This window comes from Oreochromis niloticus, linkage group LG7 (assembly GCF_001858045.2).
Source record: "Oreochromis niloticus isolate F11D_XX linkage group LG7, O_niloticus_UMD_NMBU, whole genome shotgun sequence".
Taxonomy (NCBI): domain Eukaryota; kingdom Metazoa; phylum Chordata; class Actinopteri; order Cichliformes; family Cichlidae; genus Oreochromis; species Oreochromis niloticus.
In genome coordinates this window covers 44,439,441-44,583,619 of record NC_031972.2, presented here as the reverse complement: position 1 = coordinate 44,583,619, position 144,179 = coordinate 44,439,441, and the positions used below count along the sequence as shown (strand labels likewise).

The 144,179-nt window shown below is 39.8% G+C and overlaps 1 protein-coding gene and 1 long non-coding RNA gene across 2 annotated transcripts; one reads left to right on the top strand and one right to left on the bottom strand.

Annotated features, from left to right (window-relative positions):
* The first annotated feature begins 50,973 nt into the window (after positions 1 to 50,973).
* On the top strand, positions 50,974 to 128,386 carry cspg4 (chondroitin sulfate proteoglycan 4). Its single transcript, XM_019361821.2, has 11 exons — positions 50,974 to 51,135; positions 97,318 to 97,481; positions 99,772 to 103,308; positions 104,677 to 104,865; positions 105,041 to 105,316; positions 110,856 to 111,032; positions 118,093 to 118,291; positions 118,778 to 118,909; positions 120,330 to 120,490; positions 122,909 to 123,086; positions 124,084 to 128,386. Exons 1-11 carry the CDS (start codon positions 51,060 to 51,062, stop codon positions 125,907 to 125,909), a joined length of 6,915 nt encoding a protein of 2,304 aa, XP_019217366.1. The 5' UTR covers positions 50,974 to 51,059; the 3' UTR covers positions 125,910 to 128,386.
* Positions 59,227 to 60,665, bottom strand: LOC112847497 (uncharacterized). Its single transcript, XR_003221064.1, has 2 exons — positions 60,136 to 60,665; positions 59,227 to 59,936 (listed from the first exon to the last, which is right to left on the bottom strand). It is a non-coding gene; the product is annotated as an uncharacterized LOC112847497 (long non-coding RNA).
* Positions 128,387 to 144,179: the final 15,793 nt, after the last annotated feature.

The following is a 144,179-nucleotide window of genomic DNA, read 5'->3' as shown; positions in this document are numbered from 1 at the left end:
TGAGCCCCTGCTTCTTCTATGCAGACTCCCCTAACGGATCAATCTGACAGGTCATGCGTGAGGTGGGGCCGCAAACGCAAGTCATTTAAGCATAAAACTGATGCTGCCTGTGTTTCCATCCCTGATATTTGTTCACTTAATAGCACACTCCCTCACAGATTTTAGGTGATGGGATATAAAGCCTTTCTTCTTTATACCTTGTTATTTACACTCAGTAATTCTATTAGATCCTACCGGCAAGAAGAAAGGAAGCTTTTGTGTGTGCTGCATGTGTGTGTTTGTGAAGGGATTTAAGTCCACTAGTTAAACAAAGGACTGAAAGCTGCACATGTTTGATTAAGGGTATCAGTTTTAATGGCAGTAACTATTAAAGCTGACATCAGTTTGAAGTTGGATTAGACCTATAATGACAAGATGCATCGTGGTAATCAATAGTAAAATCAGTTTTGGGGGTAATTACAGCTGGAACACATCATCATATCAATACATGATTATTTTGTTAGCTGAGAGAATTTTACAGCTGGCAGGTCGTATAGCATTTTACTATTTGTCTCCTATCTCATTAATTTTATACCATATATGTGACTTTTGTAAGACACCTTTTAGGCAATCTTTAAAAGTAAAATACAACGTATCATATGCTAAACCAGAGAAAACCTTTCAACATATTGGTTTATTATCAATTTGATCAACAGGAGCCAATTCAAGAAAGAGGGCTGTGGTTTCGCCAGTCTATGAAAGACTGTGTGGGCAAAGAGTTCCATAAATTAAGATTAGCTTTTGTCAGAGTAAATAACAGCATTGAAATAATATCACTGACAGTTTCTCATTCTCATCTTTAACATTTGATATGCCTTCGTACTATCTGAAAACAAATTAAGGCTTTAAATTATTTGCAAATCGTTTCATTCTGTTTTTATTTATATTTTACACACGTTTGAAACTTTTATTGGAAAAGGGGGCTGTAAATTAATCAATCTCTCTCAGATCACAGAGTCTCATTAAGTTTTGCAAGCATGGACAAAGGCTCTCCTTAAGATAAGAAAGGAAAACAGGAAAGTTTAAGACTACAGCTTTAAAGTCCTTCACTGACATTGTATAATAAATGGACAATGTGCACTGGGACCTAATATATTATTATGAAATTATCTGTAGTTTTTGGTTCTTGGTGTGTGAGGCTGCCATTATTTTTCAAATATTACAGTATGAGGCAATTTTCCCACAGGGATCGATATTTTTTTTCATCTGAATGAATACAAAATTATATCTGAATCTAACAGAAAATAAAGGTCGCTATAACAAGCTAAATTAATCTACTCTTTGTTCATTACATGTTCTCTCTTCTTGCTGGCAAAAGAAATCCCCCTTTACTGCAAAAGAAACTAACTATATACTGCTGTGAAGTTGTAGAAAATCAACAACAGGAATACTGTTTGTTTGTTTTTGCCTAAAAAAAATTAATATACATTATTCTAAAGGCCTACAGGATTATACGTTCTCTGCACATTTGTACCTGTCAGGTTGCCAGGTTTTCCTGCTTGCAGGAGATCATAACCAACAGACACTACTAAACTGACTCTGTGGCACCAATTTCTCATTTGGCAGCTTTGGCTCCTCCATCATTGTCCCATTGTGCCTCTTCGTCATGTCGTTTCTCTCTCTCTCTCCCTGCCTCATTCTCACACACACACACATACACACACACACACACATACACACACACACACACACACACACACACACACATATCCACACACACCAAGACAAGGAAACAATTTAAGTGAAGCACAAGGAGACATGTTAGCATAATGAAGAGCACACCAAAGAAGAAGATAAAAATAGAAGCTAGAAATAATTCTTTATATGAATTAAACATAGCCCAAAAAAAGTAATCATGTCAGTGAAACGGTAACAGCTTATTGCACTGACTCCAAGCACCACTTTACCCCTTAGGTGCATAAGTGGGTCAAAAATGACCTGGTGAGGTTGCTTTCTTGCAATATCTAATTTAGAAAAGTTGTTAAGATTTCATTTAAGAGTGTCACCCCTTAAAAAGACACAGCAAGGACTAACAGACAGCCCACATTCAGCATTTAGAGAGACGTTCATCCTCAGTCACTGTAGATGTAGGTTCAAATTTCCGCAGTAGATGCCAAACAAGCCCATCAAGTATGGATTAAAGCTCTTCTGGGTTTGTGATGCATGCATCCCCTATATTTGGAATGGTTTCCACAGGGAGACAAACAGTGGAAGAAGTGAGGGAAAATATTGTCCAGCAGTTATGCACAAGATTCAGAAACACAAGACACAACAACACCACAGATCACTTTTTCTTCAGTGCTCAATTAGCGCAGTGACTCCTGGAGACACTATTGTGGGGGTTCCACAATAAGCAAAAGGCAGACATCCTTCCTCTGCCTTACCATGGTCAGCTATGTCAGCAAGAAAAGAATGGCTGTTGTACTCCTGAGCTCGATGTATCACAACAAATGGTGGATGAAAATGCCAGAAAGGGGAAAAAACACAGCTGATCACAAAGGAAGTGTATGTACAACGAACCAAATGGTTGGAACTTACTGTACGCCTAATTTTAACAATGATTTTAGCACGGATTATTTTTGACCCACTTATCGACAAGTGTGGGGTTCAGTCACTCATGCATCTAAGGGTTAAAGCAGTCACTAATTTTCTTATAGTTATTGCACAGAACTGTAGTTTAGGTACCTCAAAATAAGCTTGACAGTTTGGTTGAGCTGTTAAATAAATAGAATGACTGAAATCCCTGAATAGTGCCTAAATATAGAAATCCCAGTCAATTGATTATTTTAAATCTATAGTAATGGATTTTTTTTTTCCAATTTTAACAGCAGACCAAACGACTATGTACACGTAGAAGAGTGTTTTCAATGGGGACTTGCAGTTTGGAGCTTGGAGTCTGCTTTTCCCACCAGTGTTACAAAAACTAGTTCCAGTTCATTATTTTGGTTTCAGCCCCCAAACGCCATTGATTTGTGTGCTGAGTGAGTAAATGGGGAGTTGTCTGGGGAGATAATACTTCCATAGGATAATAATACGTCAGACGTATTTATTTTTTTAGCTTATTCCATTATTCCAAATTGGAACAAAAGACCTAATGCTTTTTTAAATACTGGAGAGCTGGTTTAAAAAAAAATGTTTCTGGGATAAATATGACAAAAAAGCAATTTGTGCTCACATTCTCACAAAATGACCAGCATTGTGTTTTATGGGTAAATAGTGCTAAACAGAAGCCATTTATAACTGAAGAAAGGTTTTGTTGTACAGCTAATCTTTAAAATAAAAAAATGTGTGTTGCACAGAGGGGATGTAATCGAAAGGTGCTACAGCACAGCTTAAAATGCTGGGCGTGCTTTGTTCTTCTTTCTGGCTATAAGAAGCATCAGAAAATGTTCACTAATACAGACAGTTTTCCTGAAGCACAAGAGCAACACACAAAGCTAAAAATCAGTATTATCCCCCTTTTAAGCCGTTGTCAACTACAGACAAGAAATACTCCATCCAGCTTCAGGGAATTGTAATACTCCCACACAGACTGTGCAGTATTGAATAACAGCCTGATTTAAGTGCCCATCACTGTCCTAATTGGTTTCCTCTGGCTCCATGTCTACTCTGCTTTCTCAGGCCCTCTCTTACATTCTGACCATCTCTCTCTCTCTGTCTTTCTTCCTGAGGCATCAGGCAAATTCCTTGCTTCCCCTCCATCTACAGCGATGTATTAAATTTGAGCTAGATAGCTCTTACATTGATCAGCCCTCTCTCTTCCAGTTTTGAATGCAGACAAGCCTTAAGCAAACCATTCATGAGCACGCCCTGGTTTCATTACCGGTCGTTGATGTCCAAGGGAAGTAGTGCTTTCACGAAAAATGTAATATTGTACTTAACCATGTAACCCTGTAACGTCACGTGTATCATATTCAATGCATGAGTCTTGGTGAGTTTTTGAGAGAGCTACATCATCGGTGTAATTTTGTTTTTAAATCAATAAACTGCACAATACATATTTAAGCAATACATTACACAAAAATGCTGGATGCAGCAAAAATTATACAATAATGATAAAATGATCATTAAAATTCCTATATGTAAAAATGGCATTTTATTTGTCAGAAGATCCAATAAATACTCTAGTTTGGGGGAAAAATAGAATTTTCTGGCAATTACTTCAAGATTCAGGCTTTACAATGTAAACAGCAGAGAAGTAACAAAGTACAAATGTTTCGTTACTGTACTTAAGTATAATTTTCAGGTATCTTAAGGCTACTTTACTTGGCTTGTTTTTTTTCTGACTACTTTTTACTTTTACTCCCTACATTTTTTGAACAAACATTTGTACTTTCTACTCCTTACATGTTCAAAACAGGCTAGTTACTTTTGGTTTAACGCATTTGGGTCGACTTTTTATTTCGTCACTTCAAGCCTACAAGCATCAAACTAGTGATGGGTCGGTCGCGAACGAAATGGCTCCTAGAGCCGGATCTTTGACGTGAACGACGCGAGCCGACTCCGGGGTTTTTTTTTTTCTTTCTTTCTCTCACCCTCTCTCTCGCAGTTTTTTCCGCTTCACTCCGAACGCGAGCCTTGTGCTTTGCGCTGGGAAGAGGGGGGAGGGCCGGTAGTTACACTCAGTAGAAGAACAGACCGGGAGGGAGGGAGAGAGATAGAGAGCCAGGGACAACAACGTCACATTAGAAAGATATAGTAATCATCCACAACTATTTTCAGTTGCGGATGATAAAGGATTCAGAAAGTTTATCCACGCAGGCCCATTTGACAATATGCATGTTGTTTTTGTTTTCATATTTTTTTGTGTTTTGTGTTGTTTCACTTTGAATTTGTTTAAAAGGAAAAAGCTGAAAATTTAAATAGTTAAAAGTTGAAATGTGAATAGTTGGTTTTTGTATTATATGACTTATTTCTTACATTTTATGTGGAGTGAATAAATAAAAGTATATTTACAGTGGCCCCTAGAGACAAAGCACGTATAAACTCCCAAACACGTACAAACTCAGAAGCACGTACAAAAGACAACAGAAGTGCTCCAGGATGCTCGGCGCAGTGTTGAGCTTTCGTTACCTAGTGGCTACACCAGCCAGGAAGTACCAATGACCGGATTTGCTGTGTGGTAGTAACAGGTAAATGACCATTATTTGAATATATATGTGTGCTTGTGTATAAATACACAAACAATACACATATAATTTAAGTGATCTAGGTAGCTCTGTTTGGGAAGTTCAGTTAATGCTAGAAATGTGTTTTGGAGTTTGTATGTGCTTTGTCTCTAGGGGCCACCGCATATATTTATATATACACATATATAAATGAAACCACTTTTTTTTTTTTTTACATTAGTAATTCCTTTTGTGCATAATTTTATATTATTGTTAATAATAAATTAATTAAAGCAACAAAACAACCTGAAGAGTCGGTTCGGAGCCGAAAGAGCCGGCTTTTTTTAGTGAGCCGAGCCAAAAGAGCCAGTTCTCTAAAAAGAGCCGGAAATCCCATCACTACATCAAACTGACTTGAGCCTAAACAGTAACACATGTAAGGTAGTCCTGTTCATGTATTAATCATCAGAGGATGTGGCATAAAAAGAGATGACGTGTGCCAAAGTCAGGGGTTAAAAATGGGATGGTGGTTTTTTTTTGTTTGTTTTGTTTTTATTTTTGCCAAAAAGCCGGAACTGCAGGTGTGCTTAAAGAACAGTGTGTGGCTGGTGCACAGTGGCTGTGGTTTCATGGTCAGACATTTCAGAGCCTGTACTTTTTTGCTTTTACTTGAGTAAAGACGTTGAATCAGTACTTTTTTAATATTAGTATTTGTACTTCTACTTAAGTACTGTACTTTTGCCAACTTTGGTTAACAGTAAACTTCCATGGACTACCATCAGCAAAATTATCCTCTTTTTTCAGTTTGACACCTAACCTACTATTCACATTTATGAAATTGATAGACAATATAATTTTATATTATGTTATTCTTTTGTTTTAGAAGCAAAGGTGCTCTGACTCCTGCTTGTGTGATGATTTCTGGGTATACTGTTATGTTGTATATATTCTCTCAGGCTGCAGGCTTACTTGTGGTTCCGAGGGTGTTTAAAGTACAATGGGAGGCAGAGCTTTCATGCCTGCTGAAAGCTGGAGGTTTCTTCCTGTTAAAAGGGACTTTTTCCTTCCCACTGTCACTAAAGCACCTGCTCATAGGGGGCTATATGATTGTTGTTGTTTTCTCTGTTTTCTTTGCATTACTTTATGGTCTTTACCTTACAATAAAAAGCACCTTCCAGCAACTGCTGTTGTGATTTGGTGCTATATAAATAAAATTGAATTGAATTACATTGAATTTTATTGAAAAGCACAAATTTTAATAGTTAAATAACATTAATTGGCTATATACATATGTTTTTATATATGTAAAATATATGTATTTTTTATGCAATGGCATTTCTATTGCCTCAACATAAGAGACAGGGTCACATTTTGCATATACATTTATAAAACACCTGTATTACATACTAAAGGACCACCTGGCCCTTTCACACAGCTGACGAGTAAAACAATGGGCAGTAGACATCACTGCGTCACCACTGTGTGCACTGAGGGAACATGGCACAGGAAGTAATGCCCATTCGAGCGCAAACCTCAAATAAACCTTCTGTTCCCCGAATGTAGGCCTGCCCTTCGTTTTCAGTAGAGCAGCTGCAGGCTTTGGAGAAATAACAAAAGCAGACTCACTCAGTGTAACTCGGGGCTCATTTGTAAATGTTAACTTTCACTTATTAACTATTATTGAGTTTTCCCATTTTTGTCGCGGCTGATACCCCGAGGGGTCCAGCTGTGGCATTTCTTCCCTTACTTGCGTTCATTTGCAGCCTAATGAACTGTAAGGTGTTGTAACAGGGGTTCATTGTGTGGTAAAATGTGGGTGGTCTTGATGTGTTAAAACAGAGAGTTTATTAGAATGAGTATTTATTTATGATGCTGATGAATTTGCTCATTGTGGGAGTAAAGCAGAAGAGAGTACTCTTTTTTTTTTAAATTACATTGGTATGGATAATATAGAAGTAGATGTAGATGTTTTATTTGATTCCTATTTTAACACTTTGTGAGTCATGCACAATTCAAGCCACAAACGTATTATTGAACCTAGTTTAAAATTAACTGCTGCTACAACTGATGTGATGTCCCAGTTAAGAAAATGAGAAATTCTTCTTATTAAAGTATATTATGGTCACATGCCTGCAAAGACTTCTATTTTCTCCTGTGGAATCAGGTGATTGACAGGAAGTAGAGCGTAATGTAATGCGTGCGCTAATGTAGAAACGCTTGAGCACAATAACATAACACACACCAACAGTGTCGAACCTAAATTTAGGCTCGGGGTTTGCCGTGGTGGATTATTTCACTCCAGTGGAACTTGTTTTTGTTACTGTTCAGACTGTACACAAATAAATGGCAGGTAATGGAGCAAAACAAGCTCTGCTACATCCAGATAAACATATGCAGGAAATGCCAGAGAAAATGAGGACAGCAGCAGCCTGCCACAAACTTCACATTAGTTATAGTAGTAATAGTTTTTGAATATAATAAATAGGGAGAAGAGGGGGGAAAATGCATGGTAAAATGCAAATGAAACCTGGACCTACAGAATATGTTGGAGGGTGTGCAAATAAATAGCAATGTCTATTCCTGTCTGGAAAACAAACTGTTTAAAATATTTAGTTTTTAGTTAACAAACTTGTAATCATGTTGGGTCAAATGTAAGTCTTATTTTATTTCAAAGAAGTCTGTGTCGCACAAGTCAGGTACTTTACTTTATTGATTTATATAGCACTCTTCACAGGACAAAAACCACAAAGTGCTTCACAATAATATAAAACAGATAAACATAAAACAGTGCAATCAAACATACAGCACAAATCTAATTAAAAGCTAGTTTAAATAAATGAGTCTTGAGATGATGTTTAAAAGAATAAATACAATCCAGGCAACGTAAAGATGGAGGGAGAGAATTCCACAACCTGGGCGCCACCGCTCTAAAACATCTATCACCTCTGGTTTTAAAACGTGTTCGGGGAACTACCAACAGCCTTTGATTAGATGATCTCAGGCTGCGAGAGGGAGTGTGAGGTTCTAAAAGATCAGAAATATAGACAGGAGCGCCATGATTCAAAGCTTTAAAAGTCACTACTAAGATTTTAAAATGAATTCTAAAATGTACTGGTAGTGCTGGGCCACAGCATCCAGTCTGCATCAGGGTCTTTATACAATATATGGCTGCTGTTACATCTCTTGACAATCATGTTGAAGGACACAAAGTGAATAAACTTTGAATGTAAAGATGACCGAAGCTCTTGAAAGCTAATCACTGAAGAACCAACCATTGGAGAGCTATAAGCACTTATTTGTTTTTAACCCTGACCGGAGCCGTGTACTTCGAACATCTTAGTTTTATTGCAGTGTAGCATGTGATAATTAAAAGCTACACTTGAGCTATAAGGAGTGGTCATAATCAAAGTAGCTATTTATTTTACGTTGATCTCTCCCTTTCTACTAATGTTTCTACATCATTCTTCTTCCCATGTTGCTTACACTTTGAAGCTGTTTATTTATTGCTCTGTTGTTGAGACTGCTGACCCTCCTCCTGCACTCATTCACAGCTAATGCCAGCAGCAGCAGTTTACTGTAACTGCAAGGGCTTATTAGTTGTTGCTGGTGCTAGCGTTGATGGTGCTTCTGCTAACATGTCGGTCAATTTGATACACTTTTCTGCATCTACTTCTAGTTTCTTTGGGGTTGTCTGGACTGCCAACTGGGCAATCGTCTAAAAAGACAATGGGTGTGAACACAAGAAGAAAAATAAGTATACATGAGCTGTGTCTAAGTGTGAGTGCTGGGGAACTTACAGTGGCAGACAACCTGCTACACTGGCACTCAACTCCCCCCAGAAAAGTCATGTTGTGTTCTTTGCATCTACAGCCAGTGCAAGTCCTGAAACAGACTGAGGCAGAACTGTGCCATGCACCAAGAGTGTGTGGTGGTTGCAGCTGGAAGCACTGCCAGTCCAGGCTGAGTGGCATACTAAGGTGATGGAAAACCTTGTGGCCGTGTCTGGGGTTCATCACGCTGCATAAGATGGGGGAGATGGGGAAGATCCACAGTAATTCCTAGACATGTTTGGGCTGTCTGCCTTCAATCATGTCTGGAGAAGCCCAAAAAGCAGTGCTCAGCCTACCAGGGGATCCGTACTGATTCACTTGGGTTTCTTCTTTATTGTATTGTGTATTGTGTAATGTATTGTGTCCCAGTTCCAAGTTCCAAAGGGGTGGACACCAGGCTATGGTTGACTTGGGCTGTATGCAGACCCCAGTCCAGAATCTGTTTGTCCCAGAGCATTGTTGGAAACAGTGGGTATAACAGCCATTGTCAAAGTCAAGAGTGCTGTGGCCCACCTTTAAAAAAGAGCAGAAAATTCTGGTCAGAGTATTGAGTAATGTCCCAAACTAACCACCTGCTATTGCCAGTTTTAATTCACCCTTAATACAAATAAATACATTTATATGAATATGTGACTGCACTTACATATTTAAGTACTGCAGCCCACCTCAGTGCAGTCAGCCCACCAGAGGGCCCCAGCCCACAATTTGGGAATCACTGGTGAACAAATAAGTGTGTACATTGTGACATTCATAAATATCACAGAGTGCCAGGGGAAATTAAACACAAGGGTAAAACACATATGGTCAAGCCTGTGGTTAGCCCCTGTCCTGCACACTTTCTTATTCTGGGGACAGATTCTCCAGAATTTAATAAACTGGTGGGACAGTGTTTGGCGGTGTGTTCATGACAGGGACATACAAGGCTGTCTGACATTGCTGCTGAGTAGGGGGAACCTGTAATACTCTCCATGGAAGATTTTCTACTGGAGTAGTGATGACACCCTAATGCCGGGTAATCATACCCCTGTTTTGCAATGAGACAGACTTTATTCAGTGAGTTGTGACATTGCATGGAAGAGGAAAACACCCAATTGTTGGTGCTGAAAAAGCTGCACAGAGGTGCCTCATTCTATCCAATGACTGGCCAATTGAGATTTGATAACACTCTGGACCAAATTATGATCCAATTCTATTGGCCAGGTATGCAAGGGGATGTGCACGATGGTGCTCCCTTGCCTTAGTCAGGCCATGTGGTTATGTTAGCCATCAGCCATGCTAGTGCATGGCTGATGGCAGGTGGTGGTTAATCTGAGGCAGCTGGAGGCACTGCAAGCCCAGGCAGAGTGACACACCCAGGTGCTGGAAAACCTTGTGTCCTAGTCTGGGGACCTTCCATCCTCCAAAGTGAGCATAACATGAGAAGTAGGTCCAAGTGTGTGTATATTCAGAAACTCACAGTGGCAGACAGCCTGCTTCAGTCCTGTTCCCTGGCAGGGCTTTTAGTGAAATGTGTATTTAGGTTTAACATAACCGGTTATGTGAAAAGGTTTCAACAACATTTAATGATATAAAATGTAGGAAGTGTCATGATGGGTTCCAAGTAGAATACATCAATGTAATCGGCTTGCAAGCAAATGCATGCTCAGCTAATGGAGAGTAAAGTGAGAACTGAGGCTGAACTGTTCCACAGCTTATTCAGCTTAGCGATTAGCAAGTCATGATCCCATGATGTCATGTCTCTCTTTCATGTTCACTAGTCATGATAGCTGGCCTGTATTGTTCTCAGTTTGTCATTCAACATGTGAATAAGCAAAATAACATGTGGATACATTCTGTAGTAGAGCAGTCACTCATGTGGTTTTTATTATTTTAGTAGGTCTCCTCTTTTCTGTGTGGATATTTGTAGGCAGATTTCATCAGCACAATAGCAACTGTGCAGTTTCTCTGTTGATTTTAATGGTTATTTTAATTTTGAATATGTTGCTCTTGCCATCATGGACAATTTTTTATTCCTAAATTTAATCACTCAGTTTTTCTTATTCAAACTGTTCAGCGATAAAACACTTTAACTGTTATTTTGTATCGCCTAGTATTCAAAATAACAGCCAAAACCTTTTTACCACTAAACTATACACACAGTTAAAAACAAAACCTAACCAGCAACCCCTAAAGGCATAGTTTATAACTATATGTTATAAATGAGGCATTTATTATTAACTACATAACCATAAACTGTAACAATAAAGAGGTACATGTAAACTTGAAGAAAAAGATTGGGATCTTCTTTTTAAATGTCAGAATGTGCTCACCTGTACTGACATTCTGACCCATGCATGTGAACATTATGGAGACTGGGGAAATTGATGATGCAGATGGTAAGATGGTGAACTGAAGCCAGATTGTAGAAATTAAATGTGAGAGGCATCTGTTGTGGAAATCTTATGAGACCACATTTACTCGTGCAAAAAGAACATTCAGGAGACTGAAATGTCTTATGCAGATATATGTATGTCAGAAAAGTTAGGCGAGGAGATGGGAGTGCAGCAGTGCAGGTACACTTAAGTTTGTACGTTTTTGGACAATTAAAACTTGTTTTGTAATTTTGTCTCTGTGCACAACCAGAAAAGGTTTAAAATCCAACAACCAATATGGAATTGAAGTGCAGACTTTAAGCTTTAAATCAAGAGGTTTAACTAAATGATGGTATTAACTGCTTAGATATTACTACTCTTTGTTTTGTTTTTTATATAAAGTACACATATTTTCAGTTGCTCATGAATATTTGGACAAAAATATATATTTATAAATATAATAACTGATTTTTTTTTTGCCATATATTCTGCCTGAAGTGTAGAACCCATAGACATCATCAAAAGCAGTGTTTCCTCCTTTCAAATGCTCTGCACACTCTTTACTGCAGATGCCTTTCTGTGGATCTTTCTGCCTTCATTTTTCTCTTCAGTAACTGAAAAGGATACTTTACTGAGGTGAGATCAGATGACTAACTTGACCAATGAAGAATCTCTCTTTTTTGCCTTAGAAACTCTTGGGATGCTTTAGATTTATTGATGTGATGGCGGATAGAAGTAGAAGCAGGAATTTTGAAGTGTACAGCTTCAGCTAAATGCCACAAAACTGAGACACAGTGCAAACTTACAAGGACTCAAAGCATACTTTAATGGTCTGGTTCCACTGGAATACATAAACACTTATGTGATAGTATTTCCATCACCATGTTTTTTGACATGTGGTATCTGATCACGAGTGGTTTCTTTCCTCCTCTTTACAGTACATTTCTCTTTCATGTATCCAAAGATTTTTTTTTCCTGGACTGGCCACACTCTTTTAGATGTTTCCAGTTAGATCAACTGACCTTTTTGTTTTTGAGCACAACTACAAAAACCCTCTGATTTTAAATTCATGAAAGCATCATCTGATTGCAGATTCTGACAAAGATACATATTTCTCCTTTTGAGTTTTCTTGATGTGACTTGGGTTCTGTAAAGGAGCTTGTTTGTTTGGGGAGTTTTTTTTGTTTGTTTGTTTTGTTTTTTTCTTCAACCAAGAAAAGATTTTGCAGTTGTTAACTTTACTTTTCTTCGCCTGGCCTTTTTGGGGTTGCTGAGTTGGCCAATGCATTCCTTCTTTTTAAGAATATTCAAAATTGTATATTTGGCAACTCATAAAGTTTTTGCTGTCTCTCTTTATTTTATATTTGCTATCCCTCTTTGTTCTGTATTTGCTATCTCACTTTATTTTGAGTTGATTTGTATTTATCAGCCTAACGATCGCCTCCTTCACTTGCACTGACATATCCTTGGACCTTAAGTTGAAACTTTCAGTGAGAAGCTACCAAATGCAAGTTTAACATTTGGAATTGACCCCAGAACTTTTATCTGCTTAATTTATTATTTGTCAATTTATATACTCAATTGTACTTTTCAGTACAATTACTTTTGAGGCTCTGGAAATGGAGGACTATAGTACGTGCAAAAATGCCTATAATTCCTAAATGATTAATGCAATAGTTTATTTTAGTAAATCCCTTGAATCAGAGATGTAAGTCTGCATTTCAAGGACGTATTGATTGTTTTGACTGTGGTGATGTAAAGAGGAGCATATATATATATGGTTACTATGCTATCAGATTCACAGGGCATGCGGTAGACACACCAGTGTAGGTCTAACACAGACACATTTTTCATCTTTATCACCTGCATATATAGATTGTGTAAATTTGCAAAGTCTGTAAAAGATACTCACTGACTATAGACCTGTAGCCCTCAGTTTTAGTTTTATGCCAGATGTAATGGGACTCAAAATTTCCAAAAAGTTCAACTTTTGTCTCGTCAGCCCACAGAATATTTTCCCAGGATCATGAAGATGTTTTTTGGGGAAAAGTGAGATAAACTTTTGTGTTCTTTTTGGTCAGCAATGGTTTTTGCCTTGGAACACTCTCATGGATGCCATTTTGTTGGATCATGAACTCTGGCCTTAACTGAGACAATTGAAGCCTGTGGTTTTTTCGATGTTGTTCAGGGTTCAATGCACTCTTGGTGGAATTCTGGTAGGCCAACCATTCCTGGGAAGGTTCACTACTGTTCCAAGTTTTCTTCATATGTGGATAATTATTTTCACTCAGTTTCCTGAAGCCTTTCCAGACTCATAAACTGGACTGAAAGAATAACTTTATTTCTCATGTGAGAATGTATGGAGAATGAATGGTTTAAGTGTGACAAATATGTCAAATGCATTTCCTCACCCATCTGGTACCACGATAGCTTGCCACCTGTGCAACAAATCGAGTTGTAAAATTTCCTCGGTACTAAATATTCCCCAGTCAACCGTTAGCTGGTATTATAACAAAGTCGAAGCAATTGGGAATGACAGCAACTAAGCCACAAAGTGGTAGGCCATGTAAAATCACTGAGGATTGTCCTACTTCTGTCTCCATCTCACAATCCAATGGACGAGTCTGGGTCTGGTGGTTGCCAGGAGAATGGTACTTCTCTGACTGCACTGTACCAAGTTTCATTGAAGAGGCGGTATGGCATGGGTTGTTTTTCAGAAGTAGGGCTCAGCACCTTGGTTTTGGTGAAAGCTAACCATTGGAACCATCTTGCTACCTCACTTCACCATAAAAGGATTTAATCTAGAGAATGCTAGGTGCTAGGGTGCTTACAGCTTAGTCAAAGTGAACCAAATAGTAATATGATTGTTATCCTTTACACATGTAAGTATTTTACTCATCATTGTTGCAAATACGTTTCATCTTTTCTGAGGTTTTACAACAAGTCTATTTAAATCCATATATACTTCCTTTACTGCAAAAGCAGTATGATGGAAATGTGTCTCAACATTTTGTTTCTTTTCTTAATATAGAGCTGTAGACTGTTCCTGTTGTTACCGCAGTTCTACTCTGACTAGAGTCAGGCTATGACTCAGAAGGACAATGTGACTGAGATTGGAAGATCCTTTGTCTCTTGTCCTTTCTGTCCTTTTGTGCTGTAAAAGAAAAGTGCAATCTGTTTTAGTGATTACTGACTGCCTCACAAGAAACCACTGAATCCTGAAGTGCAGGTGGTGTCTTGTGGCATCTTTAAACAAATAAAAAGACATTTCTGAGTCAGCTCAGGTATTCCATGTGACAGGACTTTTTGTCTGTTACAGTACATAAAGTTACATAATAACTAAAGTCTCACCATGGAGCAGCCCAATAATGTTTACATGAGCTGCAGGAATGAGATATCTTACGGGCCTTTAAGTGTCACACCCTCTGTTTTGTCAATGAAATGGCAAACATACCATAACATAAATTTATATTGATAATCAGTTCCCTGGATTTTGACAGCCTCCTGTTCAAACACTTCATGATGACATCCTGCAAGTTTAACTGTGTTCATGCTATTTCAGCTATTAATATTTCACTAAGCATCTCCCACCCCAACAAAACCTTGATTAATGACGAGATTTGATGTATTAAACCTTAAGCAAACAAAGCATATAATTCTTCAGGAACAAAGCTTTTTTCGCTGTTGCATTTCTTCAGAGAAGGTCCTGGGTCCGTGTCAGAAAAGTCACTCATCATTCTCTGGGACTAGATATTTAATTCAGCTGAGTGGATGAGAGGCTCGAAAATTTTCCATTTACATATTCATTTGCATGTCACAGTAGATCTGTTCCTGGGTGATTTTGTTAGGCAGCAGGGTCTCTGGTGTCTCTGCATACATTGTTAAATGTGAATGTCACTGCCTGTTGAAACAGGACTTTTGCAGAAAAAACTGTCTCATCATTGGCTCACTTTTGGTGCAGTCTCACTTCTCTTAACTAGTTTAATTTTCATTCTACCATTTAAACACTTTAAAATTCTTTTCAGTGTCAAAAGTAAAAGCTGCAATACATGTTGTTGCATTACTGAACTCATATCGAAACGGTGGTGTGGTGACTTTTAAAGAATACCAACATAAACACAAACATAAAACACCATTAAAACACCCTGTTAACATTGTATTTTTAGGAAATTGTGCAAGTTTCAAAAGTGAAAATAATTATAATTAGCTATATATAAAAATATTACTAGAGTTGAAAGCTGCTGAGCCTGCATCTGTTCAGCTTGTCTGTTTTATTTGAGATGATCAGAGCTGCCGTCCACATGTGCAATGTGCATGTGCAAACCACCAGAAAAACACTGAGGGCCTCTGCGTACCAAACACCCAGGCACGATCTCCACTGAGGAGCGGTTGAAGGCCAGCAATAGCTGGACTAGCAGGTCCAGGTTATGCTGGGCCTTCTTATCCAGGGTGTTGGTGTTGTGGGTCCAGGTGAGGGGGCGGAGATGTGAGTGCCCAGAAACCTGAAAGTGGAAACAGATTCCACCCATTCTAATGAGAAAGGAGTGACCTGTCTCTGCTTCCTGAAGTCCATTATGAGTTCTTTTGTTTTAAGGACATTCAGCTTCAGCTTATCTTCTGAAGGGAGACAAATTCTCACAATAAAGAATGGTTGAAAACAGGCGAGGCGCTTTATGGCAGTGCTGTCTGAGATGAAAGAAGAGAAAAATAGATTTACCTTTGTATATTTCATGAGTGCTTTCACCTTGCTTGTCTTGACATAATGCCAGTGTACTTAACGTTTTTCCAGTATGTAAATATTCTCTACATCAGAATAATTTCTCATTTGTATAGAAATTGTAGCATAAAATCAATTTACAAATGTGTAGTTGGTGTAACTTTTCGACAGAACAGCTGTTTTCAACACATATACTATACTAAGTTAGTGAACATGGTGAGGGATTTAACCAGGTAGGGGAGAGGAAACAGCGGCGTATCAAGAAACAGGTGGCAATGAAGACATGACGCAACATGAAGTTAAACAAAACGCAAGACACCAAGTGGCCTGAGCAAACTACCAACTGAATAGTTCAACCAGCCGTCAGTGAGTGGGTTACCTGTTGCTCTTAAGTGTAATGAGGTTCATCATCTAAAGTCATGACAGCCACACTCTCTTCAGAGTTATTCAACCCATACACTCACAGCTCATCAAGGAGACAAAGAGAAAGTGGGTTCACACCTGAAAAACAGAGGCCTGTATAACAAAGCATTGTTTCTTCTTACACAGCTAACTTCAGGGTTAATTCTGGGTTTTTTTGAAGGTGCTTCACTTCTTACTGCAGTACATCACTTTATAACTTGAATCTGTTCTAGATTAAAGATCAACAGGCATGAAATCTCTGCCTACTGGCTACAGTGTCACTATTCCTGCAAGATCCTATGCACCTCTATACGCAGAGAGAAGAAGAGCCTCAAGTTTTTCAGTAGTGTCTAATGTCTTTATGTTTCCCTGATGAGCATCAGTAATAATAATAATTAATCTTAGAAGTAATTTTTTTTCAGTTCTCTGACAACATTTTTAAAGCAATTTAATTGTTCTATGAGAACTAATGATCCTAAAATAGGAGCATTGCACTGTACTTGTGGACTTTGTATCAATCACAAGTAGAACAAGCAAACATTTGAATTCTGTTTTTGCATTTATCCTTTACTTGCTCTCGGACCATTAAACACAATTGAGGCTGAAGCTGAAAGAATAAAAACTAAAATTGTCTTATGCAAATTTTAACATTAATTTAATGGAATACATAATTATAATTCATGAGCTGTTTCTAAGTGTCTAAGTGATAGCGTTGTTATATTGATAAGTGTGTTAACTTACACAATTGGCATTTTTGCTGCTTTTCGTTCCTGTGTTCAAATAGGCTAGAGTTTAATATAATTAATATAGTAGTCCTTTTCTATTCTCACTGACTAAAATGTTTTTAAAGCACACACATTTACACTAAACTGTTGTACAGAGCTTTTCCTTTCACACCGCTGACTTATCTGCAGCTGCTGTGTTATTTTCATTCTGTGTTATGTGTGTAACCTTTTCATATTTTTATAATATTATGCTTTTATCTTCTTTTGTAAAATGAGCCGCTCAGCTGCCGGTACAATAGTTGTTTCCAGTGCCACCGCTTTCATGTGAAAATCCCGGGTTAACTTAGCGAGTTCATAAGCTTCATGTGACTGCTTAACCTGATCACCAGTGTTAGGGTAAATGCCCTGGGTATGTTGAACTCACTTCATAGTACATGACCCAGGAGTGTCCTTGACCATAACTATTACAATAAAAACAGAAAGAACAATGTCATACCTGAAACACAGAAATGCAGGACCATGAATGAATGAACAGGAGAGAAGTTACTGGAGAATGATACAGACGGAAAAGGATTGCGACCGCAAACACTAGACAAAAACTTAATACCAAAAAGCGAATCTAAATTAATCGATGCAAAAAAGAAAAATAACAGAAACCTAAACTGAAATTCTAACTTAGGCTAAAAACATCTAAACGTTTTGCTAAAATGCAAAAATAAAACACAAGGAAACACACAACCAAAACTAAGCTGAACAATGAAAGACTCACTAACATCGAGAGCAGAAAGAAACGACACAAGGGAAATTAAAATAAAACACCAAAACACAACGAAAAGAACAACTCAAGGAACTGAAATAACAAACTCTACAAATACTTGACTGTAAAACTAAGACTTCAAAATAATAACAACTAAAGGCCTCAAGCTTCAGGAACAAAAATAAGGATGTAAGAAACCCCATCAGAAAATAACAACAGATATATTGCTTGCTTTGTGCTTCTGGTCTTAGTTTAGTCATCTGGTCTTCAGCCTTGTCTTCAGGTTTGTTTAACTCTTGTCTTGGTGTTCGGTGTTCCCTTTCTGTCTTGTTTCCATGTCTGTTTCTCCCACAGTCCAAGTGTCAAGTCCATGTGTCTTAGTCTTTGCCTTATCGTACTTCCTGTTTTATTTTGACAGTCTCTTATTGTCAGTTTTGCTTTCCCTTTCACGTTAGTCTGTATCGTTCCAGCTGTGTTCCCTCCTGTTTCCCATCCTCTCCGTATCCTGTGCATATTCAAGTCCTCTCTCTTCCTCTACTCATTGCGTCGTCCCTGTTTGCTGTATTTCCTTGTACTCCTCGTTTCCCTCCTAGTTATCTCCTAGTTTCCAGTTTCTTAGTTTTTGAATTCTTGTATTGTGGTAAAGAGTGTTACGGCTAATAAAGCTGCCTCCTTTAGTTTATCCATTTTGTGTCTAAGTCTTGTGTTTGGGTCTTAACTCTGCCTGCCACACAGCGTTACATGATAGAACTACATTGAAATCAATGCAGTAAATTAATGAGAATGTTGCATTCCAGAAACTCCAACCCTGACAATGACATGACAAGGTCCCTCATTCATTAATAGTGCCTGTGCACATATCTGTACCTAAATCTTGCAGCGGAATATTTCATGCACAAATCAGTGATTTATCAATATTTTCGAACTTCATGAATACATTTAAAAGTCCCTCTGGCCATCCATAAGAATAAATTAAGGCCTTGCTGTCTTGTAATATTTAAACACAAGTCTTTAAAATGAATACTAGTACTAATTAAAAGTTGTATTATAAGAAACAGCAAACTTTGTTCTTACTACCTTGTATTTCTGTAAATCTAATTCTAAATCCATGGATTCATGCCTGTAAACCATCGATACACAGCTACACCTTCAGTTATATAAGGAAATATATTTACCAGGATGTGAAGTGGAGAGAGAGAGAGAAGTTTCAACTGGTCCAACTGGTGAACCTATAATAATCTGTCTCAGGTCTGACTAGGATGCCAAAAAAAGAGGCAGCTTTCCGAAGTATTTCCATAAGAGTTTCGTTTAAAAATAAGTGAATAAATAAAAAGTGGCAATCGGGCTGCAGAGGGGGGTGCTGAATACTGTTTTCACTGTGACACTCACTAAGGTTCAAGATTTTAAAAAAGTTTGGAGTCAAAGTTGCTATGAAAAACTGAAAAAAAAATAAAATAAATGGAAGAAAACAGCTGCAGGAGAAAGGACTATGTAATCTGTTAGCCACAAATTGGAAACTCAGTCCAAAAATAAATGAATAAATAAAAAACTGCATATTGTCCAGCATATGTGTGATAGTGCCAAGAAATTAGACTGTAAGTGATGCCCAGCAGTGATATGTCATTTATAATGAAAGATTGTGATCGGGAATACTGCAATATGTTTAAATTAAGATTAAAGCCTGCACCTTTATATTTAGTGTTCTGGTTTTTTAAATATACAATTTAATTTTTTATTGTAATTGTGTAGACATACTTCTCAATTTGTGCAAACAAATAGAATCATCTATCGAGCAGCAGGAAGTGTTTTTTCTGTTAAAAACAAAACAAAGACATTTAAAGTCCATGGTACATTGAGCGTACATGTGTACACATCAGGAAGGACTGCAGTGTTTCCCTGTGTTTGGAAAATTAATTAACAGACAGATTTTGGTTCACTCATTAGCTTCAGACTGAATAATGCGCTGTATGTGAGCACTGCCTCGATAATTTATTCTTGCTCCCAGTGAGTAGTAGATACTAAGCACTTTTCCACCCCTCCCCACCAACTGTGCACGTGCATGGACGTCTGTGTACATGTGCATGATCCTCTGTACAAGGCACCTTTGCTGGTGCATATATGGTACCACCTTCTGAGGGTTAACAACTCCTCCTAGTGGGCAGGGTTTTTCGTGATGGGTATATTTCGTGATGAGCAATGTTTTACTGTTGTGCTGGAACACCATTTCTAACCACACTTACAGTGGACGCCATTGCCAGCCATGACCACCTTCCACAACTTCACCACCACTGCTGACGCTGAAGTATGTCTACAGATGCAAACCTCTGCGGACCACCGCACAAAAAGCAACATGGGAGAGACTGATACTTTATTTTTCTCAGCCTATGCAAAGACAGGGAACGTTTAATGCGACAAGTGATGCTGAAAACTGGAGGTTAAACCTGTAACTCCTCACCCTTGAAGCATTGTTTTTTATACAGTGGGCGAATGGAGATCACTGCAACGCCTGTCTAGTGAGGTTGCCATCAAGAAAAACAGGTTCAACGCTGCTTATGAAAGCATTAGAAAACGTCTTGGTTTTGATGATTTCATGTCTGATTTGATTGGTCTCCCTTCTGACGTGTGTAGGCTGAAAGTCACCACATAATCGGTCTATGAAAAATAAAAAATAAAAATGAGTGTTAGGTAGCTGGTGTGGGGATAAGACAATAACAATACAGTGGTCTTTTTTTCTTTTTACATACAACACACTTTGCATTGAGGGAGCCCCAGAGTCTCCCCTAGACTGATAGTCTGATAGTCTCCTTCTCCATCTCCACCACCCCCCTGTGACTCACAGGATGCATCAGATCTACTGGATCTGTGTGAAGAAATGATAAACAACATTAAACTGGTCACTCTCCACCTGCTGGTGGAGGCTTTGACGAAGTATCATAAAGTGATCTGTTATGGCTGTGAAGTCAATTATCCAAGCCAACTGCAACACAGCTGTGTGTTTGAGATTCTTGAGTTTTTCTACAAAGACAACTGTGATGAGATAATGAATTGGGCAGCTGGGTGGTGCACTGGTTAGCTTCACAGCAAGGTCCTGAGTTCAATTCCACCATCAGGCCAGGGACTTTCTGTAAGGAGTTTGCATGTTCTCCCTGTGTTTGCGAGGGTTCTTTCCGGGTACTCCTGCTTCTTCCCATAGTCCAAAGACAGGCAGTTAGTAGGGTTAAGTTAATTTGCGAATCTTAAATGGCCATAGGTGTGAATGTGAGTGCGAATGGTTGTCTGTCTCTATGTGTTAGCCCTGCGACAGACTGGCAGCCTGTCCAGGGCACCCTGCCTCTCTCCCTAGACAGCTGGGATAGGCTCCAGCCCCCCTCAACCCTTAACTGGATAAGAACTGGCTGTATCTACCTGTGCGTTAGGGAGGGCAGACAAAGGTACATTTAAATCTGCAAGGGGTTTTAGAAATACATGCCACACTACAACTCTTAAAATGTCACACAGTGAGGGGTGCTTACATCGTGAATCAATGCGTCTATAAACTATTTGCATTTGTCTTCCTTAAAAGTTAGATTTTATATTTATCGCTGGGTTATTAAACAAAATTAGATAGTGTTCAACTGTTTTTCTCCTAAATAAACAATTATCAAGCTAAATAAATACAATTTAAATTCCAATGATGTGCATATTTAGTGAAAACATTTCATACTTCTATTATTATTGGCAGCATCATTCATTTAATCATCTATAATGTGCAAATTGTTCTTGTCTGGAGGTAGAATAATGTCGTCACACAGAGATTCAGGTATACCATTTACAAAGTTGATATCTCTTATCTAAAGAAGCTGATTATATAAAGCCTGCCAGGAGGGGTGGATGTAAGCAATGTTATGAATATTGTGTCTTTCCACAATTACTAGGCCCGCTAACTACTGCACTATCATGCTTGATGGTATCAGATACAGCAACCACATGTGTGTCTGTTTTCTGGTTGGCTACAAGCAGTGTAGGGACTAAAGCGTTATTAAGTAACGCGTTACAATAACTACGTTATTATTGTGGTAACGAGCACGGTAACTAGTTATTATGCCAAAATCAGGAACGCGTTAATTGTTACTGGGATTTAGATAGGCTCGTTATTCGTTACTTCGTGTGGTGGCTATCGGGGAGCTTCCACAGATTCAGTAACATTAGCAAGTGGTGAAGGGCAGCAGGTGGATGAGGGAAAGGGGAGGCAGGAGGAGGAGAGACCCGAGGCGGCCGCCGGTCCGAGTGTCAGGTGAACTGAACTTCAGGTAAGAAGTTATGACCTGCAGTCTATCTGGGTCAGATATAAACCAAGTTTAGGTGGAGTTTATTTTCGTTGTGCTGACTTTTTACAGTCAGTTACAATAACTTGTACTGCATGCTAGCTAGCATGACGGAGTTTCTATACAGCTGGGTGGGTGCTATGATGTTACTGATAGTGAACTTTATTTTATTCATAAGGTTAGTTAGTAGAGTTGCCAACCGTCCCGTAAAAAACAGAATCGTCCCGCATTCAGAGAAAATATTACGCGTTTCATATTGAGGTAAAAAGGAACACAGTTTGTCCCGAACTTCAGATAGAATGGAAAAAGACACAAAGCTGGAGTTATTCTGCGTCTTTACGCTGCACAGCTGTTTCTTCTTCTCTCATTCTCTCCCCCTCCCTCTCCTGTTGCTACTTCAATCATGAAACTGATCAATGATCAGCTGATCGGCTTTTCTCTCTTGTTTGTTTATCTCCCACTTTGTGCCAGAAAGAGGAAACCAGCAGATGTCGCGCTAAACAACAGCAGCACGTTTAAGCTTGAGCAGCTGTTGTTAGAATTTATTTAATATTAATTTCTAGTATCAGCTGATGTTTGCTGGAGCCACAGCTGTAAAAGCTGCTGGTCATGATATCCGTTTGGATATGTGGTGAGAGGGAAACATGAAGATGAAACCAGGAGATGTCCTTACTGAATCATCAGAGCTGAACAGGTGATGGAGAAACAGGTTTACCTGTTAGGTGACATGAATGATTTGAAGGGAAGTTATGAACTGTTTCTGAGAGACAAATAACACCAGGATCCTTTTCTAAGTAGCTGACAGCTGGTAACTGTGCAGGGGCGGGTCTAGCAAAGTTTTGCCAGGGGTCCATGTAGGGCATTAACAGGGAAAGGGGGGCACAAAGAAATACTTTTCTTTCTTATTCTCATTTAAAATGTCTAGCTTTTATTAAATAATTATCTGAATCTTACAACAAACAATTGATAGATTGATACATATATATACCAACAAGACAGTGTACATCACTGTCACAACAGCATTTTCATTCAAAGGCTTTATGGTTTTTCCTACAGTCCAGCTCTGTATGCAGCTCATCTGCAGTCTGGTGTTACCTACATCTTCCTACTCGGAAGGCAGAATTTACGAGTTCTGGGTACAATCGAAAGCACCACGACTGCAGTTTTCGTGTTGGATGTAAAAAGCGCACGTGATGCTGTGACGTAGGCTAGAATCATGGCGGCAGTCGACGATGGTCCAGGCGTGGGATTTCTCTCGTGGAAATGTGCACATTATTTTTTCCTTTCTGTTGGTAGGTGGCACAGTGCACTTGTGACAAGTAAGCAAGCTAGAAGACTGACAATGTTGCTGGGTATCCAGTTATGGAAGCAACACATTAACAAGAGAATTCTGAGCAAAACCAAAGTTACTTTCTCTAGTAACTCGTTACTTTGAAAGTAACGAGTAACTTGAAGTAACTGAGTTACTTTTGATAGAAGTAACTAGTAATGTAACTAAGTTACTAATTTAAAGTAACCACCCAACACTGGCTACAAGTGAGTGTACTTACTCTGTCTGCTAATCGTGGTTAACCGATTTGGAGTTTAATGCACTGAATGAAACAAAACAGTCTCACATCATACTCGTCGCTAAACATTAGCTGTGTGAATCTGGCTGAGTCAATGAGTCAGTCATCTCACATGAGGGCCTGTTGGTTCTCATGCTGACCCACCCCCACAGTGACCAGTAGTCTGTTATAACTCCAGACCGCTGTATTCACATACATCTTTGCAGGGTCTAGTCTTATGCCCGCATTCTCATTATACTCATCAATTTACTTCTGCTGGTCCTCAGGACGTTTCACATTTTCTGGATAGCCTGATTCCTCCTCCTTACACTGTAAAAACCTTTTGACGTAATTTTCAAACAGTGTGTGTTTCTTGTTGGGAAAGTGCCATACTTCATAGTTACAAACTATTTTGTAGCCTCTCAAAAACCTTATTAAGCTCAAACGATACCCGTGTGACCAACCGCTCATTCTATCATAGTCATAAAAGTGCAGGTCTGGATACGAACCTACATAATATTCATTAGCCCGTTCTCTGTGTCGTCAAAGCCAAGTGCAACAGCCGCTTTGGCAACATCCTTGGGCAAAAAGCTGAATGAATCTATCCATCTCTGGTCAAAACACGTAATGGTTAGCGATGTATGTGTACCCGTGAAATTTCGGATGCCTGTAGTGATGCACAAATATACTCGCACATTTTAACCTGTTGAAGGAAAACTTGTTCCCCTCCAAATCCATTGCACACACAAAATTAATCTTACCATTCTGAAATCTGGTCTCAAAACCATAAAAATAAGTATTTGTCATTTGGCTCTTGTTTTTTGGTGAGCTGAATGAAACACTGATGAGACTAAACAACTGTTGGTGTAATCTCCTCATCAACATTTGTTATAGAGGTAAAACAATAGTTAGAAGGTGGGGGTGTTTCTGATGTCATCTTTTTGAGACTTTTTTTAAGACCTCATCAAATATACTGCTCAGCTACTTTTTCCTACAACTTTCATCTGGGGGGAGATGAGTTGCAAAAATAGTTTAATTAAAAACAAGCTGGTTTTGGCTCATTTAAGCATAGCCCACTGTAAGTATGCATGTGATTCATCTTTAGAACAAACATCTTTGTTTCAAAGAGAAAGTTAAATATTAAAATAGTTTGTATTTTAATATTTGTTATTATTATTTTATTATTATAGGTTAAAGGCCTTTCCTTTAACATCTCACCTTACAGGCACCGTCAACAAACCCATTTTTAACACCTCACCAACTCCATACTGACCTGCTATATTTCCCATGGCTTTTCAAACCTTTATAACACAAAAGACCAAACAGCTGTTATTGCAATCTCCTCGTCAACATTTGCTACAGAGGTGATGCAATAGTTGACAAGGGAGGATGTTTTTGATGTCAAACCTTTAAAGACAATATTGTTTTAACACCTATTACCCATACTGGCCCACAGCTTTCATCCGAGGTCCATTATGACATCCTATGAGGACCTTACCACCTGTTTCCACTGACACCTTTCACATGCACTGTCAATAGTGCCTTGTACAGAGGATCATGCACAAGTATACACATGTCCATGCATGTGCACAAGTGGTGGTGATGGGGGGTGTGGGACATGTTAAAGCTTTACAGCTCATGCACAGATTCTTATCAAGATCCACTTATCATTTTCATACTGTCACAATATTTATAAATGGATGGAACTCTTAATGTGTCGTAGTTTTTATTGTTGCTAATTGTCTGTGAAGGTTCTCAGTCATCCAGGTCATTGTATTCTAAGGAGCTTGGAAAGAAAAGCGTCTGGACTTCTTTAAGTTGCTTGAAGACGTTTCACCTCTCATCCGAGAAGCTTCTTCAGTTCTAAGGGTCAAATGGTGGAGAGTCCATTTGCTAATTATGACGGTTCAGTGACTAATATCACATTTTCCGTGACCGCATTTTATTCATTATTTTAGAGGCACCATCACTTCAGCTCTAGCCACTGTGCCTGAATGATCTTTTCTATGTCTTACCCTCCACTTACCGATACATTTTCCTTTACTTCATTTAATACATTTTTTCAAAAATCTGAACAATGCTGCAGTTGTCTAAGGATTAGGTTAGCAATTGTGGAAGTAATGGTCTTGTATTTATATTCAAAATCCCTTGTGGGTTTACCGATGACGTGGATCTCATGTTCTACATTATAATGACCCTCCTGAACCTTCAATATGATACTAACAATCATTTGAGAAAAAACTGAATAATTTAGCTGAATGCTGGTCTGCTTTATTACCATGCAAATGACAATCACTAGACGAAACAGTGAGCCCTTGAGATTAAAACAATTACTATTATTGTAAGAGACAGCTACAAATGAAATTGCCAGGCCTGCAGCTTTGAATAGGTGACAGAAAAAGAGGTTAGGAAAGTCAAGCTGCTGAACCGTCTCCATCAGGTTAAGTGCTTGAACTCCTGACAGACTGGTTGCAAATGAGGTCTTTTAGCTCCCATGAGCTGTGATGTGACAAGCTGTCTCTCAGCAGACTATAACCAGCCTACACTGCTGCATGATGATCTGCTGATCAGGAAGTCAGCATATGCTGAGCTTTAAGCAACAGCTCCCCCTTTGAGCGTGGTGAGTTCCAAAATTTGTGTCATATAGAAGAGGAAAAAATAAGGCCAATTAGCGTTACATTGAACTCCACAGTCCAAATGTGTCCTGAGGCAAAATTTGGAGTCTCTCCACTTTCTTCTCTCCTTCCAGAAACAAAGCAGACATCCATAGAGAACTGAATTCATACATCTTTATGCTGACTACAGTGGGTTAGACAGGAGGCTGAGTCTGGAAGCAGACTTTGAGTCTGCAGTCTTTGGCTGTTTGGGGATTATTATTTTTTTATTGTTGTTGTCTTCAGATTCTTATGAGTTTTCTCTTTCTGAGATAGTTCTTATGCTCAGTCTGCCAGCAGTGTATGCCTTCATTTCTCCTCTTATTCCTTATACATCTTTGTCTGTCTCAGGGTGTGTTTCAAGCGTAATTCTATTACACAGGTCTGTTAGTGTGTCTGAGTTCTTTTGCTTTTAATACAAGTAAGAATTGTCCACAGTAAAATAAATCAAATTGTCTGTCACAGCTGTCTATTTTATAAATACACTAATGGTGTAAAGTGCACCCTTTTATTTATTGTATGAATAATAAGCTTCTGATTCTGTAACAACAGCCATATAAACATTGAGTATGCTGTTCACCTCAATTTTATTTATATAACACGATTTCACAACAACTTCCAAGAACCTGGTGACACTGCGAAGGAAGGTCTCCCGTTTAAAAGAAAGAAACGTGACAGAATCAGGATCAGGTTGGAGGGAAAGGGAAAGTAAAGAGAGAAAAGGAGAGCATAAAGAAAATCGACAACAAATTGGGTCAAATGCCAAAGTGTGAAAGAGAGAGACAGACATTAATGACAATTGCATGTTGAGTAAACAGAAGCAAGTGGAAGAGAAATACTCATTCCATCATGGTTTGGGGTGACCTGATCCAGCCCTGCCTATAAACGTTTTCAAAAAGGAAAGTCTGAAGCCTCATTTTTAAAGTAGCGACAGTGTCTGTTTCCCAAACCCATGCTGCTGGTTTTACAGAAGAGGAGCTTAATATCCAAAGGCTCTGCCTCCCATTCTACTTTTGGAGACTCTAGGAAGCACCAGTAAGCAGCAGTTTGAGAGTGAAGTGCATTATTGGCATAATAACAGGGAGTCAACGAAGAGAAGCCAATATGGGAAGAAACATGATCTCATGTACTCTCACTGCTGTATTTTGTAGCAAATGAAGGCTTTTCAGGGAGCTTTGAGGAGAGCCTAGTGATAGGGCATTGCAAAAGCCCAGCAATATTCCTCACATAACAGAAACGAGCCTGAGCCCGGTTCTGCCAGAGGTTTCTTTCTGTTAAAAGGGAGTTTTTCCTTCCCACTGTCACCAAAGTCCTTGCTCATAAGGGATCATCTGACTTTTCTGTTTTCTCTCTCTCTTTATTGTAGGGTCATACCTTACCATATGTACCTTGATGCAACTGTTGATTTGGTGCTATATAAATAAAATTGAATTGAATGTTGACTGAAACTCTTCAGATGATGAAATGTTGGACATTAGTCTATAATTAGCTAAGACAGTTGGGTAAAGTAAGGGCTTTTTGTGTAATGGTTTGAATACAGCAGCCTTAAAAGCCTGTTGTTTGTAGCCTACTAATAATGATGAGCTGATAATAATTAAAATCAAAGGTAGGATTTTTTTTAACAGCCCTGTAGGGATTGTGTCTAATGGAGATATCTATGGTTTGGATAAAACAAATGCTGACGTTAGCTCAGAGAGATCAACAGGAGTGAAACAGTCGAAGTATCATCAGTTACTAAATTTACTGTCTGTGAGAAAGGCTCACGTATTGGGTGTGTTTTTGTCCTTGTTAAAGTATTTGCTTTTGTAAAGGAAGAGGTAAAACAACATAAAATGAACATTGTGTTAGGAGAAAAAGTCAGTTTAACATTGTTTAACATTTAACAAGTTACTACAGTTATGTTAGCTAATTTATGCTATTGTTGACCGTATTAACCATTTTTAAACAAAATTTAAAAAGAGTTAGTTTAAGCTTCAAGAAAACTAACTGATAACAAGATTGTGTGGTGCTTTGATACCTTTTACCCTTTTCATCACTCTAATTTTACTTTTATCTCAACCAATATAAAGAAGGTTAAGGGCATTTGGTACTCACTGACTACTATAGCCTATGTTACTCTTTTATGCTGGAAGTGGGAAGTGGTGCATTTCTCTCTTTCAACAGCAGCATTCTGTGTGTAGTAGTGTCTGCTTAACAGTATATGCAGCACATCTGAGGCTAAGGCATGATAGGGTGGGGATCGTTTTCTTGGCCCACTTATTGTCAGTCAGTCTTTGTTTAAAGAGTCGAATGAATAATTGAAGTTTGATAATGCAGCATGTCAGAAAACAGAAGTTGTCTGAAATATGAGCCTAATAGTGAGCTCAGTGGACTTCAGTGGTCTCTGCCGTTTAAATAAAACAGAACTTCTCTGGCAACAGGAAATTTATAGCAGGAATACATAGCTGACAATTATCTGATGTCATCCGATCATATCAGCAGAATCTCAAAGGAATTAATGAAAAATCTTGAAGAATCCAAATCATAAAGCACTGTGGCTGTTTGAGAGTAAAGGGAGACCCTGCCCCAGTATTAGCACTGCACTGGTTCTCACTAATGCTGCAGATGAAAGCTCATCCTTGAAGAGACTCAGCAGGTTACAGCAGGGGCTTCATTTACTATTCTGCAAGACTCACAAACCAGAGTTCACTTACAAGAATTTGATTAATTACCTCTGAAAGAGCATCTCTGATTATTCTTTTGTTTGGCTACTGATTTTGGCTAATTTCAGTTGCCCCGAGCTGACTTGTAACAAGATGCAGAGCAATCAGTTATACACCTGGGTCAGCCATTAATTCGAGTTTTGCAGATCATAATCTACAAGGTCTTTTAGCCTGTTACAACAACAGAATTTACAAATAATGCAAAACATGATGTGCTATAACTGATAAAATGTGATATTTGTAAGGCTTGTTAGACATAAATCTGAATACAGTCAGCCAGAATACGTTAACTTTTAAAGTCTAAAGGTGTTTAGACTATAAAGGTAATGTGTTTCAGACATTTTTGACAGTGCATGTATGAGGTTTGAGGTATTGACACAGTGGGCTCACGCTAACAAATACTCAAAGTGATACTAATACCAGTGTTGGTATCAGTACTATTGATGTTTGATGCTACCAATCCGTCTACCTCTGGAATCTAAATCATGCTGAGTTAGACTAAACCTACTGTGCCACATGACCTGTGCACCCAATAAAATGAGGGCTGAAATTGTTTTGTGTTTGTGCATGGTAGGGTCTCTCCACAAATATGCAACTTCTATCAACTAGTGTTTGCTAATTCTCCAAATATCACCACATACATATTTGAAAATAGCGGTAGAGGCTAAAGTCGAACACCAGCAGCAGCACAGCTTCTGCCGGTGTTCAAGGGACTATCAGCAAGTTATCAACCGATCAAGCTATCTGTAGGGTTAGCACCTGCTACCACCAGGTAGTATCATACTATTTACTCTTACTTATACTTCGCGACTTGAGCCCCTCAGCAAGTACTACCTCAGCAAAGAACTGGTGGAGGTGTGTCTAAATAATTAACCAGCTCATAAATTGGTGTAAAGTGTTCATTTTTAGCTCTTTGCTCTGAATCCAGGCCTTTACAGCTATAACAGAGTGAAAAATCCTAATAGCATTGGATTTTTATTATATCTTTGCAATGCACCTGCTGGTGTGCAGACATTGTAAACAGTGGAAAAGGCCGATTTGCTGCATATCTGTGTGAATTTGAGCTAATATTCATAACTTATGTATCAGCTCATGTATCTCCATCGTCTTTTGAGGGATACAGTCTATCAATTTTGTGGTACTAAGAATTCTGACCGATCAATATCAGTAGAAAGACAAACAAGTTCTCCACAGTAGCTCATAGCCTGTAGACAGATACTGAAAGACCTTTGATCCACATTTTTACAGTAGCAAAATATAAAACCAAATAAAAGAATAACTCAAAGCAAGTATCTGACTGTTAACAGCACTGAGATCCACCACAATCCACCACTTTTTCCTCCTTCTCTTAAACATCTGTCAACCGCTTTTTCAGAGATGGCAAAGCAAGGGGAAAGGATTAACAAAAGACTTATTGTCTAGTTTTCCTTTGAGACTCAACCATGGAGGCTGCCCATTTATCTCTAGCTTGGTTTTATCAAGTCCAAAAGTCCAGCAATTACTTTTCCCCTCACCTTAGGGAGAGCAGGGAAGAGGGTTTCTGTAATCCCTGCTATTGTACAATCGGAGAGTTGTCCCTTTGTCATTTGTCCAGCTTACTTTAAAATATACTGCTCAAGTTGAAGGAGGCCACTAAGATGGATGCTTTCTGAGATACTCAGCCTGGAGGATGTCGGCTGGTGTGTTGGTAGTATTTTGCACTAGAGAGACGCAATTAATTAACTGGCAGTGTGTCAAGTCTCTAAACTGTGCAGAATTTAGCATCTGGTCACATCGGCAATGCTGCTGTGTTAGAGTCTAACTTTGTCATTACTGTTCATTTACTTCAGTCTTTCTCTGCATTAAATTACATTTCTTTGTATTAACTGGTTGAAATTGTGGCTCAGTCTGTTTGACTGTTCACAACTGTGTCCAAAACACAGATCATTTTGTCCCCACTTTATTGCAGGGCTAGAAGGACAGCATGATGATGAGTGAGCAGTGGCTTTTTGAGGCAGTGCCAAGTCAGATTGAAATTCAGAAGTCAGATTCCATTAACACAATGGTGTTAATGGATTCTGACTTCCATAAAGAGCTAATGGTGGTCAGTCTCTGCTACTAATTTGCATGGAGAAGGCTGTGGCGTCAAAAACACCGCAGAGAGCCATCTGGAACTACAGCTCAATTGCAGTTGCCTGGATATGCCATTAGCAATGAGTACTGCTACTGTACCAAAGCCAATCAACATCACATAAGCGTCCCACTGTGTGGAGGCGGCTAACAGGGACTTAGGCCCAGTCTCTATCTTGGTTGTTCCATCCTGTCCCTTGTGTCTTTGTTTCTCAGTTTCTCCTATAGACTCAATTAGTTTAAAAAAATAGAAAGCACTCAAATTAATGGATATTTATTGGTGCAGTGTATCGCTAGATAGAGATAGATGGATTCCAAGTCCCAAGTTTTCATTACTTAGGAAATTTGTTTGTATTTGTGAAACCTGAAGATGGCTTGCCAGGTCTATACAATTTGAAAACAGACATCAGACAAGTCTCACATTGTCTACAGATTGTCTTCCTTTCATTTTCTTTTCCTGTCTATCAGTTGTTAGTTCCACATAAAAACATGTCATCAACATTTGCATTCAAAATGCTATTTTAAATGGCAACAAAAGAAAGATGCCTTAAAGTAATCCAGTCTTATTTTCATTTGTAATCACATGGCATGACAACTTTTATACTAATTCTTCATCAGCCTCAAATATTTTACTTTATATATAGTACATGAGAGTTCAAGGTCATCTATTGGCTAACCATACTCCCAAGGCGTATTTTGTTTTTATGGTTACTGTTGTTGAATAAATGTGTTGTTTAGCCAACACAGAGCTACACTTTTGGCATCCCAGAAAGTTGATTTTGTTCATCTGGATGCAGGATGTAGCATTTTCAGTGGGAGAAATATTGCATCGCTTATCCAACTGAGACTTTTCCAGTCTCAGTTCATTCTTGTATGTTTTAACACAGCAACAGTCCATCAGCATATTGTATAAATCCTTCAAAACAGATGAATTACTTTTGATGTGGGACTTGTTTGTTGGTAAATGATTTTAAAAAATGCTTAACACTGTCTTCTACACCAAGATGAAAATGCAGAACACAAACATACTTCCCCTTCCACAAGCGTGAAACGTGCCTACTGCTCCTCTTGATCTCCTGAATCAGCTAGCAAACGAACATCCACCCAGGAACAAGCACCACTAGTGTCAGTTTGCAAGCTAAATATCTAACAAGCCACTCAGCTTAGCTGAAAATGCCACATGGTATACATGCTAAATTGCTGCATGTGGTTGTTATTGTACAACAGTGTAAAGGTATAGCTATCAACAGTGATTTGTGTCTCTGCTAGTGCTGGCTCAGCTGTCAGTCAAACTGCTTAAAGCCTTTTAGGTTTAACTGAGATCCCTACGGTGGCCCTGAAGTGCAAACCACAAAAACAAATCACAAAACGCACAACAAATTGAAAAGCGCAAAAACAAATTGAAAAGCGCAAAAACAAATTGAAAAGCGCAAAAACAAATCTCTTAACGCAAAAACAAATTGAAAAGCGCAACAACAAATCACTTAACGCAAAAACAAATTGAAAAGCGCAAAAACAAATTGAAAAGCGCAAAAACAAATTGAAAAGCGCAAAAACAAATTGAAAAGCGCAAAAACAAATTGAAAAGCGCAAAAACAAATCTCTTAACGCAAAAACAAATTGAAAAGCGCAACAACAAATCTCTTAACGCAAAAACAAATTGAAAAGCGCAACAACAAATCACTTAACGCAAAAACAAATTGAAAAGCGCAAAAACAAATTCACTTAACGCAAAAACAAATTGAAAAGCGCAAAAACAAAAACCAAACCGGAAGAGGTAGGTACCAATGCTGCAACAACAGGCATCACTGATTGGATGATGGATCCGGTAGCCTTTTGAACCGGAAGTTGTTCTGTTCGGAAGTTTGGTGACTGCTCTACCAACTTTTTTCCACAACTTGGACAAAACATGTTGGCTGTATCCCAATTCAGGGTCTGCAGCCTTAAAGGCTGCATTTTAAGGCCGATTACGTCACAGCGGCGCACCGAAGGCTGTCCCAATTCAAAGGCTGCTCGAAACGCGGCCCTCAAATTCGGCCTTCATTTCCCTGAATTTTAAGGCTGTGGCGGTGTAGACTTCGTGGCCCAACATATCCCACAATTTATAGCGCAGCAGTCACTGTGGATAATTTTGCCGCAGACGGCAGAAGCGTAGCGGCCGAAGAGTAAACTGTTAAACGTAAGTACTGAATATGATGTCACTTTTTTATGTGCAAATGTTTAATAATGAGGAACATTAAAACACTACTGTTGGCCACATGTCGGCAAAGTTATTTGCCATTAGCGATGTTTGTACTTTCAGCGTTTACTTTGTTTTAAAGCATTTAAAATATAATAATACAATAGTTGACCTTAATCTTACAGAGAATGTGATGATTTTATGGATAATTAAAGTCAGTCATATATCCACAAACACAACAAGCTGAAAGTCAGTGATGCTGCTCGGTTTGCAGTCCTGAATATGACGGCACAAGCAGGATTCACTGCACTGTTAATGTTAGCTATGTTATATTGCTGCCTCTGTTCGGTGGTGTCGAGCCAAACGGACTTTAACGTGTGTTTGAACGAGCTGACGGTTCACTCGTTAAGCTGAAAGAAAGATGCTTTAATCACAGGAGTCACACATGTGTCCACTGGACCATCTGGAACTCTTCTTGTTTAGCACTCGTAATAACACAAACACTAAATCCTCCTTCTCTTGTGCTGTTTTGTAGCAGTGTGTACACCTGAGACTGTCACCTGTCTGTCTGTCCTGCACTCTCTCTCTGTTTCTTTCTCTCTGATTGTGGAATAAAAGTATGAACATGTATTTATAAGTTACACTTGTGTTTGAATCCTGCAGCTTATCACACATTTGATTTCCATGTGTGACAACTGAAAGTGTCCAGAGTGAGGACAGACTGAGGGACCCACTGCTGCACATCATCTGTGAGGCTTTGCACCCCTGATGATCCACCAGGACAAACTCAGCAGTGTGTGAGGAAGAGGATGAGGAAGAGCCAGCAGCAGCTGACAGATGGAGAGAATAGACAGACTGTTCCCTGTTTGTCAAGGACTGCTAGAAACATTTAAAATAACTAATTGTCTGTCCTGAATCAGTCTTATTAGGTAATGTTCAGATAATTTGATCATTCCAGTGTTTTCAGTGTGGGAGAAAGTACTCAGGGCCTTCAAGTTACACACTATGAAAGGCAGCAACAAGTTTAATATTCAGAAACCTAAAGTATGTATCAGCAGCAGAATGGAGCTAAAAATAAATGTTTGTTTCAGTTCTATGAAGCTTTGAGTATTTTGGATTAGTAGTACTGCTGTGTTTGTTGCATCATATTGCTGTAATTGTTTATATGCTTTATATATTCTGAGGTAAGTTGATCTATAGTGTTACATCATATTCTATAAGGATGTTATGTGTTTGTATACTTTCTGCCCAGTTTGACCCATTTAGTAGAAGTCAGCCTGTTTAAGACTCTGATATCTATTCTGTATGACTTAAAGCAGTTATGACATGGTCTGATTTTCTCACCCAATAAAGGGATATTTAATATATCAGTCTACTCTTCATTCTATCAGACAGTTATCACAGCTCGTACATTTTCTTTTTACACATATATGTAAGCATTGAGCCAAATTTAGTAATGCCAACATATTACACGGACAATATTTGTCTCTTATATATAATACATCTGTATATACACTGTCAGAGATACTTGTCTTTGAGTGAAGATTTAAGGTGATAGGACATAAATAACTGCAACTTGAATCTTTACTGAAGCTCAGTATTAGACACAGAGTTCACTCACATGTGCTGTACCAGTGTACCTGCACATGTGATGTGACAATAGAAGTGATTTGATTTGAGAGTTCAAACTCACTGCTGTAATAACTTGTGATTAATATAATAACTATGATATTGGCCATATCATATTTACACTGACTTTAGTCTCATGAACAACATTAGCTAATTGTTATTTACTAGCTAATCTTAAATGACTGTTCAGTACAGATATGAAGGCCAGCAATCATATTTTACAGTCCTGTGGTCTCAGCCTCAGATACGTATTAAATCACACAAAGCTCGTGTAGAAACAAACACACGAACAAAATATGTTCTCCTTCATTTCCGTCAAAGCTGTATGAAACGTTTCCAGCGGTTGGTGTTATGGTTGCTAGGCAACCTGGGCAGAGCGCGGACCGTCTCATTTCACAAGCCTCGCACTTCCGGCCTTAGCGTTTTTAAGTACGCGGCCCTTGAGGATCGTTGAGGCTGCGTACTTTAAGGCTGCAGACCCTGAATTGGGATACAGCCGTTGACTGCTCTTTCTCATAACCACGTTCGGCAGAACAACTTCCGGTTCAAAAGGCTACCGGATCCATCATCCAATCAGTGATGCCTGTTGTTGCAGCATTGGTACCTACCTCTTCCGGTTTGGTTTTTGTTTTTGCGTTTTGTGATTTGTTGTTGCTCTTTTCAATTTGTTGTGCGTTTTGTGATTTGTTTTTGCGCTTTTCAATTTGTTTTTGCGTTAAGTGAATTTGTTTTTGCGCTTTTCAATTTGTTTTTGCGTTAAGAGATTTGTTTTTGCGCTTTTCAATTTGTTTTTGCGTTTTGTGATTTGCTGTTGCGCTTTTCAATTTGTTTTTGCGTTTTGTGATTTGTTTTTGCGCTTTTCAATTTGTTTTTGCGCTTTTCAATTTGTTTTTGCGTTAAGTGAATTTGTTTTTGCGCTTTTCAATTTGTTTGTGCGTTAAGAGATTTGTTGTTGCGCTTTTCAATTTGTTTTTGCGTTAAGAGATTTGTTTTTGCGCTTTTCAATTTGTTTTTGCGCTTTTCAATTTGTTGTGCGTTTTGTGATTTGTTTTTGTGGTTTGCACTTCAGGGCCACCGTAGTACATCACCTGTTTTCTCCTTTTCAGTCAGAAAAATATTAAGAATGCAAATATCAGCTTTTTATTACTTTTTCAAACCTAGCTTGGATGTTTTATGCCATAACATTTACATATTTCCTGCCAGTGTATCAGATACTAACAACAATGTGTATTCTATATATCTATGCATTATGCATGATATTTAAACATTTTCACATATTATTGTCATTTTACAGAAATTCCAATATTTAAAAAACAACACCAAATATTTTCATATCTTTTTATCAGTGTTTGAAAGCATTTCATGTATTTATTGAAACTTCAGACACTGCTGTTTAGATGATTAAAAAGGCATTATAATTGTTGTTTTTATAAACTTTTCCTTTTCCATTTTCCCTCTTAGTATCTTTATAGGCTCTGAGATTTGTTTCAGCTTTATTGCGCTTGACTCACTCTGACATTCTGATTCGACCTATTGGCACTCACACAGCAGAGAGTGCTGAGCGAGTAATAAAGTGCAAGCAAAGAGCAACAAGGGAAACATATGCATCTTTTTTTCAGTGCATCTTAGTTGCTACAAAGCTGCTGCTGGCATCTATATATGTACAGTAATGAATGTAGACACTGATGTGTTTATTTGAACTGGTGTCTGTATGTGGGCAGGAGCCTATGCAACAACCTTTGCAATCTTTAAGTACATATTCATGAAGAAAATATCTCAGGAATTACATTGTTCTATTGCAAACATAGATTTAATTGCACTCTTTCAATGTGAGCAGATCGCAAAATAAAAAGAAGAAATTATAAAGGGGCAAAATGTGACAGTATGTACAGAATGTTCGGTTAAAGCAGTGCAGAGCTTTGCTGCAGTATTTTCTTTTGGCAGTGTGTGAGGCCTTATTATTGCAACAGAAGCCAGGAATCCTTAATCCACAGGGGTCTCAGTGGGAAGGAAAAGCTTCTTCAACAATCCCCGTTCTGGGAGCCTGTGGTGAAATCCAGCGATCAGTCAACCCTGAGCCCCTGAGCCTCCTGAGGGCTTGGGACTCAGGCCAGTGTTTTACAATGGCCCCTGTGCACTGAGTAAAAAGAAAGGAAGAGAAAGGGAGAGTGAGTGAGATGAAGAGACAAAGGGAGAGAAACAAAAGAGACAGAGATGCACCGATCGAGAGAGAGAGAAAGATAGCCAAGGTCTGCTGGGGAAAAACACCGTAACTCACATAAACACCTAAAAAATAGGCCCAGTGCTGCTGCATTCATAGAGCTGAGCTGCAACACTGGTGGGACACTAGAGTGGGTGTCAATTTTGCACGAAGCCTACTCACATGGACATGTCCTAATAGTGTCTATGGGATAGTTTTGTTTCTTTTGAGGGGGGGTATGAACAAAACCTCCTTTCAAACGACTTCAGCATTATTCAAGTTATCAAGATCCTGCACCACCCGACAGGAGGCCATCTTGTTAATTTCAGAACAGTGATTTAGAATCAATTCATGCAGCACTCGCCATGGTGCTCACCAGAACCTCCTCACATCATTCTGCGGTGCTGTATCATTGAAATGCAGAATCAACCGCCGCATGGTTTTACACAGCTCATAAAATAAGAAAAGCAGCTTTCTTAAAAAAAACAAAACAGGAAATCTTCTTCAGATTGATTGCGGGCATGAAATTATCACTCGCTGTTAAATGTCACTGAAATTATGAGCTGTGATGAGATTTGTTTTTTTATCATTATCATTAATAAAAATGGGGTTCGAAGGATATAATCAGTTGTCCTTTAGAAATGATAAGAAATCAGCATCACTTAAAAACATTGCACTGGGCATGGCTGCATGCAGTTTTATGCACACGCTCATTTGTTCAGCTCCCATTTAATGATAACCTTTGATCACAACTAACCATGGACATCATATTCACACGCGTGATTTCATTGTACAGACATCCCACACTGTCTTTTTCCCAGGCACCCAGAGATTGACCCTGCATTTCTGACCACTTCATCAGGGCGGAAATAACTCATATTCACTAGTAAACAGTTTTTGTTTACATGGCTGACTAATTCAGCAAGTGCTTAAAGTCTCTGAAAAAGACTAAAAGTCCCCACTCTGTGAATGTGAGAATTTTCCCTTGGAAGATATCCTGGCTAGTCACATAACTAATAGGAAAAACTTATGCCCCTTACAAGAATCTGTTCATTACCGTGATTGTAATTACACGATTAAGTATGTGCAGGAGTAGAGGCCTGATGGGTGGCCATCAAAGCTCATCTGATGCTCCACCAGAGGGCACTGCGAAGTGCTCTCTTGACCTCACAGCTCTTCTTAACTCCCCGGTAGTGCAATACTTGTATCTCAGTACTCTACCTCTGAGCTGTGTTTAAAGGCACTCAGCACAGACACACACATATACAGATACACATACATACACAGAATAATCTCAAATGTTGTCCAGCAGATTTCTGTGCTGTGCTGTTTGTGTAGCTTTAACATGCAGACTGTAGGATGAAACTTTTCCTTTGACTCCATACGGTAAAATGCATCATTCCGTTTCACAAAGCAAAGACGCGGATGTGCTTTGGTCTCTGCCAGAAAGGAGTGTAAGAACAGAGGATGCACAAAAATCACTGAGCACACCAAAATGGATCTTTTTTTTTAATAATCGCCTTGTCGCACTGTGGTAAGCTTTGAGTGTATCTTTTGTGTCTGAACAAGCTCGACGCAAACACAGAAGGCATTCAAACATTTTTTAGGCTCCCAGCAGGATTCTTTAAATGTTTTAAAAATGAATAATACCCCTTCTCCACATGGCATCCTCAGTCAGCGTTACAGAATAGAAGGCAATAAAGTAATCTCCAGTGTGCACCATCAAGCTCAGGCTTCTGCTTCTGCTGCCTAAATATTTTTTTTTAATAAAAGCGCTGAAACATGCGGGAATGTCACAAATGACAGGGAAAAACCTGAACACTTTGACCTTCTTGCTTTAGCATGTCGGTATGTTTTTGGTCCAGCTGGTCCCTTAAAGCAAGTCAGTGCAAAGTTGTTATGAGTGATCACTTTAATCCTATAAGCCTATAGTATGAAGTCTTCCTATTCTCATGGGAGCACCCTGTTTGAACTCTGATGGAACCTTACTAAGATACTGTGTTGTTTTTTTTCCTTTAATGCGCCAACCATCTGTGTGACACTTCCATAAATAATTTATATTTCTGTAAACAACACGTTTGTCAGTAGCGTCTATATTTTTTTTTCTTAATGCATGTGAAGGCTGATTATTCAATGGTATGGCAAAGCTGTGCACTGACCTCTGGAAGGACAAGTGTCTGAACACCCACTGCCTGACACTGAGATTGCACAATCGCAACACATTCTTAGATATAAATATTCTGTACGTTTTCAATTCAGAAACTAATGAAGTTCAACTCTGAAGCGAATATTATCTCCTCGTTAGTGGGTGTAAATTAAGAGACATATGGTAAGTTTTGCTTAAATAAATTATACCAGAGAGAAGGCTTGCAAGACTTTGGTCTACACACACACACACACACACACTGTATATACACTGTATATACTGAATACACTGGTTACTGTAGTGGTAATACTACATGCTTGACTCGGATATTAGCGAGAGAGAGGTAACCGAAGCCATACCGGCTTTGACATTGGCCGAATTAACAGGAATCAGGTGTTGGGGAACCAGGACACACTGATGAGAAGCAGGCTAAGGAAGGAGACAGAGGACTGGTGAGTAGGGATGGGTATCGTTTAGGTTTTATCCGATACCGGTGCCAAATCGGTACTTTTGAAATGGTGCCGGTGCTTAAACGGTGCTCGAACCGGTGCTTAAAGAATGGAGAACACAAACTTCGTCCAAAAACCTCTCATGTTTTTATTTTTAGTGGTCTTTTTTTCTGCAAAATGATAAGAACCGTAACAACATATAAACATCATCTGTGCAAAGATTTATGTTTTTAAAGTGAAACAGTGAAAAATTACAGCGCTGTCAATACATGAATATCCAGAAGTTGTACAAAAATGTCCAATTCTTGCACACAATTGGACACCATGCCAGTTGATTTTTTTAGGTATTTAAGAGCAGTCATTAATTAATTTTATTAACATGCCTAAAAATGCTTTTTTTTTTTCTTTTTTTTTTAAATGCGTTTTTGAAGAATTAACCACACATTTACATGGTAATGGGCCTTTTCTGCGCATGGAGCGCTTAATTGGCCTCTGGCCCTTTAAACTCTGAGGGGCTGTAACTTTGGTTTCTTTTGGTCAATTTGCATGATTGACACCTCTTTTTAATTGTTTGAGCCAATAGAGTCACAGTAACAATGCCACGTTCACGTTACGTCAACCAATCAGACGTTGTAATGCCAAAACCCACGTGGGCCCACCCAGGTTGGTCTAAAATGGAGGTTGTAGACGGAAAACGACTCTGATGCGGCTAGGTAGGCGTGGTAACTGCTGATAATCACATGGCTACTGGCTACCGGCGAAAATAACGGAGGAAATCTGGACAGTAAGCCAATTTCTGTCTTAGCGCATTTGCGCCGCTGTGTGTTTTTGTGGTCTTCTTTTGCGGCTCATTCAGTGAATTTTGGTCTGAGTGTGGTCAAACTTGGTGTTTGGAATTGATGATAGCTCTGGAAGATAACCAGCTTTTCTTTAGCCGGTTACATGAAGTCTGGAGAATTTCTGGTTCGCCTTGTTTGTTTAGCGGACTTGTGCGCATTTACATAACTGCTCGTTTAATCATGGCTTGTTTTCGTTGAGTTTGGTGGTTGTAGAAATGGTTTATATGACATTTTAGCTGAGATTCAGAGGTTTCTGTGGATACCACACATGTCTGGACTTATATTTCTCACCCCGTGTTATAACCGATTAAACGTGATCTCGTCCTTTTTGCTCACGGTACCGGGGGCGTGGGGCTTAAAGCACTTGTTGCAGGCTGCTGAGTTTGCATCTTTTGCTGTGAAGTACAGCCAGACTTTTGACCGCTTCGCCTTGGGCATTTTTAATCTGTAGCTCTGCTCTAAAAGAAGTACGTACCTGGGCCCGCCTACTATCCTTGTAAAGGTAAAATGATTGGCTAGAATCCAAAGTGTATGACATCTCAAGAAAAAAAAAAAGCACCGGAATGTGCGCTGCTTTTTGGTCTGGTTACTACCGTTTATGTCAGAACCGGTGCCACACCGGTACCCATCCCTACTGGTGAGTGTCAGAAACGCTGTCCAGAATGAGACAACAAACATCCACGCGTACATCAGGAAGATGGCCATAACTGACCACGTGCTTAGTGAATACCTCAGGCAGCAGAAACCCAAGAAAGAAGAGGAGGAACCATTATGGAAGTACAGGCCCCTGCATGGTATGTACCACCAGCAGATAGAGGAAGTGGCTGACATCCAGAAATCCTAAAAAGTTGGACTGAAAGACAGCAAAGAGGCAATAATCATGGCAGCACAGGAACAAGCTCTGAGCACAAGATCCATAGAGGCTGGGGTCGACCACACCAGGCAAGATCCCAGGTGCAGGCTGTGTAAAGACGCCCCTGAGACAATCCAGCACATAACAGCAGGGTGCAAGATACTAGCAGGCAGGGCATACATGGAACACCATAACCAAGTGGCCGTTATAGTATACAGAAACAACTTTGCCGAGTATGGCCTGGAAGTACTGAGGTCAAAATAGGACAAGAATAACTGAGCTAAGATCCTGTGGGACTTCCAGATACAGACGGACAAACTGGTGATGGCTAACCAACTGGACATAGTAGTGGTGGACAAGCAGCGGAAGGTGGCCATAGTGATAGATGTAGCTATTCTGAGTGATAGCAACATCAGCAAGAAGGAACACAAGAAGCTCCAGAAATACCAATGGCCAAGAGAAGAACTCGAGGAGATGTTGAAGGTGAAGGCAACAGTGGTCCCAGTGGTAATCGGAGTGCTAGGTGCATTGACCCCTAGGCTAGGCGAGTGGCTCAATCAGATCCTGGTAACAACATCCAAGATCTCTTTCCAGAAGAGCACAGTCCTAGGAACAACAAAGATACTGTCCAGGACACTCATGTTCCCAGGCCCGAGCTTGAAGGATAAAGACCACCTGATATAGGATACATCTTATCTTTAAGACCTTAAATCTTAGCGTACAACATCGTACTTTAAGGTATTTTATCTTAAAGTACAACAGAGCACTCTCAGACTGGAGACTCTCAGACTTTAGTTCCTAGGTTATATAAAAATAAAATGAGCGGCAGAGCATTCAGCCTTAAGACCCCTCTTCTGTGGAACCAATTCCCTGTTTATATAGGGGAAGCAGAAATAATAAAAATAAACTTTTATTAGGCTTAAGCCTTTCTTTTTGGATCAGGTGACCCTGAACCCTCCCTTAGTTACCCTGCAATACGCCTCAGCTGCTAGGGGCTGGAGGGTTCTTCTTGGTAAAAGGGTGTTTTTCCTTCCAGCTTTTTTTTAAGTTTGCTCGCTTATAGAGGGTAATCGGATTGTTAAGGTTTTCTCTGTTTACCTTACAGTATAAAGCACCTTGAGGCAACTGCTATTGTGATTTAGCACTATGTAAATGAATTGAATTGAGCTGAACTGATTTGAACTGAAACAACATTTTAAATTTGGGTTTTTACCGATATTTCTTGAAAGGGTGCAATAACATCTTGGCTTCGCCAATACTTGTAACAGCTAGTAACAATGGAAACAGGACTCAAGAGACCAACACAGACTTGGGAGTAAAAGTACAAAAAGCCAGACTTTACTTGGGAAAAGGGGATTGTATATGGGTAATCAATCAGAGGGAGGAAAACAAGTCTGCCAGGGAGTGAGCAGAGGGAGGAACCAGGGAGAACAGGCAGAGTAAAAAGAAAAAAAAACACTAGGAGACTAGGAGACTAAGAAAAAAACAACAAAGGCTGCCTCAGTGCTTAAGACACTGTAGCCCATCTGGCACAGACAGAGAGGGGAAGACACAGACCAAGTACACAAAGTTGGTAACATGGTTAAATACAGGTGATGCACATTAGTAAAGGCGCAAAGATCACAATGGCGGGAAACACCTGAGGGCAGGAAGTGAAGTGTCTGAATCAAAGGAGGCTCGAAGTGTACAAGCATGGCTCAAGGAAATGAGAGCTCACATTAGTCGGCAGCCTAGTGTGACAACAGCATATGTATGTAATTAACTTTGTGAGGTAAGTTCATAGAATAATTCAGTTGTGGTGGCCTAACAGTATAATTTATATATGCATTTTTCTTATTATTAGCTACAGCATATTTTATTATTAAGCTCCATTTAATACTGACAAAAGCAGACTTTGTTTGCTGGCCATACTAACATTGACTTTGGGCTTTTAGAATTCCTTTAAATGTGAATTTCCTCTTCGGTGAGAGTCCACCCTGGTTATGGCAAAATCCCCATGGAGTTTTTTAAAGCAATTTGCATATTGCAAATTCTACTTTTGTAGAAACAAGTGTTTCATGCAGAGCTCACAGCACTTTCCCGTTTTCAGAAAAATGCCACAATACATTATTTATTGACTTCAGGTGAGAAATCAAAGAATGTTTTCTATTACTTCTAAAATAAAAGCCTCACAGTCTCATAAGCCTGGACTCTTTTCTTCTTTTCCATTTCAATCACTACCTGACGTTCTCTCTAAAGAAAACTGGCAGCTTCGTATGCGTTGTCTACTTCATGCTGCACATTTTCTGCTTTAAAGCTCTGCGATATTCTGAGGCCCTTCACTCACAGCAGGGGGACTCAGCGTTACAGAAACAATGTTTGCCACCCTTCCATCCTTCCTACCATTTAGCGAGTGCATATATGAGCAGCTAAACAGCGTTCCTCTTTATCAAGTGAAACAGTGCATGAAATTCAGATTTTAGTTCTGACTACGTGCTGACTCTGGCACACACTTGATTGTTAGAAAGATTTCTGTCACACGGCTTTGATGGAGAGAAAATCCAGTTTTACATGATCAGCTGTGGTTTCATGCTTTACAGTATTAAACATGTGCCCAGAAATAAGACTGGGGGAGGTTTGTAGCAAACCAAGTGTGTTTATCAGAGTGTTAAATCCTATCAAATATGCTTAGTTTCTCTTTGAATATATAGCTAATTTAACCTGGTTGATAAACATGTTGATGGTAAGGCCAGGCAACTAATGTTTTACTTCTGCTTAGTTATTTATCGCTCATTTCCCTCTGAGGTCAGTTTATTAATATATTATTCAGAAGCATCATCTAGAACCTGAGGATTGCCATCCATCTGCTAACAATGTGCCACAGACAGGGAATAGATAAACAAACTGGATGTAGGGAGGGCTTAGCCGCAGAGCGCTGTGCTGAGGAAACTACACACTAATAGAGGTTAGGGAGCCTGAAACAAAGTTTATGCCAGGCCACTTATTATTAAGTTTGATAATCGTAAAGGATGTAGAGTGATTTGACTAGCAAGCCTAACTCATCACCATCATCACCTTAAAGAGGCTGCGCAATTCTTTTGATTTTGATTATCTTTTATTGTGTACCTTTTTGTGTATATAAAACCTCTGTAAAAATTACCGAGCCCAAACTCTACAAGAATGTGAAAAATTATCTCCCAGAGAAATGTTTCCCATGTCACTTATGTATGTCACCATAGAAACAAGTATTAAACAGCTAGTCAATCATTTTTATTTTTTGATGGGAGTAGTTTTTGCTTGTCCTCAGCTACAGGCGTGGTAATGTTTTATTAATTATTGCATATGTATGATACAAGTGTCATATACTCCCAGTATATAAGATCATCTCTGCTTTTTTATGGCCCCAGATCTTTGGAAAAATTGTTTGTGGCAGCAGATGTGGTAGTAGGTGGCTGTTATTAGCATTAGCTGTGACTAGCTATAGTTTCTATGTTTCCTGGTTCAAAATTGTAAGGTACAGCTGATGCTCACTGAATTTGGTGACCCATGTCCTTTTACCTTGTTTTCACCAGGCCAGCTGGTCACACCGGACTGGGATAAGAGACAGGAGATAAAACAATGTGTTTCATACAGAGGGTAAAGAAGATATGCTGCTGTAATATACGGGTTAACACAAACTCCTGTTTTTATTCATCTTTTTTTGTGTAATCATGACTGCATGTCACCATAACCTGAGAATAATATTTACAAAAACAAAGGGCATGACACAAATATTGTCAAAAGGATTAGCGTCATTAATAAATTGGGACACGTTACACATGTGGGACACATGTGGATTCCAAATTTTCCAGTGCTGTCATATATTGGCTTGGTGAGAAGAGCAAATTAAGTTGACACTACTGCTGGATTGTCTAAAAAGGGAGTGTAATGGGTTTATTGTGGGAGGAAAGTGTTTCTGACAGCTAGCATCTGTTAATCCAGCAATGCAAAATAAAAGCCTAAAAAGTCATTTCGCCATGCTTCTATCATTATCTGGAAAATATGGCAAATAAACACCAGGCCTCAACTTCAAAATCTGAGCCCAATCAACACCTTTCTGACAGTGTTAAGGGTGTTATTCACGCTGTAACACCTTTACCTTTAAGGCTTTTGGGAGACATAGCTTGACACAGCTTAAAATAAATACATCTCAACTGATGTCCCACCAGTATATATCTAGACAGTGAAAGCTTGTTAACATCTCTCGTGCAGGACATATTTATTAAACTGGCAGTATATACATTTATATACAAACACTCAAATGCTAATCTAATCATAGCACGGTATGTGAGAAATTCCACTTTGGGATCTGGCACTCACTCCTCAACAGAAACAGTTAAAATTTACAAAATCTCTGCCAAGCATTGAGTCATGAATAGTGTTACAAAGTCATTTAGAAAAATACATTCTGATGCAGAGATTACTAATCACTCAATACTAACAGCTAACCTTTGTAATTTGTCAATATAATTACATGTTGTACCTCATGTTTCAAGTAACCTAGTATTCTGTAAAAGACTTGCACACCTTTAGTGATCATTGATGTTAGACAGGCGTTTTAAGTTCAATCTAAACTGAAATTACCATGAAAAAAATGACTGTGTAGTAAAAGATTAATGTTATGAAGCTTCATTTTGCTTTATATGTCCATGTAGTTCCACTTTGAATGGCACTTAAAGAATCAAAGAACAAAGATTAATGAGCAGAAAAGTGAACATTAGTCAATCAATTGAACTAATGAATAAAAAGTGAGCTATTATACTCACTAAGAAGACCAAAAGTGAGTGGGTTCGTATTAGCTAAAAAGGCATGGAGAAGTGATAGCTCTTGGAAAAAGTTAAGGATATGCAGTTCTCTTCTATTTTCTCCTCTGTAGGGTCCTCACTGCTGTCTTTGTTCAGGCGGTACTTGATTATTACAGTGTGTCTTAAAAGCATTAAATCATGGTGATCAAAACAGACCACTGTGATTATCTGGCATTAAGCTCAAGTCTCTATCTTGACATTGGAAAAAAAGGCTTCACATAACATTGACGTAGTTTTTGTGGTTTAATCAAGTCTGGAGTTTTGAGAGCGCGGGGCGGTCTGGCCAGACGGCTGGAGCAATGCACGAAGGTGATATTTGAGACTATGTGTTGAAAGTCGAGCTTGCTCTCTCTTCCCAGCATGAATTGAGAGGTGATATTTCTGCAATATGTGTCCAGTTTCTGCTGTATGAAAAGATTGCATCAACAAAGACAAATGACATCTGATAAAACTTGTTGTTGTCACCTGAACTGACTCTAACCTCAGGCAAGTTAGTGAGATATAACAGGAAAAAGCAATATGTGTTATACTGTAGCAGAAAAGTATAAACACTTCTAGATAGACACATAGGTAGATATCCTTCTAGGTAGATGCATATTACAATATATATTAATCATTTGTCCTTCCCACAGTGATAGTGCTACTAACACAAATACAAGTGATAGGGAGACAATCTACAGTGTTCATTTAAAAAAAAAAAACTGTTTCAATATCAAATTTTCGTCAGACTAAATTAGACCTGTCAAAGTCAAATAAGAATCATTTTAGTTCAGTATTTCCAATCTGTGTTTCATGTGTCTTTGCAGATGTAAAAGGATGGTACAATAAGACAAAGTTGAAAGGTCTGCTAAATCCCCTAATTTAGCTTAAAGAGAAATTCAAAGGCTTGGAGGAAAAGATTGCTTCAGTGGCAGTTTTTACTTACCTGCTACCCACCTGGCATATCACTAGGTGCACTCATATTGGTGCGTTACTGCTACATGGCAATCAGTGAAATCAGTGGCCGCTGTGACTTAAAGATTGGAGAGGACGGTTGGAAAACAAAACATTTCCACTGTTTCCCTGCCAGCAAATTATTTCTACTTTCTTTAAAAAGAAAATGGCTCTCAGAATTTCTTAAAAATATTTTCTGCATGTTCAGGAGTTGGGCTCAGTCCCTTAGTTACAGTGGAAAGAAGTCTAAATGCTTCAGCATACTAAGACATTTAGGACAGTTTGCTCCCAACTTTGTTTGGGGATGGGCTGTTCTGGTTAGAATATGACTGCGCACCATCGCACAAAGTAAGTAAGTAAGTGTTAATGAGAAAATTTGGTGTAGAAGGACTTGACTGGCCTGAACAGATTCCCAACCTCAACCCGATAGGACACCTTTGGGATCAATTGGAGTGGGGACTGCGAGTCAGGCTTTCTCGTCACATATCAGTGTCTGACCTCACAAGTGGATTTCTTGAATGGTCAAAAGTTCTCATAAACACTCCTGAACCTTGTGGAAAGCCTTCCCAGAAGAGATGAAGCCGCTGTAGGTGCAAAGGTCTGGACCTAATGGATGAAGAATGGGATGTCACTCAAGTTCATATGAGTGTGAAGGCAGATGAGCGAATACTTTTGGCAGTAAAATGTATATGCACTTGTAGATATCACAAGTAGATTAATTGTAATCAAAATCAATAATCAAAAAACCCAACACATTTAATGGTATATCATGTTTTTTTTCACTAGTGGTGTTTTTTGCAGTGTAATGTTTGAGTGAATCTTTATTTGCTTTTGTCTTGTGTTCCACCACAATAAATGCACACATGCAGAATATCAGCATAATGTAAAGAGACAGCAATTGCAGACAGCACAGCATAGCTGTAAAAACAGGCAAAAAGAATTACACATAGTGATGTAAACAAAAAGCAGATATTTTACGAGGTTGGAAATGCATTCAACATGCTTGTAGACCTCGAGGATACGTATAATGTACTTTATGAGCATATTTGAATGTAAACAAAAACCTGTTTGTTTAAAAGCCTCCACAGGACACCTTTAATCACTGCACGACCATATTCATTATTACCCCAAAAAAGTCTCATAAATAGTATCGACTTACTTTAATACAGACAAGTTCACACATATCTACTTGCATCATCTGTCATGCTTATGGTAAAGGGGTTCCTGGTGTCGTGGGTTACATAAGCCTGCCTTTGCTTTCACATACTGCAGGAGCCCACTCATATCAGTGGGTGACATCCCTCCAGGGAGAGTTATGCATCCCCAGGGAGGCGAGAGCATGTCATTGGTGCAAAGGGTTGGCTAAGGCTCAGAGGGAGCGTTTTAATTGTAGCTTGTGTCATGTTGAAATAGTCAGTGAGGCTTTGGTGTCAGAAAAGGTTGCCAGCAATAAATGGTGTTGTGTTACAAGTGTGATATGTTTTTTACAGGTCTTCCAATGGTCACAGTGGCTCATGCTCTTTTTTGAAGTGTGGAGAAATGAGGTCTTCTTCATGTTAAATGGATCTACTCCTTTGTTTTATTCAACACAGTAGTGTTTTGGAGAATTGGGCTTTTATGCTATTTAAATAAAAAGTGCTTATGTGTACAATGCATTCAAACTTAGAATTATTACATTGAAAATACACAGGAGCAGGTTTGCGGTTTGTGGAAGCCGCCATGTTCCCTGCATCATATTTGTATACAGTGGCTGGTATGTGGTTAGAGAATGGCCACATACTAGCTTATTGCCAGAGAAAGGGTACTCTACACCAAAGAAGCGAAAAGTCAAAGGAAAAATACAATGACATTGGCATCTTAATAAAATGTCATCCTCTTCCTCATAACCTTAAGCCTCGTCTCTTGAACTGAAGTGAGGGATCTAACAAATGAAAATGTGCATAAACATGTTATTTGTTCCCGATATTGTTGTAGTTACTTATTGTCAGCAGATTAGACATGCGACCAGTTATAAGCCTACATTATGCCAGCTAATGTTAGGCTGAAGCATCCTAAAAAATAACATTTTCCTTCTGATAAACAGTTTGATTATGTTCTCACATCGTATGAGAGTTTATTCAGTAAGTGTCAGACAGAGAGAGCGGCAACCCGGCGCTGACAGCTGAGGTAAACGGTAGACTGACAGCCTCCTACAGATAGGAAACAATTCTGGGGCGGCTCCAGAACCGGTCTAAACAATAGCAGAAACACAGGAACAGTTCCCTCTTGGCTGACTAAAACATGTTTGTCCTACAGCGACCACCGTAGCTAAGATTATGCACTATTCACATTATGGGCTGAGAAAGTAGAAATCAGTCGACTGCAGTCTGCAATCTACTGATATCTAGCGGTAAAATTTTACACATACAAGGCCATGTGATTAGAAGGAAGCTTGTTATTTTCTCCTCAGATGTATGAAATACAACTGAGAGACAAAAAGTGCTTATTTTAAACATTTCAGGTTGTCCGTTCACCAAGTCGGAGACTAACAAAAATGCAGTCCAATCAATCCACGGTTAATGCAAAAAGCTCTCCTGACTGTCATAAGTCATTTGAAATTATCTGTAATATTTCACATGCCAGTTAATTTGAAGATAATTTCGGAGGCATTGTTTGTTCAGCTGAAAAGCAAAAGTCTAATTAATCTGCATGGGCTGCAGTGAACGGCGAATAGCTGTTGTAAAGTCATTCCACACCTGAGAGGAAGTGTTCAGAATATTCTAATTGTATTCCCATTTCAGCTGTCAGCGAGAGTGACGAATAATTTGCCAATCTGCTGACTGTGAGACAGATGAAATTGAACGTTCAAGCTTTGCGAGTGAATTTGAGGTTTAATCTTAGCATCCAGCCAGAAAATACTAATCCTTGTGATGAGTGTATGCATGTTCATTACCAGAAATGAAAGTATAAGCCAAGTGGAGAACAATCAGCGACAGCACTCACCACGAATAAAGTCTTTCCCCGAGTGCTTTATTTGCGCAGTAAAACTTTTCTATTGTCCCTGCCCTATCAATAGGGAAACAAGAGAGAATGCAAATCCAAAGCAACCAACCTCTACTCCACACTCAAGTGTGAGCTTAATTAGCTTCAGGAGCAGGTTTGTTGAACAAAAACATGAAGAGCCAGACATTGATCAAGGGAAAGGCTCGAAAGATAAAGCACCAATGGCAACCTGAGTTGTCTTTAATTAAAAGTAAAGGGTTTATCCTTGCAAACAGGAGCTGCTGGTCTCTAAAGGGCACTCCAATTACAGACTGAGACAAAAGGGAAAAAATCCACTGAGATAGTGAGCTTGTCGTGTCAGAGTTTTGATTTGTGTGGTGTTACAAAAGCCATGTAAATTGATGCGTGTAAATTTGTTGTGTGCGTGTGTGTGTGTGTGTATGTGTGTGCATGTATGAGAGAGAGACAAATATATGTATAAACGGGTATTGTACTTGTGAAAATATGTAAGTGTCGGGTCAGCAAAGAGAGTCTGGTTATGATTTTCCATTCTTTGAAGATCTGTGTGTGTGTGTAATGTGTGCACGTGCAAGTGTGCTGGAGAAGGGTAGGGGCTGGGGTTGGAAAGAAGGCGTCCCTCTAGCGGTCCCTCCCCAGCCCTGCCCCTTCACATAGAGAAGTATCTTGTAGCAGGTCCCAAAACTGGAAACTCATTCAGTCTCTTTTGAATGGAGTGTCTTTAACACAACAGTGGAGGACTTAACTCTTCAGCAACGAAAATATGAGAACCCTGCATCTGGTTTTTGTTGGTGCCTTCCTGAGTGTACTGCTCTGCCTCCCCAGCCCTGGTCATGGAGGTAAGTGCCACTGCAAATCCCTCTTTTAGTGTCCTGGTTCTCCCCTTCTGCTCCCATCTGTCAGAGATCCACAGGAAAAGATCAGATCACCATCTCTGTCTGAGGCTTCCCCTCTGCATAAATCAAACCATGGCGGGCTGACAAGTTAATCCCTCAAAACAAACCCAGTATCAACATTATCCTTTACAGATGCTGCACTGGGCTACAAACTTTCTAAGTAACTCCACATCAGATCTTCAGTTGTCTTCCTTTTACTGCTGTTTATTCATTCTCACGGGACACATGTCACTCACTGTTGTAAAACCTTTTTATTCTTCGATGAAACTCAATACACTGAGGAAAAGATGAGCAATGGTCTGACCACTTGTCCAAAGGCTGGGGCAACATCTGTCGGTTTCTCCTCCAGCGCATTTTTTCTTCTTTTTTTTTTCTTTTTTTTTTTTGCTTTCCAGTCTGTGGTGAGCTGAATGAGTGAGCACATTTACCTTGGGAATGTTTGCATTGAAAGCGTGTTGCCAAAAGGCAGGAGGTAGAGAAGTTGAAGCCCTCTTAGCTGAGGTCCTGCTGCCGGCAGCAATGAATGGCTCTTTCAGAGGGGAAGTGCACAGTGGCAGGCAGAGCCGCTCCTTATCCACCCAGAGAGAAGAGAGATGAAAGTAGCGGTGAGAGAGAGAGGTGCTAGTAAACGAGTGAGAGAGGCAGTGTGTGCGTGTACAGGAGGCAGCCGCTTGATGGCCAAAGGACTATACAATGGTCCCATAGAGTAAAGAGGTACAGATATACTTTCTCACTATGATGAGCCAGTTTAGTCCTGCTGGATGCAAGTGCAGTTTGTGTGAGATGCAGAGTGCTGTGTGTCTTGAAACCCCCTGTCTTCAAACAGCTTAAATAACTCACATTGCCACAAAGTTGTACACATGGCAAGTTGGCATGTTCAGCCTTGGACTTGAGCAGCTGTTGGGCCCATTGTTTTCCCCCTGCTGTCAGATCTTCAAACCCTCGCTGAAAAATCCACTCCAATTAAGTCTGGACAAATGTCTCCATTGGCAGCTAAAGTGAAAAAGTGTCCCTTGATCTGCACGTAGGAGTATTGCTTTGTTTTGGTGGCACACAGTCAAAGCTCAGCCGGGGAGCTGGACTCAGTTCTCCGGCACTGTGATCTGTTCACGGCAAGCATGAAAAGAGTCATCTGCCTTTCTGTTTGCTCATTCCTAGATAAACCCCGCTGACGGGCGTGACAGTGACCCCTCTGCTGAAGAATTAGCTTTACACTGAGCAAACAGTTAGTCTGAGTACAGAAAAATATTATTTGCTGGTGATTTATAGAAGCCTTTTGCATCACTGTAATTTATGTCTTCATTTAGATATAAAGTACACATTCACTTGTTGGTGTTATAGTTACAGTAGCTTTGCAGTTCTCCACATATTTAAGATGAAATTTTCCTTTGATTGAAAATGTGGCAGAATATAACACAAAAACTGCACCAGGGAACAATTTCTCCTCATCTAATTTTCTGCTGGCACAATCCTCTGTGCCTCAGTGTGAACAGCACTCACCCACTGACCCTAGAGAACTAAATGCTAATGTTGACCAGATGTACCAAGTCACTGATTAGATTTTGGCCCCCTCTGCTCTACAAAATGCCTGCCACAAGCTGTTGGGGGATTCTTCCATGGGCATCCTAGAAGCCTTACAGAAGGTTTCATTTCTTCCCAGTGTTTAAGTCTTCAGATGTCACGGGACATGCACGCATGCACAGTGTCCAGATGCTTTGGTGTTTTTGAAGTCGTTTGCACCTTTCTATTGGGGATGCCCACACTGAAGTGGTAGACTTGTAGTCGCTTTTATTGCAGTTCTCCAAGTCCAGAGAAATATAATCACTTCTGCCACAACAGCAGAAGCAAGCAGCACAGTGAGACTTCCACTATCATAACATTTTATATGAGCTTTCTTCAGTGGTGCAATATCCCATTTTCCAATTGAGTCTTATGCTGCTGTTTTTCATCCACTTAAATTGCTGTGAAAAAGTATTTGCTCTGTTTCTGATTTTTTGATTTAATGTCACACTTACCAGAAATCACCCCAAATGCTTTAATAGTACACATGTGACATGTGAATAATGCAAAAATGCAGTTTTTAAAAGATGATTTTATTTATTAAGGCAGAAAAAAAGTCTTTCACATAACTCTGGAGGAATTCTGTCCCAGTCTTCTTTGTTTAATTCAGCCACATTGGATGTCTTTTGAGCATAAACTACCTGTTTAAGGTCATGCTAAAGCATCTCGATTGGATTTAAGTCATGACTCTGACTAGGCCACTCCAAAACCTTCATTTTGTATTGCAAGCTACTAACTTGCTGGTGTGTTTCGGATCATTGTCCTGCTGAATAACCCAAATGAGAGTGCGCTTGAGCTTCATGGCACAAACTGATGGCCGGATATTCTTTACTTCAGGATTTGTGAATAGAAAGCAGAATTCATGGTTCCATCAATTACAGCAAGTCATCCAGGTCCTGAAGCAGCAAAGCAACCCCAGACAATCACACTACCACCACTATATTTGACTGTTACTATTATCTTTTTTCTATTTAATAGTGTGTTAGTTTAAAACCAGAAGTATTTTGGGAATTGTGGGAAATTGTGTCCTCTTTGGTCAGCAGTGTTTTTTTTGCCTAGGAATACTCCCACATATGCCATTTTTGCCCAGTCACCTTGTTGTTTTATGAATCATGAACTCTGACCTTAACTGTGAGGCCAGTGGCAAGTAATGTCTGCAGTTCTAATACAAATTCCTGCAACAAAAGTGATATTTTTTGGACACACAGCCAGAAAATCTGTAGTACTCTGTATTCATTCGTGATGAGAGCACTTTTTTCATATCTAGAGATACTCGCTTTATCATGGTTGTGTCTGAAATTGGACTTGACGTGTTCCTATTCTGAGTCTTTAAAACACCCTGCAGCTCTGTATCTGTTCAGCAGCCATTAAAGCTGCCCTTTAACCAAAGTTTGGAAAAATTGGACGGGTAGTTATTTCCAAATCATAAATAGCTCCCTAGTGCATACAAGTTGTTTGGTTGTCCTGGTAATAGAGTTTTTCCTCATTTTTCTGTCTGTTGATAAGTGCACAAAGTTTGATGTTCCTAAGGAAGTCACATCTACTGCCACTGTTGGCTGTTATTTACTTAATGACTGATTTCCTTTTTTCTTGCAAATCTTTATAAAGTAAGTATCTTGTTTGTTGTCTTGTTTTGCTTTCTGAAAATCCATTTATGAGATGTAGGCATTTCTAAAATACAGATATGAACAGACAAGCCCCTGCTGGCAGAACAAATGCTGCTGTGCAAAATGCTGCCAATGAATATGTTATGAAATACATATCATCTATCATCGCAAAAGCACTGTTTGAATTCCCATATACCTAATTGAGGAAGCTTTTCCTAAATTGCTCAGATAACACACATTAAGAGAACATCTACTACAAACAATATCAAATATTTTATGCACATTTGTAAGTGTTTCAGAAATGTCTTTCTGCTGAATGTGTTTGCATTTTCAATTGCAAAGCTTAACGAAGGGATTTGCATCCCAAGACTGCATATGAGCCAGCTATCTCCCCATGGGTATAATGTTACTATGGTAACAAGAAAAAAAATAAATATGGAATTTGCCTTGGCTTTGTGAAGTGTCCGTATACAAGGCCTCCACGTGTTCCTTGAGAGTTGGCAGAGAAAACGGTGTGACTACAAGTGTCTGCACAGAAGATTAATAAGTCCAATATTTGTGCTGGGAAATTGATGAGATTAGCATTTATTCCAGGTTGTACTGGTCCCGCAGACATGGTTCGTGACCCTTCTCTCAACTTTTAGTCTAAACACAACGTAAAGCTAAGATAGGATAGAAATGTAGCTTTTGGAGTAGATCTAAACAAAAAAAATCTGTGTTTATAAAAGGAGGGAAGAATGCACGGCTCCTCATCTGCCTTTTCTCTCTGGAGGGAGGACCAGGTGCTTGTAGCTCCCAGTGAAATACTTTTGTATTAAAACTGAGCATCTTATATCCCTGTTAGTGCTGTTCGTACACTATCATAACAATGCTGGGTTCAACATCGCAACTGACTAATCACGTCCTCTGAGCTTTGAGTTAGCATTAGCCAAGAAGTTAGCTAATGCCATGAAAAGCTATCACAAGCAAACCAACATAAGTAACCTAAATATGGCTAAAAGCAAAGCTAAGTTGGTAATATATATGTTGTTTTGCATAACTTAATAAAGAAAACTCTAGAAATGCTTACCATTTGTTCCAAATGAGACCTTTGTATGAAGAAAACCTTTTTTTTCTCTTTTGCACCACAGTGCAGGACAACGGCATCACAACATGACTTGTCAGTTTCATGTTGATCCTAGTGGACCAACATGAGACACACCATAACTGATAACTGATAACAGCACAGTCTATACACATTATCAGCATATTAATCTATGCACACCTATTCATTTCTGCATATTTTAATGTAAATGTATCCACTTACAAAAGGATGAGAGAAACTGCAACTGTGCTACAAATCTTTTATGAATCATCATTTTCATTGCTTTTCATTTCATAAGCAAGCTACTTTCCACTAACACATTTACAGTTTAAATTGACCAGCTAAAATCTGTAATTTGAAAGTCATGCTGCTCTGGCATAGAAGGAGATGAGCCACTGCACGGTTGAAACATCTGAGGAGCATTATGCTTGCCAGGCACTCTCAAAGAGTAGGAAATCATATTAGCTCCATATCTGGTGTCTCTGTTTTTTTTTTGTTTCTTTGATTGTTTGTTGTTTGTTTGTTTCATAACAGATAAACAGGCTGCAACACATGACGTCTCGATGGATGTAGCACTCCTTCTTCTGTACAGTATCTTTCATAGCATCACTTCACTGCTTTGTAGTGCACTATAGGGGAAATTCACAGTCAAGATATAGAAGACTTATGCACTTACATAGCAAATTGGTGGACAGTTCAGACACAGCCATGCTTTATTTTCCAAGACAATATGAGATATAATCTGTTTCAAAGCACAATAATACAAATCCCCTCATTGAGGAGAAAGCAGGGTTTTGTTTTGTTTTGTTGTATCTTAACATTTGCCTTAAAGAAACCAAAAAAAAACCTCAACTCTGATTGCTTATGCACTGCAGGAGAAGTGCATTTCATCAAAAACTTAAGTGCACTATATGAGTGGCCCTTGTACTTGAGACAACATTCTGCTCACTGCCAAGCTCCTTCTTTAATGCTTCATGGAAATGAGACCCTTATTTCATCTCGAAGCATGGACGACTATCAATATTGATAATGTTTCTCGTATGATATAACCTTCCTCACTTCTGCCTGCCTGATGTTTCATCCTGCCACTTTCAGAGAGAAAGTTTCAGTGAGTCATGGTTTATTAACTGTTTTTTTTTTTTTTTTTGGGATTCTGGCCTGAGGCAAACATCATTGCGAGAATCCAAAGTTAGCTGTATAGGCAACCTGCCTTACCCTGCTCCTTTCCTTTCTATAGCTTCATCTTGTTACTACAGGTAGAATTTTATATTTGACCTGCAGCTACAGAATGAGCAGCATGTCTGTTCAGTGATTACAGTGGCGGGCCAATAATAGAGTTTTTTAGAGGTTTGATTGCTGTAAAAGCAATAACTTCTGTCAAGTTGTCCTTGAGCAAGACACTGGTGCTCATTCACAACGTGCTGCTGTGGTCAGATAAGCAAGTCAGCTACAAGCAAGAAATGTAAAGTACAAAAGGCCTTAGAACAGTTGGGCTTGCTGACCACCTTATCCTTTTTTTCACCTCAGCAGCACAGCCGCAGCCAATTTACAAGGTGTTTTCATAGTTTCCATCATTTGCATTAGCTAGCGGGATCCCAAGAATTTAGATGACCTTGAAGCACCTACCTTGGAGCCCCAGATGGTCAGCGTCTTAGTGCATATGCTTCTAAAATACCATATGATAATAAAAATATAATTGATAATGGGGCCGTGAGAGCATCTGGAGTTACATTTTTGATAGCCCTAGTTTGAGCTCGGCTTGTGTAATGCAAATCCTTCTGTTCCTGTCATAGGTCTTGACAGGAAAGATTACTACATTGACAAAAAAAAAATGAGCCATATGTAACTAAATCTGAGTAACAGAGTAATCATAACATAGGATGAAGATATCAAGTTTACCAAGCTGTCTTTTATGCAGCTGTAGATGTGCTGAAGTATGAGAGAAATTCTGACATTGAGGCATTCAGTGTCTTCAAAAGCACACGTGATAAAGCACATATCATAGCTCACTTTATTCTCAGTGTGATGCAAGAACCCTGAAAAACAAAACATACAAATGCATGTCCCTTGCCTTGAGGACTCTGTACTCGTCTGGCAGATGATCTTTCCAACATTGTTCTCTTTGAGATTGCTGGCTGTCATTGGAAGGCCGCTCAGATTATTTTTTAGGGCTATGATCTGCTCAGAGCAGGCAGACAGCCCACACACAGAAGTCATTTAGCTAGGGGTGTGTGCACAAAAGAGTTTCTGTGCATAAACACAGGCCCAGATTTTGTCCCTAGGTAGAAGTTCAGAAGCTATTCCAGCAGGGCTTCCTGTGCTGTTTTAACCCCTTTCAAGGCAATCAGATGAGTTGGTGGTACGGTTGAGTAACGGAGATTCTGTAACCAGATTTCAGGTCTGTAGGTGACAATTTGGAATTTCAGATTGTTACAATTACCTCGTCGCCATGCAATTTTAGGCAATTCTTACCTACAGCAGCAACAGCACGGAGTTATAGCTGCGCCGGCGAGGGAGGAAAATAGCTGACATTTATCAAAACACCACACTGTACGAAAAATGTGACCAATAATTTGTTTTTTTCTCTAAAACCATGGCAAAAAAAAACCCAAAATAGTGAATGAATACCACCGGCAGACATGACTGAGAAAAAATATTATTTTAAATGGCTTGAGAGAGATCTTGGCGGTGGAGCTGTAGGCAAAGGGTAAAAAGTTTGCAATAATTATCAAACATCACATGCTAAAACATATATTTTCCTTTTAAATCTGTCCAAGGTTATTGATGGATTACACTCGTTATAATTACACTCGTTGCAACATAATGTGTTGTATTTACATGCTGTTGCCATGCTTTGTCATTTGCTTAGATTACTACAGGTTATATGTTTGTGTGGTAATCTAGCCACACATACAGTAATGTCCAGATTTGAAACACCTTGAGACACTGAAACTGAGAAACACCTGCAGATTTGATGCATGTAGAAAGTGTAAATTTTTATTTCTATTTGAAATGGATGAGATTTTCAATGCAAGTATTTATATGAAAATGCCCAAGTTTGTGGCCAAACTCCTAAAAATAGTTACACACAGCTTTTTAAGGTGGCAGCAGGTAGATTGTTCTGGGTCCTTGTGGATTTAAGCTGTCAGAGTGCCTTCTGTCTCCTCAGGCTAATTCAAAAATATTAAGACCAGGGCTCTTTAGAGTCCAAACCATCTGCTGAAGTACTTGTTTTTCTTCTTGTCACTGAAGATACTTTTCGTGTTTACACCAGTTTTGGTGCTACGAATGTAAAAAGCAAAACTTAAGGTTCAGTCTGTCAAAGGAACTGAAACTTTGTTATGAGCGTTGTTAATGAACCAGCGTGTTAGACACACCCTATAATACATTTTTGGCATAGGAGCAGGCAACCTTACACTGTAAAGCCCCCCCCCCAAAAAAGAACAAAAACCCACAAAACTAAACAAAACAGCAATAATTCGATAATTTTATGCACATTATGATACCTGTAGGACAGCAATGGGGCCAAAATCTGTGTGGGACATTTACATTCAAAGTGTGTTATGACCCTGAGAATGATGGACTTGTATTCTTAGCTGGCTGCACCAAATGAACTGTGTTTATTTTTGATAAGAGCTGTCGGGGAGTTTAGTGCCCAAAGTGAGAACTCTAGAGAAAATTCTCATCATCACAGAACGGCCAAGTTTTCAATAAGCAGGAATTATGCATGACCAGATGTCTCGATATGAGCCGCCTCTATGGGGTTTTCTTGTTTTGTTTGGGTTTTTTTTTTTTTTGAGGACAGTCTATTTTATCATTTGAATAAAGAAGAATCCATTCTGTTCTGGCTGCCATTGTTTCCTTTATCAATTAAAAATACTTGAAAAGGGGGAGGGGAAAAGGATTAACTAAATTTCTTCTCGTTCCAAAAGCCCTTTTGTGGAATCACTCACTCCCTCTAAATCAGTTTTCAAAATCCTTCTTCTTTGTTTGTCTTGTTGATCATCTCATCAGATGTTGTTTTCTTTTTAATGATCATATGATGTAAATTATGTCTGTGTTTTTATTGGGGAACAGTGCCTTCTTTGTTGAACACTGCATGTTACTCACATGTCCTGGAATCAGACAAACGTTGCCAGTAGGGTAACAAAAGGCAAGCACAGGCGCTGGAAAAGCGGCATGAATCATGGGAAAAATGTTTCCAGTGTTGAGCTGATTCATATGAGGACATGTTGGGAAAAGCCTGAGGTTTCCACTGCAACATCTGGAGCTGGCTTGGTCAGTTAGGAGCGAGGCAAAGCTGGAGGCTTTAATCAGACTGTCCCACTGATTTCGCGCACCGAATATAGACAAAACATCTGTGGTGGAAGAATGTCAATTAGCCAAGTTTTGAAGTATTCTCAGGGTTGCTTGTTGCTTTTTGCTTGAAACAGATGTACAGACTGGGTTGTTATCAGGAGCCATTATTAATCTCCCGGCAACCCTCCAACTTCCTGAAAAGGAAGTTTTGTATACAGTCAGCCAAACAAAATACATCAAATGCTGTACTGCAAATGAAAAAAGAGGGCAATATATTATATGTCGAACTGCACATTTCTCAAGTTTAATTGTTTTGTTCACACTGTTCCTTAGAGAAATGAGCTTGCTATTTTTAAGTGAATCAGTGGTAGTGTGCAGATGAATATGACTCACTGTTTTAAATATAGAGAAATCCACTTCAACTGTGGGGACTCCCTCCAGCCCAGCGGGTGTATGACTCACAAGCACAAGGCTGCAGTGGTTAATCATGAGACATCAGACTCCAGACTAATAGTTTTTGTGCTTCTAATTAGTAGTCCACTCCTAGTTGTTATTAGCCTTTGCTCCAGGATGGCAAGACGAGGTGCTGCAGTACGAGAACCTCCAGGGACAAACGGCATAGTTCTGCTTGGCGCATTTGGTGACTGACAGAGTTTAGAGTTTTTCCTGCAAACTCCTTAGATGTAACGTGGGAAATTCTCCAAAAATTTAACACAGATGTGTTTTTTTTCCACATGCATGATTTTCAGCGATGAAATCCCCCTTTTTATCCAAATAGCTAGTCTCCTGCTCTATCATTCCAAAAACACGGCAGCGGGGGGCTGCGGTTAGGACAGCCACTTTTCACAGCATGCAGACCAGCGCCAGCTCTCATCCTGTTGAACATCTTCATCAACACCACAGAGGGACCTGAGTAATTTGAAGCCAGGTGGCCTCATTACAAGCTGGGTTCATACAGAATCGAGGGGGGTGGGGATAGCACCAGCCCTGGGATCTGGCATTCTGGAAAAGCATGGCCTAGTTAAATATAGCTAGACAGTAGCGCCAAGCAAGAGCATGTTGCTTCACACTAGGCTGACGAAAGAGACAAGGGGTGGGAGGGAGGAAAAAGGGGATCCAGGGTGGGGATTTTGGCTGTGTGTGTGAGAGAAAGTGTTTATGTGTCTTTTCTTTATGCATTGTGGCTCACACAGATCCCAGTGTTGAGGGGCCAGGGCAAATGTCGTCATTGCATTGGTTACGAAGGCTTAAAATAACCAGAGGAAATAATGTGTCCCATGAAGTTTAGTTTGACTGACTGTCTGCAGTAGCATGAAGCAGAGAACAGCTACACAGAGGAGCTGAAACACACGTCACTGCTTTGCCAAGTTACACAAGCTCCTTGTGCAGTTATGAGTTGAATCTTTCACACAGTGATGGCAAAACAGATTCTCAAAACTTGCTGTAAAAAAGTATTTGCTCCCTTCCTGATTTCTTATTTATTTGCAAATTTGTCACACTTACATGATTCAGGACATTCAGGAAAATTCAGTTTTTCATGAATCATGAATTAACTGTGATTAACCATATTCACTAGCCATGCCCGGGCCCAATGACTGACAGACCTGCAGCATCGAAAAATCGCTTAAATACAACCTGTCCGACAAAATGAAGCAGGCTAAAAGACTTCAAAAAGCAACACATCATGCCACGATCTAAAGAAACAACAAAGAAGCAAAGTCATCACATCTATCCAGCTGGAACCCATTTTTAAGGATTTGGGACTCCAGATTTAAGTCCTCTGGGACTCTCCACCATTTGACCTTAGAACTGAAGAAGCTTCTCAGATGAGAGGTGAAACGTCTTCAAGCAACTTAAAGATGTCAGACACTTTTCTTTCCAAGCTTCTTAGACTACGATGACCTGGATGACTGAGAATCTTCACAGACATACAGTGAGAATACATATAACATACAGGAGAAAACCAAAATTCCTCCAAGAGCGCATCAACAACTCAACCAGGAGGTCACAAAAGAACCCAGAACAACATCTAAAGAACTGCAGGCCTCACTTGTCTAAGTTATTTTTTTTTTATTTTATTTAACCTTTATTTAACCAGGAATGTCCCATTGAGATTAAAAACCTCTTTTTCAAGGGAGTCCTGGCCAAGAGGCAGCACATTTCCAAACAAATACATACAAACAAACAAGATTAAAAATTACACAAAACAATTACACATTATTGAGGCAGTCTGTAGGCCTTTGAGTTTAGTTTTAAAAACATTTAAAGACAACAATTCAGTCAGTTTCCAGTCTTTCTGTAACAGGTTCCATGAAAAAGGCGCAGAGTGGACAAAGGCTTTCTTACCCAACTCTGTGCGGACAAGGGGAACAGACAGCAGCAGCTGATCATTTGAACGCAAGGAGTAAGAACCACTATTTGTCCTTGTGACCAAAGTACAAATATAAGGAGGCAACAATCCAAGAATAGCTTTGTAAATAAAAGTGTACCAATGCCCCTGTCTTCTAATGGCCAAAGAAGGCCAATTTACTCTTAAGTACAAGTCACAATGATGGGTCAGATATCTACAATTGGTGATAAACCTCAAGGAAGCATGATACATCGTGTCCAACATTAGAAGACATGAAGAAGAAGCATTCATATACAGAATGTCACCATAATCTAACACAGATAAAAAGGTTGCAGTGACAAGACGTTTTTTTACTGCAAAAGAAAAACACTGTTTATTACGGAAAAAAAAACAAAGTTTCAGCCTCAGTTTCTTTACAAGTCTCTCTATATGTGGTTTAAAGGTAAAGGAGTCATCTATCCAGACACCAAGGTATTTATATTCATGAACTATCTCTATGACATTTCCTTCAAGGGTGGACACCACTGGAATAGGCTCTGGGACCTTCTTTGACTTAGAAAACAACATTAGCTTAGTCTTGTCAGCATTGAGAACTAATTTTAGCTGGATAAGTGAATGCTGGAAAGCAACAAAGGCTTTCTGTAAGGTTTCAATGGCCTGAGTAAGAGATGATCCATAGCAGTAAATAACTGTATCGTCAGCATAAAAATGCAAATTTGTGTCTGAGACATTTTGACCCAAGTCATTGATATATAAAAGAAACAAAAGGGGACCCAAAACTGAGCCCTGTGGCACCCCCTTGTGGACAGCAACAAATTTAGAACAAAGACCTTCAAGTTTAATGCACTGGGTTCTATTATTCAAATAATTTGAGAACCACGCTATTGCATGTTCTGACAATCCAAGGCTGAGCAGTCTGTTTTTTAGGACAGCATGATCAACAGTGTCAAAAGCTTTTGAGAGGTCAATAAAGAGTGACGCACAGTACAATTTCTTATCAAGTGCCATAATAATATCATTTATCACTTTCATAGTGGCAGTGTTAGTACTGTGTTTTTTCCTGAAGCCTGACTGAAATTTAGAGACAATATCATTAGAGTACAAAAACTCCTTCAACTGGTCACAAACTAGCGATTCCATGATTTTGGATAAAACACACAAATTTGATATTGGCCTATAATTAGTCAACACCGATGGATCACCTCCTTTCAATAAAGGCAAGACAAAAGCTGATTTCCAAACCGATGGAATTTCTTTGGTTTTAATTGACAAATTAAATAAAATTGAAAGTGGTTCTGCAAGATAATCCGCTGCCAGCTTCAAAAAATAAGGTTCCATCAAGTCTGGACCAGGAGGTTTTCTGTGATCCAAAGCCTTTAAAGCTTTATGCACTTCATAAACACTAAAAGGTACAAAGTTAAAACGGTCTCCAGAAAACATAGAGAATTCTGGGCAAGAATTTGTTAAAAAAGTTTCTGCAGAATCAAACAAGGAACCCACTGATAAAAAGTGTTCATTAAAGCAATTCAAAATTTCAGTTTTATCATTAATTGAGACTGAATCTTTTACAACAAATTTAGGAAAGGTTTGAGTCATTTTATTGACAGAAAGGGACTTGATTACTTTCCAAAATTTCTGTGGATCGTTGAGGTTCTCAGTGGTAACAGACAAAAAGTATTCGGATTTGGCCTTTTTAATAAGAGAAGTGCATTTATTTCTAAGCTGTTTGAAAGCAGACCAATCAGTGGAAGTATCTGTTTGCCTCGCCTTGTCCCATGCTCTATTACGCTTGTGTATGTTATCTGCGAGTGTCTGCGAAAACCAGGGATTTTCTCGACCTTTAATTCTAACTTTCCGTAAGGGGGCATGTTTATTAACAATTTCCATAAAGCTTTCCTTAAAATATGTCCAGGCTAACTCTACATCTGGTAATAATCCGATTTTTTCCCAATTAACTACTGACAAATCATGATGAAAAGCCTGTTCATTGAATTGTTTAAGATTCCTTTTACACACTATGTGCGGCTTACATTTTGGGATTTTAGCATTTCTACAAACAGCAACAACACAGTGATCACTTAGGTCATTACAGAAGACACCAAGCGAAGAGAATTTATAAGGTACATTTGTTAAAACCAAATCAATTAATGTGGACTTTTCAGGGCATTTAAGATTTGGCCTGGTAGGAAGATAGACTAGCTGGGTAAGATTAACTGAATCGCAAAATTCTTTAAATTCACCAGAAGTTGCATTTAGCCAGTCCCAATTCAAATCTCCAGCCATTAGTAGTTCAGTGTAATTTAATTTAGCCAAAAGGTGCTTTAGTGAAGATAATGCCTGTTTTGAAGCAGATGGGGGCCTGTAACACCCAACAATGGTTATCGAAAGAGTATTAGCAATATCTACATTCAAAGCCAAAAACTCCATTTGTTTACATATCGATTGGGACAGAACAATCGAGGCATTAAATCTTGATTTGACATAAATAGCTACACCGCCTCCTTTTTTTGGCCTATCAGTACGATATACATTGTACCCATATATATTAATGTCTTCATTAGTAATAGATTTAGTTAACCAAGTTTCAGAGATTATAACAACATCTGCATCTGTAGATTTAACCCAAATTTTGACCATGTCCATCTTCGGTAGTAGGCTGCGCACATTAAGATGAATATATTTAACACCAGACATTATTTTAAAATCAGAAGGAGTCTGGGAATATTGCAGTTCAGGGCCAGGATTTGGTTGCACATTTCCTGACAAAAATAAAAGCAAGACAATCAACAACCTCTGTTTCACCTTTGATTTGGGTTCAGAACTTTGATATGTTGAACCCGAGCTGAAGCCTCCATTAAATGGGCAAATGAAATAAGTATGCAAGACCAGAGTAGACTGAAGTTTAGGGAAGTCTCTGGGCAAAACAGGCATGAAACTAATGTCATGATCCAACTGAGTTGGTAACTGCTCTATTTTTTGCAACATTTTAGAGCATGTGCCTTTTTCAAAATTCTCTTGCAGATAAAGATCATTTTCAGAGATTCCCCTGCTATGTGTCCATATGCAATTGCTTAACCGAGGGTCCAAAAAGGCCAAGAGGAATATAAGAATAGCAAATACTGCCATCATCCACAATTTTAGTACTTAACAAAAGTAAACAGTACAGACCTGTGGGTGAAGCAAACCAGTTAGCTCCAGGAAAATGGCACAGGGCCAGACCTAAGCAAGTTAACTCCAAAAGGATAGCGCTTGGCCAGGCCTGAGCCGGTTAACTCCTGGAGGACAGTGCAGGGCCAGATCTTGGCCAGTTTGCTCCTGTGGAAAGATGCTGGACCGGGCCTAAGCCAATTAGCTCCTGAAGGACGGTGCAGGGTCAGGCCTAAGCCAGATAACTCATGGGAGATGGTACAAGGCCGGACCTAAGCCAGTTAGCTCCACAAGGATAATGCGAGGCCGGTCCTAAGCCTGTTAGCTCCACAAGGATGGCACAGGGCCAGACCTTAGCCAGTTAGCTCCTGGAAGATGATGTAGAGCCGGGTCTAGGCCAGTTAACTCCAGGAGGATGGTGCAGGGCCAGACCTTAGCCAGTTAGCTCCTGGAAGATGGTGTAGAGCCGGGTCTCGGCCAGTTAACTCCAGGAGAACGGTACAGGGCCAGGCTAGGCCTGTTAGCTCCAGGAAGATGCATCCATCAAATTCCAAGGCATCTACCAACCACGCATTTTCCAACAATCCATGCAATATTAACTGTCAGGTTAAGAGATACGTTAAAAAATAATTAAGAAATACGTTAAAAAATGCAAGAAAAAATATACGAAAAAATACGAAAAAATCTTTTAAGAACAACTAATTACAAACAACTAATTACAGACAGACACGTAACGAACAAAGAGCATGCTGCCATCTTGGATTTTTCAGGCGGCTGCCTGGTGTAGACTCCCCTGGGTACAGCCTGAAGTTAAGGTCAGAGTTCATGAATCAGCAACAAGACATAGCCTTGGCAAAAATGGCATCCATGCAAGAGTTGAGGCATCCACTGCTAACCAAAAAGAAAACAAAGGCTCATCTCACATTTGCCAAGAAACCTCTTGACGATGGGAAAATATTCTGTTATTAGCTGGGCTTGATCTGATGGCAACAATATTGGCTTTCCCATGTCTATAAAGCTCTTTAGAGGTTGCTTGTTCGTTGTATTTGTTTTGGAAGCATCTTCACTTAGTGGCTTAAAACCTTTGCAGCGTTTTCTACATGAACGCGACCAACACACTCATAAAACACATATCATTTCGACCCATTGCATTACATTACCCGATATCATCACTAAGCATGTATTCCCGTTTTAACACATTATTAACGTGTCATCAAAAGGGGAGGGAGACCAAGCTCAAAAACAAGAATAAGCTTTATTAAAAACAACTAGAAGAAGTAAATATATATTGCCCTTTAACTTCTCATTAGAAGAAAAGAAGATGAGAGAAACAAATCGGGACTCTGAGCAATTGACAGCAGCAGCCGGATGCATTGAAGTCAACAAATAATCAGCCAAACCAAAAATGCAGATGACAAGGAAGGATCACTGTGATCCAAGAACAACCTGTTTTTTGTGGCTAGTTACGCAGTCTGATGTACTATATTGAGTCCGACCAGGGCCATTGGATAGTCCCCCTGGGAATGTGAAGATACAGAAAAAGGGAAGCTGACCATGTGTGACCCCAGAGCATCCTGTCCTCTAACAGCCAAAAACACATTCCTAAGCTTCTCTTCAGAGCAACTCTTCATTGTACTTTACCACACAGGAGATACTTCAGATATCTGAAATGTTATTGAGTTTGGTTTAGATTTGGGTAGCTGGATTGTCACCACATGTTTACTCGTAGTAAATTGCTGGGTTTCTTTCTGCAACATTGTACAGTCTTTAAGCTACAATGCAAAGTAACCTGAGAAGTAGTGCTATATAAATATGACTGAAGAGAACTGAATTCCTATGTTCTCACAATTGCTGCTTTCTTTTTATGGTCTTCTGATGGGGAAGGTTAAGGTTTAAATTATGCAGGTAAAAGAATGTTTCCACTTGATTTCATAAAGCTAACCAATGATATATATATAACCCATTTTAAGTATGAAAATCTCCTAGAAATGTGGTCCAATCCTTGCTGAATACTCCCCAGAGGCTGTATAGAGAATTTGCAGTGAAAGAGAGAACATTTGCTACACATAAGGGAACCAATAACTGCTGGATAGCAATTAGCTCAAGGCCAGCCTAATGGGGGAAAACTGAACTTGTTTTTCTGTCTTCCTGCTTTTTAATGCACACAAATATATTTTTTTTTAAATTACCAAGCTTATAGTACTTCTTTGCCCTTTGCCCTCCAAGTAAACTCAAAAACTAATCTTGTAGATATATGGAAAGGCAAAATGGTCAAGTAAACAAACTGTGTTATATAAACAGATGGCCATTTAGTCGAAGCAGGCTGGAGGGAAGCTTTGGAGTGTAGTTTAAGACTGTAGCTCCTACTAACTTTGAAAAGGATTAGATCTTTTAAATGTTGAACTAACACTTTGGGTCAGTGGTTTCCATCTGTGGATGTCTATATATCTGTAATATACAACCAGTTACATCAGCTTTCTACATCAGTAGGTGAAAAAGCAATCATCATTTACTGAGTAATTAGAGTTCTGTCTCAAATGAGCTAAGTAGGTGAACGGGAGTTACAGTTCTAGTATGAGCCAAGTGAGACATCATGGATGGGGAAGCATGATTAGACACACACATACACACAAGCACTACCATACGTTAGCAGACAGTGAAGGAGAGTTTAAGAGTTTAAAACTGAAATATCTGATCCCTGGAAAGTGTAGGCCAAAATAAGAATATCCCCCCGTGATTCTGAAAAGCAGTATCACAGCCACAATAAACTTTCTCTAAACAAAATTTATGTTTTCCACTTTGCAGCCAGACATTATCAGCCCAGACAGTAAATCAGTTTGTCGACAGGGGACGATCTCCGAAAACTGACTGGACAAAAATGGAGCTTGATACAATCAATCACAGTTAGAAAAAAAAAAAGAAAACAAAAAAAAACTTTTTATCTTTCTGCAGGAGTAAAGATTTCCTTTCAGTAATTTGTCATATTGTCTGTTTTGGTGGAAGTCTCAACACTAACTTGCTCAGCAGCTGTTGCTGCAGCAAACTCATACTGTCATCCAACATGCAAGCTACTTGTGAGGAAAAATATTTTCCTGGCAGCTGAAAGTGGAATAAACTCAACCCACTGTCTTGCCAAAGGCAATGTGGATTTCTTTTGAGATGTAAAGGTACACAGTCAGTTGTGTGGAAAGCTATGGCTTCATGTTAAAGGATCTTTGTATTTTACATGGTAAATAGCAGAGATAGCAGCACTGGTGAGTGAAACATCTCATGATAGAAAAACTGAGGTAATAATTACTGAAATTGCACCTACTCAAGTATAGACTCAAATTGTAACTCATTGATTAGACGTACTAATGAACATCCTTATTAGCGGCTGCACACTATAACCAGAGGCCCACTTAAGGCTACCGCTGCTGCTTTGAGCCCATACCAAATTAGAGATTACGCTTGTTAAACACATGTTGCCATTGCTCTAACCTTTCCCTTCACCTCAAATGGGAAACCTCCAGTTTCTCAAAATTGACTAACTCTGCAAAAAAGCCTCTCCCAAGCAGCCAACTCTTCATACCAGGAGCACTCTGCTTCTGGAGAAGAGGCTGTTTTCAACATTACATCCATAGCTCAGTGCTGAAAGGTGAAATCCAGTCCAGATTTAAAAACAACATGATTCAGTACTGTCTCTTGAAGTTTGGAATACTGAATTACTGCCAGGGAATGTTCACTTATTACCTGACATCTGTCTTTGTGCATGTAGGTCAGCATTCCTGAGCCTCTCTATGTGCTGCGTGCACAAAACTTTGGAGCTAATGTAGCAAACCTTGCTTTACCTTTGCAGGACCTGCCATTAGAAATCAAATGCAAAAGAGCTGCATTAAAGCGTCAGCAAACTCTGAGTTTCTGCCGTGCACAGCACAGGCTGCGATGGGAAGAAATGTAATAGAGGTGAAAAAGAAATGCCAAAATCATAGATGACAGCCCTATTCTTGAAATGCTGTGAACAAGTAGGAAAGTTGGAGCTGAAAAATGAAGCCAACACTTAAGTTTCAAAAACGGCAGTGCCTCAAATGGTCCAAATGTAAGTCAGTTACTCCCATGTTAATATATCCAAATTTACAGTCTATAGCTACATCTTCACTAGCTTAATTGTGATTCCTATTTAAAAGTAAAATGGGAGGCCGAACCTTCAGCTCCCAGTTTGGATTCGGGAGACAGACAACCTCTCTCCCTCTAAGACTAGGCTTTCCTTTCCTTTGTTCCTTTCCTTTCAATTGGAAATAGACTTTAGGCCATGTTTGGGATATTAGTGTATTTATACTGCAATTATGTGAAGACTACTACAGATTACTTTTAGATCCTTTCCAAGAAGTCTCCACCAATGTTGGTGAATGCATTTCTCTTTTATTACCATTGTGTTGTGTAACCTTTTTTTAACAACCATCGAGCTACCCTCTGATCTTAATATAGGTACTCAGTGGTGGTGACCATAAGGCTAAATTTAAGGCTTTAGATTATAAATTCACAGATCAGTATTACATCCATTCTTTATGAACAGTTTATAATGCAGAATCATGGCTTTACAAAGGCTTGAAACCCACTCACACTTTCTGTTTTCAAGTTTCTGGCTTAGCGCACTGACGCACTGCCTTTTACTTCCAACGTCTTATGAAATTTTCTCTCTTTATACTGATGCCATTACTACTACTCACCTAATCTGGCCTGGAAAGAGCTGCAAATGGCTAAAGTCTCACATCATGGCCTTGATTTAATTTAAAGGCAGAAAACAGAGCCCAGAGGAGGTGCATAAGTCGGGTTCCCTCTCAGACCATTTGATTTACAACATGCTGAAAGGTTATTATGGATTTTTGGTCAAGATAAGTTATTTCAGACTCTAATGGCTGAAATTCGGTGAAATTCGTGGCTTATTTCCCGTGTGTTTCCCTTAATATAACTACTAGGTTTTTCCCTGTACTATGTTTATCAAGTGCAACATTGATTGCTGCAGTGTTAATGAGAAAATTGGTGGCGGTAGTGGAGTGTTAGCAAAAATGTGCTACTCTTTAGAGGAGCACCACTCTTCAGGGAAAGTTACGTAAGTGACATTTTAAACCCTTCGTGGGTAAAGCTCTAGAACAGATGCATAACTGCCCATATATTATTTGTTGTTTGTTGTTTTTTTCAGTTACCTCCATGTTGTGAGTTATGAAGAACATGCTGTCATATATTCCATTCGACCCCCTGACAATAAGTTCTTTTTTTCCAAAGTCATGTGGTTTAAGGGCTATGCTGTCAGTTATATTTAATGTAAGTATAGAGTGCATGATCCATTTACAGACAATGGGGTTTTTTTTTTCCTTGACCAGAAAAGACCTCCTCGGGCCTCTTTCAAATGCTAGTCATAAACTATTGATGGTGGTCCGCATTTGAACTTACTGCTGACTCCTGAATCACGTCACTCGGGAGTGAGGTCATTTGGAAACAAACTTAGTGGCCCCAAAATAGTCAGTCTGTGTGGGGGGGGAAATGGGGAGCTATACCACATGAGGCCACTGTATTGGATTTATGAATGAGGCTTTAACTATGAGCAGGTGTCCAGTGTTACTGATATAATAAACCTCTTTCCTGTGAGTCTTGAGTTACAACAAGTATATTGTCAAGGGAGGGAAAAAAGTGGTACTAAGCTTTGTTGAGTGAAAAAGAGATAAATAATGTTAAACCATAGAACCTCATGAGTATCGTCTCATATGGGCATGTGGTATGATTTTAGGGAATCAATGTGAAGACATGGAACACATGTTGTGTGAGGAGGATACTATAGTTTGGCATTTTAAGGCAAGTCCTGTACTGCTTTGCTCCATCCTTCCTCACTCGGATATGCTAGCTTTCTGCTTTTTAAAATGGGGAAATCAGGACCAAAAAATCACAAAATATATGCAATCAAATATATAAATTTGTGCAGCAATAACAAAAAGAATGGATGATATATATATCAAAACACCTGGGCAAAAAATGTTAAATGAGTGAATAGGCCAAATAACAATGAATAAAGGTCAATAACAAATGAACTATTGTGTCGTCACAGTGTTGCTTCACATCCACACCGCTGGCTTGGAAGCTCAGCAGTTAAGCATGTTTATGAAAAAACATCATTCTCCCGTTTTGTACTTTGCAGTTCAGTGTTCTGGATGCGTTTATTTCCATGGGTCTTATTCTGGTTGAATCGAGCACATCTGTACAGCATCTGAATGCCAGCTGGATGGTAGTGGATGCCTTTGGCGGGATTATCGAGAATCAGTGCACTATGGAGCGGCATTCATTAGCAGTCAGAAATGCACGCGCCGCTTCTCTTAGCCTGTGGAATTCAATTCTTCAACCTCATTTAAATTCTTATAAACAACTGTAAATATATTCATAACTAACTTCAGAACTCATTTACATTTGATCTATGGGAACAGCGCCATGCATTCTGAACAGCTTCTCAACAACGTATGTTGTGTTACATGCATGCCTCGAACCCATTATTGTATCTAGGGTGGTAACGTAGGAGACACTGATAAGTCTAGATTTGACAATAATGGAAAGAAGAAATGGGAGACCTGTGAGTCAACTGCGTTACAGCGTCAGCAGTATTCATTTTCATGTGTAATTCAGTCAGTCTGCATCTGTTCGGCACAGTTGGGAGGGAAGCTTGAGAGCTTTCAGAGTGTAGCATGTTATTAGGTGCTCAGAACACCAAAGTCTTAAAGACTTAACTTTAAGATTGGTATATTTTTGTCATAAATGGCTGGAGTGATTGATCTTGATGTTGGCAAGTTGTTTGTCAAGATAAAACTACCCTCTGTATGGCTGTGTGTGCGTATGCTCCGGCTGAACTGGAGCTTCCTGCTGAGGATGACTGTTGCCGTTAGTGCTGCCACATCAGATATCTGAAGCAGTTAAAAATAAAACACATTATTAAGATCTTATGAAGCTGCTGTCACACAGAGAGTGACGTTATTGGAAATAAGACCAACACCCTGACGCTACGCCAAGGCCTTCTGGTGAAACAGTGGCTCAGAAGCCTCCAGAACGTGCTCTTTCACCCCCCAAAAGACAGAATCCCCTCCTCCCATCGGGTACACTGCGTACTTTCTCTTTGAGTCTTTCTTTCCATTTGTCCTTTCCCTCGCTGCATTTAGTCAAGTGTCGGTTGGAACAGATTTTTGAGGACACAAAGGATCCTTTTACAGTAGCCATCTGAAAAATAACTTTCTGTGCCATTTGTTTGGTTTTCCCTTTTTTTTGGAGGAGGAGGAGGCAGTTTCCTCCACAGCCAGGGTTGGACAGCTCCTCCCTTTATTGCAACCGAGTTGCCCTGCAACTTATAAATGTTTAAAAAAAGAGCCTCCTTCTGCTCGCTCCAAAACCACCTCAAAGCTTGGCAGAGTTAAAGGGCGAATGCAGTAAAAACGTATCAAACACATTCCATGTCATCAGCCACAGAGAACCCCGTTGGCTGTGCAGGCGAAAGGTTGTTCATTTCTAAACAGTCTTTTCAAGCTCTCCAAAGTTCACCTTGCTTCTGCCCACCCGCAGCCCCACGCGAAGGCTGCACGGTCGTTTAGTGTCACTTCACCCTCAACTGCTAATTTGATAATTGCATAAATCCACCTGGATTTATAGGATGCATCTTCGCAACAGTTTGCTTTTGTGCGGCTGCTGCTGGATTCTCTGCATGGCAGGTGCGTCGAGGATGACGGGCAAATTTTTCAACATTTTAGCAACACTGCGCCTGATATTCACGTCATTAGGCATATTCGCACCAGGGAGCCACCACTGGTAACTGCAGCTTACAAGTATTGCTCAAGGGCACCTCATTGAATCTCTTTAGTGGATGGAAACGGCATTACTCAACCTAGAGTTCATTTGGAGATTCAAACTGACATCCCTGCAGTCATAAAACCTACTCTATAACCTTCATGTCATTAGCACATGCATATGCTTTTCACTTAATCAGGTGGTCCTTTCTCTGTGTCAAAAGCTGTGTATGTGCATGTGTGCGTGTGTGTGTGTGTGTGTGTGTGTGAGAGAGAGACTGATTTTGCTTGAGTGGATTGAACACATGTGTCTGTGGTTCATTGGAGGGACTCTGTGAGAAGAGGAAAATGGGGGTCCTCGTGTGTTTGTGTGTATGTGTTTTCTTCATGTGTGTGACTATCTGTAGCATGAGACAGACACATGACTCATTCATTTTAAACTTCTCGCTTTTATCGCTGCCAATATGAAGGTCCTGTTGTTTTATTTGTCTGGTGTGAATCCTCTGATATAGTTTAGAACTCACATTTCTATTAATATTCAGTTGGTGGAAGCCTGTACATTTATGTCCTGTTAATCAAATCATAGCATAAGAGTTTACCCACCCTTGTACTACTAGAAAAACAAACAAACATGGTTGCCATATACCAAGTACAGGGTGGTTACAAAAGGTTACAAAAAAGAACACATTACCTTTATGGGGCACTAAAAAAACTTATAAAAGTAATGGTAAAATCCAGCACCACACCCTGCAAGTGACTCAAAGAAAGGAAACAAAATGTCATGCAGCTTTTACAAAACTACTGACCCGACTGCACGTAACATGTCTAAAAGACAGAGCCCCACTTGTCTGAGAAGGAGCCACATACACAGCCAAGTATTTGCAGCAGTGACTTGTTAACCATTAATTATGCTGCCATTGCTGAGCACATGCACATTATTCAATTAACTTGAATCTAAACCATCTTAGCAGGTGGGCTTCCAGTTTTCTGCAAATCTTTGGCTCCCTATACTTAACAGTTTTTTCTGTTTAAAAAGAGCAGAAGCAGGAGAGCACTGCCTGCAGCAATCCTGTTTGAAAACGTGGGGACGTGTTGCTGTTGCCATAAATAACTACATTCACCAGCCACTTCATTATAGATATACATGTGCAACTACTTATTAACGCAAGTATCTAATCAGCCAATAATATGGCAGAAACTCTGTGCTTTTAGGCATGGTCAAGACTGCTGAAGTTCAAACTGAGCATCAGAACTGGGGAAAAAGGAGATGTAAGTGAATTTGAATGTGATGTGGTTGTTGTCTCAGAAACTGCTGATCTACTGAGATTTTCCCACAAAACCATCCCTAATGTTTATAGAGAATGGTCCAACAAAGCAGTTTTCTGGGTGAAAATACAGTGGTCCCTCGCTATTACGTGGTTCACCTTCCGCGGCCTCACTGTTTCACAGATGTTTTTTTGTTCAATTTTGCATGTTTTTTTGTTTTGTTTTTTAACAGCACATTGTGTTCTGCGTCCTGATTGGCTGTTGACCATTGTCAATCAATCTCATGCCGTGTCTCCTGTCCAGTACAGAATGCCTTGAGCTTGTCAAATTTACATAAATCTTCGATCCCTAGCAGTGTGTAGTGCTGTACTGTATGTATGTAAGTTTTCTCCCCAACAAACACAACTATGTTGACGAAACGTTTTGCGCCGTCAAAGGCACCTGCGGTAGCACCCAAAAGGCAGAGGAAGATGCTAACCGTCGCACAAAAAGTTGGACTTTTGGACATGCTAAAGGAAGGTAGAAGTTACAGTATTTTCTGGATTATAAAGCGCATTAAGCGAAACAAAACAGTCAGATAAGTCAAACTTTACTCAACTCTTTCTTCTTGCTCCCTCTCCTTCCATAGCATTGATTCAATAATGTTGAATTCTCTGGCAGCTGCTCTATTCCCATGTTCTGGACCTGAAAACAGGGTTTGATCTTTGGTTTCACTCTATAATACTGGACTTATTTTTCTACGAAGGTTTGAACTTTGAGAGTTTTTAAACAAGAGGGAAAAGTGTGAAAATGTTCATGCCTGTCTGAGAAAAGTATAAAGTGTGTAGTGAGGGGTTTTACAGCCGTAAAACATCAATATAATTGTAAAAAATAAAGTTGGCTACTTTGCGGATTTCACCTATCGCTGGTTATTTTTAGAACGTAACTCCTGCAATAAACGAGGGACCACTGTATATGGTTCAGGTCAAAAGAGCCTGCCCAGATGGCATTGAGCTTGTAGGAGGCAACATTTATAATCCATGTACGAACACTCGTTAACCACGCTATGCAGAAGAGCATCTCTGAATGAACAAAACATCGAACTTTGAAGCAGATGAGCTATAGCTGCAGAAGACCACACCAAGTGCCACTCCTATTAGTAGAAAACAGGAAACTGAGGCTACAGTTCACACTGACTCATCAAAATTGGAAACACAAGACTAGAATAATGTTGCCAAAGCTCAGATAACCTCAAACTGGTGTCTTGAACATGACATTGAGTTCTGTGTACTAACATGGCCTCCCAAGTCACCAGAGCCCAAATCCAATAGAGCACCTTTGGGATGTGGTTTAATAGGAGATTCGCAGCATGGATTTACCACCGGTCACTTTCTTAGCAGTACCTAACAAAGTGGCCAGTGAGTGGAGCAAGCATGTTAATTGATCTGGGGGTTTTTGTTTATTCTTTTGCCCTCGATCTGTCTAAAATTGTCTATTGGAGTCACCTAAACGCCAAACCATCAAACCATTCGCGAGATCAAACCAGCTGAGTGACTCTTCGTCTGTTTGTCTTAAGTCTGCATTAAGATTGGATGTGAGAACAAAGTGGCTTACAAATGCGTTCAAAGGGATTGAGTCACTGAAATCAAAGCAAAAATATTGCACACACCAAAAAGAGATAGAGATGATATCACCCACACGCATGATGGGAAAAAGCTGCTAATGAGCCTTTATGAATGTCTGACCCTAATAAGAGCATAATCGCATTGGGAGCTGTGAAATCATGTGCTCACCCATTAGTAAAAGGAACACACTTCTCACTCTCTCCGATTAGTCCAAGAAGCTCCCAAAAGGGCTGTTAGCATGCGCACTCGAGAATGTATTTAAATCTGTAGAAATTTTAATTACACTCAGATGGCTTTCAACTGGGTCTGCTTGTTTTGTTTGGGTGGCAAATTAACAGTTTTACATGGGATTTCCTTGAAAGTGCACATTAAGTACAAAAGAGTGTCACAGGTGATATAAAACTATTTTAATAATTTTAAAAAACAGATAAAAATATAAAGCAATTTGTTGGCCTTAGAGTAAATCTCAATATCACATCACAAGAACTCGTGTCTGTGTCAGGTTTTCAGTCTTTGTGAGACACTGCCGCTGCACATTTCTGTGTCTTCAAGCTGTGTTTGACAGATATGACTCACATATTTCATTTTACTTTAAAAAACAACAAAAAAAAAAGCGGGATAAAATTTCAGAAAACATCAAATTCCTCCATTCATCAGAGGTTAGATTTGTTGTGACAGATGTTTTTTTCATGATAAAGTAACTTTGTGATTTTATCACTTGTTTGTCTGATGTGTGAAACAGAAGCTTTGCGAGAGCTGCCACAGAAAACGGGTTGCCAGCTTGACAGATCATCCAGATCTGTGAAATACTCAAAAAGCTAATCCTCAGATTTATGATTATCATATCCACTGACATGGAATTTAATCTCCCTGTGAGGTATGAGATGTGTGCATCCTCAGCCCATGCGGTGCATCACTTCTCACATATATTGGCATTCTCGGAGTTTGTTTACTTAGCACCGGGAAGCACATCTGTAGATTGGTTAGAGTTTGGATTTTGTGCTGTAGGAGGCCTCCTGACTTATTATGCCTCCCTCTTTGTTTAACAGAAATGTCAGTTTGAGTTTCCCCGAGCCAAAAGCAGAATGAATAATATTAATCACCACAAACTCTTCCCCCTCCCAAATGATCCAGACCGACCACTGTGCATGTTAATATACTTTTTTGGAAAAAGTTCAAAAAGTTTCTTTTCATTATATTGTCGAAACTCAGGTAACAATTAATGAATCACAATGAACATCCCAAATACAGGTGTCCAACAGGGACTTCTGCAGGAGGTCAAAAGAAGAGTAAGGCTATGAGAAAAAGTCTATCTAAAGCCTTGTCAGTGCAAAAAAAGTTTTAAAAAGAGGCTTACTCTGTGCTTTCTGACAGTTTGAAAGTTTGGCTTGATTAGGACTGTAATCCTTTCATAGATATTTTCCTCTGTGTATCCCAGGAAGAGAGATTTAATGGCATATTGTGATACTGTGATGAGCTCAGAAACTCATATGTCAGCAGAGACGGATCAGAGTTAGTTAATATGAAATATGTGTATTGTTTGAGGGTAAATTAGGCCAATTGTAAGTGTGTATCCAAATACTAAATTGAAATAATGTGACAAAAATGCTTCTGCAGATGGATCAGCGTACTGGTTTTGGCAGACTGTTGCATCAGAAACCCTCCGTCACACAGTCCTCCAGCGGCTTGTGTCCTCTCCTGGTCTCAAACCAGGAATAATTCATACATTAATCGAATGTGTTAACCGCCACACTGGTTGTCTTGGTTGTTTGTCAAAATCAAAAAGATTCATCAACTGAGTGAAAACACCAAGAGTGTTTTCAACTAGAAAATGCTGTCTCCATGAAACATTGTGCAGTTAGCTTTTGAGCATATTTTGTCTTGTTTGGTGATGTTACAGTGTAAACTCACTCTAGCATTTACACTTAAAGGTAGAGTCAGTGTTTTGTTTATTTGTTTGTTTGTTTGTTTGTTTGTTTGTTATTGCACAGCAAAGAAACATATTTACTGTTCAACCTAATCGCCTTTTATGTACATGGCAAGAGATTGACCACATGCGTATTACACCAAAGGCAGAGGAGAGGAGCATGCATAGGCTTTTGTGTGTCGTGGAGGTAAATTTCAGTTTGTGTCTGCACCTTCAAGAAAGAGACAACATGAATGGCATCTTAATAAAATGCCATCCTCTTCCTCATCACCTGAACTAAAGGCAGGGCTGTAACACATTAATTATTCCAGATATTGTTACAATTACTTATTGTAGGCAGAATGGACATACGAGCCTCCCATCTCTGCAACCAACAGCTGCTAAACAATAAAAATAGCTGGTTATAAGCTAATATTAATCCTGCCTAATGTTAGGCTCAAGCATCATAAGAGTCACAGTTTCCTGCTAATGAATACTCTGATTATATTCTGACATTGTATGAGAGTTTATTCACTAAGTGTCAGAGTTCAGCTATGTTAGAGCCACTTCAAAGAAAGTTTCACTAACACTGGCTAACAGCAGCTAACAGTGGAAAAAACAGCTGCGCTAACTGACTGAAAAAGTCATGTTTGTCCTTTAGGGGCCACCATAGCTAGGATTATGTACTTGAATAGGGAGGGATTTAAAAAAAAAAACAGAATTCAGTTGACTGCAATCTACTGGCATCTAGTGGTGAGATATTACACCCTGCATCTTTAATTAAATGTTTCGATACATTTTTGGTCAGGCTAAACACAGTCCCAGAAACGCACGTGTTCAACACAGCACCATCTTAGAGCAACAAGATGTTTCCTTGTTTTTTAGTCTGTCTGTTGTGTTATTGTGGACTATGCTGAAAGCTTGTTCAAATACGAAAACCTGGTTCTACTACATATCTGAGACAACATGGTCTATTACCAACCAGTGATTATCTTTTATTCAAGTGACTTTGTTGTTGGATCCATGAATACCAGAGCTGGCACAGAATAAGCCCCGAATGCCATTTACAGCCAAGAAAGTGAGGCAAAAGAGCTGGCACTCTTGTTTTGCTTTTAAGACGGAAACATCAAGCACTTTACTGTGTTATGCACCCTCCCTGGTTAATAAGCTTGATGAATTGCCCATCCTTATCAACAGCTGACAGGATATTGCAGACTGCTCTGTACTGTGCTTCACCAAAACTTGGCTGAATGCAGGTGTCAGCACTATACCGCACAGAGGCTTCACACAAGAGGAAAGGTTGAGTTGTGTGTTTCTATGTAAACAAGACGCGGCGCACAGGCAACACCGATTTAACGGGCCTGCTCTTTGGTGTTGGAGACGCTCATTATTAAATGAAGCCCATTATACCTGCCAAGACTGTTTGCTCCTATTGTATTAGCCTAAAGTAGCAGTCACTGAGGCAGCCCAGCACCTATTATACACATCATTGAAATGGAAGACTCCTACCCAGAGCTGGAACGCCAGGAATTTAGAGGCATTAACTTGAAGAAGTCATTACCAATGTGCACACTAAGTATGATAAAGCACTGGATCAATGCTGTAGTACTACGGTAATGGTTTTTATGCTAGTTAATGGTTTTTATGCTGTATACTGGCCCCACCCCCTGGGCTGTGAGACTACAACATGGTCCTCCTCGGAGCTGTTCAGAAACTGGTTAAAACAATAACTAACATGATAAAAAACAAAGATATTTCCAAGCAGCGGGTAAACTAAAGGACCCTCTGGAGAGTGCTGCCTGTGTGTTAACTTCCTACATCAGTTTTTCTGAGTTTTCCATCCAACTCTGATGTGCGAGTTCAGTAAAACATTAAAACTATTTCAGAAAAAATTGCATATTGGCTTTAAGACTAAACACAGAACTGTATTTTAAGAAATCTGTTGGGGGGAAAAAAAGTTTGAACATAAACCCAAGCTCAGTGACAGCACAGGTGTATTATTTGACCATATAAGCAACGTTTTACTGGTTAGTGATGAAGCTTTAGTTTCCATCGTGACACATCATCCAGATCTGCTGAGTGCGTCTCAATGAATTCTGTTGTTGTCTTAATAACATAGCACTGTGTTTGTGTCGAAAAGCTTTAATTTTAGCCACATAAAACTACAGTGGAGAGGTGAAAACTAGATGAAATCAGCTTACTGATTCTATCTAAAGTAGAAAGCACTACTTGTTACCATTTATGGCTACATAATAACTTCAGAGTTTATATAGCTTGAATTATAAAGTAGAAAATAAGAAAGAATAAGAAAGTGAAAGTCTGCTTTGCAAGAATAAAGGTGATCGAGTATGTATGCAGGATGATATACCTGATTTTCAAAGCCATAAACATGAAGTACATGTGTTTAGGAACACTGTGTGTGCCAGATGACAGCATGTTGTGCACATGTTCATAAAACCTAAAATGAAAAAGGGTGAAGGACAGAGCGCTTGGTCGACAAGGAGCTATAATCATAGCATACCTTCACTCAAGCATAGGGAGGAGGAGTGAGCAGACTTATAATGAAACTCATTTCAATTCCATTGTGCTTACACAATGCCAGTAAAGTTTGTGAGAACTTAAATCTTTAAACAGTTTAAGGAAAGCACTTTTTTTTTATTAGCATACCGAATGCTAAACAGTATTTTTTGACTTGGTGTGCAAACTGAAAAGTGTTTTCGTCAGTTTTTAAAATTTTACTCACAGTTTGGGGTCTTTAAGAGTTTTTCCAGGGTTTTTGTTTTTTAATGTTCATCCACCATTTTCTTAAACTTATCCAAATTCAGGGTCATGGAGGGTCTGGAGTCTGGAGTGAGAGGTAGGGTACACGCATCCATCCATTCTCTTCTGCTTATCCTTGTCAGGGTTGCAGGGGGGTGCTGGAGCCTATCCCAACAGTCTTACAGCGAGAGGTAGAGTACACTCTGGACAGGTCACCAGTCTGCTGCAGGGCTAACACATAGAGATAGACAACCATTCACACCTATGGGCAAATTAGATTTACCAATATACCAATTGGTAAATCCCCACTAACTGCACCAACCCTAGATTCAATTCAGTTGAATTTATATAGCGCCAAATGACAAAAGTCGCCTCAATGTTGCAAGACAAAGACCCTACAATAATATAGAGAAACTCCAACATTTAGACAACTCCCTGTAGGCACTCACTTTGGCTATAGTGGGAAGAAAGAACTCCCTTTTAACAGGAAGAAACCTCAGACAGAACCAGGGAGGAGCAGCCATCTGCAGTGAGGGGAGGAAGACAGGAAAAAAGACATGCTGTGGAAGAGAGTCAGACATTAATAATAACACATAATTAAATTGAGAGTGGTGTGTAAACACATGGTGAGTGACAGCCTACACAGGTTGGCAGTCTATTGCAGGGCTAAAAGAGTGAGGCAGACAACTATTCGTACTCACAGGCAATGTCACCTCACCAATTAAACTAACATCCATGTCTTTTACATGTACTGTAGGAGGAAACCCCAGAGTATCCAGTTGGGAGCCCATGGGGAGAACAGGAAAACTTCACACAATGGTTCTCAAACCAATCGATAGGTTTGACCCAGTACCTTCTTACTGTGGTGCTAACACCACATCGCCTTGCCGCCATTAAAATCTCCACTTACCAGTGGTGTCTGTGAAGCTGGACTATAGTTGAAGTATATACTCAGATTTAAATTACAAAAACAACAAGTAAAACCTTTCATACAATCAATACTTAGCATCGCCAGCTATCCGGAACGATTTTTAAGAGCTTTGGTTTTTTTGCTTTTTCATTTTTGTTTTTGTGTTGTTTTATCTTCCACGTCAGAGTTTACAATGGTTGCCTCTCTCAGGTTCTTTTCTGTTTACAGCTGCGGGGTTTTGTGAAGGCGAGCATTGATTTTAGTCCTGGGCTTGGCTTTGGTCTTCAGTCAAGACAGTGACTCTGTCTCGGTGGAGCTTTCGCCTCCAGCGGTGAATAAAAAGCACATTCCTCATTTTCTCCTTTGCCTGCTCTCGCTCGCACGGCCCCGCTGATGATCTCGCTCTCACTCGCTCCCGTTGACACTTATTTCAAACAATGCGCTCCTCCAACCCTTGCATTCATCAAAGTCTGACAGCCTTGTCAATATCCTGTGAAAAAAGCCATCTTGTGCCTCAACGGGAGGAACAAATGTGCTCATAAATCTAAATATGGACGAGGAGTTGTCAGGATTGTATGTAAAGCTATATGCAGTGATGTGGGTACTATGCACGAAATCTGTGCAAGCCATCTGTGGCCAGGCATGTCTTATGCCATCAAATTACTCACCCGTGTGTGGCACTTTCATCAGTACACGTAATTATGCTCTGCCAAGATTAAAGATTTGCCGACGTGATGATGGATGAAAGGCTCAGAAGATGAACCAGATTTAGATTAGCAGATACATTTCCACACAAGTCTAAGGAACATGTAGTCTGATACATAGACTGTGTAATTGGCCAATTTTAAGGACTCTTTTTAGGGATGCTTTTATACTTTACTGTGTATTGAAAGTACAGAAAACACAAAAACAATCACTAGCCAAAAGTTTCTAGTATTAAAAGCAGCTTACATGAAAACAAATTGACCTGTAACTCATCACTGTGCGTTGTTACTCTTATTTGCCCTGATTTGTGTTCTGGCTACAGTCAAGAGTTAAATGGGTATTGATTAACCTACTTGTTTCAAATACAGCTATAGTATTTGTTGTATTCAACAGTAGTTTTCATGAGGCTTTCAGAGTTGCTAATGGATCATTGCACAAGCATTGGAACAGCTAACAAATAATTAAGCTCTTGCAAAAACCTGTAGATTAAAGTCTTCTTGTTTCTACAGCGAGAAATAATAACCGGAAATCTCTCCAGCAGCCAAAAGCACCTTATTGTTTTGTGCTAAAAGAATCATCAGTTCATCAAGGGTGTGGAATTCAAGACCTTCAGCAATCTGGTTAATTGATTTGTCATTCATCAAAACATAAAGCAATTTATTTTAATAATTGATTAATGCTTGGGCAGAGTGAGAAGGTAATTGTCATTCATCATCATTTTCTGTCTTTTTCGTATAGGCGAAACAATGAATCGAGAAAATCATTCCAAGAGTGATTGATAATGAGAATAATCATCAATTGATCGCTTGGAAATTAATTTAACATTTACCCCAAATCCAAATGTGAACAGGTTTAAATTGCTGGTTGTATAAATGATTGTGTTTTTTAACTTTCAGCTAAAATTTTTCTGTCCCATAATTGTAGATATATTTGAATATACAATATAGATACATACATTGTACTACTATTATCAATACTATGTATACCAATACTTTCTGATTACATTAATAAGGACCACAAAAATTGTCCCTCAACAGGTATTTGTTTGAGGAAAGAAAAATAAAATAAAATGTTAGACAGTTACACTCACTTATGAAATAAATCAAAATAAAAGAAACGTGAAAGAAATGTGAAAATGAATGCATTGGATAGCAATAAAGATTTTCAAAATAAAACACCAGGTCTTTCTTTCAAAACCTTTTCCTTATACCTTTAAAGTGGAATGAACTTCACCTTTTCAGATCAACCAAACTCTCTTCCCCTGCACAATAAACAAACATGAAATCCTTTTATTTATTGAACTCTTACCTCTAAAAAAAAAAGTACCTCATTAAACTAAATATATTACTTTTAAACCTTTCATCAACTATATATTTTGACCTATTTTATTACCGTGAACTGCTTCTTTTTTTCAATTCTTTTTATACACAAATCTGAATAATTTCAGCCAAGTCTCAGCTATCTTCCTAATTGAAAAAGGAACCAGACAAGGTACAAAGTGATGCAGAACATACAAATATGCTGCAATAGTAAACTGTATGTAAAATGAGAGTTTCGTAGGAGTGTTTAATAGAGAGAGGCACTGAGGAGCTCCAGGGTAACGTGACTTAAATATATTGAAGCATGTTGATTTAAAGTAAACATGAATAAGAATAACCCAAAGCAATGGGGAATATTTCACAGACCTTCACAAGTGTAGGTGTAATAAACTGTGTGGGAAAATATCTCTTGGATCTCAAGTGAATTCAGCTTAGTTTTATTTATACAGTACCAAATGACAACAACAGTTGTTTTGTATACACAGTATTTTACATTGTAACTTAAAGACCCTACAATAATATGAGAGTAAACTCCTCACTCAGATGACCCCCTGTGAGCAAGCACTTGGCAACAGTGGGAAGAAAAAACTCCCTTTTAGAAGAAGAAGAAACCTCCAGCAGACCCAGGCTCAGGGAGGGACAACCATCTGCCACGACCGGTTGGGGATGAGGGGAGGAAGATGGGACACATATACACTGTGGAGGAGACTCAGAGATTAATAGTTCTGATTAAATGCAAAGTGCTGTAAAGAGTTTGGAATATCATCAGTTTATTCATCAAGTTTCCTCTGATTTGTAGACAGTTAGTTAGGTTTGGCCAGGCCAAGTCAGTGTCCTGTATGGTTCAGTTCCAAAGTGCTCCTAAATCAAACGAAGAAGTGAAGTTATCCAGTCGTGTTCACACAGGTGAATTCAAGCGTAGCAAAGTAATGGATGGTCTCCTTCTCCAGCATAATGAAAAATCAGAGCAGCTCCTCAGGGTAGGAAATTGATCAAGTTCAGGGGTGGCTTTCTATTTCCTTTGTCAAGGACAATCCCAAAGCAAATGGTATTTGCATGGAATATCAAAACCCCAGTTTTACTACTGCATGAAATAAAGAAATAGCTGTATTAAATGGCCAAAAGGGATATAAAATCAGCTCTCAAAATACCAGTATAGATTAGTAAATCCATACACTGATACAGTGCTTATGCTTAGTGTAGCAATTCTCACGCAGTCATGACTTTTTGATTTTTTATTTAATCATCAATTAAACAAAGTTACAATTCATATGTAAAATTCAATCTATTAAGGCAGAAATATGCTACATTAACTAAAGGTTTAAAACAATAATGTAAAGTCAACTTCACCTATCTAATTGGGGAAAATAGATGCCGCTATGCTAACGCATCAGTGGACACCAGGGCTGCAAGGATAATTAGCTGGTTAGCTCAACACAGCTCAACTGGGCTAAATTCACCAAGACACACTTCCAGCAAAGTGTCATCTCACACTTTAGTTATTAAAGATATGATGAACCATTTACAGAGCCTAAATAATGTGTTTGTACCTGATGTAGTACTTTATTTAGAAATTGTTAATGCATCATTCATAATGTGTAAAAATGTTGTCATTAAACATGCTATCCATAAGCTTATTAAGCAACACTTTATATCCATTCTATTAATTACATACAAGACAGGAGTAATGCTTTATAAATGCCATCTAAATGTTTAATAGTTTTCTAATCAGTGTTTTTCACAGGATGATTCCTTAAAAAAGGTTCAAATGTTCACTTCTCATGCACCAACAAAGGCTTTTTTGTCTCTTTTAAAATCACTTCTGAGCTTACCTGTGGTTACATTCAGCTGTCACAGTCTGTAAGACTTTGTATCCTGGGTTCTGGCAATTCAGACATATCTTTGACTGCTGTAAAATAGTTTCACTTTCAGGACACACACTACCATAGATCAGTTCTGAAGTTAAAAAGCAGTCAACCTCCAACAGTAACTGCTGTGATCTGCTGTCATGCAAGAGGTAGGTGGTACAGGATGGGAGGAAGTTTGATTTCTCCTCAGTCATCTGCAATACATATGGTAGTTTCTAACGCAGTGAAAAGCATTTAGCTCAATCAGCCATGCACGGTTGTGAGGTGGGGGGTGATACACAAAGGATGATTATGAGCAACTTCCCTCAGATAAAATGAAGAAATAGCATCGTAATCAGACAAATGCAATGAGGTGCATTACTTGTAATTACATCTGTTGGAGCTGAGAAGTAGTTGTTGGAACAACACCCAATTCAAACTCCCTGCTCTTGTTATCATCTAAATGCAAATTGTAGGTAATAAGAACCTCTGTCAATCTGCTGAAGTTCCATGCCAACTTGAAGAAACAGCAAACAGAAAAAGCTCTCTGATGTAGCTCTTTCTGTGCTCACTCTTTGGATTTCTGAAGACTTTTTATTTTGTTTTCCAGATACAACATTCACTCAGTTTCTTTTTCATCATATTCTTCCTCTGAAAGCGTTTGTCTTTCTAAAGTTTTTTTGTTTTTTTTTTCTGCTTTCTGTCTGCAAGGCATCCCTGAGGTGCGGTGAGCTATGCTGCTTACAAACTCGTGGCACTGTGGCGTCAATTCTGACTCATGACCCTTGTCACAAGTTAGTCCTTTCACACAAGAAACCAAACAGATTCAACTGATAACAAAAAAAAAGCAGCATGGGTGTTTCATTCAAATTTGTAAAAGGAAAACTTAATTTGTCACTTTGTTTGCAACCGCAAAATATCTTGGAGCTTGGCATCAAAAACTCCATTAAATATTAGTATCTTTTTGTCTTTCTTAAGCCAGTCTTTCTGTTTCAAACTTAGGTTGTTTCACCTGCCTGAACACGATCTCTCGACATCGTTTGACTGGCCTACTTGTCTTTCCCTCTTAGACTCTTTGGTTTCTGTTACAGGCCTCTATATTGTCTAAATAGAAAAAGTTTTTAACAATAGCATCTTGGTTACACAGTAGATGGTAGTGGTTTGTTGCTCAAATAACACATTTGGATTATGGGTAAGACACAGCGGCCACCCTGCTTTTATCCTTTACTGTAGTGTCAAATGTTGCAAGCCTATATGTGAATAACAATATTTGGAGGTGAAGAAAAATGGCTGGCAGATATTTCGACTAAAAGCGGTCTTAAAGATTTTGAAAGGCAGATGGCTCTGTGAGAGAAGGGCAATATGAAGGGTTGTTTCAGCCATCACAGATTATAGTGTTGGACTTGTACTGTTGCTACATCCACGCACGACACAACTGCCAAAGGGTGTGAGTTATGTACAGTAAACAGTGGCTTGTGTAAGAGGATGCATGTTGCCACGACGTCCCCTCAGGCTCACTGCGGTGCGTGGAGTGGCCGCCGTCATTGATTGACTTGGCAAGCTCACGGATTCTGTTTCCACTCCCCCGGGTCAATTTTGTCACCACATGTTTAAACCATTACCACTGATGTGGCATGAATGTTAAGATCCAGCAAAACCAGTGTTTGCCTTTAATGCGTAGCCTTCCCTGTTTTGTGTAGGCAGGCGTGCTGTGACTGGACAAATGTCAGTGTTCTCAGTGAGAAAAAGAAGGTGATCAGAAGGTTGCTGGCTTGTGCGCAAGGACAGATTTGGGCAAGTGTGTGTGTGTGTGTGTGTGTGTGTGTGTGTGAGAGAGAGAGAGAGAGAGAGAGAGAGAGAGAGACCCTCTAGGTGTGTGTATCTAATTATGCTCAGCATTACTAGAACCCTAATAAAGGGTTAAATAAATATATTTTTCACACTGGTCTATTTTGAATATTTTGGTTTTAGCCATATTTATATTTGCTTGAAATAATCCTGTATGGAGACAATAAATCTTAGGATTAAATAAAATCCTAAGATGTATTCTTTTTTTTTTCTACAAATCTAATTTACCAGTTGAGCAGTACTGTAGTAAGTAGTTGAGTATAAAGTCCAAATCCCCTGTGTGTTCTTCCTCGTCTATTATGCCTGCTACTAAAATTTTCCACTAAGAACTAGTATTATCCATCTTCAAGCCAGTGCTTCAATAATAAAACCAAACCCTGCAGAACTGTGGAAAAATGAAATAGATGCATTTGTTGGAGCTGGAACATTAGACTGCTGTTTAAGTTGTTGCACAGCGTTCCCGGGCTTTCCATGTTAAATGCTGTTTACTTTGGACTGAAGGCTGTGGGGTTGAGGAAGAGTGAGATCTGCACAGAGGGATGCTAAAGAGAGGTTTGGGGTGGGGGGGTAGGGAGTGCCGGTAACATTTTCCCGAATGAGAGTTGGAGAAAAGGAGCTGGGTGGAGCAGGGTGGGCCTCTTCAACGGTAGCCTGGTGGAAAACATTTATCTGAATGGCGGGAGACGGAGGGCTGACTCAGCCAGCGGGCACAGGAGGAATGGCTGTTAGCTTGTGAGATCTGTAACCCGTGGCGAAGGGAGGGAAAGCGTGTGTGCGTGTGCTCATAGCCACTAATAGGTGCAAGGGTGAGTGTGGGTGTTTATGTTTGCACCGTGTGCTTCTGTTTTTGGGTGTGTGCACTAAGACGGTTTAGAGTAACGGCAGTTGATGGAAGGGTTTGAGAGAAGGCATCTGGATAAAGCATTTATCTGGGGTACGGCTGCGAGGGTGGTAGGGAAACGAAGGTGGGGGCAGTCTGAGCTGGAAAGGGTCAGTCTGGTGGTGTGTGCCTTCAGCTGGTTCTCATTATGGAGCTAATGTGACACTCTGATCTCAAACACACACTGACTCTGCAGACCTGGTTTAAAGCCGGAAATGGGTTTTGAGAGGCCCCTGCACTGCAACCTCTGTATCACAGGTTCCCCCTCTTTGGAGACTAGAGGCCTTATTTACAGATAAGCCTCACCTTTAGATTTGGTCATGGAAAAAGTGTGTAGCTGTGAAGGTTGAAACTGATGTGACAAAGGCTCCTTTCAACATTTAACTATTGTGAGGAGAGAAAAATGTGGTGTTTTGGGTAACTGACATAAAGTTAAAAGGTACCCAGAGTTTGAATACTATCCACCTTACAACCAAATAAATCAAATTTTTTATTGTCTGTTACAGGGGTATCAACCATAAGGCCCGGGGGCCAGAATTGGCCTCACAAAGACTCCAGTCCAGCCCATTGTATGCCTTTGGGGAAATGTGAAGGAGTTTGTACATTTTTGCACTTTTAACTGTATTTTTAGAAGTTAGAAGTTAAAGCTTTTCCTTCCATAAAGACTTCCTCCATGGCTATTCATAACCACACTAATAATAGTTAAATAATTAAATGACAGAAAAGTTCCTGTTTTTTCACTATAACCTGTTTTTTTTTGTTGTTTTTTTACTGTAACTGTGTGTGTGTGTGTGTGGGGGGGGGTTACGGGGGTCCTCAGTTTAAGAAAAAAATATAATTTTTTTTTTAATTAACAAAAACTTTATGTTTTATAATTACAGGACAACCTGGACAATAACAAGCCAGGACGTCTTCTGTAATGTTCACAAAGCATTCTTTTGAAATTGCACTTCTTTTTCCCGGCCCAGGTCCGGCCCACTTAAGATCACAGTATGTGCCTCCCAATGTAAAATGACATACCTAGTCTGCTATATAGCATGGAGTGAAGTAGCAGCCAGGACCACATAAAATTGACAAATCATTTTCTATTTTGAATCAGTGAGACCCAAATGAGAGAAAGACATAAAAATAATTTAACTGATCTGTCTGGAACATAAAGCCATTTCTATCAAGTGTTCCCAGGCACTGGACCCCAGCTGAGCAAGGTTTCTTGGTTTAAGGTGCTAAATCTCATTCCCCGTGCTGACATATAAGTGGAATGATTTATAACAGTGAACTGCTACTCAGCAAAGTACGTTCCAAGCCACTGAAAAGCCAATGTCATGCTGATAATTAGCGGAGGAGTGACTGATGCGTGCAATCGTACTCATAACTGCAGTCATGAGGGTACTCAGTGCGAAAGCTGAATGGAGCTATTGATACTGTCAGAAATGACTGTTAACGATAAAAGAATTAGGATGAGAGCAAACACGCAGACATGTACTTTCAATACCCCCCAAAAAAAGTGTGGCTGTGGAAATTACACGACCAAACGGTGGTGCTGTCAAGTGTTCTCTTCTCATTCATACTTAAATTGTGGCAGTTCCAAAAATGCCTCAGGCACTCTCAGTAGTGTGCAACAGCGTACCAACCATATGTATTATGAAAACATTAAAACCCAAAGCATAACGGAAGACACAAACCTCAAGAGCATAGTTTGGAGATATTAAGTGAAATATTAATTGTAGGGGGAGAGTTGAGGTGCAACACAGAAACACAGGCCCCTTGTGACTACTTATCTAACTAAGCTTGCAAACTGAAAAGAATACTAAAATGTCTCCTTTGACCAAGATGCTCTCTACTCAGTTGATATAAGTGAAAAATTGGGGGGGAAGAGCCTATTTGAATTTAGTGTAAGCTAAATGAACTGGGAGCAGGAGCTATTTAGCTTAGCCTGCTATGCTGCTACATATATTAGCCATATGCCCTTCAACTTGTAGCATTTATATGCAAACTAAAATTTGTTTGTGGAACACTGAGGTAGAGATATGTTGGCATACATGTTATTTACTGTTATCAAAACTACCTAATTACTTTTTCCAGCTTTGTCCTTTTATGCTAAGCTATGCTAACTAGCCTCTGGCTAGTTCCACCATACTTAGAGGCAGATTATCCTTCTCGAAAACAACCAAATAGGTGTATTTAAGTTAGATACAATATACTGCAAGTGTGATAAAGAATTATGGAAAGCGGTATCAAAAAAATATAAAAAGATATCCACAGAAACTTTCTAAACACCTCCTGTGCCTCATTAAGCTAAACACAGTACATTCAGGAAATAAGCTGATACATGTACTTCCAGTAGATTTTTTGGTTCCTGAGGATAACCAAAGAGAAATTGAAAATAAAAAGTAAAAATGAATAAACTAAAAACTTTAGCCAGCACATGGGAATAGTTAACTTTAAATGTGTGTCATAGATTCAGCATCCACAAGTGTGCAGTGATGCAAATTTCATCACCAGATGATGAGCAGGAGGCTCCAAGCAGACAACCACATACTGGCTAATTTTGGATTAATCTGCACAGAGACTGCACTACCATGTGCCAACTACCTATGCACCCTTCAGCTGGTCTTCCAGTGGACTTAAAAGAAATATAACAGGAATGGCTACTGGTCCATGGAGCCTGCAGTTGTGTATGTCCAAAACCGAGCATAATCCCCACTTCAGGGCTTCTGCCAAGAGAAGTTCCCCAAGAGGTGGATGAAAAGTTGCTAAAAAGTTCCATTTAATATTAACCGTGATCTTTTTTCAAAACCTCGCTAAGCTATTTGTTGACTAAACCTGAGGAAAATGTAACTGAAAACTGAAAATGTTTCCTCCAGAGATGGACTTTGATGTGTGCTGTGGACTCATATCAGCATACTGATATGGGCTGTATCAGATAAATCATAATGATATGGGGGGGGGGAAAGATTCTGTTATGGGAAAATTAGGGGTTTATGATGTCTATTAATTAAATCCAGACTTTAACCTGGGTATGATGTGGTATCACACTTTGAAACAGGGGCTTAAAATAACCGACATTAAAATAATTCAGTTTAATTATCCGTGCTAATCGCGACATAACAACAGGACACAGAACCTCTTTGCGTTCCCATTTTGTGTTGACATTGTAAATGTTAGAAACTTAAGAGGCTGTCCTTAACTGCGTGCTAATTTCCTGCTGCTATTACTCTTTGATCCATCAATGCTGTGGGGGAAAAAAAGGCCCAACCGTTCTAGCTACCCATGTATTACATGCTGCGCTCTCAGTTTATTCTTTCACCTTTAAGCTTCTTTTCAGTCAAGCACTGTAGGTTAATGAAAATCCTCAGTTGGCCTCTAATTAGATTTCAGATGTGAAAGCACAGAAGGACAGTACACTTTCTGTTCCGAACGATGCAAAAGATATCACTGTAAAAAAAAAAGTAGATTTGATAGTTTGTATGCAATTTCTTCCTTCCTGTGTGCTCCCTTGACACGCTGTTGCAGTCACTTCTCACATGTGAGACTTCATTAAATGTCCTTCAGCTCCATAAGCAATTTCAGGAGCTGAGGGAAAACAGAGAAAGTCATAGCTACATGTATAAATAATCACACGTTAGAATATCTCTTTCAAAACATGACAGAAAGTGTGTGTGCTCAGGCGTAGTGTGGGTCATTTATTGTTAGGGGAATTGCAGGTTGAAATCCTATGAGGCGGTCCACTCCTCTGATGTCACGGAGAGATTATTTTAACAGGACTCACTGAGCGGGACCATGGCGGTCCATGGTTTCCGTAGCTTAGCTGGGCTGACAGTGGCACGCTTTGTATTAGTCGGTCATAAACTACAGCACAGCCCCAAATCACTACAATGCATCTGTTCATGGCTATGTTTATCTTACAATGCTGTTCGGTGAGTGACATCATCAACTGAAGTCATTAGGACCGACACGTCTTTTAGCCGAGTTTTAGGAGCCAAGAGACCAAATTAATCAAACACCTTAGTGGTTGGCAAATTGAAATTCAGGAAAAGCATAGCTTGAAAATTTGAGAATGCCCCATTGTGTGCTTTTAAACTACCATAAATATATCTTTGTCTGCTGTGGCCTGAAAGAGTTCAGTTAGCATTTAAGGGGAATGAAGCCCAACTTTTGAGGGGATATTTTCCCTGGATGCTGTGCAAGAGAGTGTACATGCTGTAAAAAGGTGCTCATGGCAACTTTCTGGAGTATACAACAAGACTGTTCTTTGGTTTTCCAGTCATGGGATTGGATGTTACGCAGTGGTAGGGTACTCCCCTAGAACCACGGATTTGTTCTTCTTTTTTTCCTTCTTAAACTCTTTAAAATGTATGACTGAAGAAAACAAATGGGCAAAAAAGATAGAAATATCTCTGTCAGTTTTGTGTGTTTTTATTTATTTATTTATTGGAAAGTCATTAGTCTTCACTTACACAAATTAAAGAGACTACCACTTTTATGTCTTTCCAAAGAGAGAGCTTTGCCTTTCATTCTGCATAGAGACCAAGCTTTTCAGACCAGAGCACAAATCCAGACAGCATGAGTCTTTCACATCCTCCACTCCGTGCTTTGTCACAAGTCCATTTACCTAAGCTAAAATTACATTGCACTTCCATTCTCTTTTCACAGAGAAAGGTCATAATTTTTCGTTGCTGCCGCTACCCCTTGTCTGTTTTGTAAGCGTGCGTTTTATAGAGAGACAGCCTGAAAAGTTGTAGGTTATTGCCAGGGAGGAGGCTTCCAGCTGTGGCCTCCACAAGCCTTTTTTTAAAGTATTGTACCTCTTCAATCTGGCTGTGATTGGAGTGTCTCAGAGGGATGCAGAAGTAGATAGGGATTTGAAAGGGAGGGAGGGGGCTAGAATTATGCAGCCTGCTTTCACACTAGCATAGCTGGGTCTGAGAAATGGCTCCTTAAAGCCTGTAAAAGTGCGTCCCTGGTGACTTCTGAAAAGTCTGGAAGGGGTCCTCATAAAGCAGCACTGTCAAGGTATGTAGAGTTGTGGCTCAGCTCTCTGCTGTTTAACAGCGCCGGAGTTAGGACTATTGTCTTATGGAGAGTGCTGTATCCAGAGTCTCTAAATGTTTTTGCCAAAATGCTCACTTCCTGAGCACATTTTAAGAACATTTTCTTCTGTTGGATTTTTTTTTTTTTTTTTTTTTGAAAACTGTATTAATATAGTGAATCTGAATGTTTATTAAGGGATGGCAATGTCATCCAGTGGTTAGCACTCTTGTCTTACAACAGGAAGATTCTTGATTTGAACCTCCTGGCTGGGTGGGGCCAACAGCTGGAGTTTGATGCTCCCACCAAGTGGGTTTTGACATATAGTTATGACTTAAAGCACACCCTATATCAAACTTATGGTATATCAAGAATATTATGTTAATTATATAATGCTGCTTTGATTATGCTCAGCAGCGTATTTTATTTAGCATCTGTCAAAGCAAAGAATTGGAGGGAGGTGGCTGGGGTGGATGGTGGGCATATAAAACACAGGCTCTGTAACTGTAGTAAAGGATAGTAAAGAAATCAATTTAAAGAAAGGTTGCAGCTTTGGTGCAGTGTTGAAACCCCATCCAACCTCTTCCACTATGATATTTGAAATACTCACAGCTGATACTTGGCATTTTGGTTTGATAAATAACAATAAATGATCAAGACCGTTCACTTAGCTGATTAGTTGTAATGTGCAACTTCTCCTATTGCCTTCCAAACCCTAACAGTACGTTGAGCTGTCTGCAGAAACAATTAGAAAACAAATGTTTACCACAGAGCTAAGTGCTATTGACCCTTGCAAAGGATTATAATTGTTTCATGGTAAGGACTGAGTTGCCATGTGGCAAAAACAATATTGCACTTATAAGCTCTCAGGCTCTATCTGTGGTTAACAACACTCTATTCTTCATATCCTTGAGCCATCATGCCCTGTTGCAGTAGGCAAAACCCAGCAAAGGAAAGAAATGGCAAACATAACCTCTATTTATAGCCAAGCTAACCATAGCTTAACCATGGGTTACGCAAGTAGGTGGTTTGTTTGGATTCCAAGCAGTGTTACCATGGCAAAATTTGAGAAGAGAACCACACACAAGGTCCTTTCTTCTGCTAAATATTTCAAACAAACAGAATAAGTACAATAAATAAAATAGCATTATTCTGTTTATGCAGTTAACACAAACTTCAAGGATAGCGGTTTTCACAATTTTCTGCATATAGTTTAAAGATTTCCTTGAGTGACTGTAATGAGTCATTTAGCACCCTGAATCCTTACTTCATGTGTATCTGCCAAATCTTCACACTCACTTAAAATAGGACTAAAGCGATTCTGACTGATCAGTACGGACATGTCACAGGACACAAAGTCAACTCACTGTCTCCAACCTTCCGGCACTTGTGGTCAGCGTGTCTCTCTTCCCTATAGCTTTTCCGGACATGTGTCACTAGACTGGGACCAAAAGAGGATAGAGAAGAGGAGGAGGAAAGGGAGAGGAAGACAAAAGGGTAATTCATCCAGCGATTCTTAAAAGGGAGGAAGACTCCGTTTCCTCCAAGCATTATAAATACAAGTGCAGTCAGTCATCAAATTATAGCCATCTGCATTGGCCTGAGACCAGGATTCTGCCTGACACAGAATGGTTTGTGTTAAAGTGGTGTTAAGGGGGTGTGGTAGTTGAAGCTTATCAGAGACTGTGCTCTTGGGTGGTTAAACTTCAACACACAGACTGACACCAAGTGTGGCAGAAGAGCCACAGCTCCAGCCTACACCCTTTGGGAGCGATGATGTTCCTTTCTGTATGATGATGCGTTGTCAGCAAAATCCCCTCAGCTAGTTCCCATCTACATCCAGCACCGAGTGCCTGGAAGATGGAGACTGTGGCTTAGTCTTATACTGCAGGAGAAGAGAAGAGGTTTGTGTGATGCACAATTCCTTTTCTGTCATCCTGGAGGTATCTCTTTGCAAACATATTAGGAAGTGTTAACACAGAACAGGTTTAACCAAGGGTGCAGAGACAAAAGAAGTGTCACAGAGCGAGACATTTATACAGATAGCATGTTGAAAATGTGCTTTTCCTACATGAAGCCTATTCTACACAGAGCTTTACACAGCTTAGATGGAGAACTAATGAATTCCAGGTCCAGGTACACTGCAGAGAGTAAAGCTTTTGTGTGTATCATTAGAAAATGTGCTCCTTTTTCCTGAAGGCAACAGCAGCAAGCTGAATTTGAACCAGAAAATCCCCAGGCAGAATTGTCTTGGCATCGCTCTCTCCTTCAGCTTTTTATCCCCATGCTCAGTGAACAATCCAACAAAAGCTCGGGTTTAAGAACCATGGAGCTCATTGCGATTTTCTTTGTTAATGCAATTGCCTGTAAGAAAAGATTCTGTTCCCCCATTTTTCAGTTTCAGCCTAGAGGGTCCTATGCAATTAGCGCTAGTATTTCATTTAGAATACCTTAGCTTTACCAAAAACTCTCTGAACTGTACTATAATAGCCTCTGGCGCAGTCAGTAACAGCTAACGACAATAGACTCCAAAAAGTGACATTTTGAAAATGAATGATGTGTAACTGCAACAATTTCGTCCAACTCTCTTGTACAAATGACATTCCATGTTCTGTAACATTTCCTTGTTGAGTTGTCAGGGTTGATTTCATTGTCATTTAGTAGGCTTTCTGATTTTTTTCACTTTCTTTGTTATTATTCACACAGTATACATTACAAAGTTTAACATGTGATAATGTCAAATCCACTTCTTGTGATATCCGTGGCGTTTCTGTGACTGCGAAAAGTCTCTCTGTGTGCTTGGCCTTGTGCTTAGACCATTCATCACTGACTTTGCTCATGACAGAGCAGCCCTGGAACCAAAACTAAATGCCTCTTAGTTAAAACGCAGAACCGTGGGCGTGACGATAAAAGCTTTGCTTTCGTTCTTGCTGACATCAAAATGATTGTCTTTGTTTACATTTTCAATGTTTGTTGCAGATCCGCAATGGAAAGGCTCACTTACAGGATGAGAGACAAAAGGACAAAGTTAGCCTTCAGTGTTTTGAAGTTGGCAGCATGACATTAATGTAGACGCAACCCAGACATGGGCTGTCCTTTACAGACACACACACACTCATTTGTTTCAGTCCCGAGAAAATACTTTTTTCCATTTATAGTTATGAATGTGAATTCTCGAGCCTGTCATATTTTCTTCTCCTCTCCTTTATGCCCTATCACACAAAACCTGCTAGGTTAGTCAGTGCTACTGTTGATTTTGAGGGAACGTTTTGTCCCTCATGATCTCCCAGGAATTTACGAACTTTGACACAACACTGTCTCTATCTCTCTGCTGGACTATTCCAAATATTCCAAAGCATTAGCATTGGCCAATCAGAACATTGCTTTCTTCACTGTGAGCTTCTGTGTCTTGGACTATCACCCTTGTGATGGCAAGTGGGCGACTAATTCTATATCTCTTGGCTAAAGCCATGGAAAACCCATGGCTGAGGAAACGGGTTCTTGGAGGCGGTCCAGTTTAATTTCAGAGCATGTGCACTGGAAAATAATTGACTTCCTCCCTGGTTTACATTTTGTCAAGGGCTCGAAAGAGCACAGTCCGAGGCAGGTGGCTGAATTAGCATATCATTGAAAATGAGACAGCTCAAGCCTGGGAAATCCTGCTCCCCATGACTCTATGTGCCCGGAAAAATCTCCGCAGGGGTAATGACTGATGTCTCAGTGAGAGAATCCCTTTGAGGCCACCGGAGCTCCTCTTCAGCCAGGAGCAGCTGGAGGACACCTGATAATATAGAAATCAGTGCCTGAGAAAGTTGCACTGTAACATGAGACTGTATTAAAAAAATGCTCCTCTAATTGGTTTCGCCAAACTTCCACATCAGAATTCAGGGAGTTGCCAGTCAGCAGTTATAGGATGAGTTAATAATGTGTCATCCTGCGCAGGTGTCTTTTTGTGTGGGCCACTGTAGTAGGCCATGTTATGCTTCCACAATGCAGACAATGCAAATGAGGCTATTTTATGTTTAGCTACAAAATGTTTTGGTGCCTTTTCCTAGCAAAATCACAAACAAGACATATGGTGCAAAGTGAAAGAAAATACTGTCTGTGTATGTATGCAGGGTATAAAAACAGAAATGTCTTTGATGTCTAGGATAATATGATCCATATATCATACTTTCAGATGCTATAACCTACATTCACTCTTCACAGAATCCTACTTTGGGGACAGCTTCTGCCATTTAAACGCCTTTCAAGATGTCTCCACCTTCCAGTTGTCACTAAAGTTCAAGACAAGTCGACGAAGCGGGCTGCTACTCCTGGCTGCTGGAAACGAGGACTACCTGTTCCTTGAGCTCCAAAATGGGAAAATACAGGTGCGGATTTAGCCATGGCAATAATCTGAGCCCTTAAAACTCTTTTTAAACAAAGCAGTGTTTGCACCTATTGGACAACCAATTCAATAACAGAGCAGCTGTTCAAAAGAAAAGGCTAAAACAGACAACTGCATTTCTATTTGCAGCTCTATGGAAGAAGCAAGTCTAAGGACTCAGAAAGAACGAAAAGCACCTTGAGACCAGCATAACTTATTGTATTTGTAGAGAAGTGTAGTTCCACACTTCAAGAAACTTCAGCTACAGTGCGAAATATGTTATTGTCAAAGTCACCTTTGCATAGTACAGAGTGTCCTGTTTCAGTATGTTTTGTTATAGTGAAATAATAAGCAGCTAAAGTGATTTACACACAGAAAAGACCTCAAAATAGTCATTTCATCAGGATAATTTGCGTAATTTCTCACACATTAAAATCCCAAAGACATCACGAGTGAAATTACTAGAAGAAACAGAATGTGCAATGGGTTATGAACCGTGGGACTTTTAAAGTAGTCGTGAACTCTGTTTCAATTCAATAAACTATTACATCTCATCAGGTGTCCCTCTAAAACAGGTGGATTGATTCTTTTGGGGGTTTTTTGTCGTCTCTAGTTCTCTCACTTGAATGAAAACTGTTTATGTCTATAATAAATAAATAATAAATTAAAGCAGTAAAATTCTCATCAGCTGCGGTGCGACTGAGACATACAGACTTTCCCCAGAAGGGACAATATTGCTGCATTTTCAGTGAGGAGAAATCAAAGGTTATTTGTAATAAAAGGAAATATTACTAGTCGACGTTTTTCAGGGATACATTGAACAAATAGAGTCAAGGCTCCACAAAAATGAAATTGCCTTATCTGTGTGTGATGTTGAAGAATCATGTAGTTCAACATTTTTTAAAGAACATTCTGATTTCCGATTTTATTAGTGAAACTTCTGGGAATTAATTCATTTTCTAAATGAATTAATTAATTCACTGAAACACTTCTTAGTCATTTTCTTGGGTTTTGTCATGAACTGCTTGAATGTTCTATATTGTTAAAAAATGTAAATTAGTCAAATAATTAACCTGCAATCAATTGTAACTGACAGGATCTAGCAATGAATATGACCACAGTTTAAAGCATTTTATATAATTGCTATGTGTTCATTTACGACAAAACGTTTGAGGCAACCACTCATTTCTTTATATTTCTTGAAAAATGGGAAATTGATGGAGTGTCTTATTGAACCCAGGAAATACAAAGATACATGAAAATACAGTATATAAGGGAAAAAACTGCTTTTTATTCTGTTCTCTGACTAGATGATCCCACACTGCTTGAAGAATGTTGAGGTCTGGGCTTTGGGGAGGCCAATACATGACTGACAGTGTCACATTGTGTGTTTTTCTGTTCTGGTATTCTTTTAGTGAATTGGCAGTATCATAGTCAAGCTGAAAAGTGAAGCCATTGCCAAACAGACAGCTTTAAGATGGCACTGCATGGTGTAAACTGACAAATCTGACTGTACTTTTCTTCTTGCCTAATTCCATCAATTTTGACAAGATCCCGAACACCGCTGACTGAAATGCAGCCCCCAAACCATGACTCTCTACATGCTGATGATTTAAACCAAAATTTACAAATTTGGATTCATCCCTCCATAAGAACTGTTCCCACTGATTTTCAAACCAGTTCTTGTGTAATTTGGCGTAGCTCAACCTTTTCTCCTCATTTCCTTTCCTTAAGGACACACACCATTCCAGTAAGACCATTTCTGTGGATGCCTCAGCAAACAGTAGATGGATCAGATGCATTTCTGAAGTCCTGTGTAGGGTCTTTGCTGGATTCTTTGTATTATGTGTAGCCACAGTACTGGATCATTCCTTAAGTTAGATGCTTTTTTAATGCTTTAGTGAGTCATAGGTTAGTGTTAAGTAGCTCAACAAACAAATAATGAAAAGCATTCTTTTGAAAATGGTCAGGTACAAGGACTGGACTGAAAAAAAAAAAAAAGCAGCCAATGTCAAAAAAAGAAAGTCTTCAAAATGATTGCTCAAGACCACAAAGGAGGGGTGACTGAAAACCTTTGCACAGTATATAGGGGTTTTTTATAACCTTTTTTAGTAAACCATACTGAAGAAAGGCATTAATGTTAAGTATGTCCAGATAAGAGTGCAGAGATAAATTCATATATTAGCAGCTCCAATTAAATGCACACACATAAATACCCAGTGTTCCACAATATACAAAAGATGCAATGCAATGTAATTTTTCAAATGAAATAAATGATGTTTGTTTTCACGTAGGCTCGGATGAACATGGGGGCTGGTGAGGTCACGCTGTCCTCATCTGAAGGAGCATACATGAACAATCTTCTGGACCAGAAAGTCTCACTGACCCTGAAAGAAGGCAGGCTTACCATGACAATTAATGATGTCTTTTCAACATATGTTCCTGTGAGCAATGACGGGGGGCAGCTCAATATTGACCAGGGCATTTGGCTTGGAGGAACTGGAGAACTGAATACTTCATACCTTAGCAATGCCATTACTCCTTTTCGTGGCTGTATGACTGAAGTCAAATTTCAATCCCATCAATTTGATATTCTTACTTCAACGTTTAAACGATGCCAAGACACAAAGGAAGCCTGCAGCAGTGAGTTTGAGGCTGGAGATGGCGAGACCACCAGTTTCAGCACCCCTGATTCTTTTATATCCTTCTCCACCTGGAGTGGAGGTAGTGGTTCTCGAAGGGCCTTGGAATTTCTAATGAAAACCACCATTGAAGATGCCTTACTTGTTTTCCATCCTGGCCAAGATTCTGACTTCATTGCTGTTGGTGTTGTGAAAGGCTATCTCAAAGGTTTACTAGACCTCGGTAATGGTATTAAGGCCCTGAAGAATATGCAAGTGAAGCTGGATGATGATCAGTGGCACAGAGTTAAGATCGAGATCAGTCAGGATTCTTTTGTTCTTAATGTAGACAGCCAGTCTTCCTCCATTTCCCTTGACCCATCACAAAAACTGGATTTGGTCGGAAGCCTGTATTTAGGGGGCATCCAGGCAAAAATGAAGGAATCCTTCCATGAGAATGGGCCATTAAGTCGCATCTATCAGGAAGATTTGACAGACGAATCCTTCATTGGATGCTTGGGAGAAATTAAAGTGAATCAGAAAGACAGAAACCTGCAGGATGCTTTGGTGACCAAAGATATTCATGTTAAATGTGAAGGAGAGGACTATGACTACTCAAATTATGAAGGGGAATTAACCTCAACCTCCCCTACCATCAGTACGCCACATATTTATGTTGACTTTAATCAACAACAGCACTGCTACCCAACAGAAAACACGACAGAGTTATTTAGAAATGTGACCAAGCTTCTAGATGTCACCCCATTACAAGTGCCAGAAGGTGGAGAGGTTTTTCTTGATATCAACAACTTAAACCCTACATTTGACCTCAGTGCTGCAAACATGCAACAGTCGCAGATTACCTTTACTCTCATGAGTCTTCCCTCGTATGGCTTGGTGGATATGAACATTAACAGACAACACATTCAAAAGTTTACTCTTCTTGATATTGTCGATAAGAGAATCAAGTATATGCATGATGGAAATGAAAGGCTTGCAGATCAAATCTATTTAGAGGTGGTTGCTCAAAGCAATTTCTACCTTCCAGAATGTTTAAAAGCTCCTCACAATTATGTCCTCCCAATTGAAATTCTTCCAGTTAATGATACACCACAACTTGATATAGAGGAAATCTCCATCGCTGAAAATGGCCGCACTCTTTTGAATACCAACATCATGAGGTTGTTGTATTTCGGCTTCAATTGTTCTGACTTAATTATAACTGTTACTTCAGAGCCTCCCGAGGATTTTGGTTACTTAGAAAACAGATTGAAACCAGGAGTAAGCATCTCAGAGTTCGCTTGTAAGGACCTGGAAGATGGAAATATTTATTTTGTACACAGAGGCGGTAGTACTGGTATGATGACCTTAAACGTGCCTTTTGAAGGATCATCAAGCCTTTTTACTACTTTTAGGTTGTCCGTGATACAACCGGATTTAACCATTGTCACTAACTCTGGCCTTCTTTTGTCACAAGGAAGCAATGCATCCATAGACAATCACAAGCTGGCTGCTCTCGCTCATCCTCGTAATGGCGATATTGTGTATAACATCACACAACCTCTAGTGTTTGGAGAACTGCAGATTCTGACAAATGATGGAGTGTACAAACAAGTCACAACTTTTCATCAGTCTGATTTAGATCAGAAGCGCCTTAGGTATGTCAGCACAGACTCAAGTGACCAGGAAAATACTGTGTTGGAGCAGATCCAATTCAGCGCTCATCTGGGGCGGTTCTCTCTCTGGAACAATACTTTTGCAGTCATGATTTCCCCTGCTGAAGTGAAGGTTTCTCAGCTGGTACCACTGGAAATGGAGGCTGGTGAAGAGCAAACAATCACAGACCTTCAAGCTGAAGTCCTTGACAAAACCCCAGACCCCAAGACAATCAAATACATCCTCATTACACCCCCGACACTGGGTAGCCTCCTGTTGTCAGAAAGAGAGCTGGGTGAGGGTGACATGTTCACCCAAAAAGATATTTTAGACAATGCCGTTAGCTACAGGGCCCGGGTACGAAGAGCTGTAGATACTAGAGATCAGTTCCAGTTCAAAGTCTTTGCTGAGGATCAGCACTCTCCTCTGTACACCTTTCCGATCAATATCATTGCCAGCGCGGATGCCCCCGTTTTGACTAATAAGAAGTTGGTTGTGTTGGAGGGCAGTGAGCATGCTCTTAACAAAAACTACCTTTGGCTAGAGTCTCCAAGTTCTGTTAATTTCGTGTATCGGGTGACTCAAGAGCCAAAGCATGGGCGGCTAATAAGGGATTCCCCACCTGGAGTTGCTAGATTTGAGGGGGCGATAAGAGTTTTTAGTAATGAAGATATTGAGTCTGGAAGGCTCGTTTACAAGCACGATGGCTCCAAGACAAGCAGTGATGAGTTCCATTTTTTGGCAAATGAAGAAAATGCAGAAGGAACTGTGAGCGATGTTTTCAGAATATCAATCTATCCCAAAAATGAGCATGCCCCTGTGAGGACAGTGGATAAAGTCCTCAATGTGGTCCGTAACGGTCAGCGCCTGCTAACAACAGATGTCATTCAGTTCAAGGACAATGACTCGGGTTTCAATGACAGTCAAATCGTCTACGCTCGTGAGGGAATCCTTTCGGGCAATATTGTCTCAACATCACAGCCATCACAACCCCTTTTCCGCTTTACACAAGCCGACCTGAAAGATAAGAAAGTCTTATTCATTCACCACGGAGCAGATCGGGAGCGCTTTTCACTCCAGGTGTCAGATGGCTTCCACAAGACCACTGCGGTGCTTGAGATCCAGGCAGGTGAACCCTACCTGCGAGTGGTGAACAACACAATCATCGTCATCGATCACGGAAGCACCAAAACCCTTAATACCACCCTGCTGAGTGCAGAATCCAACATGGACATCAGACATGACAGTGAGATTACGTTTCAGATTACATCCCCACCCAGGGATGGCAGAATTATTGTGAGTGGGATTGAGGCATCAGTGTTCACCGAGGAAGACCTGAAAAAGGGTGTAGTGTCATATGAGCACAATTATGAGAGTCTGAGGTCCAAGGACTCCTTCAGCTTCACTGTGCAGGCAAATGGACATTCTGAAGAGGGCACGTTCAGGATTAAAATATTTAAGCAAGGTTACTTGTCTGAGCCTGAGGTGGTCGTCAATGCCGCCATCACTTCTTATGAAGGAGAGCACACCGTAATCACCAATGATCATCTCAAGGTACTGTTTACTGATTCTGTAATTACAATACTTTTTTGTATTAAGAGAGCAACAGTTTGCTTTGCTGACATTCAAGTTGTGCAGCACGTATTTGCTTTTATTTAATAAGAAAGACTATGTAGTTGATATGATCTTCATATGACAGAAATATTGTCTTTAGAAACATATTTTCTCTTTGTGAAAAAGATCTTTCCCATGAGTCACCAAGCATACCCCGCTTTAAATCTATATTATAACCACATGAAAGCAGGGCTAAATATGACTTTACAGTCGCTGCTTTTAATTTGGTTTATGTACTAAATTGCACTCTATTAAGTGCAGAAAACAGAGCACTAAGTATCCCCCGAGGAGCTTCCTGAATCCCACTGTAATTTATAAGATGAGCCTGCATGCAGTTCATCATGGAAGCAATTAATGCAGTTTAAAATGCTGATCCATTCATTGCAAGATATATGTCAGACCTTGACTAAGGTCTAAATAATAAATAAAAAAACCTGAACATACACTGGTTTTACAGTACGAGATGCATATTAAATATACAGTGCTGACTGCACGGTATACACAGTACTGAAATATGTGTTGAACAAAGCCTTGACAGAATGGCCTTTACAAGAGGTAAAATATTGACTTTATTTCTGGGAGTTTTTCCAATGTGTGTGTCTGTACAATGAAATGAAAAGCGGTATGATCTTTTGAAATATTGCCGTATGTGAGCACGGCTCCTAAAGACTCCAAGGCTCCGCGCAGGCTCGAGATTAAAACTTCTCAAAGCGAGATGACCATAAATCTGCCTGCGCGTAAATCTGCAGCACGGCTCTAACTGTTGCCAAATGTCACAAATGTGTATTGAAGTTTCTGTTCACAATGCTGTCTAACAATGTGTCTTAAGTCTATATTAGACACTATAGCAGGGCTATTAATTATATATTGAGAACTAAAAATACAACTAAACTGTTTTAATGCAACAAAAGAACAACTTTAATTATATTTGTGTACTCAATTGTGGATGTTCAAACAGGGGAACAACACCGCAAGTAAATCTAGCTGCAGTTTTTAAGTGCTGCCACTTCCAATCTATATTTTCCAGAATTTTAGCCAAGTAGCTAATTTGTTGGTTTTGCTAACTCTTGAGGTTGTGCAATATTCTTTAATTTTTGCCAAGAACAACGTATATTCAAACCATACTTCAAAAGAGTTAGAAACAGCAAAAGATTTAAACATTTTTCCTTATTCCAGCAATGCTACAAATGTACAGGGTTCTTCAAATGCTCGCTATGTACAGTCTGCATCTTTATCAAGCTACCAGACACTTAGGATACATAGAAATCTTGAATATTAAATTAACAGGATATACCTTTGGCTTTTTAGGTGGAGCAAGCTGACATTTTGCCCAGTGAAATGAGCTTCACAATCAAAGAACCGCCTCAGCACGGTCATGTGGTCAAGCTGACAACCAGTCCAGACGCTGAGGCCTCACCTGTCCTCGACTACATCCACTCTTTCACTCAGGAAGATATTGATGAAGGACACATTCTCTACGTGTCTGCACCCACCCAGGTTTTGCTTTGTTTTTTCCTTTCAGTTGTAATTAGTCAATTACTTCTTCTTAATCCCGTTCCCTTTAATATTCACAATGAAACTAAAACTAAACGAAAGGCGACCACAGTTTCTTTAAGGTACAAGGTTTTTCTCTGAACATAAATAAATTATTTCCTACATTTATCTCTTTCAGGGCCATGATGTCTTCACATTGGATGTCAGTAATGGTTTTAACACAGTGGAGGACCTGCACATGTTTGTGAACATCGTGCCCCGGATAATCCCTGTCCAAGCCCTCAACTTTACTGTGAAGGAGGGCCTCAGCAGAGTAATTAATGCAGACATTATTAACATCTTGGACCCCTTCTACAACTCATCAATCATTGAAATTTCCGTGGATGAACCACCACAACACGGGGATATCCGCTCCATGAGTGAAGAGGAGCTTTCTTACTTTTCATTAGAAGAGGTAAGCAGACAAAGTACATATTTAATGAGCTCTTCTGCTCTATGCATGTCATTTTTGACGGTCGTTATTTCCAGTACATGCGTACACCAATGATACACTTCCATTAACTGTGACTACCTGCCAGAAATGTCTAACCTGCCAGCATCATGAGGAACAAGCACGTGGAGGAAGAAGAATCATTATTGTAGCTACTCAGAAAGTGGGTTTTGAAGTTCTATTAAAAATCTGACATTTGTTGTTGCCCTGCAAATTGGCAGGAAGAAGCAGTGCAAACTTTTTATTTACCAAATGGCTGCTTGCACCAAATGGTTAGCTTATGTGCAACACATGTGTTGCCAAGTGGCCCAAAACATTTGATTTTCAGTAAAACATTGTAAGGATTAAACAGATTTCTTTGTGTCTTGTGTCCATACAAGGAACCTGAATTTCATTTGGACAAAGATTCATATATTTTTGTCACACTGAGTCCAAAAATATTCTCACAAGAAAAAAAAAAAGAAGCCATCAATGGGCAGTGTAACATCTTTCTCACACTAGTAGGAAAGGGCAGTTGTTCAAGAGGATTACCACAACAATGCGTCACTTTGGAACTTTTCTCAGCTACTACTCGGTGCTGTTTGGATTTGTGTAGCTACACCAGATGGAGAGAGGAGAGAAAATCTGGGAGCTTCTGCAGCACAGCTAGCTCGTCTCACTCCATGTGGTTCAGACACCCCAGCTTTAGGAAAATATGAAAAATGCATGAGTAGTTACCGGTGGAAAAACCTCATGCATTCTGAATGGACCGCATAGTTGAGTGGAGCTAGTTAGACATATATCTTATAGCTCCTACATCTAACCCACTGCTCTGCTCTACTTTGCTGAAGCATTGTGGAAAAACTGACGATGCCTTTGGAGCGCCTGCAGCCAGAATAAACTGGCTTGCTGAATTCCTATAATAATATGTGAGTGCACACAAGCTCTCCCACACTTTACTAGACTCACTCATGTTGTGTCTTTAAGAGTCTAATGTGCAGCTCCAATGAGTCTACTGCAATGAACGCTGGGGGGAAAAAATCTTGAGACTTTTTTTGACATATTTGTACTTTTTCTTTTAATTTTTCTTCAAATGTTATACTCAGAGAATCCAGTCCAGTTAGTTATCCCAAATAAGAATTCAGGTTCAAGCCTAATTTTGAATATTTTGTGAGTCAAGCCGCAATTATTATAAAAATAAATATAAAATAAATTTTTTAAATATATATAAATATTGTAATATATAAATAAAATAATAAATTAAAACAGCTTAGAGGGGAAAAAAGCTAGTGCTGCTTTCTCCGGCCATCTGTTAGCGCAATTAACCACAAAGCAGGTCATGTTATTCGTTAGATAATTGTAAAATACTCTAAAACATAAAGTCAAGAAGTCCAGCTGAACGACCTGAATTAGACGAGGTGATGCTCAGTAGACAGCTTGCAGCGACAGTCACCTCTCACTGTAAGCAGGCGTGCTTTTATCACACACTAATGACCAAATCTGCTTTTGTACTACGCTTTAAATATTCCACCATAAATTAGGAAATTTAGAGTCGACGAGGACTGTCTAGCTTTTGGAGCCAGCCTCAAGTGGCCATTAGACAAACTGCATTCTTTTGGGGACTTTGTGCATTGGCTCAATTTTTCCCATCCAGAAGGTGCCACATGGGAAAGCTGTGTTTTTTTCTGCTAAGTTCAATATTATTTGAAGCTCAAGTAGGAAAGTCCCCAGATGTCACTTGGGAATGCACACTGGACTTATTAGTAGTAGTGCTGCAATGAAGACATCAGTTTGGGCACTGAGGTTATGTAAGCCTACGGTAACCCAGAGGAGTCTACTATGAGAAAAAATTGTGACTCATACAGATTCAAGTGAATGCCTGCCACAATAATTTCAATTGACTTTATGTGCCATGTGGTCCAGATGGGACACAAGCACAGAATCTGTCATATGAACATCCAGTAACATGAAACACTTTGTTCCAATATGTCTTTGTTTTAATCAGTTTCAGCTTTCCATCAGGTCTCCATTAGGTCTGCAGTAACCTATTAAAGTCTGCATTGTCTTCTTTATATTTTCACACAGTGCATGTTTTTTGAACACAAAGAGCATGCCTTTGCAGTTTATACTCCATAGCTCAATAGCCAACCAGACCAAGAGACTTTTCATCGGTCTAAAATTAGACTAACATAAAGTCTGCAGCTAGTAATAAACACAACCATACACATCAGCCTTACTGAGTTGGCCAAGTGTCCAATTACCAGCAACTGTTTATTGTTCCAGCAAGCAGGCTGATTTTCTCTCCAACTTTCCCTGATCAGTAATGATGATGAGGGTTGTTATTCCAAAAGGATGCCAGTCATATGGAATCCATTCGCCAATTGCTGCTCTCTGAAGCAGGTCCCTTCATCTCTGTGGCTTTCTGGCTTTTGTCTAGACAAAGATCTAATTGTTCTCTTTGCGGAGGAGTGTTCTGAATCTGTAAATGTGTCAAAAAGTATCAGCGAAAACGGATGTTTAAGTTAAATTATTTGAGCCAGACGGCAAAGATTTTAAACAAGAACGCAGAAAGGGAAAGCTCTTTGTTCGGCCCAGCCACAGCCGCTGTTTTCTGTGTACTTCCCTTAACAATGGACGACTGACTCCTTTCTGCATCTGGTTTCTCTCAAGGTGTCATCTCACTTGCTCCTGAGCTGCTATCAGACAGACATTTAGGCCTGATTATAGCTTTTTCTCGACTTTGAGAACTGGTATCATATTATCTGGTTGGAGAAAAACATAAATAATACAGTGTGTGCTATAAACAATATATTCTTCTCATCCTTTTAAACTATAATCCTTTTAAAGAAAATGTTTGAAACTATACTTTGAAACACTTTCTTTGCTAAGACGTGTCCAATGAATATTGGGTTACATCTAGAAGACACTGGGTCTGGCTTCACATTTAAAAAAAAAGGAATAGCTATCCAAAAGAAAAAGTCTATCAAAAACTCCACTTACCAGCAACTCTACTGCCTGCTTACATACGGTAAGTTGTTTATTTAATCAATGCAAAAGACCGATCTTTATGCTGAGCTGGGGAAACTGTCTCCTGGCAAATTTGGCATATTTAACCAATTGATTTATGACCCAGACCAGAGAGTAGTATTTATCTTCTCATCTACAGTAGCTCCAGACAAGAAAGCAAAAGAGCCTATTTGTAGACTGCTTTTAAAAGTTACAAAGAGCATTGTAACAAAGTGCAGTTTCAAGTTGTTCCAAGCTCAATTTGGTGGACTACCCTTATCAGTGCCTTGATTTCGTTACACTTGACTGTAATAATACAGTATTGTGGCAGTAGTTTTACTGTCTCACTTGCTGTGAAGAATAAGCATATTGTACTCCATACGTGACGAACACTTTGAATCCATCCACGTTTCAAACTACAGCCTTGTGCAAAAGTCTTGAACCGACCCTCATTTTATTTTTCTGCAAAAATGGAAAATAGCTCCAGCGATTCTTTTGAAATGTGCAAACACAAATGGTAAAACAATGTTTTCAGTAAGCTTGAAAGTCAGTATTTGATATGACCACCTTTATTCACAGTCTGAACTCCCTCAAGCTAGCTTTCTTATAATTTCTTTAACCAGTCGTCAGGAATAGTTCTCCAGATTTCTTGAAGGACATTCAAAGCTCTTCTTTGGATGTTTCTGAATTTTGTTCTCTGAAAAAGATGATCCCACACCGCTGTTTTTCTCTCCAGGTATGCTTTTGTTGCATTGCCAGCGTGTTTGGGATCACTGTCATGATGAAGAATGAAGCTGTTGCCAATCAGACATTTTCTGTCATTTTCTGTATCGCAGTCATTCTCAAACTGTGGTATGCGCACCACTGGTGGTACGTGGGCTCCCTCTAGCAGTTTGCAGGAAGTCTCCCCCCAAAAAATTAAGATTAAATAATATAGCATGTTCTGATTGAGGGATTTCAGAAAAATTAAAACGTATAGCTCTGCTATCACTTCCGACATAAATGAAGACAGAAAACAAAACAGCAGTGACGTTTGTAGGGTTACTGAATTTGGGCTAGCTGGTATAATGATGTGCTGCATGGTGGCTAACTACGCAGCTATGGTTAGCATAATGCAAATACATTGAAGCTGGAGGATGAAAGCTAACTTTTTTCCATTCGATAAAAGTTAACGTGAGGGTTCCCGATGGTTAGGGACAAATGCAATCACATGGCAGGATGCTGTAAACAGACCAAACTTCAGTCAGGAGAACAACTGAGATAATCCATCCACAATACGAGGTTAGTCATTCATATACTGCTGCATGGGCTGGGCTGTAGTTACATCGTAAGGTTTTAAAAACTGAGCTTTAAATGTGAGAGAGGCTGACAGTGATCACTGACTTTTTTAGGGGCTTGTTCAGATTAAATAGAACAACAAAACATTAAAACATGTTAAAAACACGACAGCCTTAATAAACTCATAGTTTGGACCCGGAAGCAGGGTTCATAGTCATCACTTAAAGACCAGATATCCCACCTGCTGTGAACGTTTTAATGCAGTATGGTTGTTATTATTATCACTTGTCACATCCTGTGTATGACAGTTAAAATAAATTAACATTCATATAAGAAATAAAATTGTCTCGTGTAAACTGTATATGGTGTTAAATAGGCATTAACCACTGTACTTTAATGTTGGTTATAAGGGTGGTACTTTAAGAGCCATATACTTTATGAGGTGGTACTCACTGTGAAAAGTTTGAGAACCACTGCTGTATTGCATGGTGGATTAAAATGTGATCAGCAGTACTTTTCTGTGTTCATAATTCCATCAATTTTGACAAGATCCTTAACACCACTGGCTGTTATGCCAAACCATGACAGAGCCTCCACCATGCTTTACAAATAGCTGTAGCAATAACAAGAATTTGAACCAAAAATTTGGATTCATCACTCCATCAAATCTGTTGCCATTGATTTCTAGTCCAGTACTTGTCTAATTTTGCAATCCTCGTCCTTTTCTGTGTCTCTTCCTTAAGAATAGTTCTTTGTTGTCTGTCATATGTTGACCTGTCACCTTGAGTTAGTGACATTTTGTTATAATTAAATGATCGGTGTTCAAACAAAAGAAAAAAAGCATTCCTCTGACAATGCACAGCTATAAGTACTGGTCTGACAATGAGTGGCAATAGATTTTATGGAGTGATACATTTTTGGTTCAAAGTTTGGAGCCAGTAGCTAAGGTCTTTTGTAAGACCTTAAGAAAACTATTGTTCAAGATCACTTTGAGGAATGGCTCAAGACTTTTGAATAATGCTGTGTGCAGGTCATGCTCTCCTAAAAGATTTATCCAGGTTTATAGAGAAGTTACGGCTCCCTGGTTTCCACTGTGTACACATGTTAAGAGACACAGTCACACTGTAAAATCTAATCCCACCTTTTAAGTTCATCTAACCTTTTATTATGTGTTCTGCCACTCAGGTATGATTCATGATGAGATCTGAATGACAACTGGCATCCTTTTGGTCTCTTGCAGATGAAACATGGAAATGTCTACTACATGCACGACAGCACAGAGAGCACCGAGGACAATTTTACACTCTCGGTCTCTGCTTATGAAATTGGCCGCAGGAGCCTCCCTCTCACCATCTGGGTTACTGTCATACCTGTCAACGATGAGCCCCCGAAACTGACACGCAACACCGGAACAGAGGTAATACTTTGCTCTTATGAACGTGTGATAGATGACCAATTCTCCCACATGCTCATCAAGCCAGAAAAGTTAACATATTGAAACCCCCTTTGTGCTTATAAAGTGTCGTACATTTTACCCGATGACAATTCAAGCTGACCACCAGCTTTCATTCCCTGTGAAAGAGAAAAGAGCACATGTTTATTGCAGTGTTTGATGAAAGTGTATATATTTGGTCTCTCTGCTGCAGTATGCAGGAAGAGAGACCTAGTTTGACTCGTGCATGCGTGATTGACAGGCTACAGGCATTACCACCTGCTTCAAACTCTGGTCTGATGCTCAAGCCGCGCAAATATGAAAGAATGACAGATTAATGGCTTTATAACGGTTGATGAGATTCTGGCGTGTTGAAAGGCGGTCAATTTAGCAGAATTACCCCATAGTGCTTTGTGCTTTAGTCTTCATTTAGTTTGATTTTCCAACAAAATAACAGACAGATCTATCTATCTGTAGAAGCTGATAGATTAATCTTCTCTGAATGAAATCTGTAGGCTTTGCTGACAGTTCTCACATCCATACACTATAGTTTCAGCCGCAGTAACAGTCCAAAATCATGAATCTTGTATGAACTGCATATACAATTTTCTCCACGCGGTAAGGCAAATGAATGCATGGAATTCGTACATCGAGTCTGAACTATACAGACCTCAGACATGCACCGTCTCCCTAAGAGTATTTGCTTTTTTAATAAAGTGAAAATTCAGAATGTAAGTCGTGCAAAGTCACGTTACAATAGAAGGGCAGTGATTCACCACTGCGTGCCCACTATAAAGCGTCAGGCAGAATTTCAGGTATACATTTCTGAGTATGTGTCTACATTTTCCATTTTGATCCTGTACTGTCACTTTTCTGAGGAGTAAGTTGTGCTTGGGTTCCAAGTGAAATTACAGCATAACGACACAGAAGTTTGATGGACGTGCATATTTGCTTCTCCCCGGCGATTTGGATAATGTTTCATAAGTTGGTAGTGGCAGACTGTCAAAGAACGAAACACCTCCGCACTGAATTCTTAGAACTTTATGTTGTAACAAAAAAGGTGTATATCTAGCAGGGAATTTGAATGACTCTGCTGTAGGCTTATAATGAGTTTGTGGCAAGCTTTTAAACTGATTTACGTCAGTCATGAAAGAAAAGTTTAGGGGGATGAATAACGTAGATTCTACAGCAGGAGTAGTCACGCAGTCGGAAAAAGTCGACAGTAATCAGCTCACAGAACTGGAAACCAACTGTGTCATTCAGCCCTCCCCGCTCTGCCTGTGGCTCCTCGTCTCCCTGGCAACCCGTATTTTTGGAAAACCAAGATGGTCGATGAGACCGCGGCTTTCTGGCAGAGTGAGGGCAGCATCCAATCCCTGCGACTCCTCTGCTGCGGCTGCAGAATGTAACATAATAATATGTGGATGTCTAACCCGCACAGAACAAGGGGCTGGCCCAGTGGCACTTGGATTGATTTAGAGCAGGAAGTGTGTGTGTGTGTGTGTAGTGACCTCTGTAGACATGATGACTAACACGACCGTGATCGGGTTCTGCTCAGTCTGATCACATTTGGCCCGGTGTTGCAGGATACAGCTGGTCTTGATTAGAATTTAAACCCTGTCTGTCTTCGTCTGCTTCCGCCTGACTTTGCTGTGTTTCTGTGCAGAAGCGCCTCACTCTACCTGCCTATCTATTTTGCTTTTGCATCTCTCACATTTTACAAGATTACTTTGACTTTGAGTGATAGCCTCATTACCCTCGCTAAGTAGTTTTGTTTAATCTCTCATTACAACACAAAGTAGGAGCGAGGGCATGTAGTTAACCTGTATCTCTGAGAGGAATGGGCTGGACGAGGGGAGGAGAAATCGAAATGAAATAGCATTATTCTCACTCTCAACTTTAGCTCCCGCTCCCCAGTATAGAATTACGAACACATTGGTGGTCTTGTACTTAAACATGATGCCTAGGCAGTTTTGGATGCAGCTGCAAACATCTGGCGCCCCTCAGAGTCTCAGACGTTTAGAGGATGATGTTGAGTCACTGGCAAACAAAGTCATTTGCCTATGGCAGCTACTTCATTACTCCCTCAAAATGAAATGCCAGCCATTATCTCCAATCAGATTGAATTTGCGGCCCGTCCTCCTAGGTGCTAAATGCATTGATTGTTATATAAACTATCAGTTTGCGAGACCATTTTCAGATTACCTGCCCTAGATTGGCTGTGGTTGAGAATGGGCTAATGTGGCCATCTAGTGTAAAGGACCGGGAATTGCTCTGTAATAGCATCGCTCAACTTCAGCCTTCTAACAGTATAAATTCTGTTTGCCATTAGCAAACATATACCTTTTTGTGAAAAAGGTACAGTACACATTTCAGCATTTAATTAGCATTTGATGGATCTTGGAAAACACAAGAAAACATCTGAATGGGAAACAGGGAAAAAACTGTTTGTGTACTAAATCCTACTGGAGACCAACAGGAAAGCTTCTCATGTCCGCCCTTGTAAAACCTTAGTTAAACCTAGCTCCTATAAGAGCTGGCATTTAACAGCAATCTCTTTGTAAAGGTGAATAAATCCTGGGCTTTAGATGACTTGAGAGCTTTTCTTGAGGATGTGGTAGGCTGCTGTCGAGCAAACAGTTTTCAGCATTAACATGATTATTCCCACAGATAATTGCCAGTAGCTTGTCCCCTCAGCTTGAACGATGGGACACCAAATTTGTCTGCAGAAGTGCTGCTTAAAGCTGAGAAATTGTCCAGGTGGGTGGTGCTATTTTCAGCTGAGTCATGTCTGCATACTGTACACCGAAGGCTTCTGCGAGAATAGGGCTAAAATAGAGGGGTGGGCATGCACTGAGCAGCTGTCTCATCCATGGTGCAAAGAGGAAAAGTGGGTGTTCTGCCTTAAGGCAATCCACTTGCAAACCTGTCTGACAGAGTCCAGATTTGGCTGGGAACGTTTGGGTTAGTCTGCACTCCCCCACCATCGGTGTGCCCCCGGACAAACTATCAGACTGTGCTTTTTGCAGGCCGCGAGAAGAAAACTGCCCCAAGGAGAACGAGCTCCTCTAAAGCCCCGTATCACAAGATCTCTGCAGGTTTCTGCAACAGCGAGGATAAAACGCTTTCCTGTTTGTTGTTGTAGGCTGATGTGATAGAGCTGTCAGTTCTACCTAGCGACACATGTTTTTGCTCATCAAGGAACTGGACACATGTAAGCTTATTGTCCCTCCTTTTTCTCTCTTAGTCCAGAACCTCTAGACCAAAAAAAATCACCAGGTCCAGTCACAATCTCAGTCTCTGCAGGGACTTCAGCCAGCAGTGCCAGTGATGCCACAGTGTGAGATACATGTTTAGTAGATTTTTTTGGCTCAAAATTCATGAAATTCATGAAGTAGGCCTCTCTCCCCTCCAAGCTGACAGTTGGGGCATTATTCCAAATTTTGCCACATATTTGCTTCAAAACAACCAACTCTGCTCTCCAAGGAGTAGACATGCTCATATAGATGCCTTTGAAGCAATAATTATGTATAACTTAGACTTTCAAAAACATTTACCATTCAAATAAATTTGGGTTCTCTTTAACTGAGGTGTCGAAACTTGTTGTGAACTACAGATGAACCTGTCGGTGTTAATTCTGTTTGACTGTACACGCACATGTTTCAGCTCAGAAATACGCAACACATGGGTAACTTTCACATGAAATGACCCCAGTCTTATTTCCTTTTTATCTGTTGCAAACATAAGTCTAATAGTGTTAAATTAAGTCTTCTTGTATTTCTTGCTTATGTCTCCCTTGTTAATAGACTTCTCCATATTCTAAATGCGTTTTATATTATGCAAGGGACAAATATTGGTCTTTTCTGCCGCTCGACACTGAGATTAGACATATAGATATAGGGCTTTTGTTATGAATGGGACTCTTGATTTATCTTTGACTCAAAGCCTACTTATCTTTGCACTCATCACCATTTTTTAAGCGTTATCGTTTGAGAGCAACAAAGACAAAATCTAGCAACAGAAAAAGCAGTAAGTGTATAATGATGGATCACAGCTTTGAACTGTTGATGCAGTCTGGGCTTTGAAAGGGCTTTGATGGAGTGTCAAATTGAGTGGGATGTTATAAGCAGTGGACTGGAAGGCAACTAAATTATAGACTTCATAAAACATTTGTTATATTGCAGAACTCTGGAGGTATGTGAAAAACCAGAAGTGACATAAAGCACTTAAAAAGACAAAAGCTTCAGAACTGAAGATTAAACTTTCTTTGAAAGCGTATATAATAGGGAAATGGAAGACAATGCGGCCCCAGGGATGTTGATTGCTTGATGAGTCTTAAGGTTTTCCCTCAACATCTATTCCCTGATATTTGCAGCAGCGCCACATTTCTGGAGAATATGGAGAAAAATAGATTTGATTGGCAGATTATTTTGTATACGTCTTACTAAAGATGATTTTCTGCCTGTGATTGCTTAAATTCTATTGACAGTCATATTATTTTAATTTGTCCAGTGAACACATGAGCTAGCATGACATCAGTAACAGAAGCCTTTAATGTAAAGTCCAGCAAATGGGAGGAAAGGAAGCAAAACTAACCCAGATCATGATTAAAAAAAAACTTTCAAAATAAAAACAGGAAGTTACCAAAATACATATATTAAACAAAGAGACAAGACCTGTATACTTGACATAATTATATAGTACACGTGCGGAATTCATTTCTTTATTTAGAAGAATTAATTTGAATGTTTTGTAACATATATTAAGTGAAAAAAGTTAATTTTGTTTTGTTTTTGGAAATAGTACGGGTACTGAAATTGTTATGTATTTAAATGGTCATAACCTGTTACTGTAATGTATGTAACAAAGTCATAGTAAAAGAATCCCTATATATTATTCCCCATAGGCCTACATGTTGTCAGTACAAACAACGTCAGTAAAGAACCTAGTTTTAAATACAGCTGTATAGCATTGTTAGCATATAGCTTTCCTGAAGCCAAAAGACCAAGCCCCACCTGGACAACAAATAAATATTAAACATGTGTCAGTAACTCTTTGAAACCGAGACACCAACCTGAACAGTACAAATAAAACTCATCATGTTAGAACAACAATAAAATCATGACCCAAAACATAATAAAATAGAAACTATTTACAAAAATCATATAGATGAGGTAAAGACATAAATCAAAACTCAGGAGTATTCATAGTAATCCAGCTCACTATTAGTATGTTAAATCAAACAAGGAATCAACATTTCAACACTGTAACAAATCAAATCCAAACAGTTACCCAAACTAAAATGAGCCCATAAAGAACCCTCCATTGAGAAACACATAAACTCTGGGACCAAACCCAGTAAGCATGCACAGTAAGCATTATACCAGAAGACATGCTAAACATCTGTAGTCTGCCACATTCAGTCTGAGCATGCTAGCATAGCGGCGTTAGCATTCAGCTAAAAGCACCGCTGCACCCAGTTACACTCTCACAGGCGCTTCGTCTTATTGCAAATAATCCTTTATATGTCATTAAGAGTGTTTCCTACCGTAAAGCAGTATTGGTTTTAAATGTGTGAATTACCTACAGCATAAACTTAACTATTAATTTAAGTGTTTCAGCTGCTATTAGAGTCAAGCTAAATCCCACTTTAAGACCTGAAACTGTTTGTGTGCCATGCCTTACTTACAATATTTGGTGGTGTGTTTTTGAATCCTCGTGAAAAACAGAAGATGTAAAAGCAGTGTAGACACTAAAAGATTTTAGTACCGTGGCTGTGATAATAGCAGAAAGAGCGGCATCAGTTTTCTCTTTAGACATCGTCCATTAGCAACAGGGTTTCTGATAAACAGCCACCATTAATCTGTCCAGAGAAATCAGTCACAGAAGCTGTGCAACTATTTCTTTTTTTTTTCTCCTTTTGGCTCATTAGAAAAGAATCCTATGCAGATAGTTTGTCTTATTTTTTTATTTTTTTTTATTTTTTTTTTATTTTTTTACCAAAACACTTTCCAGGCTTTGGCTGTGTTCTTGTCAATGTGTCTTAATCTCCCACCCAGAAATTCAAACCAAGACTTTATGTGACACTGACAGACAGGTTTGAAAAACCAGGTCCAGCCAGATGTGCTTCAGTCGCCTTCTACTATGGATAATTTTTTTTATTAGGAGACGCTGTTTAGCTCACTGAAATTTGCAATTACAGAATTGAATCAGTTAAAGTAAGTGATCCTTGTTTTACTGAATGATTTTCATTTTAGGAGGAAATGCATATCTGGTTTGACCTCATGTATTAAACAGTGATCACATGTTCTGTTTTGTCCTCAGAGGGCAACAATTGTGTCCTCCCCAGTTCGATTACCAGTTTCTGGTCACTGAGCCTGTGCTTTGTTAGGATCTGTCGCTTTCTGTCTCCCAGTGACTGACACTTACCACATTAACATCTACCACCGAAGTGTCCTCTTTTCCTCTGCCCAGAGGCTTTCTGGTCTTTATCCCGGGTCTGTAAAAAGAGGGAGTGTGGTATTGAAGGGTGAATGGCTTTGTAGATCGATATGTACTTCTCACTGCAAGGCACCCTAAGCACACTCTCCCAACTGATTCCAGCTATTTAAGAATGTCTTTCTAGAGATCTGGCCCATTTCTTTCAATTAATGCTCTTTTCAGCCATCCGACCATTAGAAGTCCATTAAGGGCCCTCCACCTAGGGAGAGTCATTCAGTCTGCACTGCTGTGTTCCATCTTCTGATAACAGGCGTGTGTAGACTGCCATGGAGAAATAATTAACCTTTTAAATTCTTACTTTGGAGCTGGCTGCTTTTTGTTTCACGGATAGGCTGGGTTTTCTTTTTGTACTTACCATCGATCAATCTATCTGTCTGTCTGTCTGTCTGTCTGTCTGTCTGTCTAATTGTTATTTATGTATGTATTTCCATATATTAAATAAAATGCAGCACAAAATATCATGATACTGTATTGATTTTTTTCCCCAACCCCTAAAGTGTCTTTAACTGTGTTTCTCTCTCCTGTTGTCTTCGGTATTTCACAGGTTTTTGCCGGTGAGGAAGCTGATATCACCTCCAGCATGCTGAGCACTGAGGACGCTGACACTCCCGCAGAGGAACTGGTTTACAACGTTGAAATGCCGATCAATGGGAGGGTTGCACTGAAGGAGGCGCCTGATGATGAGATCCTAAATTTTACGCAGGCTCACGTAAACAAAGGCGAGGTCATCTTCGTCCACGAGGGTGAGATCATTAGAATTAGAGGTTAAGTGCTCGATCACGCTGTATCTCCGCTGACACGCTGATTACGCTGTGACCTTTATCTGCGTCTACCTCAGAGTGTTGCTAACACGACGAGCTTAAACACAGGTCTTTATGTTTCTCCAAGCAGAAATCTCAATAAACTTGTAATGTAATCAGAATGTCACTGGTATTGATCAATAGGCCAATTAAACCCTAGAGATATACTGTGGCTAGGTTGTAAAAAAAATAATTAAATAAGTAGTACATGTAATATTTATTTGTACCTTATTGTGACAAATACGTGGTGGTTTTTTACGTTCTAACAAGGCAATAAAGGTGCAAGCTTTAAACAATGTCTCGCCTTTTCAAGTGTAAAGACAATAAAGTTTCAGAGAGACAAAAAAGGGGAACAAACAAACAAAAGCAGAATCAAAGCTCGAACTTAACAAGTGACCCGTTAAAACTGTGCAATCTGTTCTGCTCCAGGTGAGGATTCTGGCAGCTTCAGTTTCACAGTGACAGACGGCGAGCACACGTCTCCTCTCTACAAATTTGTCATCACAGCCAGGCCACGCACCATCACCATGGTAACACAGGCGAACCTCATGGTATTTCCAGGTAAGATGCCAAAAAAAAAAACCCTTCTGAAGATGACAGTGATAGAAAGATAACCATGATGATGAATGCGCAGTCACGCACACAGTATAGTTATTACGACGATAACATTTATTTTAAGAACTGGTTGTTAGTCAGGCTTATAACACACAGAATAAAAGTGTGTGCAAAACTTATTTAAGGTGTAATACGCAGGATGTTCCTAGAAAACAACTTGTTTTTTAAAAAAAAAAAAATTAGGTGTCAATTATGAACTTTGAAAGCGTGGAGGTGTAATCTACCTGACCTTTCTTACTTTTTTCATATTTTGCTGTTTGGGATGCTTCTGGGCTTACAGTCTTTAGGAAGTGTGTGGGTGGGTGTGTATCCCTCAGCCAGTAACAGCTTGCTGGGTCCATGCTATCTCTATTTCCTTTGCCTCCCTGTCTGTGTTAAATTCATTTTACATCATGGGCCACATATGATTGATCTTAAGTGGATCAAGCCAGTGAAACAGCCCTTTCTGTCAGTTTAAAGAAGTTCATCAGTGCATTTAATCCATGAGACACTGCAGTTTCAACAATACAGTTTACAGTTTTTATACATGACAAAGAAATACTGCTGTAGTCGACTGTTTGTGCTCAAATCGTAAGAAATAAAGTTGTCGATTGTTCAATAGCAGACTGAAAAAACAGGAACATTTCTGTCATGGCATTGTTTTTTTTGTTACTTAATTACTTTAGTGTAGTATGAATCGCTTGGCTCTAAAACATCTGAAAATACAGTTAAATGTATGCCCTCTTTCACATTTTCCACATTCGTCCAGTGGGTCTTATTGGAGTCTTTGCCGAGCCGATTCTGGCCCCCGGGCCTCATGTTTGACACCCCTTCTATAAGGTCTGTTTTTAACCAACAACAGACTGAGCTGCACACATACACAGAGCAGAGAGGCTACAGGAGTAGTCATGACGATTTGTGAACATTCAAATCCAGAAATGTAGCACCTTTATTGGGCAGGGATAGCTCAGTAGGTAGGGTGGTGGCCCCATGATCGGAAGGTCGGGGGTTCAAATCCACTGAACGGCTACCCTGAGGTACCCCTGAGCAAGGTACTGTCCCTGCCCACTGCTTTACAGAGTGAATGGGTTAAATGCAGAGAGGAATTTCCCCAAGGGGATCAATAAAGTATACGTTATTATTTATTTGTGCTTGTGAGCAGATGAAACATGATGATAATGTATTTAAAACGTGGCTCCATCTGACACATTTCATGCTCTCCGCATCAGGAAGCTCATCTGCCCTACGCGTGAGTTAAAGTAACCTCTAAAGTTTGAGGCTTTAATTTTACAAGCTAAACTAGACTGCCAAGAGGCCACATTCAGCAGAGTCATCAGCACTCGTCAGAGGACCGCCTGTCTATGTGTGTGTGTTTGTCTTCTCACAGGAACAAGGCAGCCCATCACAAGCGCCAATCTGGGGGCTGTAACTAGTGGGGATGGAAATGAGATAAGCTACTCACTTATCCGCCCGCCTCGTTTGGGAAGACTCATCCTGGCCAATGACAGGAACCAGTACGAGGAAATTAGTCAATTCTCACTATCACAGGTGATTGCTTTTTCTGCGGGAGCTGCGAAATATGTATTTCTGGCATATGTTTCCTTTAGGAGACATTTAACACGTTTTCCTTTCTCTTTATCAGAAGTTGTAAATGATTTTATGTTAGCAGGGAGATGGTATATAGATCGACACAATAAACCAAACAAAAATGTACGTTAGAAAATTGCAGGAAAAGATCCTCTAATGTTAGCTCCTTTTATAATTACTTTTAGGGTTTCGGGGTTCAGTGAAAATATGTATTTTTGTTCTTTTTTCCAGAGTAAATCCTCTTTACTTTGAGATTTAACGTCACTATTAATAGCAGGTCCGTGTGTCTAAGAAGTGACAGCTGTAAAAGGCACGTCACTCATCTGTTGCACAGACCATCAAGCGCACATGGGAGATATAAGACATAAAATTGCTTCCATGCGTGTAAGACAGCTAATCCTATCAGCACAAGCTGGGAGCACAGGATCAACTTGTGCTGTTTTATGTACAGTTTTATTTCCTCTGCATACGCCCATACCTTTTTTGACATGATAGAAAATGTCTTCTTGCTGTAGCAAATGTCCTCACACAATCAATAGTGCTGATTTTTTGGTGTTGTTTTTGTTTTCTGAAAACCAGCCTCTTGCACAGCCCTCTGATTACTGGCACTAAACGTTTCAGTTTGTACTTTGGCTCCAAGGAACAAATTAGTGGTGTGGTTGCTGTTAACCAAGCAACAATGCTGTCCAGTTTTAGCAAATGTTCAAACAAGATTTGAGAACACCTCTTCTGCCACACCAGCCCTCTGTCCTCCTTCGCTCCATCCATGAATGGTGTCCTTCTTTTCCTCCTGTCTGTTCAACTTCTTTTGTCTAGTAAATCTACTCTCCCTCCTCTGCACCTCGGGATTCCCAATCTAACTTTATCTCCAAAGGTTTATTTGGACTGTTTTGGGGAGAATTTAATAACGCTCTTCCAAAAAGTTGATTCTGTTCAACTGGACGTAGCATTTAATAATGCTCTTTTTAGATATTTATGAATGAATATGAAGATAACTTTGCAATCCACATTCCTTTCTCTCATCCTACGTTCCCTATCAGCGTCGTCACAGATCCACATAGGGAATGATTTGTAAATGTATATGTATTTTTTGTAAAATTAATTGTAATCTACTACTTCAATAGGAAGCATATTTATGATGATAGCAATAACTGTATTTTCAGAACGTGAATGAGTCATGAAAGTCATGAATGGTGTGCTTTACTGTCTGATGCTGTCTAAACTCCCTCTTTTGTTTGTTTCATGTTCATGTCTGTAACTGCAGTTTGTTGAATTTGAATGTATTTTTCTTTCAAACTGACAACATATGAAGCATGAGCATTTCTTTCCCACCAGGGGGCATCATTGCTAGTGATGTCTCACTGGTATTAGGAGTTTTTGTGTTTCTTTGATATCCTTTTAATCCTTTTAATATTGTTTGAAGAGTGGGTGTGTGCAGCTTTGCTCTGCCTGTACCTTTATGACTGTTAAGTGCACATGCAATGGGCAGAGATGGAAAGGGCAGAAAGTAAGGATTTCTGAGTTTAATAAAATCTCTTTGGCTTTTTGTGGCTAAAACCAATTTGCTTTGGCAACACCCTTCATCAGGGTGGGGTTCTTGATTCCAAAGAGCTCCCCTGTTCCATAACCATGTATATGTTTATTTGTCTAGCTTTATTATTATTATATAACCAAATATTCAGATTACAAAAAAAATAAGGAATATTGAAACCTTACTGATGCTAGTTTTAGCTTTTAATGGCTTTGGTTTAGGATTATGAGGCACACAGCGTCGATAGTTTAGCAGCGCCACACGTGCAGCTGTGTTGGCAGCAGTCGGATCAAGACTATCTGTTCATTTCCATTCTTGACATCTGACCGTGCTTGGACGAGCATGAGAACAAATTCTTTCCCCGAAAACTGCTCCTTTTGGACTGTGACAGAAAATCTAACACGTCGTCAAGCCGAAAGCGTTTGATGATTTGAGTTATTCAGCAGCGTGTGTTTGCTTTTTTCCTGCATGCAGAAATTCATATGTGCGCCTTTCTGTGTTTGTGTGTGTGAGAGAGAAGAGGCAACAGTGACTTCAGGCAATTCAGCTGAGCTGAGCCAAACCACTGCTCCAAATAAAAATATCTTACTGAGCTAAAACACCAGTCTTTGCCTATAAAGTTAGTCAAGCAAACAAGTGACTGACTGCAGTGAGCCACGCATCAGATAATGAATCCTCGATATTTCTGTCAGATTCTACAAAAGTTTATTGGAATGAAATAAATAAATAAAATATCTGCTAAAATAAAACTTGCTTTGAAGTGATCGCCAAATTAAGAAATGATTTTTTTATTTTATTTTATTTAAAACAACTTACCACCTTCTGTTTTCGCTTCCTCTGATGCACAGCTGGAGTCAGGAATGGTCTACTATGAGCACCAGCTACCCGAGGAACCATTCTGGGCAGTGAAGGACTCCATCGAGCTCTCGTCCCGGTCAGCATCAGACGTCCATCTCATCCTGCCCATAACCGTGTCTTTTTATGCTGCTCACAGCAACATCTCCTCACAGCTGTGGAGGAACAAAGGTAAATGATGAAATGAGGAACATTTCAATTAAGTAAATTGCATGTTTTTTTACAGGCCACTCTGATAAATGAGAGCCTGCCTAAATGATCACTCTGGTACTTACCAAACGCATACATATTATAAATACATGTGCACAGATGTTAGGAAGCAGAGATGAGAGTCTGTGTCTGTGAAGCACCATTAGAAGACTCCAGCTGAAGTCATTATTCAAACAGACATTTCAAGTATTTTTCTGTTAGTTAGCCGAGTTTATCCTCACCACACATTGATGTATGCTGTAAAAGTAAAAAGGGCTACTTTGTGTGTTTGAGTGCAGAGCATTCCTGCAGCACTTTAAAATAGTTTTTGTCTTTTTTATTGTATCCTGGAGGTGGCATTTTGCAAAGTGCTGTAAGAGTCAATGAATATGTTGGTGAATACAGTGCAGTGCTGTAATTGCTGATGTCTTTAGTGAGAGCACAAAGATTCAGATAATGTGGATCAGTGATGATTTGAATGCAACTTGTCATTCTCACACTTTACATATAAATGTTTAGTGATATTTTTAAAAAAAGAGATGCTATTTCTACGATATGTTGTTTTGTTTTTGGTTAAAAAATTCAAATCAAAACTGTGCTCAGACATTTTGGAAAAATACTCCAACTCACCCAGCAACCACGCATTTGTTACTGAGTATGGAAGCAAAAATATCTATTTCTGGTGAATGTGCTGGTGAGTTGCAGCTTGTTCTTCATTTTAGATTCTCTTCCTTATTCTTTACAGTAATTTACTGTTAAGAGTCTGAAGTCACAAAGGGACCTGTCAGCCCTACTTCTGTTGCTGCCAAAACAACAAGCCCCCTGCTCCATCTGTCTCTCCAAATGTACTCCAGATTCAATCTCCTGCATAATTAAATATCAACAGGAGACAGACAAAAATAAATAGTAGGTATCTTTGGGGGAAAAAACAACTGGATTAAATTTAACATTTCTCTTCGTTTGTGTTTTTTCTGCTTAGGTCTGGATATTGTGCAGGGCCACAGAAAAACCATCGATGATTCAATTCTTGATGCCTCCAACCTTCTGGCTAGCCTACCGGAAGAAAACCGAGGCGAGGTGGATGTCATTTTTGAAATTAAGCGTTTCCCCGGTCGTGGTCGTATCATGCTGGATGGTCAGGACCTGCCCCGTAATACCCCGTCCTTCATGCAAGAAGATGTCATTCAAGGAAAGGTGGAGTATGTCCATGATGATTCGGCGGACTCGTCTGACAGCTTTGCTTTCAGAGCCCGTCTTAAGTCTGAGGGCCGTGGTTTGGCCTCACCTGCTGAGTCTGTGGTCCTGGAGGAGGTCTTTAACATCTCAATCAAACGGAGGGGCTCTGACCCCCCTGAACTAGTCACTACAGAAACACTCTTTGAGGTTCTTCAAGGCTCCATGACCCTCTTGACCCAGAGACAACTTAACACTCATGATGAAGACAGTCCTCCAGATGAGGTGCACTTCAAGGTGACCAAAGCACCTAGCAATGGTCGACTAGTTGACTCAGGCACAATGGAGGCAATCTCTGAATTCACACAAGAGATGGTCAATCGTGGAGAGGTGGGCTTCTACAGTGACAACAGCCTTGTCGATAGCGTCATGGAATTCGTAGTATCAGATGGAGAACACCAAACCGAAGCATACATGCTACACATTGTCGTACTGGCCCACACCCTGCTTCTTGACATAGCCCCTGAGATCAAGGTGAAGCAGGGCAACGATGAGACCCTAGTGACCGAAGAGATGTTGAAGGTCAGCACTGGTGGCCCTATTGAGGAGGACATCCTTTATAAAATCACAAGTGCTCCCAAGTACGCCGCTGTCATGGTAGACCGGCAGCCTACATCTGCTTTTACCCAGAAACTGATTAAAGAAGGCCGAGTCAGTGTCCGCTTTGTCAAGTCCACTTCGCCCCGAGACAGTGTTTCATTTACAGCCCGCAGCCGGGCTGCTAACATTTCCTCTGTCCTCAACATCACTGTGCAGCCTCTGGCCAACATTGCTCGGGATCCTCTCTTACCCCAGGGTGCGCTTGTCCAACTGGATAAAAAGCTTCTAGATGCAACTCCCCTCGCCAACAAGACCAAAGTTACCCCAACCTTCACTGTCATCCAGCAACCAAAAGGTGCTCGGTTTGTAAAGTCTGGAGGCCCAAACGCAGGTGACTCAGTGAAGTCGTTCAGCCAAAAGGACCTGGATGAGGGTCGTGTAGCTATGGAAGTCTTAAATGGCTCTTCTGGATCACACAGTGGTGCCACTCAGGATGAGGCTCGCTTCCTGCTCAAAGCTCACGGGGTCCCTCCTGCAGAATGTGTGCTTTCCTTCCAAACCAGTCCCTACAATGCCTCTGGAATTTACCCTGTCACTCTGTTGAGGATTCCCTCCAAAGACGTTGATCATCTTCCTGGGTTCCCTCAAGTCACTCCAGTTAGCCCTCTCTGGCCCCACGGAGATGCCACTACAGCTTCTGGGTCTGGCTCATATGGAAGACCACAAGCTGCCAAGCGCAGTAACATCTGGCCTATTATCATCCCTATCATGGTAATCCTCATTCTCTTGCTACTGGCGGCTGTCTTGGCCTACTATCTGATTCGCAAAAACAAGACGGGCAAGCACAATGTCCAGACGGCAGCGTCCAAGCCCAAAAACGGCGAGGTGGCCACCACAGAGACCTTTCGCAAAACCGACCCAGCCAATAACATCCCAATGTCCAAGATGGACTCCAAAGACGCAGACCCTGAGCTGTTGCAGCACTGTCGGACAACAAACCCGGCCTTGAAAAAGAACCAGTACTGGGTCTGAAACACTCTGAGATCGGACACAGAGGGAGTGTTGGGAAGTCTCCTCAAATCATTCCTCTCAGTATTAAAAGACCTCTTTCCACAGCAGTTTATACGAGGCTAATTTTGTTTAAGCCCTTTACTCAACTCAGCATAACTCTGGACAGATTCTCAGGCAATGAAACACTGAATACTTATTGGCAAAGAAAGAGGCAGTTTCATATCTACAGAGGCTCAGGCCATGCCTATTTATTTTAGTTTTACCATTCCTCTTTGTCACAGATCGCACGTTAAGACATAAACATGCCGAATGTTTGCAAAGAAGTATTTAGGTTGTGCTCTGTCTGTGTATTCCATATTTATCGTAAGCTGACATTATTCAGTGAGCGGTTAGAAATTTTCAAGTCCCGGATTTGGTCAGATTTCTTTTCTTGGTTCAGGAAAGCTAAACATGTTAGGTGATGAATATGAAATGAAATCTAATATTTTCAAGAAGATGGAAAACTGCCTCTTTGTTTTAATTGTTTAAAGGTCTTTGCGTCTCAGGGCTAAATCTAGTTTAAAGGCCAATATGCCTTCATTCACTTGCTTACTGAAAAAGACAGATAAGAAGACTGATACCGTTTCGCTACATCGCATGTCAACGATCAAAGCATGAACTAAAGCTAAAGTCTCGAGTTTCATCTCATTTTTAGTCTTTATGCTAAGCAAAGCTAAGCTAATGGTCTACTTGCTGTACTGAATACACAAATAAAAAAGCTGTACCAAGCTTTCCACCTAAGTGACTGAATACACGTGTTTCCCTAAAATGCAGAACTTTAATCTCATCGTGATTTGATTTGACTTTAATTTTACAGAGAAAAGACGCTTATTTAAAAGGCGTTTATAATCAAACCCTTGTTGTGACAGCGTGCGCAAAATTAACTGGATTTAGCTCTGAGTCACGCCATCATCTGCCATATGTTATTGTTTCTAAATGCTTCCAAAGTACTTGTAAATATTTACTGGACTGGCACAGCACTGACCGCATAAATACACACTACACAGTCTGTAGACCGCAGGCAGGACGTTATTTCAGTGATGCTGGACTTTAAGACATCCGCACTGGCCGACAGGCGCGGGTGAGGTCATCTCAGAATGAGATGTTTCCAGTTCCTGGGTTTGCAATTAGGAAACGAATAAAATATTGATGATAATAATAATTGGTACTGTACTGGGATGTGAATAATAAATATAACGATCCACTTGTTAGGTTATGTTGATTAAAGAGGTAACTGACAGGAGGTCTTTGGAAGCTAGTTTTGCTTTTAAGCGTTCCATATGTAAGCGGAATATGTAGAAGGTCGTGTGTTAAGAAGTTATTTTCAACCTTTATCTATAAATATATATATATATATGCTAAAACTAAGAGGAGTGCTACTGTAAATTGGAAACTTCTTTTTAATGTGCATTTTTTCTCACTCTGAGCTGTGACGCTTATATTTTTTAAGTTAAATGAAGCACAGCAAGGGGAAGTGAAAGTGCCTAATAAAAAATACTGGATAAAAATTTTCCACTAAAAAAGGAGAAAAAAAAAAGACTTAAACAACTTATTTTCTTAAAACTGATTATTTGCTGTACATTTTTCCTCATGCTGTGTACCAATGACAGCTTTGTTTTTCTAGTCATATACTGAATATACAGTGGAGTATTCTTCTTCTATTGATCTTCTATTTTTGTAGCGTACTGAGTAAATGAAAAGTTAGTTTCCCTCCTGCAGCATCTTTTCCTATTTTATGTGTAAATATTGTGATTTAGAGCACGGTTTTGGGCCCAATTAACATTTTGAAATCTAAACCCGTGGACCACTTTATTTACACTGCGAGATTTATTCCAGTCCAGTAAAAGACTTCAGCCTTTGATTCTTTTACACTTTTACAAAGCTCACACACACATACTTTGGGGTGATGTATGTCCCATGCTTTCAAAATACTTTGAGGTCAAAAAACACTGAAAAAAATAGGCACAGCTGTTGCAATGGGATGGATAGATTTCACAGATATAACCAATAAAGTGGCAAGGGGAGAGTGTATATCATGTTTTGCATCATAAGGTATTCTGTATGTACATGTAACTGCATTCAGCTAGACTGAAATGATATAGATATGACGTGTGCATGCGTGTGTGTGTGTGTGTGCGTGCGTGCGTGTGTGTGTGTGTGTGTTTGTGCAGGTGCCCCTCACTTCTCTGTTTCCTGCTTACTGCAGGTTTCATCACCACCTCCTCTCCTCATTCATTATTTATTATTTCTGTCATTCCCCACGCATCAATTCATATTCAGGCTATGTGTATTTTGTCAGAGATGAAACTTATCTGTAAACTGCAGGTGCCTTCACGAAAATAAATAGCGCTATTAGGAGAAAACTTGTTTCTGGAACAGTAGAAATGTCCTTTAAAGCCTCAGTATGTCTCGGACTTTGTTCTCAGTACTAATGGAAATAAAATGTTTGCGCAAAAAAACCTGTGTTCATTATTCTGTCTGACTTTTAGAACTGCCAAACTACAGTTACCAGTAACCCCACTTCTTACATGCTTTAGTTAATATTTAGTTAACTTTAATATTAAGTTAATGTTAATTACACTCTTGAACACTACTGGATCACTGGGCTCTAAACTGAACCATAAAGCAAGACTATAAACATAAATGTTTATGACAGATGTTTCTGCATTTCTGAAGTGAGGCGTTTGAATTTCATTTTGGCCAACCAGACTCTGCTGGATGCTGGAATAGAGGAAGTCTGCACTTTCCCACTAAGTAGTTTGCCAGTTAAAAATGTGAAATCAAATAATCCTGCGTTGCTGCTCTTGTGCCTGTTTTGATATTTACAGGCATAAACAAAGTGATTTCTACATTGAGACTTGATTTTTAACGAGATTACCCCAGGGAGAAATTCCTTGACTGATGCCTTTTATGTTGTTGTGATTTGGCCCATATACATAAAATTGAATTGAAATGTTTCCCTTTTTGGCCACCAGGCGGCGTTAGGGTGCAGGTGGCCAGTGTGGAGGGCTGAAGTGTTCTTGAATTTGTGAGCTCACATTTAAAAGCTCACTCTGTCTCCATCCGTCACTCTTTCCAGTGAATGCCTTTGCCTTCATGCTTTCTCCGAGCTCCTTACATTTCGTGTGCTCTACTGTCTTCTCCCGGCTTCTCATTGGTCCGCTGCAGCTCGGATTCGAGCCCTCGTCACGCAGGTTTCATAAGCTACCTGGCACAGCTGTTCCTCCACGTGTGTGCTTAGGTCATAACTCAGAGGAGCGCCGCGCATGACAGGTCGTGCGCTCTTGCAAGATAAATGTATTTTTTAAAAGAATACAGAAAAAAATGAGGACTGCTAAAGAACTTCCCCAAAACTGAAAGCAGTTTAGAAAACAAACTGGCAGAAACTGAAAATGAAATGATGAAAAGGGATCTGGATCGGTTTGTGTGTCGAGCCAAACCCTAAGTTCAAACTGAAACCCCCAGTTTGGGGGGGGAATTAAGCAAAGCATGAATAAGTTTGAGAGTTTTTCAGGTTAACACCCTGATGTGCTGCCCTGTAGTGTTGATAACAAACTTGTTGGAGAAGGAATTTTAGTTCTGGCACCAAAAAGGTTGCGGTGTTGTAGATCTCAGTACTGCTGCCAAACATGCAAACCCTCTTTGTGGGAGAAATCATTTCCTTCTCCTGATGCTAAGTGGACACCACCCACAGATCTGGACACCACCCACAGATCTGATTGTATCTCAGCAGAGGCTGTTTCTCTGTAACCACGGGATCCTCTCTTCCTGCTTCACAATCTTTATCTTAACCTAAAGACGTTTCTTAAAGCAGGACTCCTTTTTTTTAGATCTTGGCCAGGTTGAAGAAAGTAAGCCACCAATTGCTTGGTTTGGAACAAGCTGGCTCCTCCTCCCTCCCAAAAGTCCAACAAGAATGAAAACACATGAAGGAGGGAGGAAGGCGTTACCATTCTTGAGATACCATTAAAAAAAAAAGAAAAGAAAAGAAATGCTTGAAGTTTAACTGCGATTTCACGGGGCTAGAAAAAGTGACACATCAGATTTTTGTTTTGCATGCAGAGTTAGAGAACAAGCACACACACGCACACACACACACACACACACACACACACACCCTTGTCCTGCAGTCAAAGTTGCCAAATCAGGAAAACATGCAAAGACATGCACTTGAATTTTTGGCAAAAATGCTTGTTTGTCTTTTAAGGAGAAAAGGAGAAATGATCCCTCCTTGTCTGTCCAAAACTTGACCAGTCTTTTATAAAAAAACTTGTTGATAAAATGAATTTATAATGAAAGTTTCAACTAGTTAAGTCAGCGTCATTTCCAGCCTCTTTGAGTTTAACAGCATAATGTTGTGTGTTAACCTTCAATAAGAGACTGAGTTGGACTGTGTTGACATTGGCTTTAGCTCTTATACGCGGGCTCTGAGTCACTTTGTTTGCTTTGGATTTTATTCAGGTTACAATATCTACAGACTCCAGCAGTTGTCGACACACAGCAAAGAGCACACAACAATGGAACTTACCTAAACTGGATGGTAGTGCTGTGTGGTAATGCTCATTCTGGTATCAATCTGATACCAAGGAATACAGAGCCAGTGTTGCCGACACTTCTAACCTATAAAGACAGCTTATATAGGGGCGAGCAGCGTGTCATGATTTATGAGATGAATCCTCATTCATCCGAAAATTCTGAACACATTTCACTGACCAATAAATCATTTTCATTTCTACAATAATTACTTGGTAAAACAAAACACACCTTTCAGCTTTTAATGAAGTTTTAGGAGACCTGGAATGTAAATGTGCAGAAGCTGATTTGGGTCAGTCAACACAAAAAGGTCTGGACATTTTTCATAGTTCATGTTTGAGGTATACTTTTTCATTTCCAAAAGAATAACAATAATTAACACAGTTCAGTGGGCTATGTAGTGAACTTAATCTGTAGATACTATAACGTATTGACCCTCTTGCACCAGTATAGATCCGATACCAATACCAGCATTCAGTGTCGATACTGAATGCCTTTCAGGGCGTGCTGTTCCCACCTTCCCATGACATCTCCCACTCCAGTGCTGAAAGTTGTGACCCACGTCGGCCTTTGAAGAGGTCAAACTTCCAGCAGCGATTACAGTACAAAGAACAGCTTCATCCACCAACACATTTCAGCTTGCCAAACTCCAAGTTCTGTACTTTTACTGACCCTAAGCGGGGACTGTGTTACTGTCTAAATTAGAACTTAATTTAGACACTAGCACATGGAACTGGTAGTCACTGAGTTATTGCAAAGATTCAAACTGCTTTGGGAGTTTCTGCAGCACTGATGCAGTTGTAAACACTTATAAATGCCAAAAGTGTCATATTTTGATTTATTGCTTATTTATCTCTCCTGGAATGATAATGATAAATGGACAGAATGAACTGCATGCATGCAGCACTAAAATAAATGATACTCAATACTAGAGATGGCACGATACCACTTTTTTATGTCCGATACCGATATCATAAATTTGGATATCTGCCGATACCGATATGAATCCAATATAGTGTGTTTTTTAATCAATAAAACTGTTTTTTTAAAAATATCTTGCTGCTGTTTGTATAAGTTCATACTCAAGTTAAAAAACAAAACAAAACACTAAAGCTATTCTGTTATACCTGTATGCAAAAAATACACTGCACCTAAAATATTTCATAGTTCAGCAACACTGATCAATCTAATAGACTTAAACCTACTCCATCCTCCCTATTCTGGTATTTGAAAGAGTAAGCAACCTAACCAATAGGGTTCTAAAACTCCAAGCAAAAATAAATAAATAAATAAAAAATGGGGAACCACCCACCCTCCACCTTAATAGTTACTATATACACTAATGGACTTCTATACATTTTACATCAGATTAAAACTTTGGATGTAAGATTAGGATAATTATTTATTAAAAGCTAGACATTTTAAATGAGAATAAGAAAGAAAAGTATGTCTTTGTGCCCCCTTTTCCCTGTTCATGCCCTATCGGCCCCCCTGGCTAAACTTTGCTAGATCCGCCCCTGCACAGTTACCAGCCGTCAGCTACGTAGAAAAGGATCCTGGTGTAGAAAGTAATATTAAATAAATTCTAACAACAGCTTATCAAGCTTAAAGGTGCTGCTGTTGTCCAGCCGCTGGTTTCCTCTTTCTGGCGCGAAGTGGGCCAAAAACAAAGAAGAGAGACGGACTCGCGACAGAAAAGCAGAGCAGCTGATCATTGATCAGTTTCATGATTGAAGTAGCAGCAGGAGAGGGAGGGAGAGAGAGGCAGTCGCTCCATATATCGGTTGTTAAGATTAACGTGGGAACGCTTTACAAACATTCAGAGATGAACTTACACACTTGCTTTACTTCTCTCTGGGATAACTTCCTCGGAGATGAAATGCCGGATTGCTAGTGAGGCTACAAATACACACAGCCGCTCTATCACGTGAGCACACTGCTCCAACGTGCTACGGTTATGAGCCGAGTTACACCATGTCGCAAGTTTTTTGAGGTGCTTTTTTGATATTTAATGGATCGGATTACATTTTTTATTTCCCTCCGATATCCGATCCAGTAATTTACGTCAGTATCGGACCGATACCGATACGTAATATCGGATCGGTCCATCTCTACTCAATACATGTGTCCGTATTGTAAAAGTATCGCCTAAGATTCAGTCTGAACACACAAACAGCAACTCTGCACTTGCCCACAGCTGTCAGAGGAGGTTTTGAGGTGGTCCCCATGGGCCACGTGTATGGCCGGTACATGCTGGGCCGGGGCCAGAGGAGTGAAACACAACCCTGTTGTAGCAGTTGGTGCTGAGAGTAGAAAGGCCTTTCATTCACACACAAACAGCTGGTAGATAACAAATGATAGTTTTATGTTGCTTAGTGCTGCCCAGTGTGTGACAAGAAACAGTGCGGATGATATCAATTAGAAATTGGCACTCATTCTGCTATGTTGATAATTCCCTAAAGTTTTAGCCACAGCCTGCTCTGTTAATTATATAGGGGGGAGACCGGGGATAGTTGTAACATTTTTGACATTTCTGTCTGTAGCTTGGAGCTCTTTTAAGCTAGTGCATTCAAAATGTAATGCAAAGTATTTACATGTCTCTGCTATTAAATAGTGCAGCTATTTTCTCTGCAGCACAATTACCCATTGCATGGTATGGTCTCAAACACAAAGAGTGAAATGTTACAACTAACCCCATAGTCTGGGTTAGTTGTAACATATCCTGGGGTGAAATGTAACACAATGAAATAAGGGTACTGACAAAACATTAACATGTAATCTTTTTTATTCAACACATGAATGCACTTAGAGCCATTTATGTAGCTATGTGTGTGTGTGACAGAATGCAGAACTCTAGCTATTGAACATATTCCAACCCCCCAAAAAAGACAAATTATGGAATTTTCTGGAACTAAATATTTGATTAATTTTGGTTGGTCTTCCTTGAGTTTGGCCTCATTGGCTCAGTGGGCATTATAACCTACAACTCTTGCAACAACTTTTGAACATAACAATGAAGCTAAAAAATGTAGCTGTGCACCAGCATCGCAATTCCATTACTTTTTATCATGGCTTACCTTGGTGTGGTTTGCAAAGTGCTTCAGAAAGATGAGGAAATCTGTTTCTTGCACCCATCCTGATTTATTTCCACTACCAATACTTCCTACTGGTCCATCTCTGACACAGTGGTCTGCATAATGTATGTGTGGGAACACAAACAGTGGAGGAATTGTGTTGCCAATGGCATTAACCGCATATACAAAGGTGACCAGTGAACCTCTCTGCTGATGTCGTTGCCCCAACTTGTTTAATATAAGTTAAAGTAATAGTGTGGTAAGTTGTAACATCTGCATTATTGTTACAACTAACCCAGACTGTTGCTGTTACAACTGACCCAGACTCCTATAGCCATGAACTAGCTAACAATACAGCCAACGGCTAATACATTAGCACTAAAGACCTACACAGAATATATCCCCATAGACATACAAATAACATAATTTAAGTTTGAGGAGTTTAACTGCAAAGCAGATAATGCTATTAGAAATTGAAATAAAGTAGAAAAACTTACTTTTTGGCATACAAATTACTTTTTTTCGTGTTAAATTGTCTGTGTTTGACAAAATGTGCTGATTTTTCACATGTGATAGCAGAACTGAATTGGGCATGCACAGGATGAATCACATCATTTGAAACTTAGCCCTGATTGGAGAAATTGAAAGTGTTACAACTGACCCACGTTACAACTATCCCCGGTCTCCCGTACTTATTATTTATTTTATTAGTTGTGGTTTATTTATCCGGATTTAATAAAAATCACTGACGTTAGAATCTCTATTTCAAGAGAGACGTGCCCAAGAAAACATGCAAAGGTTAGATTTTGGAGATAGTAACAGATTTAATATTGTGTTCAAAAATAGTAAAGGAACGCTTTTAATCACAGTAAAGCATCAAATCACTTTAACTTCTGTGATATTGATCTGGTTAGTTAAAATTCAGAATGGGTGAACTAGAGGGGCAGCAGTGAAACAAGCCCCAAAACAGGAATGACATTTTCATCTTCATGCTCATCTTTTCTGTCTCTTTTTCACTGGTTTTGCATTTACCAAGTGTCGGTGTCACTACCGGTAGCGTGAGATAATACCTGAACCCTACTGAGGTTACACAGGTAGTCCAAATCCTCCAGGATGACACATCAATACATGCCATTGCCAGAAGGTTTGCTGTGTCTCCCAGCACAGTAGCACAGCACAGGAGATTCCAGGAGACAGGCAGTTATGCCAGTAGAGCTGGACAGGGCTGTAGAAGGTCTTTAACCCATCAGCAGGACCAGCATCTCTTCCTTTTTGCAAGGACGAACACTGGCATTGACATTTCCCAAAGAATACCATAATTGGCAAGTTCACCACTAGTTCCCTGTGCTTTTCATGGATGAGGGCAGGCTCATGCTGAGCACATGAGACAGATTTGCATGTGTCAGGAGAAGCTGGAGAACATTTTGTTGCCTGGAACATCGTTCATGAACACCAGTTTGGTGGTTTGGGGAGGCTTTTCCATGCAGGGCCACACAGACCTCCACAGGCTAGGCAACAACACCCTTCCTGCTATAAGGTATCGGGATGAAATCCTTGGACTCACTGTCAAAATTAATGAATTTGGGAATAACTTGGAACAACTCATTGGATATCTTTTTAGCTCCAAGACGTTAGCAGTTAGCTTATTGGATATAATGTAGTTAATAAGTTATTAACAGGGAGGACAACCCACTCTATATTACAAACATGTTTTTAGCAACTGACCTCCAGTCTTTTCTAATCCCGTACAGTTCATTCCTCAGCTGACTACACAGCCCCACCAGCAGGGCAGCTTCCCTCTGAAGTCACTCAAATGGCTTCTCTGGTTCATGGCCTGACCAGAAAAACAGATGATTCCTCCAAGCCGGCACTGAGCAAGTACCCTGGCCTGTGAGAAAAGCACTGTGGTCGTCCTGCTTTGTTACTCCCTTTGGCTGGAACACTATTGTCATGGAAATCTCTGTTTTGTTTGTGTGTGAGAATGTGCGCATGTGTGTGTAATACCCCACAGTGGAGTGGGATAGACTACAGAGAGCTGCAACCAAGCCTCCTTTTATCTTCAGTCCACCTCACCTCGTTGTCCCACCCCAGAAATCATAGAGGCCAAAACCCCAACAGGGAATCATCGGGGTGGCTCCCAGTCACTCAGCTTATCAGATTTGGGTTGTGTGATTGTTGGGGTGGGGTGGAGCTCTCCCTCCAGGGTTTATTGTGTCACTGCATGGACCAAGAAAAACAAATTGCATCAGTTTTAAGACACACTCATTAAAACAGTTTTGGGGGGGGGGGCGTTACCTCACCGGAGAACAAAAAAAAAATTCTTTCCCTGATGTTGTTCTACAAATTTTTACAGTTACTTCTGAGTCAAAGGTGGGTTTGTAGAAAAGAAATGTTTGGCAAACTCTTTGTGTTGATTTTGGAAATGTAACGCACCAATCTGCAACTCAACCCGAGGAAGTGCGGTCCTGAGGTGGACCTGAAGGTGCAGGAGCAGGGTGGAGGCGGAGGCCCAGACGTGGTATGCGGGACCCAAGTAAGAAGTTATTTTAAGCGAGAACCCTTCTGGAAATTCAATAGCAATGTCTGCTTCTGCTGCTGTTCATCACCAGCGTCGCTCCGCAGGCCACCACGTAACAATGTGAACCATCCAGTGGGTGGAAAAACTTTGCTCTTTAATCAAATTCCATAGCAGTCGAGAGTGTGGACTGAATATCTGTTTATCAAACAATGAGCTTTATGTTTGCAGCGAGTGCAAAATATAAAAGGTTTTCAAGCGGAGTTCTCCTGTGAAAACAGCTGTAAAATGTTTTTTAGCTCCAGCTTTGACAAGTCTGAGAACAGATCAAGTGATCATGACAGTATTGTAGGCGTGCCTTGGAAAAAAAAAAAACCCTTTAACAAACTTCTAAATGTGTAGCCTAGTAGCTCATGTTTTTCCCCATTTGAATGTGAGAAACGTTTACAGATAACTTTTTTTTAATGCCATTCTGTCAGATGATGTGAAACCAGTTGAAGCAAACATCGACCTTCAAGCCATATTGTGATATTCAGTAGCAAAATCCACAAAGTAATGGCTCAAAAAGAAAAAACGAAAGCTTGTGAAATTCCCTGGTCTCCTGGACTTGCAACAGAAATGGTGAAATGATTTCAATTACAGGGGGCAATCCTTGTTTCTGAGACCAAGGGTGCACTTACATCATCCACTGAAGAATAAATGCTTTTTAAAAAGTGCATTTTCTTTGCGGTGTTGTTCGTGTGCAGCAGCTTTACTCGATTTAAAGAAGATCAAACATTTTTCTTGTTTGACTATGTCAAGAAAAGTCAATGACACCTATGCAGCATCCTACACTCTAATATGAATGCATACATAACAGCGCTGTCCTCGCTTCTACCGTGGCGTTGTTTTTGTTTTGGCACAGGAAAACAATGTGCTCTTTGCACAGGCCTGAATCATACTAACACATCTCCTGTGAGCTCACTTGACAGTTTAGACACCAGGAATGTGACTTGTTTACAAAGTGAGTGGGTGTTTTCATTGCTGGTGAGGAAGATTTGAGGGGATGTGGCTAATTTCTGGCACTATCTGTTCACAGTTTAGTCTCAAACCATTGAGGAATGCGTGAGTCAGAGGAGGACAAAGACAACAAAAATCACGGGCTACAAACAAGACAGGAAAACATACCTGGCATGCCTCCATGGCTGAGCAACCAGGGTAGATTTACCGTTTTTGTCTCTTTTTTCCCCTTTTATCGTCTTCCCTTTGGTCCATTCTTAAACTCCAGCGTTTGCACAGAGCGTGAGGTTACCAGATAACCAGCCTCAGCTCATTCACTCCTGTGTTGTAGGTCACACTCTTATTGTAGACTCTTTGATAAGGCTATCTGGGATTTGTATTTTCCCACTTTGAATTTCACCTCTAAAGCGTAACTGAGAAACTTTATAAAGTCTGCCTGTTACACGGAACGGATACTGAGGGACTATAGATCTACGGCGAACTACTGTTCAGTGTCCTGTTAAGTCCTTTGATTGTGTCACAGTAACTGAGGTCTTTTTGTTTGTTTTCTTATTCTTATTCCTTTTAAGAGCTCAAAGTGGGATCACTAGTATAAACCGTTTAAAGCAGCATATCTTCTCTGAAGCTGAAATTTCCCGGTTTACCACTGAGTATTGATTATGTGAATCCAGAAGGATCAGGATAAGTCTGTGATCATGTTTTGGGAATGTGATATTTATTTGTGAACATTTTATTGCATTTTCTGTCGCTATTCCTGCTCTGGGTCATGTGGTCAGCACTCTAAACATAGACCTCTAGACCAGGCTTGGCCAACTCCAGGCCTCGAGGGCCGGTGTCCTGCAGGTTTTAGATCTCACCCTGGGTCTACACACCTGAATCAAATGATCAGTTCATTACCAGGACTCTGGAGAACTTCAAGACATGTTGAGGAGGTAATTTAGCCATTCAAATCTGCTGTGATGGATCAAGGACACATCTAAAACCTGCAGGACACCGCCCCTCAAGGCCTGGGTTTGAACACTGCTCTAGAACTTCCTTTCCCTGAGGCACCTCTTCCTGCTCTTCTAGGGGGACACCAAGGTGTCCCAAACCAACCAGGAGACATTATCTGTCCAGCGTATGCTCGACCTGTCCTAGGGTCTCTTCCTCAGTCAGACATGTTCGAAACATGTCACCTAGGAGACATCCAGGAGGCAGTCAGATGCCCAAACCACCTCAACTTACTTGTTTTGATGTGAAGAAGTAACAGCTCTACTCTGAGCCCCTCCCAACTGACAGAGCTCCTTAACCTAACCTAAATCTAAAGCAGAATTCATCCAAAGTGTGTTTGCAGTCTGCTGGCTGTCCGGGGGTGGCTCATCTACCTGCAGTAAGCTCTGTTTTCAGATGCATGCAGTGCAAAGTATGTCATACAACTGGTCTCTCTGGCACTTTTGGCTGTGTTCTTGTTGGTTTGTCACCCTGCCCTGGAGAGGGCCGGTTTGCTCTTGCTTCACAACAACAGACTAGTACACTGTCCACATTACTTAAAACTATGCATCAATCTGTCTGTTAATCTCGCGCTCCCTTCTTTCCTCATTCGTAAAAATGAGCTGTGTCCTAACTGGAGGACTTCAAGGCTTTAAAATTATGTGAACTCCTCCACTTGGGGCACAACTCATTCCTAATCCTAACCCATAGTGGGGTTTTCCAGCAGAGAAAACTTCAGGTGGTTTTCATCCCAGCTGTTTCACACTTGCAGAGTGTGAAACAGCTGGGATGTGCAAGCGGGAGGTCATCACTCAGTGAAGCCAGCAAAAACACAGCATTTGCAAAAAGCGGGGGTGAAATCCTAAGACCCTTAAATCCAACACCCTCTGCACTTGGCAGCCCCTACAAACTCTGGCTACGTCCACACTAATGCGTTTTCGTTTGAAAACGCATCGTTTTCTCTCCGTTTTGCCCTCTCGTCCACACTGAGACGGCGTTTTCGCTCATGGAAAACACAGCGTTTTCAAAATGCTCTCCAAAACGAATACATTTGAAAACGGTGCTTTCGCGTCACAGTGTGGACAGCAAAAACGCAGACTTTCTAAAATGATGATGCATGTTAGTCATATGATGCAGTCAAGTGACCAATTAAACTAAGATAGCGGAGGGCATTATACAGCAGTTGTTTTTTTTGCTCTCAATTTTGACAGCCCTATTAAAGATTAATATCAGTCTGTACATGCTCCAGATAGCTTTTCCTCAAATTCTTTAACTCTCACTCGCTTTTGCAACTTTATACTTTTGTGTTACTCGCAGCAACAACTCCACCTCATTGTTAGTCCATTTAAGAAACTCTGTGCTTTTCCTCAACATTTTCCGTGACGTTTCAAAGAGCCGGAAAGTAAATAAGCAGCAGACAGAAATGAGGCAGGTCAAATCTTCTTGCGTTTCACGCATGCGCAGGACTGGAACATAAGTGTTTTCAGCCGTTTCAATGTGGACGCACAACTCTGTGAAAACGACTGAAAACGCTAGTGTGGACGCGGAGCGTTTTCAGATGAAAACGCCGTTTTCAAATCTATCCGGGCTGGTGTGGACGTAGCTTCAGTCTGAGCAGAATGAGTCTGGATTACTTCTGAAAATGTGAGCCAGGCTCTTCCCACACTTGTACAGGGACCACCACACACCACACCCCAAGGGATGCACTCAAGTCCTCACACACTGTTCAATATCATCTAGAGGACATTTGTGAAGCTATGGTGCAAAATGTCAAATCTCACAGCGTGAATGAGTCCTTAAAAGATTCTGGGATCCAGATCAAAAGTTCATTTAAAAATAAAGTCCCGCCTCCATTAACAACGTTCATGCCAGTTCATCCATAACGTTTTTGAGGGTTGCTTCTAGCAAACAGGCAACCAGACAAAAACCCTCCTTGGTGGAGATTAAGTCTCAGATACTAACACTCTATTGTGTTTCTTGTCCCTCAGCAATATTTAAGAAAACAGGGGGATAAAACTCATGCCCAAAACTTTTTCATACCAGTTAACAAGTCCCAGTTGGATGTATTTCATTCTCAGAGTTTGTGTTCAATGATGGAGGGTTTGACTATGAAAACATTCCAGTGTTTCATTCCAACAATACATATTCACCATTAAAAACAAGCAACTGAGTAACACTCTTCCCAAAACAGTGTGGTCAATAACACTAAAGTGGAAACATCAAGCAATGAGTACTGTACATCAGAGAGCAGTGAATCACAAAGCGTGGACGTCTGTGTTGTTGGAATAAAACCTTTTAGTTACGCTTGGCTGTATCATTTCTACAGTCTAGTGTTAGTTTTTCAGTGTTGACGTGTGCTCTGTTTCTCAAACAGATTATCTGTCCCGAGACCAGCGAGGAGCAAGTTTGGTATGAGATAGCTGTGCTAAAGTGTGTGTATGGATGACTGTCACTGTTAAAATCATCATTCCAGTGCTTGTCTAAAAGATGCCTGTGGTTCTTTGTTTTGTTTTGTTTTTCATCTGACACTCAAAATGAAAGTGAAGGCAAGATTCTTAAGTGCTTTGGGCCTAAAAAATATATCTGCAGGATTTGATTCAGCATTATCGATAACTGGATTTTTATTTTTATTATTATTCTCTGCAGATGGCCCCGCCCGTCCCTGAGCCTGAAACTGCTGGAGGTTTCTTTCTTTTAAAAGGGGGTTTTTCCTTCCTAATGTCGTGCTTGCTCATAGGGGGTCATATGATTGTTGGGTTTTTCTCTGTATGTATTATTGTAGGGTCTACCTTACACTATAAAGCACCTTGAGGCGACTGTTGTTGAGATTTGGTGCTTTATAAATAAAATGAATTGAATTTTTTTTTGGCTGTTCTTAAACCTCTAGATATCAACAAAATTTTCTGGCCTGCACTCTATTTGAAAAGAAAAAAGAAATAGCAGCTACATACAACACTCAAAGTTACAGAACTCAGTGTTACGATCAAACACATACCATTCCGATTCAGTGCAGTCAGATCTGCTGGTACTAGCCCATTAGTTGTACAGAGATAAAGTTGCTACACTAATAATGCCTGTTGTCGTTAGGCTTATATGAGATCATTAAAAAAAAAGGAATCCATGCCTCCATCCCTGCTATGGCAAGTCAGAATACTACGATGAAGGTCTCGACTGCAGTCACTTGAGCCTCACCTGCAAGCACACCTGCCTCTCATTCCCTTGAAGTAGTTATCAGCTGTCAGTTGTGTTTGCACAGCCACATTGTAGCATCCTGTCTTCTTGTTTGCTTGTCTTTTGGGAGGGGATTGTATTTTCACATTTATTTACATGCAGAGACATTTACTTTCATGGAGGTCTATGCCTGTATTTTTTTGATTTATAAGATAAAATCAAAAAAACAGAGAGAAGGTAGAATATTCACTGTCGGGAAAACCACCAGATACGTGGACTCAAGGTTCAGCTCGGTGAGTTTATTTACAGTGAATGATGCACAGTCGAAAACACAAGAATAATGTTAGTGATACACAAACACAAAGCACTGCTCACCATACTCCACAAATAGGTCTCTCCAGGACATAGGCTGTACAGGACTGTAACACATGAAAAAATGCATAAACTTGCTCATTTATTCCAGATATTATTGTAATTACTTACTGTCAGCAGATTAGACATGCAAACCTGTCTCTGGCCAGCTGACAGTGAGCTGTTAAACAACAACAACAACAGGTGGTTATAAGTTAACATTACACCAGCTAATGTTGGGCTCAAGTGTCCTAAAAATCTCACTTTCTAAATAGTTTCTGAGTCCTGGGTGTCAGACTTGAGAACCTAGAGGAGGTGTCTGAGAGGAGAATGCTAAAAAAGCTTCTTTCTATCATGGACAACCCCTCCCACCCCATGCACGCCCCCATGATGGACCATCGGAGCAAACGCAGCAAAAGACTCATTGCCCCGAAATGCAGAACTGACCGCCACAGTAAATCCTTTGTGCCGGTGGCAATAAGACTGTATAACTCTTCCTCACTCTGTAGGTGATTCTCCTGAGATGATTACCAATGTTATTCTGTTCCCTCCCAGACCGTGCAATATTACCCAAGAGTACTTATTGAATATTTGTTTCCATCCCCCCATCATATGCTGCTACTCCCTTTATTCTATTGCACTTTGTCACTTTCTAGAATCGCCTGCACTGATAGTTAAGTTATTTATTCACCAGGATATAGTTATGTATATTACTTCGTTAGAGTTATTTGAAACCATGTCTTGCACTATCCTACTACTGTATATTACTGTACACTATTCTTATTGTATATATTGTATATCTTATATCTTATTCATCTGTTCCTCTGTCTCTCCTGCTGCTTTGAGCATGTACAGGACAAAAGAATTTCCCTCGGGATAAATAAAGTTGTTCTTATTCTTATTCTCTTATTCTTACAACAATGTTAAGTCCACTTCAAAGGAAGTTTTTATTAATGCCAGCTAAAAGCATCAAATTGAGGCTAACCGCAGCTAACAGGGGCAAAAACTGCAGCACTTACCTGCAGAAAGGTTCAAGATATACTCAAAAAAATAATAAAATATACTCATATAACAAAAATATACTCAAAGAAGAACGGTGGCCAGACTTGTTTGTCCTACAGTAGCTAACGTAGCTAGGATTGTGCGCTTGAACTGAGAGGGGCAAGAAAACAGAATTCAGTTGACTGCAATCGACAATCTAGTGACATGTAGTGATAAGATTTTACACACTGTACCTTTAAAGTTTCAATATCTATGAAACTGAATACAGTAATGTGTAATTCATCAACTGCATTCAAAAACTGCAGCTTCCTTGGTCTGATATTTTTCTGCAGTCTAGCTTAGGAGAAAAAGTGTAGTTGTGGATCAATCGCTAACATTTAAATGACTATCCCATTTTATAATGCAGCATCTGTTGTACTATTATGATTCACTGAGAAAGCTGCTGAGTGGATTTGCGTAATCACTAATATATTTGCCCCACCTTGGCTTTTGCTGCTACAGCAAATCTAAATACTGTGAAATAGGGCTATTACGCCATAGTCTTAAACTTTAACCCTGTACAGCACAGCACTGCCCCAGGGCAACAGAAAGTTTTTTTAAGCCAGTACGTGAGAACTTAAATGATGCCAACCAATCAGAGTGTTTGGGAAAGAATCAAATTTCTGTCCAACCACCACTTCCAGGTGTAGGGGCAAGCTGAAATGTGGTCCTAAATATAAAATTGCACAAATTCTGTGCAAATCCAAAAAACAAAGCAAGAAGATAGGGCAAGCCAGTGGTGGGATATCTTAAAAGTATGAAAAGAAGAGGAAAAAGCAGAGACCCACAGCTCACATTCCAGATCAAAATCTTATCTTGGACAATACAATACATCACTCTGGCCAACATTATGTGGCAACCCCATCACCTCAACTAGTCGTGGCAGATGGCCGCCCCTCCCTGATTCCGGTTCTGCCGGAGCTTTCTTCCTGTTAAAAGGGGATTTTTCCTTCCTGCTGTAGCCAAGTGCTTGATTATAGGGGGTCATCTAATTGTCAGGGCATTCTCTGTATTGTTCTAGGTTCATTACATTACATTATAGACCACCTTAAGGAAAATTGTTGTTTTCATTTGGCGCAGTATAAGTAGAACTGGATTGAATTGAAGAAGGCAAGATGCAGGGTTCCTGTGGGCACCGAAAAACCAAAAGCGTGTTTTTAAAATGCAATGTGCACCTCGGTTTTACAGCACAGAAGAACTGTTTTGGAAAGTTTTACACAGAATGACAGCAGCATCTTACAATATAAGAACTAGAAAATTTGCATTTCCTGCGAAAATGCTGTGTGGATGCCTTAATGCTGAAGCTGTCTGCTGAAAAGATGAAAAAGATGAAAAGTTGCAAAAAGTTGTATGGTGGTGAAAAAAAAATTTCACCCTAAGCAGGATTCAAACCTGGCCCTCCTGGTCTCAAGGCAGCTACTCAGCTCACTGAGCCAAACTCATTCTCACAAAGAAGAGGTGGACAGACTGACAATTCTGCTGAAATGAGCAGAAGCTGCTGAGAATTGTGCTTATAAGAGGTGAGAAGGCTGAAAATTTTGCAGAAAAGAGGTGAATCAGCAGAATTTTTGCTGAAAAGAGGTTTTTTCTGAAAACAGC

What these genes read in the sequence shown, in the direction of transcription:
- cspg4 (XM_019361821.2), top strand. Translation starts at nt 51,060, where the DNA reads ATGAGAACCCTGCATCTGGTTTTTGTTGGTGCCTTCCTGAGTGTACTG. An exon ending in GGTCATCTTCGTCCACGAGG is followed by an intron (nt 118,292 to 118,777) that starts GTGAGATCATTA and finishes GTTCTGCTCCAG; the next exon opens with GTGAGGATTCTGGCAGCTTC. An exon ending in ACAGCTGTGGAGGAACAAAG is followed by an intron (nt 123,087 to 124,083) that starts GTAAATGATGAA and finishes TTTTCTGCTTAG; the next exon opens with GTCTGGATATTGTGCAGGGC.